This window comes from Chiloscyllium punctatum, chromosome 17 (genome assembly GCF_047496795.1).
Source record: "Chiloscyllium punctatum isolate Juve2018m chromosome 17, sChiPun1.3, whole genome shotgun sequence".
Classification (NCBI taxonomy): Eukaryota; Metazoa; Chordata; class Chondrichthyes; order Orectolobiformes; family Hemiscylliidae; genus Chiloscyllium; species Chiloscyllium punctatum.
Window position 1 is genome coordinate 99,805,891 of NC_092755.1, and position 144,179 is coordinate 99,950,069.

The following is a 144,179-nucleotide window of genomic DNA, read 5'->3' on the forward strand; positions in this document are numbered from 1 at the left end:
GTTTCTCCTCATCTCTGTCCTAAATGGTCTACCCCGTATTTTTAAGTTGTGTCCTCTGGTTCGGCATTCCCCCATCAACGGAAATATGTTCCCTCCTGCCAGAGTGTCCAGTCCTTTCATAATCCTATACGTTTCAATCAGATCCCCTCTCAGTCTTCTAAACTCAAGGGTATACAAGCCCAGTCGCTTCAGTCTTTCCGTGTAAGGCAATCCTGCCATTCCAGGAATTGACCTCGTGAACCTACGCTGCACTCCCTCAATAGCCAGAATGTCTTTCCTCAAATTTGGAGACCAGAACTGTACACAGTACTCCAGGTGTGGTCTCACCAGGGCCCTGTACAGCTGCAGAAGCACCTCTTTGCTTCTATACTCAATCCCTCTTGTTATGAAGGCCAGCATGCTATTAGCCTTCTTCACGACCTGCTGTACCTGCATGCTTGCCTTCATTGACTGGTGGACAAGAACACCCAGATCTCTCTGAACAGCCCCTTTACCTAATTTGATACCATTGAGGTAGTAATCTGCCTTCCTGTTCTTGCTACCAAAGTGGATAACCAGACATTTATCCACATTAAACTGCATCTGCCATGCATCTGCCCACTCACCTAACTTGTCCAGGTCACCCTGTAATCCCCTAACATCCTCATCACATTTCACCCTACCACCTAGCTTTGTGTCATCAGCAAATTTGCTAATGTTATTGCTGATACCATCTTCTATATCATTTACATATATTGTAAAAAGCTGCGGTCCCAGCACGGATCCCTGCGGTACCCCACTGGTCACTGCCTGCCATTCCGAAATGGAGCCGTTAATCACTACCCTTTGTTTCCTATTAGCCAACCAATTCTCTATCCAATCTAGTACTTTGCCCCCAATCCCGTGCGCCCTAATTTTACTCACTAACCTCTTGTGTGGGACTTTATCAAAAGCTTTCTGAAAGTCCAGGTACACTACATCCACTGGATCTCCCTCGTCCATCTTCCGAGTTACATCCTCAAAAAATTCAAGAAGATTAGTCAAGCATGATTTCCCCTTCATAAATCCATGCTGACTCTGTCCTATCCTGTTACTATTATCCAGATGTGCCGTAATTTCATCCTTTATAATAGACTCCAGCATCTTTCCCACCACTGAGGTCAGACTAACTGGTCTATAATTTCCTGCTTTCTCCCGCCCACCCTTCTTAAAAAGTGGCACAACATTAGCCGCCCTCCAATCCTCAGGAACCGACCCCGATTCTATTGAACTCTGGAAAATAATCACCAGCGCATCCACGATTTCCCGAGCCATCTCCTTCAGTACCCTGGGATGCAGGCCATCAGGTCCCGGAGACTTATCAACCTTCAGACCTAACAGTCTCTCCAACACCAAATCCTGGCAAATAGAAATTCCCTTAAGTTCAGGTCCTTCAGCCACTGTTACCTCAGGGAGATTGCTTGTGTCTTCCCCAGTGAACACAGATCTGAAGTACCCATTTAATTCCTCTGCCATTTCTTCGTTCCCAGTAATATATTCCCCTGCTTCTGTCTTCAAGGGCCCAATTTTTGTCCTAACCATTTTTTTGTCTTGGACATACCTAAAAAAGCTTTTACTATCCTCCTTTATATTCTTGGCCAGTTTACCTTCGTACCTCATTTTTTCTCTTCGTATTTCCTTCTTACTAATCCTCTGTTGTTCTTTAAAAACTTCCCAGTCCTCCGTTTTCCCGCTTATCTTCGCTAAGTTATACTTTTTCTCTTTTAACCTTATATGTTTCTTTACTTCCCTCATCAGCCACGGCCGCCCATGTCTCCTCCTGGGATCTTTCTTCCTTTTAGGAATGAACTGATCCTGCATCTTCTGCATCATACACAGAAATGTCCGCCATTGTTCCTCCACGGTCTTCCCTGTTAAGGTATTGAACCATTGAACTTTGGCCAATTGCTCCCTCATAGCTCCATATTTCCCTTTATTCAACTGAAATATTGTCACTTCAGATTGTACCCACTCCCTCTCAAATTGCAGATTGAAGCTTATTGTATTATGGTCACTACTTCCCAATGGCTCCTTCACTTCGAGGTCACTGACCAATTCTGGTTCGTTACACAATACCAGATCCAGAATCGCCTTATCCCTGGTCGGCTCCAGCACCAGCTGCTCTAAAAATCCATCTCTGAGGCACTCCACAAAGTCTCTTTCTTGAGGCCCGATACCATCCTGATTCTCCCAGTCTACCTGCATGTTAAAATCCCCCATAACAACTGTAGTAACATCTTTGCGACAAGCCAATTTCAGCTCCTGATTCAACTTACCTCCAACATCCAGACTACTGTTTGGGGGCCTGTAGATGACTCCCATGAGGGTCTTTTTACCCTTAGTGTTTCGAAGCTCTATCCACACTGACTCTACATCCCCTGACTCTAGGTCCGCCCGCGCAAGGGACTGAATATCCTCTCTTACCAACAAGGCCACCCCACCCCTCTGCCCGTCAGTCTATCCTTACGATAGCACGTGTAGCCTTGAATATTCATTTCCCAGGCCCTGTCCCCATGAAGCCACGTCTCAGTTATCCCCACAATATCGTATCTGCCAATTTCCAAAAGAGCCTCAAGCTCATCCACCTTGTGTCTAATGCTTCGTGCATTCATATATAGAATATAGGTCCGGATAGGATTTATTCCAGGTTACTAAGGGAAGTGAGACAGGAAATAATTAGGGTTATCTTTGCAGCATCCTTAAACATGCGTGAGGACCTGGAGAATTGCTAATGTTGTCCCTTTGTTTAAGAAGGGTAGCAGGGATAATTCAGGTAATTTAAACCAGTGAGCCTGACCTCAGTGGTAGGGAAGCTGCTGGAGAAGATATTGAGGGATAGGATCTGTTCCCATTTGGAAGAAAATAGGCTTATCAGTGACAGGCAACATGGTTTTGTGGAGGTAAGATCATATCTTACCAACTTAATAGAATTATTTGAGGCAGTGACAAAGTTGATTGATGAGGGAAGGGCTGTAGATGTCATATATATAGACTTCAGTGAGGCATTTGATAAGGTTCCCCATGATAGGCTGATGGAGGAAATGAAATCACATGGGGTCCAGGGTATACTAACTAGATGGATAGAGAATTGGCTGGGCAACAGGAGACAGAGCGTAGTAGTGGAAGGGAGTATCTCAAAATGGAGAACTATGACCAGTGGTGTCCCACTGGGATCCGTGCTGGGACCACTGCTGTTTGTGACATACATAAATGATCTGGAGGAAGGTATAGGTGGTCTGATTAGCAAGTTTGCAGATGACACTAAAATTGGTGGAGTAGCAGATAATGAAGAGAACTATCCAAGAATACAGCAGAACATAAATTGGAGAGTGGGGCAGAGAAATGGCAGATGGCATTCAATCCGGACAAATGCAAGGTGATGCATTTTGGAAGATCCAGTTCAAAAATGAACTATATGATAAATGGAAAAGCCCTGGATAAAATTGATGTACAGAGAGATCTGAGTGTTCAGGTCCATTGTTCCCTGAAGACGGTAACGCAGGTCAATAGCGTGGTCAAGAAGGCATATGGCATGCTTTCCTTCATTGGACGGGGTATTGAGTACATGGGTTGACAGGTCATGTTACACTTGTATAAGACTTTGGTTTGGCCACATTTGGAATACTGTGCATAATTCTGGTCTCCACATTACCAAGATGATGTGATGCTTATGGATGTGGGTGCAGACAAGGTTCTCTGGGATGTTGCCTGGTATGGAGGGCACTAGCTATGAAGAGAGGTTGAGTAGATTAGGATTATTTTCATTAGAAAGATGGAAGTTTGGGGAGACCTGATTTAAGGTCTATAAGATCATGAGAGATATAGACAGGGTGGCTAGCAAGGAGCTTTTTCCCAGAGTGGGGGACTCAATTACTTGGGGTCATGAGTTCAAAGTGAGAGGGGAAATGTTTAGGGGAGATATGTGTGGAAAGATCTTTGCACAGAAGGTAGCGGGTGTCTGCAATGTGTTGCCAGCGGAGGTGGTAGAGGCGGGCACGATAGTATGATTTAATATCTATCTAGACAGATAGATAAATGGGCAGGGAGTAGAGGCATACAGATCCTTAGAAAATAGGCGACAGGTTTAAATAGAGGATGTGGATCGGTGCAGGCTTGAAGGGCTGAAGGGCCTTTTCCTGTGCCATACTTTTCTTTGTTCTTTGTTCTATTGAAAAAGGGTCAGCCTGGGAAATGATCTCACCAGAACGTAGCCTTTCGGGAAGTGAAGGAACAGCTATCATCATTGGCACACCATGATCCCAAGCGAGATCTGGCACTGACATGTGTCTCTTAATATTATTATTGGTTTAGGTACATCATTTGAAAAAAGAGGGTTGATCTTTCCTTTTGGCAAAAGCCATCCGTATTTCTCATTTACCTTCTTCATCTGTTCTACACTCAGCAGGATTTATCTTTAGTTTCACAGTTATAGTTGAAGCTACAATTTGAGTTCCTTTTTCAGACTCACTCTGGAAAACCTCAGTAAGTTACATAAGCTTCCCATGAAAATGCCAGGATTCTGTATAAAAGTGTTGCATTTTATTACAATCAAAACATCTAGATCTTTGAGTTTCACCTCCATCCTCAGCACGTTTCTTTCTAATCCAACAATGAGATCTTGGGGAATTCCAGCTATCCTTTCTTTACCCTGACTACTTCCCTTCCTTTCACTTTCCCATCCTCTATTCTTTTTGGATTAATAGTAAAAAGTTTATTTTTATGGGCCAGCTCATAATTGTCAGCCATTATTGCTGATTGTCTAGAAGTGGCAATCTTCTGATCTCCAACCTGGGTACTTCATACAAAAAGTAATTAGTTTTTAAATTCTTAAAACAAAATGATTTCTATGAGAAAATCATGTGCAGTGTTTCCTGCTAAGTCTCGTATCCATCTGCCAAGATTACTTTGCTTGAGCCTTTCAAATTCAGTACATGTATGCACAGGCTGTTCCCTCAGATTTTGAAACTTTTGCCTCAGGAAATATTGATACATGCTCATGGCAATCCTTTCTCTTGTATCATAATCCATATAAATCTCCTCCAACAGTCATGTATACATTGCAGGCGCTCAATCTTTCATTTTGTATTGTCTAGTCTTTCATCAGCCACCTCTTTTGTTTTGTTATGTCCTCAAAAGAATAAAGTAGAATGAAAACATCTAAATCCTTTTCCTTCAAATTTTGGTAACATCTGTATAAATGTTAGATAAATTTTAGGTTATGAGCATAGAAAATTGCAGCCATATGTCACTTGTCACATCATCCCCCCTCTCCCGGTCTCTGTCTATATATTTAATGGTTTGGTGTTGAGTATGAGAGACCACAGCCTTGCTTCCACTGTTTATAGCAGTTACTTCTCAATTCTTAGCTGCACTCCATCGTATTCTCCAGGTCTTTTACCATCCAGTAAGTGGATTGGGAAGGGGAGGGTGGGCAGGTCACATGAGATCATTGCTCCCGAAAGTGGCCATTAACAGCCCCAGCCATAGCTTTGGATTTTGTGAGGGGCCGTGAGATGATTGTGTTTGGTCAGATCACTATGATCAACTGCCTGCCTCTCATATGTAATTCTGTCCATTCAGAGGTGTTAATTTTAAATCTGAGATAGTTAAATTGTTGTGAAGCACAGATATTAAGAAACATGGGCCAAAAGCAGATCAATACAGTTAGGCCAAAGTCCTGCCATGTTCTCCTTCAGTCCAACCAGTCCATGCTGAACATAACCCCAAACCAAACGTGTTCCACCTGCCTGCTTCTGACCTATATCCCTCCAAACTTCCCTATTCATGTATCTATCCAAATGTCTTTTAAATGTTGTAATTGTGTCTGCATCCACCACTTCCTCAGGAAGTTCATTGCACACATGAACGTCCCCCATCTAAAGAATTTACCTCTTATGTCTTTTTTTCAAAATCTCTCTCCTCTCATTTTAAAAATGTGCTCTCTAGTCTTGAAACTCCCCCACCCTAGGGAAAAAGACAACTATCATTAACTCTATCTATACCTCTCATTACTTTGTAAACTTCTATCAGATCACCTCTCAACCTCCTATGTTCGAGTGAAAAACGTCACAGCCTATCCAGCCTTTCTTTATAACTCAAACCTTCCATATCCAGTAACATCCTAGAACTGACACCAGAAACAGTATTAGGATTAGTTTGATCATTTTTCTTTGGCCTGACTGGAAATTTGGATTTTATTCTTTATGCCTTGAAGTAGGAGTCACTTTGCGAAATGAAATGGTTCTGGGCACTTGAATTTAGACCAGATTACCAACAGTGTGGAAACAGGCCCTTCATCCCAACAAGTCCACCCAGACCCATTTCCCTCTGACTAATGCACCTAATACTAATGGGCAATTTAGCATGGTCAATTAACCTGACCTGCACTTCTTTGGACTATGGGAGGAAACTGGAGTACCCGGAGGAAACACACGCAGACACTGGGAGAATGTGCAAACTCCACACAGACAGTCACCCGAGGCTGGAATTGAACCTGGGACCCTGGTGCTGTGAGGCAGCAGGAGATTTGATGGAGGTGTTCAAAATCCAGTCGGAACTGGAAAACAGACAGGAAACCGTTGTTCCCAGAATCAAGAACAAGAGGACACAGATTGATGGCCTTTGGCAAAAGAAGCATTGGTAACATTAATTCAAGCAGTGTGTGGTTGGCTTCCAGTATGCACTGGCTGAGACAGATTCAATCAAGTCATCCCAGAAGTGATTGATATCTGAAAGGGAAGAATGTTCAGTTAGAATGGGGAGTAATCCTCATAATGATATCTTTATTTACATTCATAAGTTTCTTTTGATATTTTGCTTTTCATTACAGTACCCCTAGAGGGGGGAGGCAACCTGCCTCTTTAGTTTGTTTGCACAGGTCAATTTTAAACAGTAGGTGGTCAGGGTTTGGCATCAGTTGTTCATTTAGAGATCTGACATGCAGTCACCTGATGGGCTAAATGGCCTTTTTTTTTTATGCCATTCCCCATTCTTCAGTATTCTCAAAGTGCAGAAATACAGGGCCCACCCCAAACTTTAGTGTAATAAAAACAACCAACTACGCACCCTGGAGATCTGAGATTTTAAAAAAAGCAGAAACTGCTGGAGAAACTCAGCAGCTCTAGCAGCATCTGTGAAGATTTAAAAAAAGACCCTTCTAAAAAAAGTCACTGGACTCAAAAACTGCTCTCTGTTCCCCCAGATGCTGAGTTTCATCAACAATTTCTGTTTCAGATCGTCCTTCAGAACTGGACTTGAAACGTTAACTCTGGTTTTTCTCTGATCAGAACATAAGAACTAGGAGCAGGAATAGGCCATCTATCCCCTCGAGCCCACTCTGCCAGTCAATAAAATCATTTTCCTGGACTCAGCTCCACTTACCCACTAGGTAAAAACAATGACTGCAGATGCTGGAAACCAGATTCTGGATTAGTGGTGCTGGAAGAGCACAGCAGTTCAGGCAGCATCCAACTGTCTTGCTATAACCCCTAATTCCTATATTGTTCAAAAACATTTATCTTAACTTTAACACTTTTTTACTGAAGTATTGCCAACTGATTCACTGGGCAGGGAATTCCACAGAATCACAACCCTCTGGATGAAGAAGTTCCTTCTCAATTTAGTCCTTAATCTGCTCCCCTCAATTTTGAGGCTATGTCCTCTTGTCCCAGTTTCACCTGACAGTGGAAACATCCTCTCTACTTCTATCTTATCTATTCCCTTCATAATTTTATATGCTTCTATAAGATCCCCCTCATTCTTCTAAATTCCAATGACTATAATCCCAATCTACTCAGTCTCTCCTTATAAGCCGACCCCCTCAACTCCCAAATCGAGCCAGTGAACCTTCTCTCTACCGCCAATACATTCTTTCTCAAGTAAGGAGACTAAAACTGCACACAGTACTCCAGGTGTGGCCTCACCTGCACCCTAACCTCCCTGCTTTTAGACTCAATCCTCTTTAGCAATGAAGGACAAAATTCAATTTGCCTTCCTATTTACTTGTTGTACCTGCAGACCAACCTTCTGTGATTTGTGCATAAAGACACCCAGGTGCCTCTGCAGAGCAGCATGCTGCAGCATTTTACCATTCAAGTAATAATCCATTTTACTGTTACCCCTACCAAAATGTATGACTTCACATTCACTGACACTGTATTCCATCTCCAGACCTTTGCCCACTGACACAATGTTCCTCTGTGAAGTTTCACTGTCCTCTGCACACTTTGCTCTGCCACTCATCTTAGTGTCATCCACAAACTTTGATTCACTGCGCATGGTCCCCAACTCCAAATCATCTATTTCAATTGTGAATAATTGCAGAGCTAAAAAATGTGTTGCTGGAAAAGCGTAGCAGGTCAGGCAGCATCCAAGGAGCAGGAGAATCGACGTTTGGGGCATTAGCCCTTCTTCAGGAATCCTGAAGAAGGGCTTATGCCCGAAACGTTGATTCTCCTGCTCCTTGGATGCTGCCTGACCTGCTGCACTTTTCCAGCAACACATTTTTCAGCTCCGATCTCCAGCATCTGCAGTCCTCACTTTTTCCCTCCTGAATAATTGCGGTCCCAACACTGATCCCTGAGACACACCACTAGTTACTGATTGCCAACCAGTATAACATTCATTTAGCTCCACTCTTTGCTTCCTGTTGGTCAACCAATCCTCTATCCATGTTAGTACTTTACCTGTAACACCATGCATCATTATCTTAGGCAGCAGCCTCTAGTTCAGCACCTTGAAGGCCTTTTGGAAATCTAGGTATACCACATCTACTGGTTCCCTATTGTCCACCTTGCTCATAATATCAACAGGTGATGTTGTAATCTTCTGTTTTCATTCCCAAGCTTTGGGGCCTTTGACACCCAGTGGTACTCAGGCTCTGTCTGGGGAGGGGGAAGGTTGAAGGAGACATAAAGCTGAGACCTCTCTCCTCCAGATCGAGGGGGAGTAAAACAGCGAGGGGGCGGGGCTGAGGCTGGTTGTTTTTTGTGAATGGAAGCTTGGCGAAGTGGCGGCTGATTGGTCAGGAAATGGATACAGTGGAGGGTTCGCTCCACCCGGAAGCAGGCGGATGCGGTGTGTCAGAATATCTGGGCACCAGCGGTATCTCCTTGTTCAGCCGCGATGGCCAGCCTCCTCCTCCCGCATTGCCGCCCTCTCCTCAGGTTTTCCTCCTCCGCCGCCGCCGCCGCTTCTTCCCCGAAGCAGAAGGAGCCTCCCCCGGACCGCCGCCGGCCCTACCTGCCCCCGAAGGGGAGCGTCCGCTCGCAGGCGCCCGCTGCCCCCGGCTCCACCGCCGCTGTCATCCCGGATTTCGGCAACTACCGTGAGGCGTATCGGAGCAAGAACAGCGCGGAGCTGGTACGGAGCCTGTTGGTATTCAGGCTGTGCTCCTACAGTGTGTTAGTGGACCGGCACAAGGAGGTGAGGGGGCTCTGCAGACTGGGGGCTACAATAATTCATTTAAGATTCACCGAGTGACTATCTAGAAGGCAAGAAACTATGTGGTGCAATATTTATCATCCAGAATGCAAATTGAAAGAAAAGTGCTCCCGACGTCACTTGTTCTTTCTTTCCTCCCTGTTTTAATCTGCTGCATTTTACTGTCTGCTCAGAAATGACCCAGGTTTCCTGGAAACAGCCCCTCCCTCGGGCAGCGCACACCCTTGTGAATGGTGGAAGCTCAGGCGCACCCACACCACATAAAGCATGGTCTCAAACATCCCAGGGAAATACAGCTTTCCCCTCTCCAACGCCGAATTGCCTTGCTTCCCCATGTTCTGTTTCACTCCAGTGGGTTCTAAGTGTCAGGGGTTTATATTATCCGGGGAAGTTAGAGAAACAAAAATGAACTTGCCGTTAGATTCGGAACTGAAGCAATGAGATGATCGAATCGGAAGTTTCAAAACTATGAAAGGATTTGACAGCTGGTCTATTTCACTTGCGAAACGTTTAAGTTTTGTAAATTGGGAAAAGAATTGAAGGCATTTATCTCGTTGGACTGCATAAATCCAGATAGAATGATTTCAGATTCACCTTCCTGGGTCAGTTCTTGGTGCCAATCTGTTAATTATTCAGTTTTCAGGGTTATATTGTTATACAGAATGCCTGACCTCCTTTGGTACAGTGGCAGTGTCCCTGCCAATGGATCAGGAGGCTTGGGTTCAAAACCCACCTCCTCCAGTGCTGTGTGATAACAGGTTGATTGGAAAATGGTAGAAATAGGCCCATCGGCCTACGTGACCGCAATAGTAACTCATAGCTGAGCTCCGGCCAGCGATTGGCTGTGGAGTCATGTTTTTGCATAATGCCTTAGCTCTAGGACCTCTGGTCCATAAGTAACGGTATTGATTGGGGAGAGAGGCCTGTGGGCAATGTTGTTGGGGAAGTGGGCAGGAAGACTGGTGGGAGGAGTTTGGAGAAATAGGCAGCAACAATGGCTGGTTGGGAGGGAATGCTTTAGCAAAAGTGAGGACTGCAGATGCTGGAAACCAGAATTTAGATCAGAGTGGTGCTGGAAAAGCACAGCAGGTCAGGCAGCATCCGAGGAGCAGGAAAATCGACATTTCGGGTAAAAGCCCTTCGTCAGGAATGCTTTGGAAATGGGCAGCAACACTGGCTTCAGGAGAGTAGGGATGTGCATATCTCTGGGCAGCACTGGTATCTGGACAAACAGCTCCCTGGTAACTCAAAACAAAAGTGCTTGTTCGCATGAATCCCACTGCTTCACTGAGGGAAAAATATGGAACCCATCTTCTGCAATTCGTCAAATTCTCCCTGTCTGTATTGCAGGTCAATGTCATTTTGCAGATATTGCTGGAGTACGAGGTGTATGTCCTCTCAAATGGGAGGGTTCATTGTGTTGGTGAGCGTTTGTTTTGGAATTTGAAATGTGCAGTCATTTCCTATTCCGTGACACTATTTGATTATTGTTGCAGCTCATCAATCTCAGTCGGGTCTTGTTTGGGAAATGGCTCTTCGAGAAAGTCATGAGGATGACTTTTTATGGACAGTTTGTTGCTGGAAAGGACCAAGATGACATTAAGCCGTTGATCCAGCATAATCGCTCCTTTGGAGTGGGCTCCATTCTAGATTACAGTGTCGAAGAAGACTTGACCCAAGAGGAAGCAGAGAAAAAGGAAATGGAGTAAGTCAGTTTCAAATCACTGTAGACTAGATCAGATAAGGGCAAGATAACCCCAGAAAAGGGACTGTACACTGTGGGAATTCTTTACAATGATGGCTTGGAGCTTCTCAACAAATTGTTCCAGATCAACAGTTTGATTCATTGTTGTCACATGTACCTAAATACAATGAAAAGTTTTTTTTTTATTTTGCATGCGGTACGGGCAGATCATAACATAAAAAGATCACAGGGTGATTGAACTGCGCAAGGAATGCAGAGTTATTGCTGCAAAGAAGGTACACAAAAAGCAAGATCAGCATTAGATTTGAAATTTGCGAAGTCCATTCAAAAGTCTAATAACGGCAAGGAAGAAGCTGTTCTTGAACCTGTTGATGAGCATGTTTTAAGCTCTGTATTTTGTGCCTGACGAAGAGATTATAACTGGGGTGGGAGGGATTTTTGTGAGATGACAGTGCACTCTTCAAAGGGGCTGGAATTTCTTTTGTGTTGGGCTTGGTTACGCTCAATCAACATTCCTAATTTACTTAGACTAGTCATGTTGAAAACCCAGGAAGCAAATATTTTGAAGTGTGTTCCTGGAAGTAATTGAATCAGACGTGTGAATATTCTTCATGGTGATATCAACATTATTCACTTCCAGTGAAGTGCATTCCAAGCACCACCAGTTCATTTGTCCCAGCAATAAGTAACTTCTGAAAGTTTGGCTATCTCTGCTTAACCATATGATTGAAATTTTTTGCCTAGAGTGTTCTGTTTTGGCTCAGTAATATATAGTACAAATGACCTTATCAAACTAGTGTCCTTGCGCTGTGTTCCAGCATTTGACGATCCATATCAAAAACTAACATTGGAAATTTACCGGGAACAACTGATAGACTCAGCTATATCGTTTGCATCATGAGTGAAATTTCAAAATAGGACATATTGTTTACAAATAGCATATTTCAGTCTGCACTACGTTTAACTTTGTTTAACTCCACGTACGGTTCCTAATTGTTTACTCAATCAGGTTAATTACTAATCAAATAAAGGTTAAAGACTACTCTATGTACACCTTGCTACCTGTTTGGTGACTGGTCCCAAGTATGTTCTGTCCTACCTTGCTCATTGAAAACATGGTCATATGCTCGATTGAAGCTATGTATTGCACGTCAAGCTTTTGAGGCTGCATATAGGCTCAAATATTTGCAGCCAGTGGTCACAGTTGTCTTGATTAAACTTAACACCGCAATCTCACTAACCTTTTTTCTTGTTTCTTGTCTGGCAGTCAGTCAAATTATCAGTCAGCTGAGATATTTGAAAGGAAAATTTGCAACCAAAATTTCAGCATGAGGAAGTCTAGGGGCTGATCCAAGGAGGCGAGGAGAGCAGGAATTTGATAATTGCAGCAGGTCAGGGAGGGAGACCGATGGGGTGGGTGGAGGCCTTTGGGAACTGAGAATGAGGAACAAATCCTTGAGAGGGCCTAGTGAGCACGCCGCTTTACTCCCCCAAGCAGCAGTGCATTTTAAATCAGCCCCTTGTTTATGGGGCACCCATTTGCATTTCAATGAGGCATCCTGCCAGAATGTTGCACGAATGCCTCCATCCACTGCAGTCAGCAGTGAGCTGTTGGTGACACATTTTCTCTCTACATCTTTAAACGTTTTTCTGCTCCATTCCCACCAAGACCTATGGGTGAAAAATGCTTGAGGTAGGGATGGGAGTTGATTTTAAATCAATTTATCTCAGTTCATTTCTACACGTTAATTAACTCGAGCATATTCCTAATTTAGAATTTATCCATCAATAAGGCAATTCCTGAATTTGTCTTTGCACCTAACAAATTTCAAACAGGCCATAGTGGCAAAGAACAAAAAGTCTGTTGCAATATGACAATGTTTTCTGGCCTTAAACACAGAACTGGCTGCAACGACTGGAAAAGCAGGTTATTCCATATTCTTTGATGATTGGCATGCACAACATAGTCATTAGAATTGTATGACTGAACGTTTCTCTGTCTGGTTGAGAGTTTGATGTGAGTAAATGTTGGTTAACATTCCTTTCTGAGCATGTTGTAGCTCGAGTGTGCTTTGGAGTTGGGTAAAAGCAGAGAGTTTCAAGGGATAAGTGGTGATTAAACTTACCTTGGAAATGAGCCCTGAAATTAAACTGTTCTCTCAACTAGTACCTAAAAGCTGCTGTGTTTGACTAGGTGTAGTTTTAGTTGCATCCCTGAAACAAAAGTCTGCTGGGTCACTCTCAAATGAAGCTGATTAACTGAACAACTGGTTCAATCTGGTTCATAAACCTCTCTGGGTGAGTTAGGCATTGGGGAGGTGGGTGGGTGGGGAAGCAGTATCAGCCAAGTTCCTGAGTGGCTCTGCTGCACAGAAAGGGAGGCGAGGATCTGCAGGGCAAGAGTGATAGGAATTCCAATAGTAAGGGGGATGGACAGGCACTTCTGTGGCTGCAGACATGAATGCTGGCTGGGGCATTGCTTCCCTGATGACAGGGTGAGGAATATCATTGAGTGACTGCAGGACATTCTGGAATGGGAGGGTGAACAGCCAGTGGTGATGGTACACGTAGGTACCAGTGACCGGGAAACAAAGGAATTAAGATCTGAAAGTTGAATATAGGAAGTTAAGAGATAACTTCATTTGAAGTTCTGCATTTTAATTTATCACAAATTAATTCCCAGTGCTAGTGAGCGGGAATAAGAAGATACATCAGATGAATACATGGCTGGAGGAATGGTGTACAGAGAGGGGTTTGGATTTTTGAGGCATTGGGACCACATCTGGGGAAGGTGGGCGCTGTGTAAGCCTGACCAGTTGCACCCGGGCAGACCTGGGACAAATATCCTTATGGGGGCTTTTCCTAGTTCAATTGGTGAGGTTTTAAACTAGTATGGTAGGGGGATGGGAACCAAAGCGTAGCGAGTTTTGAGAAGATTTGTAGCTCAGGTTGAGGTTCTAGATGTAAGTTTGCTCGCTGGCTGGAAGGTTTGTTTTCGGATGTTTTGTCACTATACTAGGTAACATCAGTGAGCCTCTGGTGAAGCACTGGTGGTATGCCATGCGTGAGGAATTTTCATGTGTGTCTCTGTTTGACTTGCCCCAGGGTGGATGTGTTGTCTTAGTCAAAGTGGTGTCCTTCCTCATCTGTATGTAAAGATACTAGTGAGAGTGGGTCATGTCTTTTTGTGGCTAGTTGATGTTCATATATACTGGTGGCTAGTTTACTGCCTTTTTGACCAATGACTCCAAAGGAACTATGAAGAGTAGAGGAAAATCACCTGTACAGTATAATCAAAAAGAACAGGAACCCAATGAACACAGTCTGCCGATTTCTCAGCAACAAACCCAAACAAGCAGACAAAATGCATCCAAAAACCCTAGCCATTCTCCCCCTACATCAAAGATGTCTCTGAAATGACTGCCAGGCTACTCAGACCCCTTGGCATCATGGTAGCCCACAAACCCACCAACACACTAAAACAGCAGCTAATGAACTTGAAAGACACTATAGTTTTGCTTGTTGCCTGTAATGTCATTTACAAAATACTGTGCAAGGACTGTAACAAACACTACTTTGGACAAACAGGAAGAAAACTAGCCACCGAGATACATGAACATCAACTAGCCATAAAAAGGCATGACCTACTCTTGCTAGTATATTTACATACAGATGAGGAAGGGTACATCTTCGACTGGGATAACATATCCATTCTATGTCCAGTCAACTGAAACTGTATCAACAAACACATTTGACTTGGATACAATTTACCATCCCCTGTGAAAAAGAACAGGAAATGACATCACCAACCCAAGAAAAACTAAATGCATAAATAAAAAGCGGGCCATACCACCAATGTTTCACGAGAGGCTCACTGTTTCCTAGTATGGTGGCGAAATGTCTGAAAACAAACCTTCCAGCTCGGCGAGCAAACTTACATCCAGAACCAAAGTGTAGCCTTAGATGGGTCAAATTCAGATCAGGAAAAGTAGAATGTTGGTTTGTGATGTAGTCAGTGACTTGGAAAGACAAAAGAAATGAGGATTTAAAATGTGTTCAGCAAAGGAAATTAACAGGGTTGAAATGGTCGTGTGAGGGAGCCTTGGTTGACGAGGGAGATTGAATGTCTAGTAAAGAGGAAGAAGGATGCTTACATAAGGTTGAGGAAACAGGGTTCAGACAGAGCAGTGGAGGGATACAGGATAGCCAGAAGGGGCCTGAAGAAAGGGATTAGGAGAGCTAAGAGAGGGCATGAAAAATCCTTGGCGGATAGGATCAAGGATAACCCCAAGGCATTTTATGCGTATGTGAGAAACCTGAGAATGACGAGAACGAGGGTAGGTCCGATCAAGGACAGTAGTGGGAGACCGTGTATTGAGTCGGAAGAGATAGGAGAGGTCTTGAACAAGTACTTCTCTTCAGTATTTACGAACGAGAGGGACCGTATTGTTGAAGAGGAGAGTGTGAAACGGACTGTTAAGCTAGAAGAGATACTTGTTAGGAAGGAAGATGTGTTGGACATTTTGAACAACTTGAGGATAGACAAGTCCCCCCGGCCTGACGAGATATATCCTAGGATTATGTGGGAAGCAAGAGAGGAAATTGCAGTACCGTTGGCAATGATCTTCTCGTCTTCACTGGCAACGGGGTTGGTACCAGGGGACTGGAGAGTAGCGAATGTTGTGCCCCTGTTCAAATAAGGGAATAGGGATAACCCCGGGAATTACAGGTTAGTTAGTCTAACTTCTGTGGTAGGCAAAGTAATGGAAAGGGTACTGAGGGATAGGATTTATGAGTATCTGGAAAGACACTGCTTGATTAGGGACAGCCAGCACGGATTTGTGAAGGGTAGGTCTTGCCTTACAAGTCTTATTGAATTCTTCGAGGAGGTGACCAAGCATGTAGATGAGGGTAGAGCAGTGGATGTAGTGTACATGGATTTTAGTAAGGCATTTGATAAGGTTCCCCATGGTAGGCTTATGCAGAAAGTCAGGAGGCATGGGATAGAGGGAAATTTGGCCAATTGGATAGAAAACTGGCTAACCGGTTGAAGTCAGAGTGGTGGTAGATGGTAAATATTCAGCCTGGAGCCCGGTTACAAGTGGAGTTCCGCAGGGATCAGTTCTGGGTCCTCTGCTGTTTGTAATTTTTATTAATGACTTAGATGAGGGAGTTGAAGGGTGGGTCAGTAAATTTGCAGATGATACGAAGATAGGTGGAGTTGTGGACAGTGAGGAGGGCATTTGTCGTTTGCAAAGGGACTTAGATATGTTGCTGAGCTGGGCTGAGGAGTGGCAGATGGAGTTCAACCCTGCCAAGTGTGAGGTTGTCCATTTTGGAAGAACAAATAAGAATGCGGAATACAGGGTTAATGGTAGGGTTCTTAGTCAGGTGGAGGAACAGAGGGATCTTGGGGTCTATGTACATAGATCTTTGAAAGTTGCCACTCAGGTGGATAGAGTTTGTAAGAAGGCCTATGGAGTATTATCGTTCATTAGCAGAGGGATTGAATTCAAGAGTCGTGAAGTGATGTTGCAGCTGTACAGGACTTTGGTTAGGCCACAGTTGGAGTACTGTGTGCAGTTCTGGTCGCCTCACTTTAGGAAAGATGTGGAAGCTTTGGAGAGGGTGCAGAGGAGATTTACCAGGATGTTGCCTGGAATGGAGAATAGGTCGTATGAGAATAGGTTGAGAGTTCTCGGCCTTTTCTCGTTGGAACGGCGAAGGATGAGGGGTGACTTGATAGAGGTTTATAAGATGATCAGAGGAATAGATAGAGTAGACAGTCAGAAACTTTTTCCCCGGGTACAACAGAGTGTTACAAGGGGACATAAATTTAAGGTGAAGGGTGGAAGGTATAGGGGAGATGTCAGGGGTGGGTTCTTTACCCAGAGAGTGGTGGGGGCATGGAATGCGCTGCCCGTGGGAGTGGTAGAGTCAGAATCATTGGTGACCTTTAAGCGGCATTTGGATAGGTACATGGATGGGTGCTTAATCTAGGTTAGAAATTCGGCACAACATCGTGGGCCGAAGGGCCTGTTCTGTGCTGTATTGTTCTATGTTCTATGTTCTATGAACTGTGTATCAATCAATGCAAGGAATATTATAAACAAGGCAGATGAACTAAGGGAGCACAATGTCATTGCTATAATGGAAACCTGGTTAAAGGAGGGACAAAATTGGCAGCTAGTATCCCTGGATATAGTGTTTTCAGGCAGGATAGAGTGGGTTACCATGAAGAAGAGCAGCAGTATTACTTAAAAAATCAATCACTGTGGTAAGAAGGGATAATATCGTAAATGGGTGAACAAATAAGGCTTTATGGGTTGTGCTTAGGAATAAGAAAGAGTTGTCGCACTACTAGGTGTATACTACAGACTATGCAATAGTGAGAGGGAAATAGAAGAACACACCTAGATAAGCATCTCCGGGACACCCGCACCAATCAACCCCACCGCTCTGTGGCCGAACCCTTCAACTTCTCCTTCTCCTCCTCTCCCCGCCCCCCCCCCCCCCCCCCCCCCCCCATCCAAATTCTGCCAAGGGCCTCCTCCATAGTCACACCCTAACCACCCGACACCTGGAGGAAAATCTCCTCATATTCCACTTTGATGCAGTGTGGTTGGAGGGTCCCAGTGTGGACTTCACCAGTTTCCTCATTTCCCCTCTCCCCACCTTATCCCAGTTTCAACCTTCCAACTCTGCACTGCTGTCATGACCTGTCCATCTTCCTTCTCACCTATCCGTTCCACCTTCCCCTATGACCTAGCACCATTTACCCCCACCTCCACCTACCTATCACAGTCTCAGCTACCTTCCACCCCATTCCCACCCCCTCCCATTTATCTCTGCACCCCCTCAGCACGCAAGCTTCATTCCTGATGAAGGGCTTTTGCCTGAAACGTCGATGCTCCTGCTTTTTGGCTGCTGCCTAACCTGCAGTGCTTTCCCAGTACCACACTCTTGACTCTAATCTCCAGCATCTGCAGTCCTCGCTTTCTCTGTAGATAAATTTCTGCCTGTAGGACTAAGACAACAATTGTATCAGATTTTAACTAATCTCAATAGCAACTGGATTTCAAGCAATATAAGGGGCATTGAAGGTGAAAAATATCCCTTTCTTTTGTGAATAAAGAGCAAAAGCACAGTTCAGGAAAAGTGTGGGACTGACCAGAGATGAAGAAGGGAGTTTGTGTGAAGATGCAGAGGATATGGGAATAATTTTTTAAATTTAATATTGTTGCTCTCCATTCTCAGGAGAAAGGGATAATATGAATATAATAATCTAAGAGAAGCTGTATGAAATATTGGACAAAGTTGTCATGTCGAGAGAGGAAATGCTAGAGGGGTTAGAATAGTTGAGTGGATGAATCACCAAGGCTGGATGAATTTTTGAAACGTTCATGGGATGAGGGCATCCCTGGCTCAGCCTGTGTTTATTATCTATCTCTAATTACCCAGAGGTCAATTTATGACTCAACCGCATTGCTGTGGGTATGGAGTCACATGTCGGCCAGACCAGATAAGGATGGCCATTTTCTTCCCTAAAAGACAGTGGTGAACTAGATGGGTTTTTCCAGCAATTAACAACAAATTTACGGTCATCATTCGTTTTAATTCCAGTTGTTTTGTTTTTGTTGAATCCAAATTCCACCATCTACTGTGGTGGGATTTGAACCCAGGTTCCCAGGACATTACCTTGGTTTTGTATTAATGGTATAGTGATAATAACACTAGGCTATCACCTCCCCTTGTTCCCTTGGCTGTTGAAGGAAGCCAGGGAGGAAATAGCTGATGTTCTGAGGATTATTTTCCAATCTTCACTAGACACCAGTGAGGTGCTGGAGGGCTGAAGAAATACAAATTGTGGTTCTGTTGTTTAAAAAGGGTAAAAAAGAAATGTCAAACAATTATAGATCACTTAGTCTTACTTCAGTGATGGGCAAATTGTTATAGTCAATCCTGAGAGTTCAGATAAACTGTCACTTAGAAAGGCATGGACTAGTCGGGGATAGTCAGCATGGCTTCGTTCAGGCAAGGTCATACTTTGCAAATTTGATTAAATTCTTTTGAGGAACTGGCCAGCAGGATCGATGAGGTTAGTGCATTGGAAGTTGTCGACGTGGGTTTTAATAAAGCATTTGACAAGGTCCTACTCTACAGACTGGGAAATGGATCCAACATTGGCTTAATAATAGGAAACAAAGGGTAATGGTCAATAGCTGCCCACGCGAGTGGAAAGCTGTTTCAGTTAAAGCTCTGCAGGACTCTGTTGGGGCCCTGCAGTTTTTAAACATTCACAATTTGAACATGCGGCACCAATTGGGAAATTTTGAAGAAGAAACAAAAACTAGCCTTGTCGTGGATAGTGTAGAAGATAGCTCTAATCTCAAATGATATGAAGGCTTGGTAGATTGGGCAGGAAAATGGCAGGAGGACTTCAACTCTTAATTGTGAAGTAATGCATTTAGGAAGTCCAACAATAAAAGCAAATGCACAATAAACGGGAATATATGAGATATCTTAGTGTGCAAATGCACAGGTCCCTAAAGGTAGCAGTAGAGATAAGTAAGGTTGGTTTTAAAAAAAAAAGCATTCTCCTTCATTGATAAATATTTAGAATACAAAGCAGGGATATAATGATGAAACTGTATAAGATGCTGATGAGGTAATGACTGGAGTACTGTGCGCAGTTTTAGTTAACAGGACATAAGGACATATTGCTCTGGAGAGAGTGCAGAAAGAATTTACTCTAATGTTGGTAGGGCTGGAGAATTGTACCTACGAGGAGTGATTGGAGTAGTTGGGCTTGTTTCCCTTCAAACCGAGAAGGCTGAGGGGCAACATGACCAAGGTATACAAAATTGAGGGGGAAGTGATTGGGTAGACAGGAGGAATCTGTTTAAACAGAACTACCAAAGAACAGTGGATGCTGAAAATCAGAAATTGCTGGAAACATTCAGCAGAACTGAAGAAAAGTCACTGGAACTGAAAAATTAATTCTGCTTTCTCTCCACAAATGCTGCAAGACCTGCTGAGTTTCTCCAGCAATTTCTGATCCTGTTTAAGAGGAGCCTGTTTCCCTTGGCAGAGAGTCGTAGATTCAAGCTAAGTGCAAGAAGGGTTGGTGGGGATGTGAGGAAAAATGTTTATATGCAGAGGGTGGTGGGTGTCTGGAATTTACTACCTGAGTTGGTGTTGGAGACAGAGACCCCAAACTCTTCCAAAAAGTACCTGGTCTGCACCTTAAGTCCTGTAAGCTGCAGGGCTATAGGCCATGTGGAGGAAGATGGGATTAGAAAGAGTATCGGGTTTCTCTTTGCGTTAGCATGAATAAGATGGACCAAATGGCCCACTTTTGTGCTGAATCATTTCTGATTTCTAGATAGGTAATTTGGCCAGCAGGATAAACCATTCTAAACCCAGAAATCCAAAACACACTCATTCATAACATTCTGGATCATTTCTCTACAAACTTCTCGTGAGGTGCCCCTGCCTCAATAGCAAATATTCCAAAGTAATGGGGACAGGCGAGGAGCAGCATGGACAATGAATACATTGAGGGGTTCAAGACACATTGGCTATAAAAATAGAAGCAATTTCTAACTAACTGCCTTGGCTTTTCTGTTGCTTCTGATTTTACCTGAACGCATACAGCAACCAATTTAGATATTTCACTGTGTTCTTCACAGAGCATTAAACCTTAGCAGTGATAATTGTGTAATGTTGTTTCTTGTTACAGTCTATCAGAACAGCATACTCGAGGGTGAGTTCCAAACCAGTCATGTTTTTGATTTGCTCTGTACATCAAGGAGCTCAGTTGGTGCAGCAATGCTTTGCTCACTTTCATCCTGTTTAACTACCTTTACTGCAATGAATTAATTATTTTATGTTCTGATTAGCTTGAGAGGTGTCTTATTTCATTCCTCTTCTTTGGCCAGACCTCCTGTTCTACTGCAGCTGGGTTCAGTCATACATTTTCTTTGTAAAAAATTCTGCCTTTTGCGTCTGGTGCCCATATTATCACTGCTGTTGGAACTGCTATGCATATTCTTATTGAAATGTTGGAATTTCTCTCTCAATGCTCTGGTAGCTCTGTCTACTCTAAGTGCAACTGCCTCTTGCATTGTTATTCCCAGTTTCTATCATCACAGATGGATGAAGTTGCAGGGAAATGTTGAACCAAAAGCTGACCATTTTTAACTCCTGTTTGTTTTCATCTCTAATTTAACTGATCCAGGTGTCTTCCATCCATTGCCCTGATACCATTGACACAAAGTTTCATTCCCTCTTGGCCTCTCAGGACCAGTCCTTCAGCAGTAAAGTGTCTCAAAGTGCTCTTAAGAACACGAACAGCAACTTGCCTTCAGTGTCACCAGAACACTCCTGAGGTGCTTTGCAGGGCTGTTGCAAAGTACAAAATGACACTGAGTCATGAGATATGAGGGCCGCTCACTGGAAGTTTGATCAAAGAACTGAGCTTTAAGAAGCGTCTTGCAGGAAAGACAAGTGAAAAGTTTTAGAGGGGGAGTTGCAGAGATTAGGACTTGGTTGCTAAAAGCATAGTCTCCAATGGTGGAGCAATTGAAATTGGAGATGCTTGAGGCCAACATTATAGGAGTGCAGTTATTTTGAGCTGCGGAGTTGGAAGAGATTATGGGGCTAGAGAGGAGCAAGATCACTGAAAGATTACAAACCAGGAAGAGAGTTTTAATGTTGGGGTGTTACTTAAATGAGAACTAAGCGAGGTGTGAGTGAACAGGACTCTGAGTGAAGGCACTGGCAACAGAATTTTGCATGAGTGTAAGTTTTTGTGGAGGGTAGAATGTTCCTAGCCATTCCTCGACAAGTATTCACCATCAAATGCAGAGGTAGTAAAACTATGGATAAAGCATTCAGCAGCAGATGAGCTCAGGTAAGGGTGAATGTCCCAGAGGTTAGTGCAGGTTATTTTCAAATGGTGTGCAGGTGTGGTTAAAAGCTCACCTCTGAGTCAAAGTGGCGCCAATGCGGTGAGCACTAGATTCACCCAGATAACAAGAAACAGATGCTGTTGGGAGGGTTTTGAAATGTGGTGGAAAATTTAAATCAAAAGGTGTGTTTCTAAGGAGCATTTTAAAACAAGACAGGCAGGGGAGTTTTAGGGAGACAGTTTCAGAGAGTAACTTCATGAATGCTGTACAACAGTAATGAGGGAGATACTCAGAAACTACACTGAGGAAGGATGGGTGCTGAGAGGTTTAAAAGGCTGGAGGAGATTGTACTCTTTGAAGATTGAACTGATTATTTTACTTGGTTTGTTCACACAGTATGGCTTGGTGGGCTTGGTGAGTGGGAATTGACTGACATAAGACACATTCTAAACTGTTGCTTCAGTAACAACAATCCTTTATTAATGACCACTTTTCACAGAAACGGTAGTGCTTCAAAGTGGTGACATTTTTTTTAAAAAGTGTAAATCCAAATAAGGGTCTGGTAAAAGGTGCCAAATGCAAGACGGAATGGTGAGAAGATGCATCCAGAGCTGAGTTCCTGGGTAATTGATGATACAGTGGCTGCATGGTTACTCAGTGGTTAGTATTGGTTTGTGGAGTTTGCACATTTTTCTTGTGCCTGAGTGAGTTTCCTCTGGGTACTCTAGTTTCCTCCCACAGTTCAAAGATGTGCAGGCTAGGTGGATTAGCCATGGGAAATGCAGAGATAGTGGAGGAGGGTGTTCCTCTGCAGACGGTCAGTGTGGACTCGATGGACTGAATGGTCAGCTCCCACACTGTAGGGATTGTATGACAGCTGTGATTGAAGGGAGTGGATCATAAGAAGTTCGAGTCAAAGCAGTGAAGGATTGGGACAGGGTTTTGTGGGACTTGAAAAAATTATAGAAACAAATGCAGGGATTTCTGTTTTGTACAAAGACAAGAATTTTAAAGGGGGCACATTTTGGGGGCATTACTGATTAGTGAGCATGCGGAGCTTCGTGCAGGTACCCGAGTTTTGGATGTAATGTAGTTTGACGATGCGAAACAGCCTGTAGTGAGTTGAATTAGACATGTCTTCAGGTGGGCCTCAGGAATTTGACAGCAGATGGGCTGAAGTAGAAGTAGAGGAGGGCAGTCATAGGTAAAAATATTAGGCAGAGTATGGAGCTGGCAGCACCGGCTCACTTTAAGTATCATTCAGACCTGGGTACCCAGGTGTATAACCAGCGTTAGTGGACACAGCCTTAGAATTAGAGGGGGTCATTTCAGAACAGAGAGTGGTGGGCCTGTGGAATTCATTGCCATGGAGTGCAGTGGAAGCCGGGACGCTAAATGTCTTCAAGGCCGAGATTGATAGGTTCTTGTTGTCTAGAGGGATTAAGGGCTACGGGGAGAACGCTGGCAAGTGGAGCTGAAATGCGCATCAGCCATGATTGAATGGCGGAGTGGACTCGATGGGCCGAATGGCCTTACTTCCACTCCTATGTCTTATGGTCTTAGTGCATTTAACCCTGGGTGGCAGGAACTAGAATGTACGTCAGCTGATTGTGTGAAGTTTGCATTTTACCAAAATTAGACATATGTTAACACTGCATTGTGATAGTGATGCTCATTCTTGAAACTCACTTAAGGAGAAGAAAAGGAAACTTGTGCTCCAAAGATTTGGTGTCAACTTTAAACGGTGGCTGAAGTGGATAAATGGTATTCTGCAAAATTTTATTTGCTTTGATTCCTAAGGGACGATGTCAGAAACTGTTCTGCTACATCCCAAAACCTCCGAGAGGAGCCTGAACTGACTGTGTAATAGTTTCTATTAAGGAGGTTACTGTAACTGTGTTTTGTGTCCCTTTTGAATGATTGCAATAAGCGTTGCTCTTGGATGGGATCATCACACACCTGTCTCCCTTTATAGGCTCTAAGGATGTTTATGATTATTGCAGGGGACCATTGACATGTTCATGGCTTTTGCTGTAGGCAACATGCAAACTTCATGCCATGTCCTGATTTGCACGTTAGCACTGCAAACAGTTACCCACTTCATCAGAGGGCACATGTTTGAGAGACTCTGGCACCTTTTTAACACTAGTCTGAAAGGAGGATTGCATTCTGACTGGAGGAGATGCTGGAGTCTGTCGTAGAAGTGAATGAGAGGAAGACTGATTCACTGGTACTTTGGAAGCAAGAAGATACTTTCAGGTTCTCCGGCATTGTGCTCCACCCCTCTGTGGAAGATCTTCAAGGAGAGAGAAGTCCATTATCCATAGAAAGTCTTCAGTAAGAACCATATGAATGAATTGGGAGCAGATGCAAACAGTTGAACCATGCTGACTTGGAGACAGTGCTGCAAGACATTGTGACTTCTTGACAATTTGAGAGATCAGTGACTTCATTTTCAAATGCTGCTAATTTCACCATTAGGGTTGGTCAATGCTCAGTGTGCATACACATGCCCCATCATTTACCACTAACAACATTTGTCGCAACCTTGCATCTATACCTTCACCTCATCCTCTCACGTTTTAGCAAACCTCAAACTTACATTCTCTCAGCTTGCACACGCTGCCAGCTATTGAACCATGACAGCCAAAAGCATTGCATTACACTGACTGATGCACTTGCGTCTTTCTCACAAGTCAAGACGGTGCCAACCACTGGCTGCAGCACATGACTGCAGGGAGATGGTGCTGGCTGCATGCCCACAGCCTTGTGCTGGATAAGTGGCCCTCCATGTTGGATACTCCAGAGGCTGTGGTCAGTGGCTGGGCTGAAACTAAGATCTGAGAACTAAGCATTGCCCTCCAGTCCCACTTCCCCATCAACTCATGATCTCTTCTGATCTACAAATGCTGATTGTGTAAAGTGAGCATTCCTCTTGTCTCCTCCCCACAAACAAACCCTTTTGGCTTCTCTTCTTTCAGATAAGAGCTAGAGCCTCCTCAGAAAGTTGTGAAAGAGCAAGAAGGCCGAGGTGAAGAAGCAAGGCAGTCCATCATTCTTGAACTCATGGCCATTACACTCATGCTGATTCTACACTCTGTTTAGAGGACAGCAGTGTGGGAGTGTAGGTGGGATCTGTCTGTGGTGAAACTCTGCGTATGAGTGACCTGCAGTGGGTTGGAGGATTGGTGTGGTGTGGATGTCTGATCATTGAGGCGGGTTCTGCAACTCTTGAAGCTGTCTGTTGAACACTTGCATGCTCGCACACTCACACCAAACTACTGCACGTGTCTGGGAGCAGGTGATTTGTCTCAAGTCCTTGAAGTCAACACAAACTCCTTCAGCACTCCAAAAGGCTTTAGTAACTCTGAAACCACTGACTCTGCTACAATTGGGGTAGCTGCAGCTTTGAGTTCTCGGAGGGCAGCACTGGTGTCAAATCAGTGTTAACGTGCTGCCTGAGCACGATCTGCCTACCCATACATGAATCTGATGGGTCACCTAAAGCCCACAACAACATGGCATCCAGTGTCTCCAGTAACCGAAGTGTCTGTGAACCAGGGCTATTAACTCAGAGGGAAAACGGCACTTATAACTCTGAAATACTGATAGCTATGTTTTGTGACCATGGTATCTGGCTGTTCATTTGAACTTTCCAACTTTTTTTGGTCTTTTATTTAAATAATTATACTCTAGCAATTCTGGTAGTTTGACTTTCCTCATGAAATCGCATCCTCTTCAGTCTCAGCCTCCTTAAACAGTTCATTCTCATTAATGCATCTTTCATTTTGAGCTTGTTCAAATCTGCTTGCCTCGAAATTGAAATTATTTCAAAACAATCCTCATTCTGTACCACTCAATCACTGGAAGTTGGAGCAAGTCTAATGGTGTAATGGCAAGGCCTGATGATTGCATCCTCAGATTTAAACCACAAATTACTACACAGTTCCTCCTCCACGTATCTTTACAGTTGAAAATAATTTTTTTCCCTCTTGCAAGTGAAGGAAGAGCAGACACTTGGACTTGGACTTAGATTTATCCCTTTCTCATAGTCCAGCCTGAATCTGTTTTTGAAAAATAACTTGATCATTCCATGTTTTATATTAAATTTCTCTGTAGAATTTTTTAAAAAGTTCATTCTTCTATGTTACAGTCATATTCAGTGATCTGATTACCATCTACAAATGAACTGTGTTTCTTGTCAAAAATTAACATTTGTTCCTAACTGAAGCACAACTATGCGGTAAATTATAACACTTTATTTTACACAATGTGAGCATGGCAAGCAGGAGATGGTGGAGAAATTGGGTGCAGGCCAGAGATGTGATGAGCTGAGAAAATTCCTTTATTCACAAAATTTAAAATCTTTAATTTGAAAGTTCAAGAGAAGTGGGATTTCCACTGTGCAATTCAAATGTTGCTAGGATATTGGGAATGGGGTGTGGTCTCTGACAAAATACTTTTTATTGTACATTGTGTGTAATTGGAATATCCACAAATCCTTCTGGATTCAGAAGACTCTTCATCTACAAAGAATTTCATCTTATTAATTAAAAAGAGAAAAGACACAGTAAATAAAGACAAACTGTCCCCACTAGTTGAGGATTCTAGAACCTGGAGGCATTGCCTCAAAATTAGGGCCAGACCATTCAGGAGAGAGGTTGAGAGGCACTTGTATACGCAGGGTGGTAGAGGTTTGGAACTCTCTTCCACAAACAACAATGGGTGCAGGATCAGTTGTTGATTTTAAATCTGAGATAGATACATTTTTATTAAGCAAAATATTAAAGGGTATGAATCAAAGACAGGGAAATAAAGTTAGGCCACAGATCAGCCATGATTCCATTGAATAGCAGAACAGGCTCAAGGGGCGTAATGGCCTACTTCCACTCTTATGAACTCCAGACTCTCTGGTTTACATTGAATTTCTGAAGAATTTAAATAGTTGAATTGTTACTCAACAAAAACTACAACAGATTCTGAGAGTATAGATCAGTTCGCAATCACTTCTGCTCAAGGCAGTCAACTAATTTTGCTTTATTACAACAGCTTCAATTTCTGCTCTGTGTTGCTTTATCCAAGGAGACCTGACAGTATCTCAGTAATGACATCTGGGTATCGGCAAAATGTAAATGGCTCTTTAAAATGAATAAATCCGCTTACAGACTGCTTTGCAACAGTGACACGTTTCAGAAATACATTTTTGGCTGCCATGTGTTTTGGGAAGTCCAGAGGTTGTGAAAAGTGCTGTGTAAAATGCAAGTTTTTGTTTTAATTTGACATTTTGTTTGGAATGGACCTGGCACCGACATTAATAGATGGAATATTTTCTCCCGTGGAAAAAGCTAAAGAACTGATTCCTTTTAACACCCAAGTCTCCTCAATATTTTTGAGGCAGCTGCAAGCCCAAAGTGGCCTGGTCTTAATCAGTGTATGCACAAACACTGTTCCTAGTTGGAAGTCTCAGGGCTTTCTTCCCTTGTCACAGCTAAAGGACAATACTGGCAATGGAATGCACCCAGTTTAACCAGGTTTACAATCAGCTGATTAAGCATAAACTGGCTGGATTTTTCTCAACCTTTGGTTCTCCAACATCGAATTGTTAGGGCAGCACAGTGGCTCAGTGGTTAGTACTGCTTCCCCACAGCGCCAGAGACCCAGGTTCAATTCCAAGCTCTGGCAACTGTTTGTGTTGAGTTTGCACATTCTCCACATATGTGGATGGGTTTCCTCTGGGTGCTCCGGATTGTGGGAGGAAACCGAAGATGTGCAGGTTAGGTGAATTGGCCATGCTAAATTGCCCATTATATTCAAGGACGTGTAGGTTAAGTGCATTAGTTGGTGTAAATATAGGATAATAGGGTAGGGGAATAGGTCTGGGTTGGTTACTCTTCAGAGGGTCGGTATGAGTTTGTTGGGCTGATGGGTCTGTTTCCACACTGGGATTCTATGAATTGAAAAGCAGGACCTGTGTATGTTTGCCAGAAGACTGGTTCAGTGGTTTAATTATGGGTGACCTCCCAATCCACTGCCTGTCATCCAGGCATTTCATTAAATTATGGAGCATTAAGGCTTCTTGTGGTGCAGTGGTAGTGTCCCTACCTCTGCTGGAAGACCTGTGTTCAAGTCCATTCTGATCCTATATCATAACATCTCTGAACAGCATGAGATAAAAAATATCTAAGTTCTTGGGGCTTAGTAACTCTGACAATGGACAAGGTTCAGGAAGATTAATGAACTTGGGAATCAAGATTTCAAATTCTTTCTTTGATGTGCTTATCAATGATTAGGCCAGCATTTCTTGCCCATTTTTATTTGCCATTGAGATGGTCAGAAAGAGAGCTTCAGAATTTTGACCCAGTGACCGTTAAGGAACGGCAATAAAGTTCAAAGTTCGCATGGCATGTGGCTTAGAGGGGTACTGGCTTGATCTGGGTGGCAGAACTGTGTCGTCATTCTATGGCCTCTATCGATGATGCCACCATTCACCACCATGGTTGAGATGTGGCATGACTGCAGACTTTCAATCTGACTCCCTGATTGTGGGATCGCGTGGCTGCTGAATGCTGATAATATTGCTCGGCTACCAATCCATCATTCGAGCTTCACATTGACCCTTCATTTTTATGTATGTCTGATGCTGTGAGTGGCATATGCACCATTCTGTCCTCTTCTTCAGTTCAAATTTATTCCGTTTCAAGACAATGTTATTGCAATATAACATGAATGAGGGTATACTCAATGTGAAGGTGGGACCTTCTCTCCACAAGGACTGTGTGCTGATCACTTCTACAAATTGTGGAAGAGTCATCTGCAGCGAGTTGAGTGAGTGCAAGGCCAAGTAGATGTTTTCCTCTTCCCTCACTACCTACTGTGCAGCAGCTATATCCTTTAGGTCTCAGTGGAGTCCTCCTGTCACTCTTGGTGATGGATGTTGAAGTCCTATCCCATTCTCCCACGCGCATACAACACATACCCAGAATATATTTGGTACTTTCCCTGCGTCTCCCAAGTGGTGTTCAGTGTGGAGCAGCACTGTTTCATTTGCTGAAGGCCATGTTGCTACCAATTCTAAACAGGTGAATAAACTCCTATCCTCTCTCTCTTGAGGTTGGTCCAACACAGTTATAAAATTTTAAACAGTCTTTCTTGCGGATTTAATATTTACTTCCTGATGCATTAAATATCAGGGGCATGCCAGACAGATTTCTTTTGAGTTAATGCTATTACTCACTCCTAAATTATAAACTTCTCTATATTTTAAAATCTTTAAAAGCCCCTCCTGAATTCTGCAAAGTACATGCATTTATGTACACCTAGAATGCAAATACACAAGAAGTAATAGGGTTTGGGCTGGTGCAATTTTTAAAGAAAAAAATCCTGCTTCTAAACTGAGGAATTAAACCCTCCAATATTGATCTTGAGGTTGTGATATCTGAATACTGACTGTTGGCCTGCGATGAGGAAAATCAGTTTCCAAGAGAGTTCAGAGGTCTATTACCTGAGTTTCCCCAGTATTCCTTGAAAATAAATAGGTAGAGGTATAATTTTTTTTTGTATGTGTACAAAATATTTATTCAATATTGCCACCAGCAGAAAATCGCCCATGTGACCAGGGAACCAGTAACAAACAAGGTATAGTTAAGTCAAAGCTGACATGGGGGTGGGGCGGCACGGTGGCACAGTGGTTAGTACTGCTGCCTCACCGCGCTGGAGACCCGGGTTCAATTCCCGCCTCAGGCGACTGACTGTGTGGAGTTTGCACGTTCTCCCCGTGTCTGCGTGGGTTTCCTCCGGGTGCTCCGGTTTCCTCCCACAGTCCAAAGATGTGCAGGTTAGGTGAATTGGCCAAGCTAAATTGCCCGTAGTGTTAGGTAAGGGGTAGATGTAGATGTAGATATAGGGGTATGGGTGGGTACGCTTCGGCGGGGCGGTGTGCACTTGTTGGGCCGAAGGGCCTGTTTCCACACTAAGTAATCTAATCTAATCTAATCTAAGTGAAGGGGGAGGATAGGGATTAAATCAAAATACATTTGGAGGGGGAAGTAAAGCACTCCGCTGCCACCCCCATCGTTGTGCCCACCTGTCCCTAATGGCATCGCGGCAGTCAGCAGAAATGACTGTCCTCCATTGCCCGCTGCTTGGTCCTTTTTGCTGCTAGCCGGGCCTGACCCAGGAGCAGACCCACGAGGAGATCCTCCGACCTGCCTGCTCCCCTTCCTACTGGGTGCCTGAAGCATTTCGATGTTGGAATGGAGGAAGTGGTCTGTGTGCATTCTTGCAGGTCCCAGTGAGAATTGAGCTCACTGCTATTGGTTTACAAGACCAGTGCTCTAACCACTGAGGTTCTGGAGACAGCAAACAGACTGTGCCCAGTGTGGGGCTCACATCCACAACCCTGAGATTATGATTCTCATGTTATTCCTACTGACCAAACAGATTGCCCAGGTTAGAGATTTAAACCGGCTGTTTGTGTAACAAGTTTCCAATTTGTAAAAATTAGTTCAGTCAAAACCTGTGGTTAAAGCTTTGTCCCCAGAAGCATTTAAGACTCATTGTGAGCCATACCCTGCAACTAATAATTTTCAATGTTTGGATAATTGCCCTTGGACAGTTGTTTTAAGTGTGGCAGACAATTTCAACCATGTTATTTAGAGACCCCTTTTGTAAATTCATGAGCAGGTGATTTTGGTCATTTTAGCATTTCGTAGCTCATTTTGAATTGTTTTCAGGGAAAACAAAGTCCAAGCTAGATTTGTCAGTGTGATTTTAAAGGTCAATAGTTCATAAAATTTTCTTTTATCATGACATGGAGTTTGGTGTGGATCAGAATAAATTGTACCTTTTTATTCTCTAGAGCAGCTTGAAACTGGCATTAAAGGCTGGCCTAGTGGTGCTGGAAGAGCACAGCAGTTCAGGCAGCATCCAACGAGCAGCGAAATCGACGTTTCGGGCAAAAGTATTCCTGATGAAGGGCTTTTGCCTGAAACGTCGATTTCGCTGCTCGTTGGATGCTGCCTGAACTGCTGTGCTCTTCCAGCACCACTAATCCAGTATTTGGTTTTCAGCATCTGCAGTCATTGTTTTTACCATTAAAGGCTGGCCTGCCCAGCAATGCCCACATCTCAGGGGTGAATAAATAAAAACATTAACTCTATGATTAGCAGCTGAACATGCAGAACTCGAGCTATGCCACAGTGATGTCAGATCATGTGGAGCTAGAGCCAGGCTCTTATGTTCCAGAAGATGTCCTCTTACCATCCCTTGTAAATAAATATGTTCAATAAAACATATGTTCACTTAACCTGATTGTAGACCTGATACTAAAATAAAAGTTGGTGGTCAGTAGCAGAGGTCTATGTATATCTTTGACCTGATGCCATGAGACATATTGGGATCCAGAATCAATACTGAGGGCTCCTAGAGCACTCCCACCTGACTGTGTGTATACAATCCTCCTTATTCTGGTGGATCTGGTCTTTAGTAAGGCGATGATACCTGGGGATGATGGTGTTGGGCTGGGAAAGTTAGCCTGAGCATATGACTGTTGGGCCAAGGTGCCATGAAGCAATGGGACCTCTTCCAAGTTTGTCTCACACCTCCAGACGTTAGTAGCAGGGACTTTGTGTTGAACAGACTTGGTGTGCTATTGTCATTGCTGGTATCTTAGTTGATGCTAGGTGCTTCATTCTTTTTTTTAGATTTTTCTTTAATGGCTTGACAAAACTAAATGAGTAGTTAGAACATTCTCATAGTCAGTCATGTTTCTGATTCTGGAGTCACCAGGTAACAAGGACATTAGTGAATCAGAACCATAGTAATGTGGTGAGCTTCCTAATTCAAGTTTTATACATTGCATTCCAATTTTATTATCTGTCCTGCTGAGATTTGAAGCCATGTCTCAGTATTAGGCTGGGGATGGGGATTGCTAGTCTCATGACTTCCCGTCTGTGCCACTGTCTCCCCCACAATCCAGAAACCTTTTTGTAGAGATCAGTCCATGTTAAAGCCCAGTCGATTGCACAGCAAACTCCTGCCTGGGGAATCACTGCCATTTCCCGTCCTGGGGAGGAAAGCTGCCTCAATGATTTTCCAGCTGATATGCCATTCACAATTAGGTCCTTGATGCAAATTGATCATCTGTCTCCATGGAGCACATGTTCACCTCCTGCCCACTGTTTGGGGAAACTTGTCCAGCAACAGGACAGTGATGGGGAGCTGTGCTGATTTAGGTACCTTGTCCCTGCTCCGGTTATAGACATAGTGTTTCAGTTACTGATTGGGCTCCTGGATTTTTATGAGCCTTTGAAATCAGCAACCCATGCGATGTTATACCTTCTTCAGAGAAGCATATCAATATGGTGTGTGAAATTTTAAGAGGATGAGGTAGAGGGGAGGAACCCTGTTTTTATTTTCTTTAAAAATGATCCTCCATCTAAATGTGTGACCTTAAGTATGTTGGAGGTGGGACTCTTCTAATTGGTTGGATAGAAATGAGTTTGGGGGATGGGGAGGGGGAGGTGATGTTGAATGGGCGAATTAATAGGAGAGATTATTCAGCGATGCCAAATATGTGACTGTTGCACAACCTGTGGCTTGGCTCCAAGTAGAAAGTTTCCATCTCTCTTCAGTGGCCGTGCGTGTGACCATAGGGAACTTTGCTTTTTGATTGAATGTGTTTTAGAAAAAGGTTCTTTTGCTTTATCTTTCTGCATTAAAACTAAATAAATTTTTGAATTCAACTTAACTCAGAGGCAAATAGTGAACATAAGAATTTTACATTATTTAAAATGATTGAATTGGATTCTACAGCTTGGGCTGCAACACACTATTTTTGGGCTCTGGTCTCTGGTCTCTGATTCCTCCTCCTTTTCCTGAAATGCACCACCCATCCCTCCATCCCCACCTCACTCACATGCACTCTCTCTTTCTCACATGCACCCAGAGTCTCTCTCGCAAACACACTTGCTCTCATTCACCAGCCTAATGCACACACTGTCACTTGTAGTTTTTGCTCTTCTCTCAATATATACGTACACTCCTACATGAGGCTGATGTATGTGTGCAGAATGTGCAAGGAATATTCCTAGATACATTGGTGTTCTTGTACCCTGATGATGAGATGTAAGTCACTACCTGAAACAGCCCAGGGATAATTGCCTATTTTTACACTTGCCCTCACTCCAAATTTGAGTTTGATTAGATTAGATTCCCTACAGTGTGGAAACAGGCCCTTCAGCCCAACAAGTCCACACCAGCCCTCCAAAGACCCATTCCCCTACATTGACCCCTGACCTAACACTATGGGGCAATTTAGCAAACCAATTCACCTAACCTGCACATCTTTGCATTGCGGGAGGAAACCGGAGCACCCCAAGGAAACCCACGGGGAGAATATGCAAACTGCACACAGACAGTCGCCCAAGGTGGGAATCAAACCTGGGACCCTGGCACTGTGAGGCAGCAGTGCTTACTGCTGAGCCACCATGCCACCCGGAGTATTTAATTGATTTCCTGTAAAGCCATTTTGATCAAATAGCCACCCTACAGTTGGATGTTTATGCAAGGAATAGACACGGCTAACTGTGTCATATAAAAACAAATGACTGCAGATACTGGAATCTGTATTGATAACAACAAATGCTGGGAATCACGAGGGTCAGACAGCATCTATGGAGAGAGAGCTAATGTTTCAATTCTAGACGACTCTTCATCACTTCAACTCTGAAGAGTCTTCTAGACTCTAAATGTTAGCTTGCTCTCTCTATGGATAATGTCTGACCTGCTGTGATCTCCAGCATTTGTTGTTTTCACTAACTGTCATGTTGTGTAATAAGTTTAATCTAATGAAGAGCCATATCGCATAGATTGGAAACTATTGTTCTAGTTAATTGACCAGTTTAGATCCTTTCTCACAAATTGTGGTTCAAATGTGTTACAACACACCTCTGCAGCAAGGGGTCTTGAACCCAAGCCTTCTGACAGCAATATGGCATTACAATAGCTTCACAAGTATCATATTTGACCAGTTTAGATGCTGCGTCTAACAAGCTCCATTCTAGCTATCTGGCTGTGTAGGTGGGTTTATGCTTAGATCCTTGAGGGTTTGTGGTTTGGAACACGCAAAGTCATTTTTAACATTAGGCTGCACGATCATAGGAAAGTCAAGGGTTGGATTGGCTGGCATCAAGTGCGTATTGATAGCTGTCATGAGACTTGTTTGGTACATGTCAGATATAGTAATGGGTCTGAGAGAACATAGTGGCACTGTTAAAGCTTCAGATTTTTACAGTAGCTTTTTAATTAGTGAATTTACATCGTTGGCTATCATTTCTGGTAAGAGTTTCAAAGCTTACTTTTCATATGCCATAGCAAGTAGCAAAAGGCAGAATCTATACAATAGGAATGGAGGGTATGGACCAAGGGCTGGGAGAAGGAATTAGTTTAACTTGCGGTCATGTTCGGTGTGACATCATAGGCCGAAGGGCTCTTCCTGTGTTGTACTGTTCAATGGTGTTGAGTTGATTTGAGGATAGATGAATTACTAATTTGGTGCTTTTCTGGAAAGAGTCAAATCCCTTTTTAAAAAATGTCTCTGATGGAAAAATCATCATTATCCCTACAGTGTGGAAGCAGGTCATTCAGCCCATCAAGTCCACACTGACCCTCAGAGCATCCCACCCAGACCCACCACCCTATCCTTGTAACCCTGCCTTCCCCATGGCTAATCCACCTGGCCTGCACATCTTTGGACTTATAGAGGAAACCAGTGCACCCGGAGGGAACCCAGGCAGATACTGGGAGAATACGCAAACTTAACACAGATGGTCACCTGAGGGTGGAATTGAACCTGGGTCCCTGGTGCTGTGAGGCAGCAGTGCTAATCACTGGGCCAACGTGCCACCCAGTGATGGGTGTCCTCTTAATTCTCCTACCTTTTTTAATCAGCTCATTTCCAAGCTGACTTAGAGATGGGGTGAAAATGAACACTACCTCGTGTTTCCTTGGTGCACTGGCTCATGACATACTCCTTTGCCAACTCTGAGGCTAAGCCACTTAGGTTTCACATGTTTATATTTGGCCGATTGAAGTTTCCCGTTTTTAAAATAGCTTTCCTGTCATCGGGAAGGCTTCTCGTTGACACTTGCATGCAGAAGTTGTGTAAGTTGGTGCAGATGCTTAGTACTAACTGGGTAATCAGGTTTTATTGATTAAGCCTGGCTGCATGGCCCAACCCTTAGATTAGGGCATGTTTGTGATGAAAATTGAACATTCTCCATAATGTGCCAAGCAGCTTATTTTCTGACATGATACATATGCTGTTAATGAATCCAATTTACTCAGTGCATGACAACAGTTGTATAAATATAGCAATACAAATGCTGAGCTTGGACATGGACCAGAGTGAGGAATCCAGCCAAACCATTTGAATGTAAACATCTAATGGGTTTTGTGTGTGTGTGTGTTAATCTTTTTCAGCAATCACATATACGTCCCTTTTAAGTTTTCCAGTCAGATTTTGAAGAATTTTTTTTTGTTCACTGCTGTTTGAGTTGAGGGTGTCCACTTGGTATAACTAGCAAATGAAATAGATTTTGGCTTTCTATATGACTCTTGGGCTTGTTACATTCACCTAGCTATTGACCGGTTATGACCCACTCTGAGGATTACACCTTAGGCATGAATTCCTGAACCCAGGGGAGAAAACGGCACAATTTAAAGTCCAGCAAAAGTGACAAAATGAGATTTGAAAAGAGTAAGGATCTTTTAAATCTGAATGTGTTGTTTTGGGTAAGTGCCAATTTGGATTAGAAAGTCCTGAAGGGTTGCAGGAGAAAATGTAGCTGCACTCCCTCGGTTCATGAGCAGCAGAATAGTTTGAATTCTTTACGGTCAGGACATGGACTTGAACCAGTTGGATAAAGCAACCCCATTTCAGTTTCTCATGCACTGCCTGAGTTTTCCTGCCTCTTTCTTGCTGCAAGTCTTTGGGTTAGTTGGATCCACACTGCGATTGTGTTTTGATTTTGTCCTTGTGCCTGCCCATATCAGTAACCACATCAACATGCTGCCTTGTGACTTGAGATGAGAGTCATGTGAGAAGGTCATAGATAATTCAAATAGTGGGCATTCCAGCTTTGATAGTTTTTTTTTATTGAAAGCTTGTATGAATACGGAGGGCAGCTGACTTATCATGTTCTAGTCTAGGCCTGTGGATCAAACTCAAAATAGTTACATAATTGTGGGGAAAAATACATTATAGCATGTATAGTACTTTCTGCCAACTGGAGGAATGTACTCAAGACCTAGACCCAGGATGGTTTGACAATGTTCTGGCTGTACGGGTAGTTTGTGTCTGTTTATACAGAATGACAATTGAACTGTTTCTTCCCTTCCTTGTTGTACGGGATACTGGCCTCATAGAGCCCTTTGGCATTGAAACGGGCCCTTCGTAATGAGAGCTATCAATTGTCAAACACTCCACAAGCATTGATGCTAATTTGACTCTCTCCCACACTCGCTGCGTTTGAATTCAATGCACCAATTTCATTTTCTTTTTCTCCTTTGCTCTTTAGGTCCTGTGAGTCTCCAGGAGAGAAGGAAGTTAAAGGTAAGTCTGAGACTCGCTTTAGACTGGGCAAGTTTAGGCCTCTGGAACTTGACACGGGATTCCATTGTAAGATATTTTCATGATTTTGAAGAAAATGGCTTTTAAAAATGTTCTTACGTGCGACTTAGAAGGAAGAGGTTCCTTCTCCTCCATAATCAAGAGATCTTTTTTTCTTAAAAATACTTAAACTTTCTCCCGTAGTTCTCATTTCTCTCTCAAAGTGAACTATCCTCACAGCAGCTCTCCTGCCAATCCTCCACAGGATCTTTTATATGTTTCAATAAGATCGCCTCTCAGTCCTCTATATACTCCCTGTGGATACAGGCCCATTCTTTCTAAGTTTACCTCAAAAGATAATTCCCCAGTACCAGCTATCAGTCACATGAACCTTCTGCAGCTATAGTTAAGATATAATGTGCAATTTCAGAAACCCTGCTTACCTTCTGATTGAGTTTTTCTTTATCTTCTCCCACCCCACACTGATGCCTACTGACATCAAATGTTTTCCCCTGGCGCCTCACCAGATTTAGATAGTTCCAGTTACTCACTAAACACGGTAGAGTCGCGGGTAAGCACAAGGTAAGAAAATCAGCCACTGTTCTTGCTTCTAGCTGCCAGCCAATGATTCACGTAAGACGCACGATCAGAAAAAGGCTGTTTTAGCCCATTGAGTTTGCTTTCAGTGAGATCACAGCTGGTGTCAGAGTCCTCAATTCCACTTTTCTGCCTTTCTCCATAAACCTTGATTCTCTTGTGGAGATAAAAACCTGTCTATCTCAGCTTTGCATACACTTAGTGATCCAGCTTCGATGGCTCTCTGCTTTCTCTCATCTATGGAGATGTCCTTCTGGTCTGAGCTGCTGACAAATGGATAATGTTGTGATATGGTGTTGTCCAGTCAGCATCTGGATGAATGACAAGGTCCCTCCATGCGTCACCAATTTGAAGACCCAAGTCTAGAAACAGACTCTGCTCTTCCAAAGTGATTTTTTTTTTGAAAAAAGGAAGAAATGTGTTGGATGCATTATCTGTAAGTGAACAGACTACAGGTGTACTTAACTGCGTAATGCAGACAACGCCCAGTTCTATTCCATGCTCGTAAGCCAGGTCCTGCTTGCACTGCAGTTCGGTTACTGTAATTAGGCTTCATACCCCAGGGATAGGGAGGGGATTTGAAAAGAAGTTTCACATTGGAGAAAGAAATTTGTGGATTTCATTCCTCTGAGCCATAATAGCTCCAGCTGTCCTGTGTGTGAGCATCAAAACTTATTGTGGGAGTATTGGGCTTATCTGCAATCACCTCATCTTTGAAACTCAAACACAATGAAGCACGGTCAATGCTTCTGAAAGCTGCCATCTAAGAGAAAAAGGTCATAAAATGAACGGCCTGCTCGTTGCAGTCACCTGAAGTTTTTTTTCAATCATGCAATGCTTGCCCTGTCTTTCCCGAGTGTTCTGTTTATATAGTTTCTCCCCTCCACAGATGGCATTCACAGGGAGAAGAAATTTCGGCCCCATAAAAGATTTGGAGACCGCAGAGAAGATGTATTTAGTGCTCGGACATACTTCTACGCAGATGAGTCCAAATGTGACCAATTTATGGACACCTTCCTGAAGTGTATTGCAGCATCTGGTATGTCTCGACTTGATTAGGTGCTGTGGGCTCCCAGTGATGTGGGGCCCATTGTGGATATACTCAGTGCTGATGTTTTACTTCTCTATGGCTTGTTCTCCAACCTGCAGTAGTTTGAGTATTGCTTCCCGTGTCAATACAGTTGGTGGGTAGCAGCTAATTGTTGGCAATGGTAAATGATATGGTGTTGGCTCTTCATGTTCAGTGGGTTACCCCCTTCATTGGTGCTATCTATACTGTTGTTGGTGATTTTCAGCACAGAGCTTGCTGGTGCGTTAGTCTGGTTTAAAGCTGCGCTCTGTACTGTTCACAGGTGGGAGCTCCGAGGATGGATTTTCTGCCATCAAACTGACAGCACTGGGGAGACCACAGTTCCTGGTAGGATTCTCATCTTATTTTTTTTTTTAGATTAGATTAGATTACTTACAGTGTGGAAACAGGCCCTTCGGCCCAACAAGTCCACACTGACCCTCCGAAGAGCAACCCACCCAGACCCATTCATTTACCCCTTTACCTAACACTACGGGCAATTTAGCATGGACAATTCACCTAACCTGCACATTTTTGGACTGTGGGAGGAAACCGGAGCACCTGGAGGAAACCCACGCAGACACGGGGAGAATGTGCAAACTCCACACAGTCGCCTGAGGCGGGAATTGAACCCGGGTCTCTGGCGCTGTGAGGCTGCAGTGCTCACCACTGTGCCGTCCATTTCTATACATCAAAGGCTTTGACTAGAGGCTGAGTAATAACAGAGGAGAAGGTGATGTGTGGACCAATCATCAAACCTCGGCAATATTCCTTTGAGCTGTCGCGGTCTCATCAGCAACAAAGCTGGTGAAAGGAGCCTTTGTTCTGTACAATGCTGTAAGGAAAGCAAGGGATGTTTGTGCATCCAGTTATGGTAATGTTGGACGGTGGGTATGTTTGTTTGAAAAGCTGATTTGAAAGTTAATCCTTATTCGCTTCTGTCCTTGTAGCTGCAGTTTTCCGAGGTGCTGGTTAAATGGCGTGGTTTTTTTCGCCAGCTCGCTGCCGAGCAAGGAAAGGCTGGCCAGGCAGCAGTGGACATGAAGCTGGATATGGAGCGACTGCAGGTGGGTCAGCGAGTGATTGGCCAAAGTGAGGGGCTGCTGGGTGGGAAAGAGAGAGAGCTGTGGTGTGATGGGATTTTTGCCTCCAGTAAAGGCATTTTACCCGAGGTGGTGATATTTATGTTAGCTCTTGTAACTGGACATGGAGTGGCAGTGAGTAATCCAACAGAGCTAAATACGCAAATGTTGCATTCCTCAGCCATGTAGTTTCTGTGCTAGTGTTTAACCTAGCAAATTAGACAAAGCACCAGATTCCCAGTACTGTCATGCTTCAAAGAATCTTCGGGCAAGAACGTAGAATCCCTACAATGTGGAAGCAGGCCACTCGGCCCGTCAAGTTCACACTGACCCTCCAAAAAGCGTCCACCCAGACCCACGCCCTATCCTACCCTGTAACCCTGCTTCCCAATGGCTAATCCTCCTAGCCTATACATCTTTACACTGGGAGGAAACCCACGTGGGCACACCACAGAGCTTGAGGGTGGAATGGAATCCAGGTCCCTGGCACTGAGACAGTAGTGCTAACCACTGAGCCACCAATGGAGTAAGAGATCTTTATATCTCAAGATGACATGCTATGATAGTGATAGCGCATGCCGATTAAAAGCATATTGACATAGTGACTGTGGGGCATAACAGCTTCAGTACCAATTAGCTTGGACATAGATTTAAAAACAGAAGTCGGGGGAAGAAGGGATGCTCAACTCCACAGATGCTGCTGATTTCTAAGGTAATTTCTAGCTTTGTTTCAGATTTACAGCATATGCAGTTCTTTGTTATATTGTATGAAATTGGTGGTCGGGTACAATTTCAGCACCACCTTTTATCTCCCTTTATTCACTTTAAAACCAAAAGCTTAGGGTTTGAAATGGACCAATTTGATGTAAACTGAAGTGGCACACTGGAGCAGATGTTAATGTGCCGGGTCTCTGCCCTGTTTCATTATTCTGTTATGTACAGGCCTGACTGGCTGGGTTAGCGTTTTATTGCCCATCTCTAATTTCCAGAAGCCTGTTAACAGTCAGCTACATTGCTGAGGGTCTGGTATCACATGTAGGCCAGACCACACAAGGTTGGCAGATTTCCTTCCCTAAAGGACAGTAGTGACCCAGATTAATCTTTACAACAACAGGTAGCTGTTACATGGTGGCCTTCAGAGATGCACTTCATGGACAGTTATATAAACTGGAGGCACAAACCCGTATGGAGAATCTGCTTCGATGATTTGAAATGTATTGAAAACAATAATTTTTCTGTCAAAATTGGCATACATTGCCTCCTGGTAGGAAGGTCATCTAGGAAGAGGAAAATGGTGTGTTACCAACTATGTATATAAATACCTTTTGCCAGTTTTGGCCCACAGATTGACAGAAGGCTAGTGACTGAGTATACTCAGTCAACGATATTATAGCCCTATTGACCAAGGGACATAACTGCTTCAGTACCAGCCTCATTGCAGTTCCAGCAATGAAGCAGCTTTCTGGGATTTGAGGGGAGGCCTGTTAGGATTATTTTTCCCTCTGTTGTTTACATCGAATAAAGTTTAAGATCATTTTCTGTTTGCTTTTGCCCACAGCAAAGCTTGGCTAAACTTGGCATAGCCACCTTGGAAGAGATCACCGACTGGTTTAATGGAGAGAAGATTGGACTGTCTGGGTAAGCACCTGGTTCAAACGCACTTCTGTGCATCTCACTGTGTGCAGGTGTAGGTGCTGTTTACTGACATCCTTTGCTTTTTAAGAATGTTCTGTGCAAGTTCGATAGGCCGTAACCCAGCAGTGCTGACATTAACATTGATCATACAGCAGAGACACAAGGTCGAATCGTGGTACCCACCTGAAGGCCGCTTCGGGAAGTGCAATTGCAGGAGGAGGTGTAGCGCGTGAACGGGTTTTATCAATCAGTCACATGAGGGGATCCTCCAACGTAAAGAGGTATCCTCAGGTATACTGACAGGTATGATCAAACTCTGCTAATACTATGGTCAACTGCTCCCTGCACGCATGCCCTGCTTCCCACAAAGCTCCCCTATCATCTAGGGTTACTAATTTGTCATGTAGTCATTGAAATCTGGAATCTTATTCCTGCAGCTTGTCATCAGAAATTGTAACAACTTTGAACAAAACCTTTTCACTAAGTTTCTCCTTTTCTATCTTCCCTTTTCTCCTTTCAGTCTCTAATTTGGCTCCAATTTATCTGATTTCCTTGTGTCATTCTCTATCTCTTCCTCAATCATTACATCTCAATGTAACTAGGTGCCACATTAGGTCATTTAGCCCATTTAAGTCTGCATTCCCACCCTGTTGATGAAGGAATTGAATTGCTCTCCTCCCCAGAGTTAGTGTGCCCCATTACTCTTATTATCCATTCACACTTGTGGCAGGTTTTTGAGGCAAAGGGTGAGGGAGGAAGTTTAACTAATGGATACAGCAAGACCTGCTCCATTCCAGCAAATTCTGGGTTGTTCCGTCCCAAGAAAAGCTTATTGGCTCACTGAGTGCAGCTATCAGTGTGGTGACGTTTCAGATGAGTTAGCAAGGCTTCAGGCTCTCTGTTGACTTAGCTGATCTCAGCCAAGCTGTCCACACGTTACAATTGACCAAACTGCTCTTGTTGCAGAGAGTGGTAAAATCAGCCATTCCTGCTCCTGAAACTTATTCAGAGAACGCAGCTGTAGAGTACTTGCAAATGGTCAATGAAGCCAGGATCAAGTTGTGAATTTGAGTTCCTGCTTAGCCGAGTAGTCTAAAGACATTTATCATCCAGGTTCTCTTCTCAATAGAATGCTTACAATCTTGAAGCAAGTCATCTGGCCTGTTGTATCCATGCTGGCTATTTCCACTCTCCTGCTTTTTCCTTGTTATCTTCCAGGTTTTTTTCTCTTTGACTGTTATCCAATTCCTTTTCAAAGACAGGGTGGCATAGTGGCCTAGTGGTTAGTAATGCTGCCTCATACCACCAGGGACCTGGGTTCGTTTCAAGCCTCGGGTGACTGTGCAAACGCCACACAGGCACATTCTTCCAGTGTCTGTGTGGGTTTCTTCTGGATGCTCTGGTTTCCTCCCATCTTCCAAAGACGTGCAGGCTAGGCAGATTGGCCATGTCGAATTGTCCATAGTGTGCAGGGATGTGTAAGTTGGGTGGATTAGCCATGGGAAATACAGGGTTACTGGGGATAGGGGTGGAGGTTGGGTCTGGGTGAGATGCTGTTTGGAAGGGTGATGTGGACTCAATAGGCTGAATGGCCTGCTTCCACATTGTAGGGATTTTGTGAAGATTAGGTTGAATCTGTCTCCACTAGACTCTCAGCAGGTTCATTCTGAATCTGAACCACTTGCTGTGTTTTTTTGCGTTAAATACCATTAGCTTTAGCTTCTTTTTCTAATTGCCTGAAATCCTTGACCTCTGGTTCTTGGCCCATTTACCAGTGCAAACCGTTTCTCTGTAACGGCTTTGTCCAGGCCCCTTGTGATTTTGAACATTCCTATTTGATCTTCTCTCAAACCGCCTCCTCTGCAGGGTGAACAGCCCCATTATTCCAATCAATCCTCACAACTGAATTATATTATCCCTGCCTAGAATTCTTCTCCAGTCTTTTGTGCACCCTCTGTTCTGTCTTCACATCCTTTAAAGTGTAGTACAGTATTCCAGCTGAGGCAAACTGATGTTTTTTTTTAAGGATTCAGTGTTATGTCCTTCAATACTTGATGATTCTACTTATTGCCTTTTAAAACTTGCATCTTTAGCTGCCTGAACCCCACCTTCAACAATTTGTGCACGTATACCCCCAGTCCCTTTGCTGCTCGACCCACATTAAAATCATATCTTTTTTTTTTCTCTTTCTCCCCTATTGTTCCAACCAAAATGTTTCACTCCACATTTCTCTGCATGACTACTTGTTTGGCCACTTGGGTGAATTACAGAGGGCTGTTCGTGTCCCAGAAACAGCACTTGCCTGTGCAAGGAGAGAAGAAAGTTGACTGAGAGGAAGTGGCAAAAGCCAAACTGATGAATGGTTAACAGGCATCGATGTCTCATCACTATTGCATGCCCTGTGGGACGTCCATCACGAGTGTTGAATTATGTAACACATTACTGACATGGGCATGTCTTTATCCATAGCACTGACTTATGTGCCCTTTTCTCCTTTTGTTTTCTTTCAGCACTGTAGACCTGTTGGACTGGAACAATTTGATCGACAACAGGACAGAAGTTGCCAAACTCTTTGTAGTTCCAAACCTGCAGGTACAGATCTTTTGAGTGTCTTTCAGAGCAGCATACGCTAGGGTTCTGACCAAATCCAGCTGAAATAATGTCTGTGAAAGTTAAGATAGCGAGCTCTGCCTGTTGCTGTCTATAGTTTTGAGCTTGTTAGATTGTTCCACCCTACAATACAGGACAAGTTGGCAGGAGTGGGGGGTGGGGTGGGGGGGAGGGCAAGGTCTGCTTCGCTATTTCCTTTTCCTTCCGCTCTCGCTCAAGACCCCAATTCCAGATTTGAGAGCACCGTAACTGACGTGGTACCTCATCATTTTTAGATTAGATTACTTACAGTGTGGAAACAGGCCCTTCGGCCCAACAAGTCCACACCGCCCCGCCGAAGCGCAACCCACCCATACCCCTACATCTACCCCTTACCTAACACTACGGGCAATTTAACATGGCCAATTCACCTGACCTGCACATCTTTGGACTGTGGGAGGAAACTGGAGCACCCGGAGGAAACCCATGCAGACACTGGGAGAATGTGCAAACTCCACACAGTCACCTGAGGTGGGAATTGAACCCAGGTCCCTAGCGCTGTGAGGCAGCAGTGCTAACCACTGTGCCACCGTGCCGAAAGTGTATTGCAGTGCAGACCACCTCCGTCATCTGCCAGCAAGCGGAATGAGCCACAGCCCCTCTGCCTGAGGTGCCCATACTGCCTTCTGAATTGCAGGAAAAGACTAATATTTGTCTTCAGTTCCCATCGGTGCTTTGCCTCTTTAGAATCGAGCAGTCGGTTACCTCGCTGCAGCACACCCTTGCAACCACCTTGTAACTAATCATGGATCTGATCTCACCTTCAGAGCTCTGTAGGTTGGATTGAACACGTTGTATAGAATGTCCTGCTTGAGAATTCTCCCCGATGCAATGCCTCCTTTTTGAAGTGAGTGCTTACAGGTGCTGGGGCCGTCACTCTTTTTTATGCCAGAATTTAAAAGGCCACTATCCAAGCAGGACACAGCATAATTTCAAATTTCTAACCTCCTGGCTGTCGTTGTTGGTTTTTGCCCCCTCAAGCCCCTGGAATTGCGAAAGCTCTTGTATTTTGATGAAGCTTTGCCGTTCCAGTTGTTTTTCTTCAGTTGTGTTTTTTAACCAAGCTGCATTGAATGTTTTTGTTCACAAATTCTTTGTTTTTTCCCCATGTTGTTTGCTGGAAGCTTTTGGCATAATCGACAACCATGTCTACCCTTCACATTGCAGAGCAAAGCTCCCTTGCTTCTGTTTCTGCAGCATTCAGATGTTCAGTAAGATGTGAAATCAAGGCACGTATCACAGATTGGCACTGCACAGGAAGGGACTACACAGTCAGTGTGGGCTGCTGGCTCTCCACAGGAGCAATTTAGTTCATCCAGTTCCTGGTCTTCTTTCCAAATGCCACCACTGTCTCCCACCTCTGAACACTGCTCCTTTTTCAGCTAATTTATTCAATTCCTTCTTGAATACCTCTTCCGTAACCTCACTGTCCCCTAGCTCTGTGATGCCTCACAGCCCTGCAAACATGGGTTTCTCCAAATCTGACCTCTTGGCATCCTCCATACGTAATTCAACACCATACCCTGAGTTGGCAGCCTTACCCTCAGTTATTTAGACTGAAATCTTGGGAATTCCTTCCTTCCCTCTTTCTCCTTTTTTAAAGACTGCTTAAAGCATCCCTCATTAATTGTTTGCCTGTCCTAATATCACAATTTTATGCCTCAATGTTCTTTTCCTTACTGGAGCGTTTGAGTGATAGGGAGAAACTGAACACACTGGGCCTTTTTACCCTGGAGCTTCGGGGGCTGAGAGGTGACCGTATAGAGGTTTATAAAATCATGGTGGGGTGGGGGGCATGGATAGCGTGAATAGCGTCTTTTTCCCAGGATAGGGGAGTCCGAAACGAGAGGGCATAGGTTTAAGATGAGAGCAGAAAGATTTTTAAAAAAGGACCTGAGGGGTAAATTTTTCACAGAGGGCGATGCATGTATGGAATGTGCTTCCAGAGGAAGTGACAGAAGCTGGTAGCGTTGCCACGTGTAAAAGGCATCTGGATGGGTATATGAAAAGGAAGGGTTCAGAGAGATCTGGATCAAGTGTTGACAAACAGGAATAGGTAAAAAATTACACAACACCAGGTTATAGTCCAACAGGTTTAATTGGAAGCACACTAGCTTTCGGAGTGATGCTCCTTCATCAGGTGATTGTGGAGGGCTCGATCGTAACACAGAATTTATAGCAAAAATTTACAGTGTGATGTAACTGAAATTATACATTGAAAAATTGATTGTCTGTTAAGCCTTTCATCTGTTAGAATACAGTGATAGTTTCACTTCTTTCATGTGTAAATCACAAAACCCTTTTTTTTAAAGTTGCATTCTCGGGTTAGCTGTTAACAATGGTGTTAGCTAGACAATATGTTGAAGGTGTTGGCCCCCTGTGTTCTCTGTCTATGACCTGATGTTTAGATTGATTCTAATCTAAAAAGTGAGATAATGGAGTTTTACATAAATTCGTGCAGTTTTTGAGCTCCGAGTTCTACATGAATGTATGCAGTTTTTGAGCAAAGTGCAATGTAACTCTGCAAGTACAAATTCACCCCACAAAATATATGTGTGCATGTGGGTCTGTGTGTGTGTGTGTTGCAATGGTGATCACCTGTAATGTGACATGAACCCAAGGTCTCGGTTGAGCCCCTCCCTATGGGTACCAAACTTAGCTATCAGCCTCTGCTCGGCCACTTTCCTCTGCTGCCTGCGACAGGTTACATTGCTGAGTGAGGAGGGATGAACTGGCTCCCCCTGCCTCAGCATCTCCCTTGGTTGGTCACAACAAGATTAATTCTTAAAAAATCCCTTTTCAAATGAATACCTTTTCCCAGCCCAGATTTGCCTTAGAAGGAGCAGAACTTAAGCAGTTTTCTTTCAGTTAAAGGAAGAGTGAGTTTATTAACTACCTCAGTGGTCCAGGAAAGCAGTTCACCACCACCTTCTTAGGGCCAACTAGGGATTAACAATAACTGCTGGCCTTGCCAGAGATGCTCACATCCCATGAATGAATTCCTTAAAAACCAAAAAAAAAGATAAAATGCAACATGCGTCCTCTGGTTAGAAATGAGAGACCGGTCTAAAAAACAAAAAAATAATCCGTTTATAGCTTGACTGTGACAAATGTTGCAACCGTTAAATTGGTTGATTCCAGTAGATTAGATTACTTACAGTGTGGAAACAGGCCCTTCGGCCCAACAAGTCCACACCGACCCTCCGAAGAGCAACGCACCCAGATACATTTCACTACATTTACCCCTTCACCTTACACTACGGCTAGCCAAAGCACCTAACCTAACATCTTTGGACTGTGGGAGGAAACCGGAGCACCCGGAGGAAACCCACGCAGACACAGGGAGAATGTGCAAACTCCACACAGACCATTGCCCAAGCCGGGAATTGAAACCGGGTCTCTGGCGCTGTGAGGCAGCTGTGCTAACCACTGTGCCACCCAAATGATTTTGGGCAGCAATGAATTTGGCCGTTGAGTTTGTTATGAATGCATTGAACAAATCTGGTCCCATATTGAAATCTGGCTTAATAGATATCTGTTTTTTAAAGTGGTGGTCATTTCCTGAAGCACAGGCATATTAGACTGCAAATCTTCTTTAACAATCGAACAAAACATTTATTACACAAAAAGAAAATAAAGTTATACGAACCAAGCAATCTAAATGTAACAACATAGTTCAAAAGATATTTAAACATGCAGCAAAACAAAGTGTCATCCGATCCCCAACACCACCATCACTTCAGTGTTTTCAAATCCAGAGATACTAACCGTCTACATCAAACTTCTTTCCAGATCTGTAATGTGAACTCTAAAGTTGTCTTGTGTGAATGTTCAGAAGCTGAAGGCTAAGACATTTTTAGTCTTTTAATAAAGATTGATTTTTAGCTAAACACTTCTGGTCTGGAAGTTTCATAAGCTAAACTTTTATATTTGAGATAGCTGAACTTTCCCTACATTGACCTATACCCATTTCTGGGAGGGAATCTTCATTAACTTATTACCCCAGTCAGGTATCTCCTAAAACTTTCAATCTCTGGGTTCTTTAAGCTAAAATAAACCTTGATTATTCTAAACCATAAGCAAGCTAATGCTCTTTGATGTTTACTCCTGCTGTCATACATCCTACAGTATCAACATTCTTCTATTCTTCCAAGTGTTTTACTATCAGTCACTTTCTGACACATACCACATTAGATTACTGCTCCAGATCAGAAGGACAGCTGACCTTTTTTAAAAAGCTTGCACAAAAGTAATCAACACCATATTCCACCAGTTTGAAATATATATCCTGTTTCCAGTGGCCATTTTAAAGAAATAATACATGTTACACTTAGAAGTTCAATTTGTCTATAAGGACATATAGACAATTTGTGAGGTAAGGATCTCTTTTCATTACACATGGTTTCAGAAGGTGCTTTCTGAATGTGTATGCCTAGATAGCCATGTCAAGTGAGGGCTCTGACTGTTGGATTAATGGCTGTTTGTGGTTATGTTGCAGACTGGGGAGATTGAACCACTTCTCCTACAGTTCACAGAGGAGGAGGATCTCCAGATGAAAAGGATGCTGCAGAGAATGGATATCCTAGCAAAGGTAGGAGATATTCAAAGGGCATTGGAGTCTGTGACTGAAAGTGAAACTGCCAGCTCATTTGAATTGCAATATGTTAATTCCCGGCCACATTTGTATTAATCCATGTGTTGTTCCTAAAACAAAGGCTTCCATTGGCAGCAAGCCAGTTGTCACTATTTTCTATAAGTTTAAATGCTAGTTTTAGGATGAAACAGCCGAAGGCATAACTTGGCTCTGTAAGTTTGGTTTCATTGTACTGAAGGAAACAGGCAGATGTTGTAACCTCTGTTTCAAAACAATTGTTGACATTCCCGCCCATGGTAGGAAGCCTTGAAGAGAGGGGTCCGCCTCATGGTTGATGCTGAGCAGACCTACTTCCAGCCAGCTATCAGCAGACTGACCCTGGAGATGCAGCGGAAGTTTAACATTGAGAAGCCCGTCATCTTCAACACCTACCAGTGTTACCTGAAGGTAAGGCTGCACTCTGCTCCCCCTGGGATAGGGGGAGTAGTCATCCCTCCTTTGTCTGCTGCTGTCACTGTCATGTGCACAGATTGAAACTTGCTGGATACGGAGGAAAAGCCCATGTATTTTGATGGCTGGCTCCTGAGCAGACTCTCTCCAGGTCCTAACTGTTGGTAGGAGGATGATCACACTGAAGCTTTAACAATGTCACTGAGGGATACCAATGCACATGGAACTGTATCCTTGAGAGAAGAAAGAACTTGCATTGAAATGGGGTGTGACCGTAGGACACCCTGAAGTGCTTTTGAGCCAGTGAAGTATTCTCACTTTGTGGGATATATGACAGCTGATTTCTCACCCAGCCAGATCCCTCAAATGGCAAGTGATATTTTCCCAGTCGCCAGGGTGAACCCTGCTACTCTTGGAATTAATGCTGTTGGATCGTTTATATCCAACTGAAAGAATAACCTGGCCCTTGGTTTAATGTCTCAGTAAAATGCTGATTGTACTACACTGAATTGCCAGCTTCGATTATATACCATAGTCTGAAAATGAACTGGAACCTCCAGCCTTTTAACTCTTGGTTAATTATGGTGCAGACTAAACCCTCCATGAGAGCTGAACCAGAAAGGGCTGTCAGTAGGTCAGGAAGAGGTCAGTTTATGGTTACGCCTTTTTTGCTTTTTTTTTCAACCAGTTACATCAAATCTATGCCCTCTTGATCCTTTTACAAATCCAAATCCACTGGAGTTTGGATAGTCCATAGGCAGAGTAACTATGAGGAGGCTGTATCTGAAAGGCTTATGTCTAACTAAGTCTTGTTTGTAGAGAATTTAACGTCAGTTGATTCTGTTACTGTATTGCTGTCCAAAACCTCACTGACATTCTGCTGGATTGTCTATTGCCTTTCAACCACTCCAGGATGCTTATGATAATGTGTCGATGGATGTAGAACTGTCTCGCCGGGAAAACTGGTACTTTGGGGCAAAATTGGTGAGAGGTGCATATATGGCCCAGGAACGCAAGCGTGCCAGAGAGATTGGATATGAGGATCCCATCAACAAAACCTACGAAGATACAAATGCAATGTATCACAGGTAGGTTCCCATCCTGATACTGTACAAGAGTGGTGAATGATCTGTGCTCACTTTCCCCACACCTGATTCAGCCTCACCCATAACCCATCATTTGGGGTGCTCACTGTGCTTTTTATAGCACTTGCACAACACCTCATTCATGAACATAAGAACTAGGAGCAGGAGTAGACTGTCTGGCCCCTTGAACCTGCTTCACCATTCAATAAGATCATGGCTGATCTTTTCCTGGACTGAGCTCCACTTACCCACCTGCTAACGATCACCCTTAATCCCTTGGCTGTTCAAAAATCTATATATCTTTTGACTTAAAAACCTACAACAAGGTATTCTCAACTCAGTCCTAAATCTGTTCCTCCTTATTTTGAGGCTATGCCCCCTAATTTTAGTTTCACCTGCCAGTGGAAGCAACCTCCCTGCTTCTATCTTATATAAAATTATGAAGGGAATAGATGTTTCTACAAGACCTCCTTCTAAATTCCAATGAGTATAGTCTCAGTTTACCAAATCTCTCCTCCTAAGCCAACCATCTCCATTCCTGAATCGAGCTGGTGAACCTCCTTTGCACATGCTCCAATGCCAGTACATCCTTTCTCAAGTAAGGAGACCAGTACTCTGGCTCTGACCTCACTAGCACCCTGTAGAGTTGCAGTATAAACTTTGACACACAACACTTGATCCCCAACTCTAAATCATCGATGTAAACTGTAAACATACCTGTGTACATGGTTACGTGCTTTGGGTGTGTGCTGGCCCTCTTTCGGCCACGTTCCCACTCTCCCAATGCTACTTCCTGTCTTGCATACTTGTGTGTCGACAATATCTCAGACATCACCCCCTCTTTTGTGTGTGCGTGTGCTGTCTCCCACACCCCAAGCCCTCCACAAGTCCCCCATCGTGCATGCCTGTTTCCCCTCTTCCCTCTGAGGTGTATGTTTTGGTGCACATTAGGGTGATTCCCAGAATTGCCCCAGGTGGTGAGGAAGAACAATTTTATAATTCGTCAAGTCTATGGAGTTCCCTCTTTGATTGCCACGTGAATGTACTGTGGCCTCTTCTAACCAAGGGAGTTAACAGCACTGGGGGTAGGTCTGCCAAACCTACCCCTGGTTTGATTGTGGACTGATCACTTTGTCATTTCATGTTTTTTATATGGAGGTGCTGGTGTTGGACTGGGGTAGGCAGAGTTTTAAAAATCACACAACACCAGGTATAGTCCAATAAGTTTATTTGGAAGTACTAGCTTTTGGAGTGCTGCTCCTTCATCCTGTTGCTAGTACTTCCAAATAAACCTAGTGTTATGTGATTTTTAACTTTTTTTTAAAAGCAAACGTAAACATGCAAATCAATGGCAGTGCTTGTATGGTAACTGTAGTACAAAAGTTACCCAACCTGGGTTGTGGGAACATAAAAACTGACTGAGTAAAAGTTTCTGCAGGTACATGGAGAGTGAAATTAACTATAAGTTACTTATAGTCACAAGCCAGCCTTCCAACCATTGATTCTACGTGTACTTCTCACTGTCCCGCGAAAGCAGCAAACATAATCAAGTCTCCGCCCACCCCAGTTACAACGTCATAGAGATGTACAGCATGGAAATAGACCCTTCGGTCCAACCTGTCCATGCCGACCAGATATCCCAGCCCAATCTGGTCCCACCTCCCAGCACTTGGCCCATATCCCTCCAAACCCTTCCTATTCAAATACCCATCCAAATGCCTCTTAAATGCTGCAATTGTACCAGCCTCCACTACATCCTCTGGCAGCTCATTCCATACACGTACCACCCTCTGCGTGAAAAAGTTGCCCCTTAGGTCTCTTTTATATCTTTCCCATCCCTCCCTAAACCTATGCCCTCTAGTTCTGGACTTCACGACCCCAGGGAAAAGATTTTGTTTATTTATCCTACCCATGCCCTTCATAATTTTGTAAACCTCTATAAGGTCACCCCTCAGTCTCCGACGCTCCAGGGAAAACAGCCCCAGCCTGTTCAGCCTCTCCCTATAGCTCAAATCCTCCAATCCTGGCAACATTCTTCTAAATCTTTTCTGAAACCTTTCAAGCTTCACAACATCCTTCCGATAGGAAGGAGACCAGAATTGCACACAATATTCCAACAGTGGCCTAACCAATATCCTGTACAGCTACAACATGACCTCCCAACTCCTGTACTCAATACTCTGACCAATAAAGGAAAGCATACCAAACGCCGCCTTCACTATCCTATCTACTTGTGACTCCACTTTCGAGGAGCTATGAACCTGCACTCCAAGGTCTCGTTGTTCAGGTACACTCCCTCGGACTTTACCATTAAGTGTAGAAGTCCTGCTAAGATTTGCTTTCCCAAAATACAGCACCTTGCATTTACCTGAATTAAACTCCATCTGCCACTTCTCAGCCCATTGGCCCATCTGGTCCAGACCCTGTTGTAATCTGAGGTAACCCTCTTCACTGTCCACTACACCTCCAATTTGGTGTCATCTACAAACTTACTAACTGTACCTTTTTATGCTCGTATCCAAATCATTTATGTAAATGACAAAAAGTAGAGGACCCAGCACCGATCCTTGTGGCACTCCACTGGTCACAGGCCTCCAGTCTGAAAAACAACCCTCCACCACCACCCTCTGTCATCTACCTTTGAGACAGTTCTGTATCCAAATGGCTAGTTCTCCCTGTTCTGTTGGTCAGAAGATACAAAAGCTTAAACACATGTACCAACAGGTTCAAGGACTTCTTGCTCGCTGTTATCAGATTTTTGAATGGAACTCTCAAATTTTATATTTAATGTAGATCTCGCTCTTTGTGCACCTTTTCTGCAGCTGTAACAATGTATTCCTCGCTCTGTTCTATTACCCTGATGCACTTTGTATGGTATAATCTGCCTGTACTGCACGCAAAACAAAACTTTTCATTGTATCTAGGTAGATGTGCCAATAATAGAAAAACAGGGGAATTTATAATGGAGATCAAAGTGGCTCAAAGATTGTGCAAAGTGGCTGCCCAAGTAAATCCAGACTTTGTTTCTGTGCTCACAAAGGATGACACAAATGACACCAGAAATGTTGGCCAGCACAGGGTTTAGTGAGAGGCAGGAAATTGATGTTGGGGAAGTTGCAATTAAAGGTTGGTAAATATTTCAGGACCTGTGAAACCACATCGTAGAGTACTTGAGGAAATGACCCGAGAAATAAAGGAAGATAATCACCAATGCATCCAAGATTCTATAGTGTGTGGAACTGTTCCTACAGATTAGAGTGTAAGTAATGTAAACTCTCTGTTTGAAAAGGAAAGCAGAGAGAAAACCAGGAATTATAGACCAGTCAACTAAAGTCTGTTGTGGTGGGGGAAGTGTTTAAATCCGCTATAAAAGATCTAATAGCTGAGTATTTAGAAACAGTGGCAGAATCAGAGTCTGCATGGATTTATAACTGAGAAATCGCACTTGACAAATCTACCCAAATAATTTGAGGATTTAACTTGTAGATTTGATGAGGGGGAGCCAGCAGATGTTGTTTCTTTGGACTTTCAGAGAGATTTTGGCAAAGTCCCACAAGAGATGAGTGTGTAAAATTAAGAAGCATGGGATTGTGGGTAGCATATTGAGATGGATTTTAAAAAAAGTCTGGTTGGCAGACCGGGAACGAGGATCAGGAATAAATGGGTCTTTTTCTGAATGGGAGGCAGTGTCTCATGGGGTACCAGAGGGATCACTGCTAGGACTACAACTATTCATGAAAGATTAAGGAACCAGATGTACAGTCTCTGAATATGCAAATGACACAATTGAGTGGGAGGGTGAACTGAGGAGGAAGCAGAGATGCTTCAGTGTGATTTCCACAAGCTGAGTGAGTAGGCAGATGCTGCACAAAATGGACAAATGTGTAAGGTTGGTTATTTTCTCAATCTAAATTGAGGGGGGGGCAATGTGCAAAGACATCTGGGTCTCGCCAGTCACTGAAAGTAAGCACGCAGGTGCAGTGGGCAGCAAGGAAGACAAATGATATGTCTGCCGTTTTAGCAAGAGGATTTGAGTACAGGAGAAGGGGTGTCTTATTGCAACTATTCAGGGCCCTCGTGAGACCACAGCTGGAATATTGTACACCGTTTTGGTCTCCTTATCTGAGGAAGGCTTTTCTTGCTGTAGAGGGAGTACAGCAAAGGTTTGCCAAACTGAATCTCGGGATGGCAGGACTGAAGTATGAAAAGAATTTTTGATCAGTTCAGATGTTGTTCGCTAGAGTTCAGAAGAATGATGGGGAGGAGGGAAATTCTCATATAAAGCTAGAAAATCCTAACAAAACTAGATTGGGAACATTCTTCCTGCATCTACCCTGTGGTGGGTACGTCCAGAACCATGGGTTGCAGTCTAATGATCCGTGGTAAACCATCTATAATTGAAATAAAGAAATATTTATTCACAGGTAAGCCTGGGGAGCTCACTACCTCAAAGCAGTCAATATCAAAACATTGAATGATTTCTTTTTTTTTGGAAGAGTTGGATATAGCACTTGGGACTAAAAGGATCAAAGGTTGTGGGGAGAAAAAGAGTAGCAGGCTTTTTATTTGAATGATCAAAATAAATGATGCAACATGCTCAAAGGGCTGAATGCCTAACTCTGCTAAGGAGAATAATTTCTTCCCTCCTAAGCCCCACCTTACAGTTAAACTGACAGAAGTAAGCAGTTTACGGGTATCCTATATGTCATTATGCTTATCTTCCCTATTATCGTTTTATATGTGATGGGCATGTGCTGGATTCCTGAAGCTTCTGATCTGCTGTTGTTGTGCATTTCAGATGTTTGGATTACATCCTGGATGAAATCAAAGTGAACAAGAAAGCCAATGTAATGGTAGCATCACACAATGAGAGAACAGTCGCCTATACACTGCACAGGTAATGGGGTTCTTCATGGGCCATGCATCTTTTTGAGTAATTCTTGAGTGAGTTTTTTTTTGTTACGTTGTGACTGCTTTTACACACCCTCACAGCTCGAGGCTATGTGCCTGTTTGTTTTGATGTACAGGATGACTTTGATTATCCGAACGACACGGACGGGGGGTATTTTGTTCGGATAATCTAATGTTCAGGTAATCGAATGTTTGGATAACACGGTTTACCCAAGCATCAGGACTTTGAGATCTTGTTCGAATAATCTGAAATTTGGATAACCGAAGTTGTCCTATATTGTGATGCCTCTTCCCTCACCTGCTTTCCAGCTTCCACCAGCCATGGAAGGGTTCTTACTGGTTTCAGAGTTACTCGTGACAGTGTCTAAAATTTAAAAACAAACTTGTCCTTGTTAGGACAGTGTAGGATTTCAAAAGGATGCAGACAAGTTGGTGGAGTGGCTGCACCAATTGCAGACCAGGTTCAATGCAGAGAAATGGGAGCTGATTCATTGCAGAGACAATTTGAGATAAAGGGTCCTCCCTCCAAAGGGGGCGCAAGTATAGAGAGACTGTGTATGTGTGCATAGGTTGCTAATGGTTTTATTGTGTTGGGTTGTAAGCATCTTTGGCTTTATTAGTGGGAATGTTGACTAGAGGAGCAAGGAACTAATGTTGAACTTGTGCAAAACACCAGTTTGATCTTGGGTGGAGTATTGTGTTCGTATTTGGGTGCTACACTTGACAAAGGATGTAAAGGCCATTGGAGAATCTTTCTAGGGTGAGGGGTTTGTTCTGAAGATAAATTGAAGTAAGGAACTGCTTTCCTTGGAGAGAAGACAGAGAGGAGGATCTGATGGAGCTTTTTCAAAATCGGGTGGAAGTACGTAGAACATAGAACATTGCAGCACAGTACAGGCTCTTCGGCCCTCGATGTTACACCGACCTGTCATACCAATCTGAAGCCCATCTAACCTACACTATTCCATGTACGTCCAAATGCTTGTCCAATGACGACTTAAATGTACTTAAAGTTGGCGCATCTACTACCATTGCAGGCAAAGCATTCCATACTCTTACTACTCTGAGTGAAGAAACTACCTCTGACATCTGTCCTATATCTATCACCCCTAAATTTAAAGCTATGCCCCCTCGTGCTCGCCGTTCCCATACTTGGAAAAAGGCTCTCCCTGTCCACCCTTTCTAACCTTCTGATTTATCTTATTAAGTCACCTTCTCTCCAATGAAAACAGCCTCAAGTCCCTTAGCCTTTCCTCGTAAGACCTTCCCTCCATACCAGGCAACATCTTAATAAATCTCCTCTGCACCCTTTCCAAAGCTTCCACATCCTCCTTATAATGTGGAGACCAGAACTGTACACAATACTCCAAGTGCGGCCGCACCAGAGTTTGCTACAACTGTAGCATGACCTCATGGTTCCAGAACTCGATGCCTCTATGAATAACAGCTAAAACACTGTATGCCTTCTTAACAACCCTGTCAACCTGGGTGGCAACTTTCAAGGATTTGTGTACCTGGACACCGAGATCTCTATGCTCATCTATACTACCAAGAATCTTACTAATAGCCCAGTACTTTACATTTCATTAGCCCAGTACTTTACATTCCGGTTACTCCGACCAAAGTGAATCACCTCACGCTTGTCTGCATTAAACTCCATTTGCCACCCCTCAGCCCAGCTCTGCAGCTTATCTATGTCTCTCTGTAACCCACAACATCTTTCGTCACTTTCCACAACTCCACCGACCTTAGTGTCGTCTGCAAATTTACTAACCCACCCTTCTATGCCCTCATCAGGTCATTTATAAAAATGATGAACAGCAGTGGACCCAACACCAACCCTTTTAGTACACCATTAGTAACTAGGTTCCAGGATGAACATTTCCCATCAACCACCACCCTCTGTCTTTGTTCAGCAAGCCAATTATTGATCCAAACTGCTATATCTCCCACAATCCCATTCCTCCGCATTTTGTACAAAAGCCTACTGTGGGGAACCTTATCGAACGCCTTGCTGAAATCCATATACACCACATCAATCGGTTTACTCTCATCAACCTGTTTGGTCACCTTCTCAAAGAACTCAATAAGGTTTGTGAGGCACAACCTACCCTTCACAAAACTGTGCTGACTATCCCTAATCAAATTCATCTTTTCTCGATGATTATAAATCCTATCTCTTATAACCTTTTCCAACACTTTACCAATAACTGAAGTAAGGCTCACTGATCTATAATTACCAGGATTGTCCCTACTCCCCTTCTTGAACAGGGGAACCACATTTGCTATCCTCCAGTCTTCTGGCATTATTCCTGTAGTCAATGACGATTTAAAGATCAATGCCAAAGGCTCGGCAATCTCCTCCCTGACTTCCCAGGGATCCTAGGATAAATCCCATCCGACCCAGGGGACTTATCTATTTTCACACTCTGCAGGATTTCTAATACCTCTTCCTTGTGAACCTCAATCCCACCTAGTCTAGTAGCCTGTATCTCAGTATTCCCCTCAGCAACATTGTCATTTTCTAGAGTGAATACTGTCGAAAAATATTCATTTAGTGCTTCCCTTATCTCCTCTGACTCCACACACAACTTCCCACTACTATCCTTGATTGGCCCTAATCTTACTCTCATCATTCTTTTATTCCTTAAATACCTGTAGAAAGCCTTGGGGTTTACCCTGATCCTATCCGCCAACAACTTCATGTCTCCTCCTGGCTCTTCTGAGCTCTACCTTTAGGTCTTTCCTGGCTACCTTGTAACCCTTAAGTGCCCTAACTGAGCCTTCACATCTCATCCTAACATAAGCCGCCGCCTTCCTCTTGACCAGAGATTCCACTTCCTTCGTAAACCATGGCTCCCACGCTTGACAGCTTCCTCCCTGCCTGACAGGTACATGCTTATCTAAGACACACAGGAGCTTTTCCTTGAATAAGCTCCACATTTCTAATGTGCCTATCCCCTGTAGTTTCCTTCCCCATCCTATGCTTCCTAAATCTTGCCTAATTGCATTTCCCCCAGTTGTAACTCTTGTCCAGTGGTATACATCTATCCCTTTCTATCACTAAAGTAAACATAACAGAACTGTGATTGCTATCACCAAAGTGCTCACCTACTTCCAAGTCTAACACCTGGTAGGGCTCGTTACACAGTATCAAATCTAATGTGGCTTTGCCCCTTGTTGGCCTGTCTAAATACTGTGTCAGGAAGCCCTCCTGCACACACTGGACAAAAACTCACCCATCTATAGTACTCGTACTATAGTGTTCCCAGTCAATATTTGGAAAGTTGAAGTCCCCCATGACAACTACCCTGTCTCTCTCACTCCTATCGAGAATGATCTCTGCTATCCTTTCCTCTACATCTCTGGAACTATTCAGTGCTCTATAGAAAACTCCCAACAGGGTGACCTCTCCTTTCCTGTTTCTAAACTCAGCCCATACTACCTCAGTTGACGAGTCCCCAAACATCCTTTCTGCAACTGTAATACTGTCTTTCTTTCACCAACAATGCCACACCTCCCCTCTTTTACCATCTTCTCTGTTCTTAGTGAAACATCTAAATCCTGGAACCTGCAACCACCATTCCTGTCCCTGCTCTATCCATGTCTCCGAAATGGCCACAACATCGAAGTCCCAGGTACAAACTGCAAGTTCACCCACCTTATTCCGGATGCTCCTGGCGTTGAAATAGACCCTTCAAACCAACTTCTTGCTTGGCGGTGCCATCTTGTGTCCCTGAAACTTGATTTCGGACCTCCCTACTCTCAACCTTTTCTATACTCTAACTACAATTTTGGTTCCCATCCTCCTGCTGGATTAGTTTAAGCCCATCCCAATAGCCTTAGCAAACCCACCCCCCCCAGGATATTGGTACCCCTCTGGTTCAGATGAAGACCATCCTGCTTGTAGAGGTCCCAAACTACCCCAGAAAGAGCCCCAATTATCCAAGAATCCAAAACCCTCCCTCCTGCACCATCCCTGTAGCCACATGTTCAACTCCTCTCTTTCCTATTCCTCGCCTCACTAGCACGTGGCACGGGCAACAAACCAGAGACAACAACTCTGTTCATCCTAGTTCTAAGCTTCCATGCTCTCACTCATAAAAAGATCAAGAAAAGGAGTCCACAGATTTTGATGGAAAGGAAGCAAAACAGAATAAGGAAAACCTTTTGTATGTAGTGAGTTGTTACTGTCTGGAATACATTGTCTGGAGCAGTTTCAATTGAGGCATTCAGAAAGGAATTAGACTGTTACTTGAAAAGCAGTAATGTTCAGGGAGAAGGCAGGAATATAGCACCAGGTGATTTGGAGACTGAATAGCCCCCTTCTATGCTGTAACAAGTGTGCGATTGCTTTGTTTTAAACCACCCTCAGTCCACTTCTAAAATATTGTGAGCCCTTCTGGCTTCCCTCTTACCGGAAGGATGTGAAACTTAAAAGGGTTCTGAAAAGGTTTACAAGCATGCTGCCAGGGTTGGGCGATTTGAGCTGTAGGGAGAGGTTGAATAGGCTCGGATTGTTTTCCCTTGAGTATCAGAGGCTGAGGGGTGACCTTCCAGAGGTTTATAAAATCATGAGGGGCATCGATGGGGTAAATAGACAAGGTCTTTTCCCTGGGGTGGGGGAGTCCAGAACTAGAGGCATAAGTTTAGGGTGAGAGGGGGAAGGATGTGAAAGGGACCTAAGGAGCAACTTTTTCACACAGAGGGTGGTACGTGTATGGAATGAGCTGCCAGAGGAAGTGGTAAAAGGCTTTTGGATGGGTATATGAACAAGAAGGGTTTGGAGGGATATAGGCCAAGTGCTGGCAAATGGGACAAGATTCGGTTAGGGTACCTGGTTGGCATGGATGAGTTGGGTCTGTTTCCCTGCGATACATCTCTCTGACTCTACTTGCCATCCTCTTTCAGTGGTTTTAAGTCTTGGCATAGTCCATCGCATTGGTTTGTGGGAACCCTACAATTTTATTGCACTCAGCAGGGATTTGATTTTCCTCCATCAGAGAGGCGCCCAATACTGGACATGTCCAAACAGCCAGCTGTGGCTTTCCTTCGGGTGTTTTGGCTGAATGTCTCCTGGTTTCCTGATTTGTCGCTCCTCACTGCAAAAATGAAAGCTTCTGAAGAGACCCACTGGGAAATCTGGTTGGGTATTTGCTGACATTTTGGGAGTAGAGGGGGGAGGGAATGATGTTACTTGAGACTCTTTGTCCTGTTGCTGATTCCCATTGTTCCTTTTTGCCCTCATTATGGTTTGGCCATAGCCTTTCTCCTGTTTTTTGCTGGGCCGAGTATTGGTGCACCCCTTCATGAGTTGAGAGAGTGTTGCTTGAAAAGCACAGCAGGTCAGGCAGTTTCTGAGGAGCAGGAAAATCGACATTTCTGGCAAAAGCCCTTCGTCAGGAATTCCTGAAGGGCTCCAGCCCGAAATGTTGATTTTCCTGCTCCTCTGATGCTGCCTGACCTGCTGTGCTTTTCCAGCAACACACACTCTACTCTGATCTCCAGCATCTGCAGACCTCACTGTCTCCTACTTGATTTCACCCCTTCATGTCCCTGACTCTAGTTAATGGAACCCAAAAGCCAAGGCTTTAATGAATAGGGGGTCTCTGTTGAGACTGTAACCCAACTGACTGAAAATTCCAATGGCCCTGCCCTCCTCTGTCGTTGGAGAACCTCTGCTCAAGGTGTGTTGGTTTGAACTTCTATTCGTTAGTTGCTAACTCTCTCTTTTTCTTTCATTCTTTCTTTCGCAGAATGCATGAACTTGGGCTCCATCCATCATCTCGGAAGGTCTACTTTGGCCAATTGCTGGGCATGTCTGATCAGATCAGCTTCCCCCTTGGTATGTGAAGCACAGACACCTGATCCTAAACTAACTGCTGGGTAACAGGCCCTCATATAGTTAACTCAATGTCCAGGCAATCTTTCCTACCAGCAACATGGCTCCATGCTGGCCTTGTTTTGGGGTCTTGCTTTTCATGGAATAGACAGGTATTCTTGTAGGATCCTGTTCCCTATAGGCTTTCCCATTTCTTGGAGTTGTATCCCAGAAATGTCAACTCAATTGAGATTCTAGAATATAATTTATAAAGATTTGAGACACAAACTAAAGTTTATATTCTTTTTACAAAAATTGGGCTTTGGTATCTTTTAAAAAAGTGACTGAGTTTTAGGGCAAAGATTTAAAAGGGACTTAATGGGCAACTTTGTTCAAGCAAAGGATGGCACGTGTATGGAATGAGCTGCCGGAGGCTGAGACAATTACAACATTTTAAAAGGCATCTGCATGGGGACATGAATAGGAAGGGTTTGGAGACAAATGGGACTTAATGTAGGATATCTGATTGGCATGGATGAGTTGGACCAAAGGGTCTGTTTCCATGTTGTACATCTGTATGACTGTACAACTGTCTGAATGTGATCCAACCAGTGGGAGCCTGTGGTGGTGTTAACTGCTGGAGAATTTGAGTGGACCTACTCAGAACACTTCATGCCAAACCCAAATTTTAAAATTAGATGATACCATGGCATCTATAATAATGTAACCTGGACTTGTCTAGTGCCCTGGGAGAGTTTCTCTTTAATATATAAACTTAACCCTTCTTTATTCTGTCTCTGACAGGCCAGGCTGGCTACCCAGTGTACAAATATGTTCCATACGGCCCAGTGGAAGAGGTGTTACCCTACTTGTCCAGGCGTGCACAGGAAAACCGAGGCATGGTGGCAGGAACCCAGCGGGAGCGTGACCTACTGTGGAAAGAGCTGAAACGCAGGATCTTGCAGGGAGACTTGTTCAAAACTGCGTATTAGCTACACGCAAGGCAGGGGGGCCCGACAATCTGGTTTTCAAAGTGCCCACTGAGTAGGAGAGGAGACACGTTCTCTACATTGGCGCACAAAGTGCTGGGGGAGAGGTGTTCTCCTGTGACTTGTTTAAGGCACTCAAAGCTTTGGTAACGAGTGTCTCCCACAAATCAAGCTCAAAGCAAAAGTAATTCTGCTGGTGGTCTTTAGTGACTGACCTCTCTTGGGATCTGGCCCTTTCTCTTAGAGCAGTTGTGCGCTGCAGCCCTTTCCATATATATATACTTTCAACCCATCCAAAGCCTATTGGATACATTAACATTACAATATCTTGCACCATATTATTATAAAGAGTCCTAACCTGCATTAGGGACATTCCCCTTCATAGTTTATGTAACTTTGGTATAGCTGTAGGGAAACTGTATAGAGACTATGCATGTGTTTCTTCTGAACTTCAAAAGTTAGGTCTAGCGAGCAGGAAGCCTCCTATTTCGTGAATCATTTTGGAAAGTATGTAGGGACCCCAAGGGAAGCCCACTACAATACAGTAGTGTGTTAGGCTGCTGTTGTCTCTGATGTTGAAGTTGTCAGTTTCACCTTTGCCCCTTGGGAAGGTGAGATGGTGCCTCATCATCATTTTTGATGGGACGACTACCGTTTTTATGCGGGGTATTGTCTTTTCAGAAAATCATGAAGAGGACAGACATGTCTCCTGTGTGCTTTTGCGACTCACCTCATTTGCTTCGTAATGCAAAAGTCACCTCCAGTTATTTTTTACAGGAAGTTGCAATAGAAAGGATTTATTTTTTTTATTTTAACTTATGCAGGCTCTTCTCCTTCTTAACTTATACAGGCTGGGAGGAGTGTGGGGTGAGTCTGCTATGACATTATTACTCTGCTGTTTGTGCGTGAACACTGGTGACTGTATAAATGGGCATGATCGTGTCTCACTGAACACTTGCGTACCTCTGGCCGAAAGCCTGTTGTGGGGTATATGAAGCTGCATGCTCCACTTGGACTGACCTTGCTAGACTTTGACAGTATCTTCACATGTGAATATATAAAGTTACCACTGTGGTTACAGAGAACTGATGAATGTGACCTCAAACTCAACACTGGAAATGGACTGAATAATCTTAGATTGTAACTTTGCTTCATTTATAATGTGCAAATTAGTTTTTAACTGTTGATTTTTCAGAGTTCCGTGGAAATGTGTTACTGATCTAACCATTAACCTACTGTTTATTGCCTCAAATCGGGGAAACAAACACTCGTGCACAAATAGATGATAACCACTGTCCCCTGAGTGCTATCCTATGTGATGTACACTCTCTACAGCTGCTGGATTAACCTTATTACAAGCATTTTGCAATATTTTAGTCGACCTGCAAAACACTCTTTCAAAGGGAAATGTTGAACTTTGCCACTTAAATGTGTAATGTGGATAGAGATGTCCTGCAGGAGGTGTTTAAATGTGTTTAGTCAGAGATTTTCCAGCTTTCAATGGGTTGTGTGATGTTTTGGTATTAATCCACTGTCACACAGTAACCAATGAGAAAATTATCCACTCCCTTTCTTAGTGCCTATGTCATCAGATACTTCCAAATGCAAAGGTAGAATCTGGCTGAATTATCTCATCGTGCATTGTAAAATGAAATACTGTACTGTATATGCAGGTTAGTAAACCTGCCAAGCCTAAGAATGCCTGTTGGGTTAGCAGATCATTCATAATCCCACCCTCCCACCCCAACAATCCAGTCATCTTCCTCACTGATTATCAGAAAATGACTGTCCTTCACAGTTGAGCTTTCCGTGGTTTTCTAACAAGTAACAGTGACCATTTGGTGTTGGATTAAAGAAGAGTTTAGTTGTAAGCAGCAGAGAGAAGTGAGGTTTAAGTCTGATTACAACAGCAACAGTCCTTAACCATTTTTGATTAAAGGGTCTATCTTTAAATGCATTGGTAATCTCTGACTACATTCTTCCCCAGCCTGCAATCCACAATCCTTCCCCATCGAATCTAAATCAAAATGGGAAACTGTTGCTTGTAAAGAGTTTCTAATTTATTGAAGTAAACAGGTTTTTACTTAGATCCTTAATGAAGATGTCGCCACCTTCCCACAACTTTAGCGCTCCTTCATTTGGGTTGTTCTCCAAAGTCAGCTACAGCCCATCCAATTTGTGCTGCACTCCTCTTTTTTGAAAGTACATAGGGAGCTCAAGGGAGACCCACTGTATTACAGAAGTCTACTGGACTGCTGTTGTCTCTGACGTTGAAGTTGCTGTCAACTTCTCCTTTGCTCTTTGGGAAGGTGAAATGATACCTCATCTTTTTGTTTTTGTTGAGGCAAATGCTTTTTAATGTGGGGTGTTGAGTATTGTCTTCATGATTTTCATGAAAATCGTGAATCGGACTGCACTGTTTGATTTGGAATCGGTAAGCTGCAGTTGTTATTGAGGAGGAAAAATTCACTAATAGTTGTAATCCACAACCCCTGATTTTTTAAAATATGTTTTATGTTTTGGAGGATGGTAAATGCTAATTTTTGAAGCTTAATGAAAGTGCTACATGATGGGAGGAAGGAGAACTTGTGCTATATAAGAGGAGAAGCAAAATGAGCTTAAAAAATGTCAGTACCTGTAGTGAACTGTTTAGGCAAGCAGTGCATTTGCAAGTTCTTGGTCCTTGGTTGACCTGATTAGATCTAGATGTAGATGAAGCTGTTGCGAAGTTACCCTTCCTTTCTCTGAGATGTACCTGAGACTTGGTGTCCTTGGCAGCACCGTGTGACTACATACCAAAGCTGATGATGTAACAGTCAACCCTGCAGTGAGCAAACAGCTGGCAAACTCACTGGGTTATCAGATTACTTACACTAATGGGAGTCATTCAGAAGGATTGGGGGTGGGGCACGATGTGATCTGTGTTTATCTGGTAATCCTAATGCTAAGTGATTTCTTTTTAAAGTTTTACTGACTTATCTAGTTGTGTGTTCCAGCCCGTCTCAGGTTTTCAATAAATCTATTTGTGGATGGATTGGTTCCAAAGTGTGTTTTGTTTTGAATACTTACAGCAGAGTGTCTGCCTGATAAAGCCATCATTGCTTAATTCTCCAAGTGACTGAGCAATGCAAATACACAACCGGTCATTCAGTGTCTGATAAAAGGAACATTTTTGCATGCATTCTCATAGAAGATATGCTGTAGGACTGTAGTCCTGGGATCACTTTCCGATATTAATGGACTGTTAGGGATTTTGATTTTCCATTTACTCCCCACTTCAAAGAACATAGAACTTTACAGCACAATACAGGCCCTTCAACCCTCAATGTTGCGCCAACCTGTGAAACCAATCTGAAGCCCATCTAACCTACACTATTCCATTTTCATCCATATGACTATCCAATGATCATTTAAATGCCCTTAAAGTTGGTGAGTCTACTACTGTTGCAGGCAGGCCATTCCATGCCCCTACTACTCTGAGTAAAGAAATTCTGACATCTGTCCTAAATCTATCTCCCCTCATGCTAGCCGTCACTATCCAAGGAAAACATCTCTCACTGTCCACCCTGTCTAACCTTCTGATTATCTTTATATGTCTCAATTAAGTCACCTCTCAACCTCCTTCTCTCCAACAAACATAGACTCAAGTCCCTCAGCCTTTCCTTGTAAGACCTTCCTTCCATATCAGGCAACATCCTAGTAAATCTCCTCTGAAGCCTTTCCAAAGCTTCCACATCCTTCCTATAATAGTAACCAGAATGGTACTCAATACTCAAAGTGCAGCTGCACCAGAGTTTTGTACAGCTGTAGCATGAGCTCATGGCTCTGAAACCCAATTCCGGCAGGCTGAGGGGGGAAATTGAAAAGATGTACAAAGAGGCGGTCACTCCCCAGACACAGGATAAGGTCAGTTGGGTTACTGACAGGGCGAGGAAAGGGAACCGGCGGTCAGAGCAGGGATCCCCTGTGGCTGTTCCCCTCAGCAATAACTATACAGTTTTGGATACTGCTGGTAGGGACGGCCTACCTGGGGAGTCATAGTTGTCAGGTCTCTGGCACTGAGCCTGGCACTGTGGCTCAGAAGGGAAGGGGTAAAAATAGAAAAGCTCTAGTGGTAGGGGACTCAATAGTTAGACTGATTGACAGGAGATTTTTTGGTCAGAAACGGGACTCCTGGAAGCTATGTTTCCTCCCTGGTGCCAGGGTCCAAGATGTCGCTGATCAGGTTTACAAGATTCTGAAGGGGGAGGGGGAGCAGCCAGAAATCGTGGTACATATTGGCACCAATGATGTAGGGGGTTGAGGGGTTGAGGATCTGAAAAGTAACTACAGAGTTAGGTTGGAAGCTGAAGAGCAGGGGAGTAGAGTAGTGATCTTGTGTTTGCTACCAACGCCACAAGATAGTGTGGTGAGGAACAGTCAGCGAATACAGCTTGAACGTGGCTGCGAGGCTGGTGCAGGAGGGAGGGCTTCAGATACCTAGACCATTGGGATACCTTCTGGGGAAAGTGGGGCCTGTACATGAAGGATGGGTTGCACCTGAACTGGAGGGGCACAAATGTCCTGGGTGTGAGATTTGCTCGTGTGATTCGGGAGGGTTTAAACTAGTTTGGCAGGTGGGTGGGGGTTTTCTACAGGCCACCTAAAAGCAGGAGAGAGATTGAAGATCTCATAGGTGGGCCGATTCTGGAAAAATGCAAAAGTAGCAGGGTGGGTGTTATGGGTGATTTCAACTTTCCCAATTTCGACTGGAACCTCTTCAGTGCAGATGGTTTGGATGGAGCGGTTTTTGTCAGGTGTGTTCAGGAGGGTTTCCTTACTCAGTATGTAGACAGACCGACGAGGGGAGAGGCCATTTTGGATTTGGTGCTTGGCAACGAGCCAGGACAGGTGTCAGATCTTGAGGTGGGAGAGCACTTTGATGAAAGTGATCACAACTGCCTCACATTTAGCATAGCCTTGGAGAGTGAAAGGAGCAGTTACTGAGGGAAGATATTTAATTGGGGGAAAGGAAATTATGACGCTATCAGACAGGAGTCAGGAAGTACAGACTGGGAGCAATTGTTCCACAGAAAGGACACAGCAGACAGGTGGACACTATTTAAGGAGCAGTTGTTGCGAGTGATGCACGAATTTGTTCCTCTGAGACAGGTAAGAAGGGGTAAGATTAAGGAACTTTGGATGATAACAGAGGAATTTCTCTTCAAAAGGAAGAAGGCAGCTTACGTAAGGTGGAGGAAGCAAGGATCTAGCATAGCTTTAGAGGATTACAGGCTTGCAAGAAAGGAGCTCAGAAATGGACTGAGGAAAGCCATGAGGGAGCACGAAAAAGGCTTGGCAGGAAGGATTAGGGAGAACCCGAAGGCGTTTTACTCCTACATGAGGTAAAAGGTAGGGCCGATCAGGGAGAGCAGAGGGAGCTTGTGTGTTGAGTCTGAGTAGATAGGGGAAGCCCTAAATGAGTTTTTATGCTTCAGTTTTGACCGAGGAAAGGGACCTTGTAAATGAAAACTTAGAGGAGCTTGGACACAGTCTTGACCAGATCAAGATTGATGAAGTTGATGTGCTAGAAATTTTGGAAAAGATTAAGATTGATAAGTACTCAGGACCAGACCAGAACATAGGCTGCTCCAGGAAGTGAGAAAGGCTAAGCTGCTGGCGAGGATATTTCCCTCCTCACTCTCCACACGAGTCGTACCGGAGGGTTGGAAGGAGGTGAATGTTGTTCCTCTTTTCAAGAAGAATAATAGGGAAATCCCTGACAGTCAGCATGGCTTTGTGAGGGGCAGATCGTGCCTCACCAATCTTATTGAGTTCTTTTGAGGAGGTGACAAGACAGGTAGATGAAAGTCTAGCAACGGATGTGGTGTATATGGACTTCATTAAGGCATTTCATAGGGTTCCCCATGGAAGGCTCATTCATAAAGTCAGGAAGTATGGGATACAGGGAGATTCAGAATTGGCTGGCTGACAGAAGGCAGAGAGTGGTTATAGATGGAAAGTATTCTGCCGGGATGACAGTGTTGAGCAGTGTCCCGCAGGGCTCTGTTCTTGGACCTTTGCTATTTGTAGTTTTTATAAATGACTTGGATGAGGAGGTTGAAGGGTGGGTTAGTAAATTTGCAGATGACACAAAGGTTGGAGGTGTCGTCTATAGTACAGAGGACTACTGTAGGCTGCAGTGCAACATGGACAGGATGCAGAGTTGAGCTGAGAAATGGTAGATGGAGTTCAACCTGGATAAATGTGAAGTGATGCATTTTGTAAGGTCGAACTCGAATGCTGACTATAGGATTAAAGACCGGATTCTTGGCAGTGTGGAAGAACAAAGGGATCTGGGTGTGCAAGTACATAGATCCCTCAAAGTTGCCACCCAAGTGGAGAGGGTTGTTAAGAAAACAAAAATGGTGTTTTGGCTTTCATTAACAGAGGGTTTGAGTTTAAGAGCCGTGAGGTTTTGCTGCAGCTCTACAAGTCCCTGGTGAGACCACACTTGGAATATCGTGTCCAGTTCTAGTTGCCCTGCTATAGAAAAGACACACAGGCTTTGGAGAGGGTGCAAAGAAGGTTTACCAGGATGCTGCCTAGACTGGAGGGCTTGCTTTATGAAGAAAGGTTGAATAAGCTTGGACTTCTCTCTCTGGAGAGAAGGAGGAAGAGAGGTGACCTGATCGCGGTGTACAAAATAATGAGAGGAGTAGATAGTCAATAGCCAGAGACTTTTCCCCAGGGTAGGAATGACTGGTTTGAGAAATCATAGTTTGAAGATATTAGGAGGAAGGTATAAAGGAGACATCAGAGTTGTGAATGCATGGAATGCGTTGCCAGTTGAGGTGGTGGAAGCAGTCATTGGGGACATTTAAGTGACTGCATGTGGATAGCAGTGTGTTGAGGAAGGCGTTGGTTAAGTTACTATATTTTACATTAGGATTAAATCTCGGCACAACATCATAGGCCAAAGGGCCTGATCTGTGCTGTACTTTTCAGTGTTCTAAAAAAGCTAACACACCATATGACTTCTTAACAACCCTATCAACCTGGGTGGCAATTTTCAGGGATCTATGTACTTGGATACAGAGATCTCTCTGTTCATCTACACTAACAAGAATCTCACTATTAACCAAGTACTCTGCATTCCTGTGACTCTTTCCACTGAACATACACAGCAGATCAGTCAAACACTGACTTTTACTCTCGGCTGGTGGGATAGACAATAATTCCGTTGGTTGCTTACAAATTATCAAGGTTGGGGAAATGACTTAAAATTATCGGTAACTGGGCAGGAAACACCCCAGCTCCTGAGGCCAATGAGTTCTCCAAATCCCGTCCCTGATGTGAGCTGGTTTCTCATTTATTGACTGTTCTGGGTGTCGCAGAGCTGATCAGCTTAAGTATCTGTTACCAATTCAGCAGAAAATCAGCCCAGTTGTCTGTTTGTGCCAACTTGGCACTCTGTTCCCGGTCTGTTGTGTTATCCAACAGCTGGTTTTTAGATAATATGATGTGGACAATGTTCTTTTTGCCAGGCCACAATATTCACTAAAAATCATTCATTTTAACAGACTTTGCCTTAAAAAGGACTCCATCTTATAGACTTGGCATATGCAAAAGTGTGATTTCTTTTTGGGGGCTGGAAACCCATCTGGTTGCAGTATATACTGTACTGGCCGATACACTGAAGTTTGAGCTACCAGGAATCCAGTAGCACAGAACCTTCCTGAAATTGGGCTGGAACGAAGTCAGGTTGTGAGCAGAAATTTTGGGATCATGAGCTCGGAGGCTATGTAACTGGTTGAATTATCATATTTGCATACTCTCTCTAACCAGCATCCACACTCTCAGTTCTCACTGAGCAATTGTGACCACTTTATTGACCTCCACTTTAAGACCGTAAGACATAGAAGCAGAAATTAGGCCATTCAACCCATTGAGTCTGCTCCACCATTCAATCATGGCTGGTTAAGTTTCTCAACATCATTCTCCCACCTTCTCTCTGTAACCCTTGATCCCCTTGATACTCACGAACCTAGCTATCTTTGTCTTAAATGTACTGAATGAACTGGCCTCCACAGCCTTCTGTGACAATGAATTCCATCGATTCACCACTCTTCGGCTGACGTTTCTCCTTTTCTCCCATTCTAAAAGGTGTTCCCTTTGGGTGGCATGGTGGCTCAGTGGCTGTGCGCTGCTGCCTCACAGTGCCAGGGACCCGGGTTCGATTCCAGCCTCTGGTGACTGTGCAAACTCCATTCAGACAGTCTCCCCGTATCTGCATGCGTTTCCTCCTAGTGCTTCTGTTTTCTCCCACAATCCAAAGATTGTGAAGGTTAGGTGAATTGGCCATGCTAAATTGCCCATAGTGTTCAGGGATGTGTAGGGTAAGGTGCATTATTCAGAGGTAAATATAGGATAATAGAATAAGGGAATATGTCTGGTTACTCTTCGGAGGGTTGGTGTGGACTTGTTTCCACACTGGAAGGATTCTATGATCCTCTAAACCTGTGCCCTCTGGTCCTAATCTCTCCTACCAATGGAAACATCTTCCCAACATCCACTCTGTCCAGGCCGTTCAGTATTCTGTAAGTTTCAATTAGGTACCCTCTCGTACTACTAAACTCCATCAAATCAGGATCTTCCAATGTTCCTCATGCATTAAGACTTTCATTCCTGGGATTATTCTCATGAACCTCCTCTGTATCCGTCCCAGGGCCAGTATATCCATCCTGAGGTATGGGGCCCAGAATTGCTCTCAATACTCTAAATGTGGTCTAACCAGAGCATTTATAAAGCCTCAGAAATACATCCTGCTTTTATATTCTAACCCTGTCAATATAAATGCCAACATTCTATTTGCCTTCCTGCAAGTTCGCATTAAGAAAATCCTGGACTAGGATTCTCAAGTCCCGTTGCACTTCAAATTTCTGAGCTTTCTCCTCATTTAGAGACTATTCTGTGCCTCAGTTCTTCCTACCAAAGTGCATGACTTCACACCTTCCCATTTTGTGTTCCATCTGCCAATGTTCCATGTTGGGTCAATGCAGGAAAACATTTGAGACGTGATGCACTAACTGACCGTGAAATTGCTGTCAGCTGTCATTATTGAATCAGTTAGGTTATTTTTAATGCCCTTTAGGGAAGGAAAGCTGTCATACTTACCTACCTATGACTGCAGAGCCACCACAATATGTGATTTGTCTCTTAACTGCCCCCTGAGCAATTAGAGATGGGTAAAAAACACACTAACCTAATCAGTGAAACACATCTCATTAAATTGTTGCAACAATGCTTTAAAATTGTTAACGTTATGCTGTTTTTCATATATTTTTCATAACATGCAAATAGATAATTGAAACTATTTTAATTGCTTAACACCCCTCTAGTACACTTCATTGATTTTAAGTGCTTTGGAAAGTCTTGTCATTGTGAAAAGTATCACATAAGTATACCTCTATTTCTTTTCCTTGACCTGATCTTCTGGTAACTTCCTGGTTTTTTTTCAAATTATTAATCAGTTTCGCATCATTCAACTTGGTGAACTTTCTGTCATTTGGAGGAATCTATTTACTTGCCCATCCCTGAACAAAATGTTTGCTTATATTTTTAGTATCTTATTCCCTCCCACCACCAAGGGTAATAGTCTTTTCCCCTCACAGTTACTCGATACTTGCTGTGTGTTGACAGCACACGCTGCATATTCAAATATTTGTTCTCTTCATATGTGATTCTCTTCATATGCAACTCTCTTTATCACGCTGCTGGTAAATTTGTGATCATATTGTTGTCTTGACAATTACTAAATCTTCAGGAGGGCTTGTCAGGATTATAATTTGATTGTGACCTGGTCTAGCTATAATTGGTTTGTTGTATGCAAGAGGTTTGGACATGGAAACATTATTGAATATAACTTTTGTGAAAAATTACTGTGATATTTCTGAACTGGTCAGGCTATCCAACATGCTAGGATGAGACACAGCACAAGGGAAATTCAGTGATATTCCAATGCAGTTGCATGCATTAATTATGGTGCCTTGTATGGTCAGTGTGGAAATTCTAAGGGTAAAAAGACTCTCTTGGGAGTTATCTACAGGTCCCCAAACAGCAGTCTGGATGTCGGATGTAAGTTGAATCAGGAGCTGAAATTGGCCTGTCGCAAAGATGTTACTACAGTTGTTGTGGGGGATTTCAACATGCAGGTAGACTGGGTGAATCAGAATGGTATTGAATCTCAAGAAAGAGACTTTGTGGAGTGCCTCCGAGATGGATTCTTAGAACAGCTGGTGCTGGAGCCTACCAGGGAGAAGGCACTTCTGGATCTGGTGTTGTGCAATGAACCAGAATTGATCAGGGACCTCGAAGTGAAGGAGCCATTGGGAAGTAGTGACCATAATACAATAAGCTTCAATCTGCAATTTGAGAGGGAGAGGGTACAATCGGAAGTGACAATATTTCTGTTGAATAAAGGGAACTATGGAGCTATGAGGGAGGAGCTGGCCAAAGTTCAATGGTGCAATACCTTAGCAGGGATGACAGTGGAGGAACAATGGCAGATATTTCTGGGTATAATGCAGAAGATGCAGGATCAGTTCATTCCAAAAAGGAAGAAAGATCCTAGGAGGAGGCATGGGTGGCTGTGGCTGACGAGGGAAGTTAAGAAACATATAAAGTTAAAAGTGAAAAAGTATAACATAGCAAAAATAAGTGGGAAAACGGAGGACTGGGTAGCTTTTAATGAACAACAGAGGATTACTAAGAAGGAAATACGCAGAGAAAAATGGCCAAAACTATAAAGGAGGATAGTAAAAGCTTTTGTAGGTATGTGAAAGGCAAAAAGATGGTTAAGACTAAAATTGGGCCCTTGAAGACAGAAACAGGGGAATATATTACAGGGAACAAAGAAATGGCAGAAGAATTGAATTACTACTACAGATCTGTGTTCACTGGGGAAGACACAAGCAATCTCCCTGAGGTAACAATGGCTGAAGGACCTGAACTTAAGCGAATTTATATTTGCCAGGAATTGGTGTTGGAGAGACTGTTAGGTCTGAAGGTAGATAAGTCCCCGGGACCTGATGGTCTACATCCCAGGGTACTGAAGGAGGTGGCTCGAGAAATCGTGGATGCGTTGGTGATTATTTTTCAGAGTTCGATAGATTCGGGATCAGTTCCTGCAGATTGGAGGGTGGCTAATGTTATACCACTTTTTAAGAAAGGTTGGAGAGAGAAAGCAGTCTGACCTCAGTGGTGAAAAAGATGCTGGAGTCTATTATAAAGGATGAAATTATGACACATCTGGATAGTAGTAACAGGATAAGTCAGAGTCAGCATGGATTTATGAAGGGGAAATCATGCTAGACTAATCTTCTGGAATTTTTTGCGGATGTAACTCTGAAGATGGACGAGGGAGATCCAGTAGATGTAATGTACCTGGACTTTCAGAAAACTTTTGATAAAGTCCCACATAGGAGGTTAGTGAGCAAAATTAGGGCGCATGGTATTGGGGGCAAAGTACTAACTTGGATTGAAAATTGGTTGGCTGATAGGAAACAAAGTAGTGATAAACAGCTCCATTTTGGAATGGCAGGCAGTGACCAGTGGGGTACCGCAGGGATCAGTGCTGGGACTGCAACTTTTTACAATATATGTAAATGATATAGAAGATGGTATTAGTAATAACATTAGCAAATTTGCTGATGATACTAAGCTGGGTGGCAGGGTGAAATGTGAGGAGGATGTTGGGAGATTACAGGGTGACCTGGACAAGTTAGGTGAGTGGTCAGATGCATGGCAGATGCAGTTTAATGTGGATAAATGTATGGTTATCCACTTTGGTGGCAAGAACAGGAAGGCAGATTACTACCTAAATGGAATCAATTTAGGTAAAGGGGTAGTACAAAGAGATCTGGATGTTCTTGTACACCAGTCAATGAAGGTAAGCATGCAGGTACAGCAGGTAGTGAAGAAGGCTAATAGCATGCTGGCCTTCATAACAAGAGGGATTGAGTATAGAAGCAAAGAGGTTCTTCTGCAGCTGTACAGGGCCCTGGTGAGACTACACCTGAAGTATTGTGTGCAGTTCTAGTCTCCAGATTTGAGGAAAGATATTCTGGCTATTGAGGGAGTACAGCGTAGGTTCACAACGTCAATTCCTGGAATGGCAGGACTACCTTACGCTGAAAGACTGGAGTGACTGGGCTTGTATACCCTTGAGTTTAGAAGACTGAGAGGGGATCTGATTGAGACATATAAGATTATTAAAGGATTGGACACGCTGGAGGCAGGAAACATGTTTCCGCTGATGGGTGAGTGCTGAACCAGAGGACACAGCTTAAAAATACAGGGTAGACCATTTAGGACAGAGATGAGGAGAAACTTCTTCACCCAGAGAGTGGTGGCTGTGTGGAATGCTCTGCCCCAGAGGGCAGTGGAGGCCCAGTCTCTGGATTCATTTCAGAAAGAGTTGGATAGAGCTCTCAAGGATAGTGGAATCAAGGATTATGGAGATAAGGCTGGAACAGGATACTGAATGAGGATGATCAGCCATGATCATATTGAATGGTGTTGCAGGCTCGAAGGGCAGAATGGCCTACTCCTGCACCTATTGTCTATTGTCTATAATACAGCAAAACATCCTGAAGCTATTCACAGGAGTATTATCAAGCCAAATTTGACATTCTGTCCCATTAGGACAGGTCAAGCTCATCAAAGCACCAGGTTTTAGTCCTTCGTTGCAAATCCTTGCATGTGAAAAGGAAACTCATTTGTTTGTTTTAATTATTCTCTGCCCAGAAGTGCTCTTATGCAGATCTAAGTGACATCCCCACCATCAAAGCCACCAAAGCATTTTTTTTCCCCAATCTAGTAACACCACCAGTAAAACACTCGTGTAGCTAATTAAATACTTCCAAAGAAAGCCCAGTGCAAATGCAGATGGGAGAGAGGGAAGGGACTAAATCAAAATGGGAGTTGGAGCTGGAAATAAAGCATGACAGAGAAACTCGATTATCTGAAGTACACGGGCGGGGACTATTTTGTTCAGTTAATTGAATTCTGGATAATCGAATGCCGGACAACATAGTTTAACCAAGCATCAGGACCTTGCGATCCTGCTGGATAATCCGATATTCTGATAATCGAATGATGGATAATAGAGGTTCCCCTGTATATCCTCCGCAGTGCACGCCTATCTCTAAAGGTGGCGAGACCATTGCTGGACACTATGTACTCCTCCTGCAAGGATATCCAGGCATAAATATAACCAGGTACAATATTGTGCTTGACATTCCCAGGCACCCTCCCAACTAAGTACTAACCTGGCCTATGTCTGCTTAAACAGTAGGAAACTCATGTTCTAATAAAAGACGTGCATTTATGTAGTGACTTTCGCAACAGCAAGATGTTGCAAAGAACACTGAATTCAATTAAAGTACTTTCAAAGTGTAGTCACCACCACTGGAATGTTGGAAGCAAGGCTACCAATTTGCACACACAAAGCTGCTGCAAAGTTAAAAATCACACAACACCAGGTTATAGTCCAACAGGTTTATTTGGAAGCACTAGCTTTCAGAGCACTGCTCCTTCATCAGGTTATTGTCTGAAGGAGCAGCACTCTGAAAACTAGTGCTGCCAATTAAACCTGTTGGACTATAACCTGGTGTTGTGTGATTTTTAACTTTGTACACCCCAGTCCAACACCGGCATCTCCAAATCAAAGCTACTGCAAGCAGAGATCAGATGATTTGCTTCCATGATGTTGATTAAGGACACAGGCACGTGTAACTTTTTTGAAATATTGCTGCTGGATCTTTCTACATCTACTAAGGGCAGACAGGCCTTTGGGTAAATGTGCCAGCCAAAAGAAATGACAACTGTGATAGTGTATTCTGTTTTAAGTCCTTTTGGATTACTGTTGGAAGCATGTGGGGAGACAATTGCATTAGGCTAATTATTGGGAAATAATGTTTCTGACTGTCATCCCTTTTGTTTTAGTGAACATGTTAATGTGCTTCATAAAATGAAGTTGGGATCTGTGGATGCGCCTCAGAGAAAATATTTTCCAACCCCAGCACCTTTCTGTTATTACCTGATTGAGGAAAAACCGGTGTTGTTTACTCTTCTGGGCTGTCGAGCATTCTGCCTAACAAGGCCATCAGTGTGTTTGTGTGAACAATGCTGTCATTCGTGTACAATCCTTAGCAATCCTGCGAACTTCACAAAGAGGCATTATGTACGGAGCTCAAATTCTGCTGCCTGGCAAGAGTCTGCTAATAATGATCAGGCAGATAGGCACAAGCTGTGATGCTTAATAACACAAGTCCCATTTGCTCAGCCCGAGCTCCAAAATATTATTAACTACGCAACATTATCACAGCACTTTTTACAAAATGTGCAAAGGCTGCCACTGCAATTCAATCAGTTCTGCCCATGGCTATGGAACCCAAGGTGTACGTTTTCCAATTACTGGCAATTAATCGAGATCTGCCTAGTATCAGCTCCAGGTATCTCATTAGGCAGATCCAACACGTTGTTCTCTGGGACTGAAACAATAACATGATATGGACCAAACACAACAGGTTTCACTGGGTGATCTCTGAGCAAAAACAGTTGTTATCTGGATACCATCTTTGAATTGGCTTTTCAGCAAGATATGATAAAGAGCTCAGAGATTATACATGCTACCCTCAATTACTTAGAGACTTATTTCATGACATTGAGAGGCTGCTAACTGCTGAATTATTTCACCAACTCTCCCTATCTGGATTACTATTTAACAGAGATTTAGACTAGCTAGAATATTTCAGCTGTGCAACATTTCAGCTTCACTAGCCAGACCCACTTTGTTAATTCTCTGGTTGCCTTAATTGAGCCAATTTAGGGGCACAGAGCATTGAGGATACAAGGTAAAAACAATGACTGCAGATGCTGGAAACCAAACACTGGATGGTTTCGCTGCTCGTTGGATGCTGTCTGAACTGCTGTGCTCTTCCAGCACCACTAATCCAGCACTGAGGATACAGTCCACCTGTATTGCCCCTGCTTCCTCCATTCCTCTTATAAATCAAGGGCATAGTGGTGCACAATGTGGATACTCCCCCCAAGTGCAGAGAGTTGCCCTACAAATGTCATTGTCGTGGCTAAAGCATAGCTCAGTTTTACACCCTGACAGAACACTGATTTCTTATTAGGCACAGGACATCTGATTTCAGCCAGATCCTGTTCGATGAGGGAGCATTGTCTTATACTGGCCTCGAGGAATGGAGTCCGAATTCCAAAGATGTTGTGGAGGTTGACTGCTGGGGCCACTGAAGCCTTCTGTATTCCAGCCTCCACATTCCCAAAGCTTCTGAATGAGTGCTCTGAGCTGTCCCAACTAATTTGAAGAGGTCAGAAAGTCAGCATAACTTTCAAACCTCTCACTGTCAGGAGCTAAATCAAAGCCAATAGTCTTCAATCCAGAGTCATGGAGATGCAGACCCTTCAGTCCAACTTGTCCATGCCGACTAGATATCCTAATCTAATCGAGTCCCATTTGCCAGCACTTGGCCCATATCCCTCCAAATCCTTCCTATTCATATATCCAGCCAGGTGCCTTTTAAATGCTGCATTGTACTAACCTTCACCATTTCCTCTGGTATCTGATTCCAGACATGTACCACCATCTGCATGAAAATGTTGCCCCTTAGGTCTCTTTTATGTTCTCCAGTTCTGGATTCCCCCACCCCAGGGAAACGACTTTGTCTATCTATCCTGTCTATGCTGCTCATGATTTTACAAATCTATATAAGATCACCCCTCAGCCTCCGATACTCCTGGGAAAACAGCCCCAGCCTGTTCAGCCTCTCCCTATAGCTCAAATCCTCCAACCCTGGCAACATCCTTGCAAATCTTTTCTGAACCCTTTCAAGTTTCACAATATCTTTCCGATAGGAAGGAGACCAGAAATGAATGCAATATTCCAACAGTGGCCTAACCAATGTCCTGTATAGCTGCAACATGACCTCCCAACTCCTGTACTCAATACTCTGACCAATAAAAGAAAGCATACCAAACGCCTTTTTCACTATCCTATCTACCTGCGACTCCACTTTCAAGGAGCTATGAACTAGCACTCCAAGGTCTCTTTGTTCAGCAACACTCCTAGGACCTTACCATTAAGTGTTTACGCCCTGCTAAGATTTGCTTTCCCAAAATACAGCACCTCGCATTTATCTGAATTAAATTCCATCTGCCACTTCTCTGCCCATTGGCCCATCTGGTCCAGATCCTGTTGTAATCTGAGGTAATTCTCTTCGCTGTCCACTTCACCTCCAATTTTGGTGTCAGCTGCAAACCTACCTCTTATGCTCGCATCCAAATCATTTATGTAAATGACAAAAAGTAGAGGAACCCAGCACCGATCCTTGTGGCACTCCACTGGTCACAGGCCTCCAGTCTGAAAAACAAACCTCCACCACCACCCTCTGTCTTCTACCTTTGAGCCAGTTCTGTATCCAAATGGCTAGTTCTCTCTGTATTCCGTGAGATCTAGCCTCGCTAATCAATCTCCCATTGGGAACCTTGTCAAACGCCTTACTGAAATCCATATAGATCATATCCACCGCTCTGTCCTCATCAATCCTCTTTGCTACTTCTTCAAAAACTCAATCAAGTTTGTGAGACATGATTCCCATGCATAAAGCCATGTTGACTATCCCTAATCAATCCTTGCCTTGCAAATACATGTAAATCCTGTCCCTCAGGATTCGCTCCAACAACTTATTCACCACCGACAGGTTTACCAGTCTATAGTTCCCTGGCTTGTCCTTACCGCTCTTCTTGAACCATGGCACCACGTTAGCCAACCTAGAGTCTTCCGGCACCTCACCTGTGACTATCGATGATACAAATATCTCAGCAAGAGGCCCAGCAAGCACTTCTTGAGCTTCCCACAGAGCTCTGGGGTACACCTGATCAGGTCCTGAGGATTTATCCACCTTTAGTCATTTCAAGACATCCAGTACCTCCTCCTCTGTAATATGGACATTTTGCAAGGTGTCACCATGTATTCCTAGAGGCATGGCACTCATCCACAGATTCAATCAATAAGCACATCGACCTGGATCCAATATACCGACCACTGCAGCGGACAGCTGGAACTGACCACTGGAAGTGGCAGATTTAAACCACTATAAATGCCGGAGGAAAGATTACAGAAGCGCTTCACAGGAGGGTCCCAAGCACTGAGGATGTCACCTAGACAGGGGACAAAACGTCTGCAACACAAATTCCCAGCTTGAATTGTAGCTTTTTGTGATTCCTAGATGAGGACTTCCAAATCCTTTTGTAGCTTTCTGCAGTCTTTTTCCATTTAAATAATATTCACTTCCTTATTCCTCTTGCCAAAATGCATTACCTCACATCTCCCTACATTATATTCCATTTGCCAAGATTTTGCCCACTCACTTAATCTGTCTATATCATCTACAGACTAACTGTGTCATCCTTATCACTTGCCTTCCCATTTATTTTTGTGTCATTTGCAAACTTGGTAACAGTACATTTATTTTTCTCATCCAGGTCATTGATATACACTGTAAATAATTGATCCCATGGTACTCTATTCGTTATCACCCTGGAAGGATGCACTTTACCCTAAATCTCTTTTAGTTATCAAATTTCATGAGCTACATCTTGTTCTGACAAGAGCCCCTTCCTGTTAGGCTACCAAGTGATTTTCCTCTAGACCCCATGGAACCCCCCCGAATGAATTTGGTGGCAGCAATTCTACCTAAGAGTAAGCAGTGGTATAGATAGCTCATACGATCTGATGAACCAATGGTGCAGAATACTCATTCAACACCCAGAAGTCAGGAGAGGTGAAGACCAGAAGCAGAAATTATTTATGATTCCTTGCATTGTCAAAGTATTGAGGTTTCAGCTCATGACTTGACCCCTCTTATGCACCAGGCTAGATGCCCTCAAAATATTTTAAGAAAGTAGCCCAGACCCTAACTTCTATTTTTTTAAATGATAGATGTAAAGTGGATATTCCAGGAGTGATGCAGCTGGTCAAACAACTCCGCTTCAAGCAAAATAGAATGTTTTTATGCACTACAGCTGAAACACAAACAAAAGAAAACAGAATCTGGGATAACTTAAGGATTTGAAAACCCAACTGACTTGAAATTACAACTAAACGACACTGTTCCAATTCCTGAAACATCCCATAAACAAGCCACTTGGCAAATGGTAAATTCAAACACAGGTTCTTACGGACAGGAGAGATTTCCGAGAGAAAGTTCAGGTAAGACCTCTGTTGAAGCATGGAACCTCCTTTTACTGCAGCTGCTTCCCTGCTACCAGCAGTTTCCAACTCCCTGCTAAAGCTAAACCACTAGAAAGTATCTGAACTGGAAAAACTAGCCACTCCCCTTTCATGGTACAACTGTTTTTAACAAGGCCTAAAGGCCTCCTCTGATTGTTGCCTTGGGCAGTGTCTGTTAGCCATTTTCAGCACCATTTGACTTTACAACCCCTCTTGGAAAAAAAACCAAAGGACAACATAACCTTGTTAAAGGGGCAGCATCGTCACACCCCATATTCCAGCCATTAATCAGGTGATACATCCATTTTTGCAATGTCCTGCCATCGTAACATTCAGTAAGAACAGAGAAGATGGTAAAAGAGGGAGAGGTGTGGCATTGTTGATCAAGGACAGTATTACAGTTGCAGAAAAGATATTTGGGGACACATCAACTGAGGTAGAAGTTAGAAACAGGAAAGGAGAGGTCACCCTGTTGGGAGTTTTCTATAGGCCACCAAATAGTTCCAGAGATGTAGTGGAAAGGATAGCAAAGGTGATTCTTGATAGGAGTGAGAGAGACAAGGTAGTTGTCATGGGAGACTTCAACTTTCCAAATATTGACTGGGAACACTATAGTACGAGTACTATAGATGGGTGAGTTTTTGTCCAGTGTGTGCAGGAGGGCTTCCTGACACAGTATGTAGACAGGCCAACAAGGGCGAAGCCACATTAGATTTGGTACTGGGTAATGAGCCCTGCCAGGTGTTAGACTTGGAAGTAGCTGAGCACTTTGGTGATAGCGATCACAATTCTGTTATGTTTACTTTAGTGATAGAAAGGGATAGGTGTATACCACTGGGCAAGAGTTACAACTGGGGGGAAGGCAATTACGATGCGATTCGGCAAGATTTAGGAAGCATAGGATGGGGAAGGAAACTGCAGGGGATAGGCACATTAGAAATGTGGAGCTTATTCAAGGAAAAGCTACTGTGTGTCTTAGATAAGCATGTACCTGTCAGGCAGGGAGGAAGCTATAGAGCACGGGAGCTGTGGTTTACAAAGGAAGTGGAGTCTCTGGTCAAGAGGAAGGCGGCGGCTTATGTTAGGATGAGATGTGAAGGCTCAGAGTGCTTAAGGGTTACAAGGTAGCCAGGAAAGACCTAAAGATAGAGCTCAGAAGAGCCAGGAGGACACATGAGAGAAGTTGTCGGCGGATAGGATCAGGGTAAACCCTAAGGCTTTCTATAGATATTGTCAGAATTTGGCTCAATCTACTCACTTACTTTCTTCTATGTGTGAGCCAAGTCCTACGTGTTCTTTAAATGAAGCAATAGGAGAAGATATTCGGTCTCACACTTTTAGTTTATTTTAACAGTAAGTGGATAAAGCATACAGAGCTCTGGGTCTAGACCTTTCTGCCCCTGACAAACTAGATAGTGTGTCAGTTCAGAAAGTACCACACCTTTCTGTCCCTGACCCAGTCTTTTTATATAATAAAAAACGTCATGCAATCACTGAGGTGGGATTATCTTCTGATTGGCTGTTGATCTGACTCCATTCTCCGCCTCCTTGCATTCCCAGATGTCCGACCCCTCATGACCTTGTTTTGGCCGCGAAACGGAGTACCACATGACCCTGTTTTGCCCGCGAAACGGAGTACCACGTGACCCTGTTTTGCCCGCGAAACGGAGGACCACGTGACCCTGTTTTGCCCGCGAAACGGAGGACCACGTGACCTCCCTGCACGCCTCCAGAGTGTGAAACAGAGCATCGCGTGACCTTGTTTTGCAACAGAGTGGAGCACCACGTGACCTTGTTCTGCGCGCGCGCATAACGGAGCATCCCCAAAGGCTTCTGAATGCCGAGTATATTTACACTCGCAGCCAGCCATATATTTATAAGTCCCCCTTTTGGTCTCATGAAAAAGAAGTCTTCCCTTCTTGCCAGAGCCATGGTTTCCATCTCCATCTGGTAGGGCGGGGAAACCTTCCCTTCAATTGCTGTGATGATTACCCCCTGCAGTCTGACCGCATGGGATGTCCCCTCCACCACCCTGTAAGGGCCTGTCCACCTTGGCTCCGACCACCTCCGTATGATCACCTTCAGCAGGACCCAGTCCGTGGTAGGTGGCACCTGGCTCTGTCGGTCCCCCTTTCCCAATCCAACCTGTTTGGAGAAAGCTGACACCAAAGCTGTTAGTTGATCATAGTAAGGCTTGTACCTTAGAGAGGCTCTTCCTCCCTCTAACATCTGTATTCCCGCTCCTGGTCCCAGGAACTGCTGCCCTGTTGTTAGCTCGTACGGGGTAAACTCTGTGATGGAGTTTACTGAACTTCTAATGGACAGTAAAGCTAAGGGTAAGGCCTCCACCCAACTTAACTTTGTTTGGGCACACACTTTTCCTATTTTCCCTTTAATGGACTGATTCATTCTTTCCACTTTTCCCTGTGACTGAGGATGGTACACTGTTCCAAACTCATGTTTCAGTCCTAAAGCTGCTTCAACTTCTTGCAAGTCTTTGTTCTTGAAGTGTGTGCCATTATCTGACCTGACTCTCTTTGGAAACCCATGCATTGGAATGTATTGGTTTACCAAGAATTTGATTACTGTTTTCGCGTCTTCCTTTTTCGCAGGTATAGCTTCTGGCCAACCAGTGTATGCATCCACTGCTACCAAAAGGTACCGGTATTCGTTTACTCTCTCTATCATGTCAGTATAGTCAATCACTATTTCCTGACCTGGCATTCTTGGGAGAGGGAATTCTCCCTCGTGTGGTTTCACTGTTGGTCTCACATTGTATTCTGTACACGTTCTACATTCCCTGATATAATTTTCAATCATTGCTGGCAAGAACGGATGCCACCAATGTGTCAGACACCTCTGCATCTGTGTTTTTCCACAATGTATCAACCCATGAGCTTCCTGAAGCATGGACGCTATCAAACCTGGGGGTAGGACTGGTCTACCGTCCGGTGACCTCCAAATCCCTTCTGACTCTGTGGTCCCTCTCTCTCTCTCCAAACTGTCAGTTCCTGAGGAGAGGCTTTCTGCTGCTCTTTGATTAACACATTTGCATCGCAGGCAGGCAGCAGGTCATACACTGTTCTCTCTGTTTGCATCATTATACACTGTGCTGTATACCCTGCTGCTTTCTTTGCTGCTGAGTTGGCTTCCTGATTGCCCTTCAGTACTACTGTATCTGCTTTATCATGTCCTCTACACTTGACCACCGCCACTTCTGCAGGTTTCATTAGGGCCTCCGTTAATCTTTTCATGTGTTTTTCATGTTTAATTAGGGTTTTTGCTGCTGTTAAGAATCCTGCTCTTATCCATTGACTGAGTTCTACCTGTATGGCCCCTGCCACATATGCAGAGTCGGTGTAGATATTTGCTCTTTTTCCCTCTGACCATTCTAACGCAGCAATCATTGCCTGTAGTTCAGCCAACTGGGCTGATTCTTTGCCTGTCACTTTTCCTGTCAACACTTCCTCAAATCCCTCACTTGTCCATCGCCCCACTGTATAGGCTGCTTTAGGTCCTTCAGTTGGATGTCTGTAACAACAACCATCTGTGAACAGCCCATCTTCTGGGTCTACTAGTGGAATTGCCTGTAAGTCTGTCCTAACTTTGATATCTCTCTGTATCCTTTCCTCACACGTGTGTGGCTCTCCTCTCATATTGTCAGCCATGTTAATTCCTTTGTGTGTAAAAGTTATATGTGGTGCACTCAGGATTTTCTCTAACCTGGTTTGCCGCAGTGATGTCATTGTAAAGGCTGTTGAGTTCACATAGGCCACTATACTATGTGTCGTCAGTACTGTTAGTGAATGGCCCATGACTATATGTGCTACCTTTTGGAGAATTTTTGCTACCCCTGCTGCATGGCTTGTACATGGCGGGTGTTTGTCCTCTATTGGGTCAAGGGTAACACTTACATACATCAGCACCTGCCTGCCTCCCCTTTTTTTCTGAAAAAGAACACCATTTATTGTGTGTAATTTTTCAGAAATATCGAGGAAAAATGGCTCTTTGTAGTCCGGGACCGCTAAATCAGCAGCCCGCGTTAGGGCCTGTTTAAGAGAGATGAAACTTTTGTCTGCCTCCGTGGTCCACTGCAAATGGGCCGACAAATTTCTCATGCCTTGCTCATTTACCATGGCCCTGAGAGGGAAAATGGGCTCCCCATATGATGCAATGAATTGTCTACTGTACCCTGCTAACCCAAGAAACGAGAGCATGTCTTTTACAGTGACTGGTTTGACATGATGCAGAGTGGAGGATCTATGGGATGGAGAGAGACCTGTTCCCTTAGCGGAAATCACTCTACCCAAAAAAGACACCGTTTGTCTGCAGCATTGTAATTTAGCCCGTGAGACTTTGAAACCGACTTCATATAGGCGAAGCAGCAACGTCTTTGTGGCTGCCAGACAAGAAACATGGTCGGGTGCTGCCAAAAGAATGTCATCCACATACTGGATCAATGTCACCCCCCTTTGGGAGAGTCAGGTCCTTCAGCTGCTGTTTCAGTACCTGATTAAACACCCCCGGAGACAAAATGAACCCTTGAGGGACCCTTGTGTAACGTAGTTGTTGGCCTTTATAAGTGAACGAAAAAATGTCCCTCAAATGATCAGCTAAGGGCAAACAGAAGAACGTGTTGGCCAGATCAATGCACGAGAACCACGTATGGTCAGGGGTCAGTACAGACATTGCAGTGTAGGGGTTTGGAACTGGAACTGTTGGAGTAGAAAGGACCCTCTTGATCCGTCTAAGATCATGCACCATCCTATATTTACCTGTATTCTGCTTCTCTACAGGTAAGATAAGAGTGTTCCAGGCTGACTGGGAGGGTTCTAGCACCCCTGCTGCTAACAATCCTTCACTTGTGTCAGCAATGCCGGCTTCAGCCTCTGGTTTGTGTGAATATTATCTCTGCCAAATCGGAGTGTGGTCTATTAAATTGAATGTGATTGGTGTGACATATTTGCAGTGACCAACGTCCGTTGAACTTGCTAACCACAAGGTATCTGGTAGAGTGTTGAGCATCACTGCAGCCTATGGATGGTCTGTTTTTTCCCTGCCATGAAACCTTTCAATCTGCCTATGTTCCAGCAGCACCTTATCAGTTGTCCTATACATAATTCTGTAGGCTTCCTCTGATGGTGAATATTGTAAACCGGGTAACTGAGTCCACACCCAATCAGTTAGCGCCATCAAACATTTGGACATAGGTCCCAGATCCTTGGCCTGATATTTAGCATGCACGGCCAATGTGAGATGAGGTATAGCTTCTTCAGACATCTCATACCATTCCAACTGTTCTGCAGTCAGTTCAACAACACCCGCCACACCTTCTTTCCCTATCAGAATACAACTAGAGGAAATATCCCATTGAGTCCCTTCTAAGTGCTGATAGAATGCATGCTGATAGATGTCATTATCACCTCTATCATAATACAGGGTAACATGAAGGGGATCTGCAGGAGGAGCATAGGGCTGCAGCATCTGAACCCAGGGTCGCCATTGGCTGTTTAAAGACTGTATGCCGTTGTTCTGCCTGTTTTCAGGTTCGAGGAGTCCCCAGTATATATCTGCCCACTGCCCTTCTGCCGTTGGTGATGTGTCCGGTGATAGCATCATTTGGGATCCAGAGTGAATCATTGTCATAGAACAGTTGACAGAATAGCCATTTAGAAAGGTCACTACCAGCCCGTCTGGTCCGCACAGAACCGAGACCCCACATCTCACCAACAAGTCACGGCCCATCAGATTCACAGGGCATGAAGGTGATGAAACACCAGTGACGAAATGTCTGTTCAGCCACTGATGTGATCAGTGGTGATGTCAAAGGCAGATTTTCTGGTTTACCCGAGAACCCTACTAACTGGACGCTGGAGGATGACATATTTGACCGAGGTATATCACAAGTGATGGTAGAAAATCTTGCACCCGCGTCAACCAAAAAAGACAGATTCTTGTTCATTATCCACATTTGCATATAGGGGTCTGCCAACCCCACATGCCCCTGGATTCTCGGGCCCCGTCAATATTCGTACCCCTGTCCTTCCGGCATAGTCTGGGGGTACTGTCCTTGCACCAGGGCTGCAGCTGCATTTGGGACTTGGTAAGGCTGGACAGCCTGTTGGACAGGAGGCTGACTTGAGCAGACTTACTGTCCTTGGATCAATCCCTGGCCTCCCTTCTAGCCTCATCGAGCTGTAACTTCAGCAACTGCACTTGAGCTGACTCGTTGCTCTGTTTTGTCCTGTAACGCTTCATGTGGTGCGCCAAGTGTTTCTCCCACTGTTCTGTAGAACAACCTGGGATATCAGGATTACTCTCCATTGCCTCTTTTACCTCCTTAGGCATCCCTGCCATAACGGAATTCCTAAATAACATGGTCTGTAGCTGACCTGACCCTGGATGGCTCCCCGCAGTATCTGTCCATGTGCCCTTACACCTAGCCAAAAAGGCAGGCATATCCTCACCCTCCTTCATTGAGAAGGTGAGTGAGTGCATCGCTCCCGGTGGAATCGGAAATCTACCCCTCATTGCCCTACCTACACAGGTGGCATGCTGCACAAACGGTTCTGAATCAGGTAGTAAGGTGGTCCCCGCAGACGCTTCAATCTGCTATATTTCCCACATATTCAATTGCTTGCCCAACAATGCTCTCCAATCGCCCATAGCTAACTTGTACCTTATTGTATATTGGCAAAATTTAGTCATCCAAGGCCCACCTCCCTCCATGGGTGGGGGCATTTTATCCAGGATGCAGTTCATGTCAGTAAATGTGAAGGGCTGATAAACATCCCCCAAATAAGAGCCTTTGTAAGTTAATGGTATTTGGTGGTGCTGATACTGTATGGGTTATTGTAATGTGTCTCTGTGACACAGGTTGTAACTTGGTTCAGGTAGGGGCTGCATTGGAGGGCCATGTTCAGCATGCATTGTGAGTGAGCCTTTCAAAGTGACGGGGTAGGTGTGTGGGTCATCCTCTGTCAGGGATTCTTTGTCCTCAATATCTGTACTATTTTTAAGACTCCCCCCATGCAATTTGTCTCTATCTCGTTCTTCCCTCAAATCTCTCCTTCTCCTGTCTGAGAACCCGTCATCTAGTCACTGACCTGAGCTATGTAATTTTCCCCTCCTTTCGCTCTCAACACTATACGGTGTCGAGTGAGCATCTGGCTCTTCCAATAATGAATGGCTCCCTTGTTTCGGCTGTTCATGATTCCTGCTGTGCGTCATTAACGCCCTGCTTACCTCCTCTGCTTCTTTAACTCTCTGTTCAGTTTCTAGTGTTAGTTTTTCTACCTTTCTGATGCTTTCTTCTACTGCTTCCGCCAGTCTCTCTTTTACTGCTTCGTACTCTCTTGTTCCTACATCTTGCACATCTAACACCCCTTCTTTGAACATACATGAGTGGCATTTGTGTTACAGGATATGGGGGCGGTGATTGTACTCCAGGCGATTTAGAATATAATGGCGTGAATGGTCCTGCCTTTTCTGTCTCCTTTGCCAGTTTTGTCTTAGAGGTACCACCCACCCTCTTTTGTAATGTTTCTACCGCCATACAGGCTAACGTCATGTTATGCAGATGAATCCTCCTCTCTTCTTTCTCCTCACCTTCTTTTGTCCACTATCTTCTAACTAATATTGAGCCTTTCTTTCCCTTCATGTGCTCTTCTACTTCTAATTTAGCTTGCTCTTCTGTTTTTCCTAAAAACGGTGACAATTTCTCCCTCTCCTCATCTTTAGGGACTTTGCCCTGTTTTTGTAATTCTTCCCAAATCTTATCATATTTCTTCATCATTGTTTATTGTTTGTCCTTTGCAAGCCCACTAACTAACTGACTTCTAGCTTTACCCCACTGCTGTTCTACAGGCAATATTAAGTCAAAAGAACATCTTCCGTATTTCTCACACTCTATCAAATTCCCCTTCCATTTGACGTATTTTTGTTTTAATCCTCCCGTCTAGCAGTCAATTGGTTTGGATATAATATAACGGAGCAACTAACCCAATCAGAGACAAATCCGGTGGCCAGTCAGTTTGTATGGAGTACACCCGAGCAACTGACCCTTTCAGCGAGATTTATCAGCAGTGCCGTTGTCACCGTTAGGTTTCCACTGCCAACTCTCTCTCGCTGACACACCACCGTCCCTGTCTTCAAGACACTACTGGCTTTTCTGCCTCCCTCCGTACATTCCCCAATGTAAGTTTTAAAACATACAGCACATCAATCATACACCACAATTTGAGAGCGTTGCTTTTATGAGATCCTGCTCAATGGACTTTAAAACACCTCACACTTACATACCTTGATGCTTTTATGGGGACTCTAACCCCAAGGGACTTTAACCCTGTATGTACTAAACTTTGTTGCTTTTATGGGGACTCTAACCCCAAGGGACTTTAAACCTGTACGTACTATATCAATACTTTATCCACTTACTATTACTAGGACACTTGCAGTATAATGACAACAATCAATTTAGTATTTCCAAATGCAGAACTTCGATATAAACAGGCGTCTGCTCACCTTTTTGTATGCGGCGCCGCTTGTTGTTGTCATCAAACGTCAGTTGTCTATTGTTTCTATTTTTCTCTCTTTTCCGTCACTTCTCCGTCTTCATCACGTCGGGGTCACCAATTGTCGGACTTTGGCTCAATCTACTAACTTACTTTCTTCTATGTGTGAGCCAAGTCCTGCGTGTTCTTTAAATGAAGCAATAGGAGAAGATATTCGGTCTCACACTTTCAGTTTATTTTAACAGTAAGTGGATAAAGCATACAGAGCTCTGGGTCTAGACCTTTCTGCCCCTGACAAACTATATAGTGTGTCAGTTCAGAAAGTACCACACCTTTCTGTCCCTGACCCAGTCTTTTTATATAATAAAAAACGTCATGCAATCACTGAGGTGGGATTATCTTCTGATTGGCTGTTGATCTGACTCCATTCTCCGCCTCCTTGCGTTCCCGGATGTCTGACCCCACATGACCCTGTTTTGCCCGCGAAACGGAGGACCACGTGACCTCCTTGCACGCCTCTGGCGCGTGAAACAGAGCATCACGTGACCTTGTTTTGCAACGGAGCGGAGCAGCATGTGACCTTGTTCTGCGCGCACGCATAATGGAGCATCCCCAAAGGCTTCCGAATGCCGAGTATATTTACACTCGCAGCCAGCCATATATTTATAAGTAAGCCATATATTTACAGTATTTAAGGAATAAAAGAATGACGAGAGTAAGATTAGGGCCAATCAAGGATAGTAGTGGGAAGTTGTGTGTGGAGTCAGAGGAGATAAGGGAAGCACGAAATGAATATTTTTCAACAGTATTCACTCTAGAAAACGACAATGTTGTCGAGGAGATTACTGAGATAAAGGCTACTAGACTAGGTGTGATTGAGGTTCACAAGGAAGAGCTATTAGAAATCCTGCAGAGTGTGAAAATAGATAAGTCCCCTGGGCCGGATGGGATTTATCCTCGGATCCTCTGGGAAGCCAGGAAGGAGATTGCCGAGCCTTTGGCATTGATCTTTAAATCGTCATTGTCTACAGGAATAATGCCAGAAGAATGGAGGATAGCAAATGTGGTTTCCCTGTTCAAGAAGGGGAGTAGAGACAATCCTGGTAATTATAGACCAGTGAGCCTCACTTCAGTTGTTGGTAAAGTGTTGGAAAAGGTTATAAGAGATAGGATTTATAATCATCGAGAAAAGATGAATTTGATTAGGGATAGTCAGCACAGTTTTGTGAAGGGTAGGTTGTGCCTCACAAACCTTAATGAGTTCTTTGAGAAGGTGACCAAACAGGTAGATAAGAGTAAACCGGTTGATGTGGTATATATGGATTTTAGCAAGGCGTTCGATAAGGTTCCCCACAGTAGGCTTTTGTACAAAATGCGGAGCAATAGGATTGTGGGAGATATAGCAGTTTGGATCAGTAATTGGCTTGCTGAGGGAAGACAGAGGGTGGTGGTTGATGGGAAATGTTCATCCTGGAGTCCAGTTACCAGTGGTGTACTGCAAGGGTCGATGTTGGGTCCACTGCTATTCGTCATTTTTATAAACGACCTGGATGAGGGTGTAGAAGGGTGGGTTAGTAAATTTGCAGATGACAGTAAGGTTGGTGGAGTTGTGGATAGTGACGAAGGATGTTGTAGGTTACAGAGACATAGATAAGCTGCAGAGCTGGGCTGAGAGGTGGCAAATGGAGTTTAATGCAGACAAATGTGAGGTGATTCACTTTGGTCAGAGTAACTGGAATGCAAAGTACTAGGCTAATGGTAAGATTCTCTGTAGTGTAGATGAGCATAGCGATCTCGGTGTCCAGGTACACCAATCCGTGAAAGTTGCCACCCAGGTTGACAGGGTTGTTAAGAGCTTTTATTAATAGAGGGATCGAGTTCTGGAAACATGAGGTTATGCTGTACAAAACTCTGGTGCGGCCGCACTTGGAGTATTGTGTACAGTTCTGGTCACCACATTATAGGAAGGATGTGGAAGTTTTGGAAAGGGTGCAGAGGAGATTTACTAGGATGTTGCCTGGTATGGAGGGAAGGTCTTACGAGGAAAGGCTGAGGGACTTGAGGCTGTTTTCGTTAGAGAGAAGAAGGTTCAGAGGTGGCTTAATAGGGACATATAAGATAATGCCATTTTCCAAGTATGGTGACGAGGGGGCATAGCTTTAAATTGAGGGGTGATAGATATAGAACAGATGTCAGAGGTAGTTTCTTTACTCGGAGAGTAGTAAAGGTATGGAATGCTTTGCATGCAATGTTAGTAGATTCGCCAACTTTAAGTACATTTAAGTAATCATTGGACAAGCATATGGACATACATGGAATAGTGTAGGTTAGATGGGCTTCAGATTAGTATGACAGGTCGGCACAACATCGAGGGCCGAAGGGCCTGTACTGTGCTGTAATGTTCTATGTTCTATGTAACCCAATTAAAAAGCGAAAGGACTCATTGTCCAATTAAATAGTGCTTTACTATCACCCAGTAGGTTTGGCAGGATCTTGAAGAGAAAGCAGCATGAACATTTCAGGTCCAGTGGACCTTCTTCAGTACCGATGGTAGCTAGGAAAAGGTACTATATTTACTGAAGACTGGGGAGTAGGGATAAAGGGGTGAGGAATTGGTGGAGGTGGAGCCTAAAGGGAGAGAAAGATAATTAGACAAAGGAATGGACAATGGTAAACGAAGAGGAAGCAGAACTGCTAATGGAAACCGTGAGTGGGTGTAACTGGCTGTGTTGAAAGCAGCCCATGTGATGACAGGGCCTGGGGAGTGAGGATGGGGAGGGGAGGGGGGGGGGGGGGGTTTAAAGGGCATGGAAGAAGGTGTTCAGGCCCAAAATTATCAACTTGAAGGCTTCAAGCTCTCCAAGCTTTCTGTTCACAAAAGCTGCCTGTTTCTCATGTAATTTCTGTTTTTGTTTCAGACATCCACAGTTCTTTGTTTTATGGATGTCACCAAATAGGCTTGGTTTTCCTGTTTTCATTATTTTTATACCTGGTTAAGAGAAATATTCAAGGAACTTGTTCGTGTTTTTTGAAGAGGTAACAAAGGGGACTGATGAGGGCAGAGCAGTAGACTTGATCTATATGGACTTAAGTGAAGTGTTCAAAAAGGTTCCCCATGGGAGACTGGTTAGCAAGGTTAGATCTCATGGAACACAGGGAGAACGGGGCATTTGGATACAGAACTGGCTCAAAGGTAGAAGAGGATGGTGGTGGAGGGTTGTTTTTCAGACTGGAGGCTTGTGACCAGTGGAGTGCCACAAGGATTGGTGCTGAGTCCACTATTTTTCATCATTTATATAAATGATTTGGATGTGAGCATAAGAGGTAGGTTTCAGATGACACCAAAATTGGAGGTGCAGTGGACAGCGAAGAAGGTTACCTCAGATTACAACGGGATCTTGATCAGATGGGCCAATGAGCTGAGGAGTGGCAGATGGAGTTTAATTTAAATAAATGTGAGACATTGCATTTTGGGAAAGCAAATCTTAGCGGGACTTATACACTTAATGGTAAGGTCCTTGGGAGTGTTGTTGAACAAAGAGACCTTGGAGTGCAGGTTCATAGCTCCTTGAAAGTGGAGTCGCAGGTAGGTGGGATAGTGAAGAAGGCGTTTGGTATGCTTTTGTTTATTGGTCAGAGAATTGAGTACAGGAGTTGGGAAGTCATGTTGCGGCTGTGCAGAACATTTTGGAATATTGCATGGAATTCTGATCTCCTTCCTATGGGAAGGATGTTGCCAAACTTGAAAGGGTTCGGAAAAGTTATTCAAGGATGTTGCCAGGATTGGAGGAATAGGGAAAGTTTGAACAGGCTGGGGCTGTTTTCCCTGGAGCATTGGAGCTGAGGGGTGACCTCATAGAGGTTTATAAAATCATGAGGGGCATGGATAGGATAATTCCCTGGCCGAGGGAGTCCAGAACCAGAGGGCATAGGTTTAGGGTGTGAGGGGAAAGATATAAAAGAGACCTAAGGGGCAACATTTTCACGGAGAGGGTGGTAAGTGTATGTCATGAGCTGCCATAATTGCAATATTTAAAAGGCAACTGTATGGGTATATGAATAGGAAGGTTTGGAGAGATATAGGTCGAGTGCTGGCAAGTGGGACCAGATTAGATTGGGATATCTGGTCGGCATGGACAAGTTGGACTGAAGGTTTGTTTCCGTGCTGTACATCTCTATGACTCTAAGAAAGTTGCAAAAAAAAGTCGGTCTTTATTTTCCATTAAGTTCCTGTGATTTTTCTCCAGGGTTGCATATGACAGTGTCCTGATGTTCAATTCCCGGCGATTCCAGACCAACCCTAGAGGACTGTCAGTCCTAATACCTCCAGCAAATCTGCAGGCACGCAACCAGAAGTTATTGTCAGGAATGCACTGCCTGAATGTATGGTGGAGGCAGGTTCAACTTCAGCATTCAAGAGAATACTAAATGAATATTTCAGCAGAAAGAATGTCAGTGGTTACAGGAAAAAGCAGGAGATTGGTGCTATGTTAAAATGTTTGTGGAGTTAGTGCATACAATGGCCGACTTTTGATCTGTAGCAATTCTGTACTTCTGTTATCCTGACACTGTCTGTTAATAATACTGTGTTGGTCTTTGGTGCCACCATGTGCCATTGTCAAGTACTGACAGTCATCGAGGTGTTGAAGAAAAAGAGGCAGAGCAGAATTCTAAGACAGTTATAGGAAAAGAAACATAATCAACCTTAATTGATCTATCCTGCCCTCCTCCCATGCAGCAACCAATTATTCCTTCAATTTCTTTTGTTCAGCTATTTCCTCCACCAAGCTCTTACTCAGTTTATTTGTGTTCCACTGAACCATATCGCAGAGAAGACCATTCAGGTTATTCTGCCTGTAAGAAAGCTATCCAATTTGTCCTATTCCACTGCTCTTAATTAATAGTTTTTCAAATTTGCTTTTCCAAATATATATTAAAAATGATTGAATCTGCTTCTGTTATCCATTAGGCAGTTTTATATTAAGTTATACAAGTCAATTTTGTTGATTTTTTTCACATCTATGGAAGTAATGTTATCATATCTTCCAAATATTAGAATAATAAATTCAACTAGCAGTACTATAGTGTCTTTTTAGTATTCTTCGTTAGCAGAACTGTTAATTTGTTTAAGGTGAATAAATGGTTACCTCAGTTGACAGACAGGAGAATATTGTAAGAATAGTTTTGAAATCTTCAGCCAAGGCCAACAATTACTTCAAAGCTTGTATAATTATTGGATCTGACTGGACTAATAGTTGCTCCAGAAGATAAACCACTATGTTTGGAAAAAATCAATTAAAATGTTGTTGAAGTAGCATTGCTCTTGGCAACAGTCACTATTCTTTTGAATGCACTCAAATCTGGACAGGAGAGGAGTAGGGTAGGGAACAGATCTTGTTCAGAGTCCTTAAGTTTGCTTTCCTGATGAAAAAGTATTGACAGCTTTAATAATGTATGCCTTTAAATCATACTTCACCAACACAATCTGAAAGGGCTTAAAGCCCTCTTTTCATGTTCGACATCCCATATTTTGGAGACCCTAGTCTATGAATAGTAATTTTATTTTAAAACAACAAATTCCAGAGGAGTCCATTCTGTGCCTGGCTGACTGATGATCCTAATGCAACATGAATATTCAGATTAGATTACAGTGTGGAATCAGGCCCTTCAGCCCAACAAGTTCACACCGACCCACCAAAGCGCAACCCACCCATACCCCTACATTTACCCCTTACCTAACACTATGGGCAATTTAGCATGGCCAATTCACCTGACCTGCACATCTTTGTGATTGTGGGAGGAAACCGGAGCACCCAGAGGAAACCCACGCAGACACGGGGAGAAGGTGCAAACTCCACACAGTCAGTCACCTGAGGTGGGAATTGAACCCGGGTCTATGGCGCTGTGAGGCAGCAGTGCTAACCACTGTGCAACCGTGCCGCACATTTCTCTCTTTCAGTTCATAAACAAATCAGCAGAGAGTTGATAGCTTCGTCTGAATCCTGGTCTGCCTGAAGAAAGTTTTACACAAGCCCAATAAGCAAGCCAGTGAGGTCTGCTGTGAGGCGGCTTCTCTTTGCAGAGAACATGAGGGAAATGAGAAATTATTGCATGTGTGAAGATTGCAGCTAAGCTCTTGTATTTATCTGACAGCACAAAACTGTGGTGAACACAAAACTGAAACTGTACATCTACGAATGGGACTAAGTTTGGTGGACATGCAAGAAATGTTCCGCCTAACTGAGTCAAAAAGCAGGAAAATTTACAATATATGTTTAAAGATAAATCCATACATTTCACCCCTTCATTGGTTTGTTGTAGGGTAGCTAATGTTGTGCCTTTAGTTAAGAAAGGCTATAAAGTAAAGCTCCGGAATACAGACTGATGAGCCTCATGTCAGTGGTTTCATAGAGTCATAGAGATGTACAGCATGAAAACAGATCTTTCGGTCCAACCCGTCCATGCCAACCGGATATCCCAACCCAATCTAGTCCCACCTGCCAGCACCCGGCCCATATCCCTCCAAACCCTTCCTATTCATATACCCAACCAAATACCTTATAATTGTTGCAATTGTACTAGCCTCCACCACTTCCGCTGGCAGCTCGTTCCAAACACATACCACCCTCTGCCTAAGAAAGTTACCCCTTAGATCTTTTTTATATCTTTCCCCTCTCACCCTAAACCTATGCCCTCTAGTTCTGGACTCCCCCACCCCAGGGAAAAGACTTTTGTCTATTTATCCTATCCATGCCCTTGGGTACGTTGTTGGAGGGGATTCTGACAGTCAAGATTTTGAAAAGCAAGGACTGGGGTTAGGGATAGTCAGCTTGGTTTTGTGTGTGGGAAATCATGTCTCAAAAACTTGATTGAGTTTTTTGAGGATATAAGCAGAACAATTAATGACAGCAGAGCAATAGATGTTGTCTGCATAGACTTGAGTAAAGCCTTTAACAAGGTTCTGCATGGTATTCTGATTAGTCAAGTCAGGTCACATGGGATTCAGGAAGAGTGTGCCAATTGGATACAAAATTGGAGACAGACGGTGGTGGTGGAGGTTTGTTTTTTGGAATGGAAGCCTGTGACCAGCAAGGTTCATGATGGATCCACTGTTGGTTGACATTTATATAAATGATTTGGATGAGGATTTAGGAGACATAGTTAGAGGGCTTGCAAGTGACACTAAAGTTGGTGATATGGTCAACAGTGAAGAAGGTTCAAAAACAGAGATTGCTGGAAAAGCTTAGCAGGTCTGGCAGCATCTGTGAAAAGAAATCTGATTTAAGGTTTCAGGTCCGGTCACCGTTTTCCAGAGGTTTATAGAATCAATAGGGGCATGGATAGGGCGAAATAGGCAAAGTATATTTTCTACGATGGGGGAATCCAAAACTAGAGAACACAACTTTAACGTGAGAGGAGAAAGATTTAAAAAGGACCTGAGGGGTAACATTTTTGTGCTGAGGGTGGTGAATTTATGGAACAAGTTGCCAGAGGAAGTGGTGGAGCTGGGTACAATCACAACATTTAAAAGACATTTGGATGGTTACATGAATAGGAAAGGTTATAGCGGAATATGGGCCAAATGCTGGCAAATGGGACTAGGTCATAGAATCATTAAGTCATCAAGTCATAGAGTTGTACAGCATGGAAACAGACCCTTTGGTCCAACTTGTCCATGCTGACCAGATGTACTAAATTAATCTAGGATATTTGATTAACATGAAGAAGTTGGACCGAAGGGTCTGTTTCCATATTGTATAAATATGGAAACAGGATGAATAGCAGGATGTCAGAAGTCCCCCATTTAATCAGATCAAATCAGGCAGCATTGGTCAATGTAGACATTAACACTAAGGGCATGGAATATCTAAGATTTCAGCATTTATTTTGAGTAAGTATATTTTTCCTCAGTAAATTGGAGCAACATTCTTCCAGCACAACAAAGGGATAACAATGTTTCCATTTTTGTGTGTTTAGCAGCTCCCACTGGCTGCACTTAAAGGACAGGTAGAGGTCACATGACCACAGGAAGTCAGCCAGGGCATAAATACAGTTTGATTTCTCCAAACATGCCCTTTTTCACAAAAGAATAAAAGAGTATGCATTATTGTTTGCAATTATAAATCACCCAAGTTACCCAGCATATAAATGTCATGAATTATCATTCATTATCACAACTGTATGTTAATTCTAGTCAGTTCCACTTCTATTAGTTCTGCAAATACGTTGCATGCATAGTCATTAAATTGTGCACATTTCCTAATGACATATACGCATGTTGTCATTGACTGTTTGTCTAGTATCTACTCATTAATAGGGTGCTGTTCCTTCTCTGGGGAATGTTATTTCTGTGGTGAGGAATGTTGCATGGTAATTGTTGTTGCTGATCCATTTCTGTTATTGGAGTACAGTGAACCTCTGGGAGTGATGGTCATTCTATGCTCTGTGCAGATGGTGAGATCACATCTGCTTGATCAGCTGACTGTAATGAGGTAACACCTTCTCTAATTGAATGTTAACATCTGTGATTACTGCGATATACCTGGTCTTTCAATTTCACTGCATATGATTGAGGTTCCACAACCGTTCCATACAAATTCCAAGTTGCCATGTGGGCTCACTTTTGTTGAGAATGTTGAATATTTGAACTCTGAATGGCTCTCCAACGCTCAGCTCTGGCAAATAACTTGGTAGTTTTATCAAACTGAAGTTCTGAAGAAGGGTCACTTGGCCCGAAATGTTGACTCTGCTTTCTCTCCACAGATGCTGCCAGACCTGCTGAGTTTCTCCAGCAATTTCTGTTTTTGTTTATAAAAATGAAAATTGGCCTTCTGTCATTTAACCTTGATTTTGTGACTCACTCCTGTTACTACTTCAGGCTGCTTTAGTTTTTTTTTCGATGATTGCAAGTATAGTTTGAATGCAGACAATAGTCTTTGGACTGGACTACATTCCTTCAGTAGGTATATTTCTCTACTCAAGTATTACCTTGTACAAATCTGTGCTGGATTTGCTTGATTTCTTTATGATCTCTTTGATGATTTTCACTGCTGTCTCAATCTTTCCATCCAATAGAGGATAGTGTGGAAATGTTGCATTGTATTGAGTTTCCCAATCCAGAAGGTCAAATCCTTCTGTTGTAAAATGAGGGGTGTTGTCCTTCATCACAATGTCTGCAATGCCATAAAGTCCTAAGCTTGCTTTTAGGCATTCTATACTCTCACTCATAGTTGTTAAGGTCAGCCAGTTTAATTGCCATAGTCAGGATAATAGTTAACAGTGACAAGATAATCAGTTCCTGTGAGACTGAAGAGGTCTATTCCAAGCTTCATCCATGGTCTGTCTAATGTCATGAGTCATAAGCTGCTTTTTATCTAGGTGTTCTTGACAAGCACTGCTCTGACTGTTGTGGTCCTTAATTGAATGCTCATGTTTTGCCAGGAAACTTGGCTTCCTCAGACTAGATTTAATTCTCTTATGGCTTTGTAAATATGTTTCAGCCTTTCTTTTCTCATTTCCCTGGGGATTAATGACTGTTTGTTTTAGCTCTGTACAATGTGCCATCCTGGGCTATCACTTCATGTCTATGTGCCCAATAGTCTCTTACAGCAAGAGGTGCATCCTTTATGCTTTCGGGTCATCCTGTCATCACCACTTCCTGCAGCATTTAGATAATTGCATCTTGTATAGTTTGCTTGATTTTACCAAATCACATGTCTCTCAGAAACAATGCCTCTGCTGCGTAGAGGAATTCTACAACATTTTGAGCTGTTGTTTCACATTGACTGTGGAAGAGTTTACTCTTTCTTAACATCCTCAGCTGTCTTCTTTGGTCATGCTGTTCTCGACAACATGTCAGCAATGTAAATCTGTTTCTCTTGTTTGCTGGTTACATCCAGATGATAGCTCCATAAATGGAAATTTTTTTTGCAGTTGTTTTGGAGCAGATACAAGCAGTTCGAGAAAGGTACTTTGAAGTGGCCTCTAGCCAGACTCCATTGTCATTTTGTCTCTCTCAAACAAATATTGATTAAAGTACCAAAGGTTTCTCCAGCTCTTTCTGTTTTTGATTATTTTTCATTAAAAAGACAATAGCCCAGACTAGCATTTGTCAGTTATTTGCATTAGTATCCTGGCTACCTATTCAATTGATTGTCCTTGCCATATTAAGGTTGTTCTAAGTCTTTTCTGTAGTATCACACTGCAAGGTGACTTTATCCTTAACATTGTGATACCTCAACACTGATGTCATCATCACTAGTTGTTTGATTTGAACAAAAACTGCTTCCTGTTCTGTGCCCCAGTGCCCCTGCACGTACTGAACAGTGGGCTTGCGCAGCTGTCCACACTCTTATTACATATTTGGCAAAAAGTTTGCCAAACAGATCAGAAATCCAACCAACTATTGCACTGCTTTCATATCTGTTGGTTGCTGCACCTTTGATTCATCTTCTACCCTGTCAGAATCTGACAGCTTTCTTACTGTCAGTATATACAATATTTGATTTCAGGCAACTTCAATTGAATTTTTTTTTGTTCAGTTGCAAGTTCATGTGCCGAGCATTTGCCCAAGATTGTGATTATGATCAGAGAACCCACAATGATTTGCATTTTGAGAAGCTCACTGACTATTCCATGCTGTTTGCACTGAGACTCTCCTGGAGCCATGAACAGCTTGTCTCATCAGCTGTATCTCCCAAATACCATCCAACATGAGCTAGAAAACCACTACTTTCACCCACCTTCACTTGGCAGCAACCATCCTTTTGTATCGAAGATAACAATGTGGAATGCTGGTTCCCCGATTGTCCATGCACTGCTCCCTTGGGACTCCATGTACTGCTTCTTTAATGGTCTTTGCTGCTCCCTTAATACTTCATGTATTGCTGTATCAATGTTCTGTGCTCCTCCCCTGACATTCTGTATGCTACTCCCTTGATGGTCTGCGTTTCTCCTTCAACTTCACTTGCTGCTCCCTCAATATCCCATCATGCCTCCTTGGTGCTCCATGCATTGCACCCTCAATGGTCCATGCTGCTCCTTTGACGAAAATTTACGATTGGCTTTGAAGTAATATTTTTGCTCGCTTGGATTAGTGTTTGATTTTATGTTAACCATTTTGTTTATTTACAATTTGTTTCTCAGTCGTGTGTTTACTAGATATAAAACACATTTAACAGTCACTAAAGATAAAACTAAAGTCACCAGAGTCTCATTGCAGAGAGACGACTGGTGGTATTTAAACTGAGGATTGCCAGGTTTCAGGCGAGGAGCATGACTGAGAAAGAGAATCCTTCATGGTAACCTCAGCAGTCTGGGTAGTGAGTCCATGCTGTTGCTATTGCTCTGCATTGCAAACCAGTTGTCCAACCAACTGAACTAATCAATCCCCATTATCTGAGCACATAGTTTTCTTTTAGTTATTCATTCGTTCATGGGATGAGGGCATCACTAGCTAGACCAGCATTTATTGTTCATCCCTAATTCCACAGAGAACAGTTAAGAGTCAACCACGTTGCTGTGGGTCACATAGGCCAGTTTCCTTCCCTAAGGAACATTAGTCAACCGGACGGGTTTTGTTTTCCTGACACTTGACAATGGGATTTATGGTCATCATTCGACTTTTAATTCCATGTTGTATTGAACTCAAATTCCATGATCTGCCTTGGCAGGATTCGGACCCAGGTCCCAAAACTTTGCCATTGATCAGCAGAGGTCATGTTGCAGTTAGGGTATTAGTTCACAAGGTTTTCTTGGGATTACAATTTAACACTTGACTTGGAGCTATTGGGATCAGGTGCAACCCTTGATTAATTTGTTTCAGCTATTATCTACTGAGGGACTGGGAACTGTAGAATCACTCTGTCTGGAAGCCTTACAAAGAAAGTACATGGTAAAACATATGTATTGTATATGTTTTGAGGCTCATCAGAATGGCATCATATATAGATTAGATGGTCATTGTACATATATATTTGTCAGCCCACGTGCTCTATGCACCTTCCTGTGTGCTTTCATCAACTATGAAGGCAAGAGAAGAAGAGGACTCAAGTCTAAATGTAATGTTTAGGGCCTTCCTCAAAAAGCATTGGAAGCAGAGTCTTTGAATCTTTTTGAGGCAGAGGTCGATAGATTTTAAGAAGCAAGGGAGATTGCCAAGATTACCATGGACTGAAAGGTGGAGTTTTCAAATCAGCCATGGCCTCATTGAATGGCAGAGCAAGCTCAAGGGGCCAAGTGACCTCCTCTGTGCTCCTAACTCATGCATTTGTCTCAATTCTGAGCTTATTGCTCACGAGGTGTTATACCCATACAAATAAAAAAGAAATTTAAAAATGGGTGGCACGGTGGCTCAGTGGTTAGCACTACTGCCTCACAGCACCAGGGTCCCAGGTTCGATTCCAAGCTCAAGCAACTGTCTGTGTGGAGTTTGCACATTCTCCCTGTGTCTGCATGGGTTTCCTCCGGGTGCTCCGGTTTCCTCCCACAGTCCAAAGATGTGCAGGTCATGTGAATTGGCCATGCTAAATCGCCATTAGTGCTAGGTGCATTAATTAGAGGGAAATGGGTCTGGGTGGGTTACTCTTCAAGGGGTAGGTGTGGACTGGTTGAGCCGAAGGGACTGTTTCCACACTGTAGGTAATCTAATCTAATCTTCCTGGGCTTGCCTCCATGGTCCATTACATCATTGGCTATTCTGTCTGCACCATAGAACATAGCGCATTACAGCACAGTACAGGCCCTTCAGCCCTTGATGTTGCGCTGACCTGTGAAACCAATCTGAACCCCATCTAATCTATACTATTCCATTTTCATCCATATGTCTATCCAATGACCATTTAAATGCCCTTAAAGTTGGCAGATCTACTTCTGTTGCAGGCAGGGTGTTCCAAGCTCTGACTACTCTCTGAGTAAAGAAACTACCTCTGACATCTATCCTATCACTCCTCAATTTAAAGCTATGTCCCCTCATGCTCGCCATCACCATCCAAGATAAAAGACTCTCCCTGTCCACCCTATCTAACCCTCTAATTATGTTATATGTCTCAGTTAAATCAGCTCTCAAGCTTCTTCTAACAAAAAAACAAATATTTTTCTTCATAGTTTCATTTTTCCTTTCTATTGCCCAAAGCAAGTGCCACAGATAATAAGGAAGATAAATGGAATTTTGTCATTTATTGCTAAAGGAATAGAGTTTAAAGGTAGAGAAATGTTGTTTCAACTGTACAAAGCACTAGTGAGATTGCACCTGGAGTATTACGTACAATTTTGGTCTCCTTACTTGAGGAGAGTTGTGGTCGTATTAGAGGCAGTTTAGAGGAGGTTCACGAGATTGATTCCAGAGAGGAGAGTTTCTCTTGTGAAGAGGTATTGAGCAGGTCAGGCTTATACTCTCTGGGGTTTAAAAGAATGAGATGCAATCTAATTGAGGTATATAAAATTCTAAAGGGAATTGACAAAGTAGACTTGGAGAGGATGTTCCCTTGTGTTGGGTAATCTAGAGCGAGAAGTCATAGTTATAAGCTAAAAGGAGAAGACTTAAAGCAGAGATGATGTGGAAATACTTCTGTCAAAGTTGCTTGCTCCTCCTGCAGAATGTGGCAGGTGAGAGACTTGACACATGTTTCTGGTGGCTACATCTGCGGGAAGTGCACCCAACTCCAGCTCCTTGAAAACCGTGTTAGGGAATTGGAGCTGGAGCTGGATGAACTATGGATCATTCGGGAGGCGGAGGGGGTAATTGAGAGGAGTTACCGGGAGTTGATCACTCCTAAGGCTCAGGACAAGGATAGATGGGTTACAGTTAGGGGGAGGAAAGGGAACAGACAGACAGTGCAGAGATCCCCTGTGGACATTCCCTTCAGCAATAAGTATACCGTTATGGATACTGCTGGGGGGGATGACCTACCAGAGGAAAGCCATAGCAGTCAGTTCTCTGGCACTGAGCCTGACACTGTGGCAAAGAAGGGAAGGGGGTAGAATAGAAAAGTACTCGTGGTAGGGGACTCAATAGTTAGGGGAATCGACAGGAGATTTTGTTGTCAGGATCGGGATTCCCGTAAGGTATGTTGCTTCCCTGATGCCAGGGTCCGGGACGTCTCCAATCGGGTGTATAAGGTTCTAAAAGAGGAGGGCGAACACCCAGAAATCATGTTACATATTGGCACTAATGATATAGCCAGGAAAAGGATCCAGGATGTAAAAAGTGATTTCAGGGAGTTAGGATGGAAGCTGAGCAGGATGAACAGAGTAGTGTTCACTAGTTTACTACCGGTGCCACGAGATAGCGAGGCAAGGAACAGGGAGCAGGCGCAGCTTAACACGTGACTGCGCAGCTGGTGTAGGAGGGAGGGCTTCAGATATGTAGATAATTGGGATTCCTTCAGGGGAAGGTGGGACCTTTACAAGAAGGACGGGTTGCATCTGAACTGGAAGGGGACCAATGTCCTGGGTGGAAGGTTTGCTCGAGTAGTTCGAGAGGGTTTAAATTAGTATGGCGGGAGGTGGGAACCTGAGCTGTATACCGGAGGTGAGAGTTGATGCAGATGAGGCAGTAGCAAGAGGTAGACCAGCTAGTGGGAAGGGTTTTCCTGGGAAGGATTAAGGAATCAGTTAAAGTATGTTTGCTTTAACGCAAGGAGTATCAGGAATAAAAGTGATGAACTTAGAGCATGGATCAGTACCTGGTGCTATGATGTTGTGGACATAACAGAGACATGGATTTCTCAGGGGCAGGAATGGTTGCTGGATGTTCCAGGTTTTAGAGCATTTAAAAAGAATAGGGAGGGGGGAAAAAGAGGAGGGGGTGTAGCACTGCTAATCAGAGAGGGTATCACAGCTACAGAAGCTTCCATTGTCGAGGAAGATCTGCCTACCGAGTCAGTATGGGTGGAAATTAGGAACAGCAAGGGAGCAGTCACCTGGTTAGGGGTTTACTACAGGCCCCCCAATAGCAGCAGGGAGATGGAAGAAAGCATAGGTCGGCAGATTTTGGAAAAGTGTGGACGAAGTAGGGTTGTTATAATGGGTGACTTTAACTTTCCCAATATTGATTGGAACCTCCTTTGAGCAGAAGATTTGAATGGAGCTGTTTTTGTAAGGTGTGTTCAGGAGGGTTTCCTAACTCAGTATGTTGACAGGCTGACGAGGGGAGAGGCCATTCTAGACTTGGTGCTCGGAAATGAGCCGGGACAGGTATCAGATCTTGTGGTGGGAGAGCATTTTGGTGATAGTGACCACAACTGCCTCACATTCTACATCGCTATGGAGAAGGAGAGGATTAGGCAAAATGGGAGGATATTTAATTGGGGAAGAGGAAACTATGATGCAATTAGACATGATTTAGGAAGCATGGATTGGGAGCAATTGTTCCATGGTAAAGGCACTATAGACATGTGGAGACAGTTTAAGGAACAGTTGTTGCAAGTGTTGAATAAATATGTCCCTCTGAGACAGGCAAGAAGTGGTAAGATAAAGGAACCTTGGATGACGAGATCGGTGGAGCTTCTCATCAAAAGGAAGAAGGTAGCTTACGTAAGGTGGAGGAAGCTAGGGTCAAGCTCAGCTCTACAGGATTACAGGCAGGCGAGGAAGCATCTCAAAAATGGTCTGAGAAGAGCCAGGAGGGGGCAGGAGAAAGGCTTGGCAGAACGGATTAGGGAGAACACAAAGGCATTTTACACTTATGTGAGGAATAAGAGAATGGTCAAAGAAAGAGTAGGGCCGATCAGGGATAGCATAGGGAATTTGTGTGTGGAGTCTGAGGAGGTAGGGGAAGCCCTAATTGAGTTTTTTGCTTCTGTCTTTAAGAAAGAAACAAACTTTGTAGTGAATGAAACCTTTGAAGAGCAGGTGTGCATGCTGGAATGGATAGAGATAGAGGAAGCTGATGTGCTGAAAATTTTGTCAAACATTAAGATTGACAAGTCGCCAGGCCCGGACCAAATTTGTCCTCGGCTGCTTTGGGAAATGAGAAATGCAATTGCTTCACCACTTGCAAAGATCGTTGCATCCTCGCTCTCCACTGGAGTCGTACCTGAGGACTGGAGGGAGGCAAATGTAATTCCTCTCTTCAAGAAAGGAAATAGGGAAATCCCTAGCAATTACAGACCAGTAAGTCTCATGTCTGTCATCTGCAAGGTGTTAGAAAGGATTCTGAGGGATAGGATTTATGACCATCTGGAAGAGCATGGCTTGATTAAATGCAGTCAACACGGCTTTGTGAGGGGCAGGTCATGCCTCACAAACCTTATCGAGTTCTTTGAGGATGTGACTAGAAACGATGATGAGGGTTGAGCTGTGGATGTGGTGTATATGGACTTCAGCAAGGCATTTGATAAGGTTCCCCATGGTAGGCTCATTCAGAAGGTCAGGAGGAATGGGATTCAGGGGAACTTAGCTGTCTGGATAAAGAATTGGCTGGCCAACAGAAGACAGCGAGTGGTAGTAGAGGAAAATATTCTGCCTGGAAGTCTGTGATGAGTGATGTTCCACAGGGCTCTGTCCTTGGGCCTTTACTGTTTGTAATTTTTATTAAAGACTTGGATGAGGGGATTGAAGGATGGGTCAACAAGTTTGCAGATGACACAAAGGATGGAGGTGTCGTTGACAATATAGAGGGCTGTTGTAGGCTGCAGTGGGACATTGACAGGATGCAAAGATGGGCTGAGAGGTGGCAGATGGAGTTCAACCTGGATAAATGCAAGGTGATGCATTTTGGAAGGTCGAATTTGAAAGCTGAGTACTGGATTAAGGATAGGATTCTTGGCAGTGTGGAGGAACAGAGGGATCTTGGTGTGCAGGTACATAGATCCCTTAAAATGGCCACTCAAATGGACAGGGTTGTTAAGAAAGCATATGGTGTTTTGTTTTTCATTAACAGGGGGATTGAGTTTAAGAGCCGTGAGATCTTGTTGCAGCTCTATAAAACTTTGGTTAGACCACACTTGGAATACTGCGTCCAGTTCTGGTCGCCCTATTATAGGAAAGATGTGGATGCTTTGGAGAGGGTTCAGAGGAGGTTTACCAGGATGCTGCCTGGACTGGAGGGCTTATCTTATGAAGAGAGGTTGACTGAGCTCAGACTTTTTTCATTGGAGAAAAGGAGGAGGAGAGGGGACCTAATTGAGGTATACAAGATAATGAGAGGCATAGATAGAGTCGATAGCCAGAGACTATTTCCCAGGGCAGAAATGACTAACACGAGGGGTCATAGTTTTAAGCTGGTTGGAGGAAAGTATAGAGGGGATGTCAGAGGCGGGTTCTTTACACAGAGAGTTGTGAGAGCATGGAATGCGTTGCCAGCAGCAGTTGTGGTAGCAAGGGCATTGGGGACATTTAAGAGACTACTGGACATGCACATGGTCACAGAAATTTGAGGGTGCATACATGAGGATCAGTGGTCGGCACAACATCGTGGGCTGAAGGGCCTGTTCTGTGCTGTACTATTCTATGTTCTAAAGATCATGAATCTGTAGAAGTCACTCTCCCAGAATGTGGTAGATGTGAGAACATTGTGTAAATTTAAGAAGGAGATAGACAGATTTTTAATTAATAATTTTTAAACTCTCCACGACTCTCTAACTAAAAAAACTTACCGTGAGAGTTAGAATATAAAAGGAGACTTGGCAGGAAAGTGGAGTTGAGGCCGAGATGAGATCGGCCATGATTGTATCAAATGACAGAACAGGCTCAAAGGGCTGAATTGTTTATTCCTGTTCCTAGTCAGATGTTCTTATGATCTACACTCTTATCCTGATTGTTGTAATGGAGTCAAATCTCTAACACGGTGCCTCTTCCACTTCCAAAAAGTTGCGCTTTTCAGAAAACTGGGAGTTACTTTACTTCAGGCCTGATTTGGCTACTCCAGCAATATCAGAACAAGTATGCAAACTTCTTTACAACAAAATCCAATTAGGTTTTCAGTGCACGTCATCTTATTTATATCAGAAATCAGCCGAACAATTACACTGCATCCGCATCTCGAGGATTTCAAAGGTCAAGTGCACTCAATTCGGCAGCTTTTCATCTTCAAATCTTTTCAGTTTTCTGCTCCTTTGTCTGTGTAGGTCTTAATCAGAATAATAATCAATACATTTTTAAACATTTGATCTCTAACTAGAAAAGTTTTTGCCAGTGCCTGACAAACCCAAAATGTAAGAAATGAGATGTGTGTATTTGATTTCTATTGTCATGTTTAGATTTTTAAGGAGGTTTGGTCAGTTTTTTCTCAACTCCTGAGTCTGTAAATTTTCTTCAGGCTGAATTGATCTAAATCTATTCATCTGTGATCCATAGAAGCCCCTTCTGTAGAAGTTAAGGTTTATTGGCTTAAGGAGCCTTACAGAGATGTTGCAGGCTCCTAGGACCTGAATCAAGAAGTAGGGAATAGTGCTAATGACCATGTGATATAACAGGATGGTGCTAGTCATTAGGGACATTAAGAGAGTTGCTGGTAGTTATTAGATATTCTATAAGAAATGCTGCTAGTTTTCTGGACTAATACTGCTGATACTGTTATTTTAGTACTGTGAATAAGATGTTCTTGGTCATTGGGGTCATGTAAGTATTCTGCATCTTCTTTTCTATAGCTGAAATAAAAAATGCTGAAAATCTTCTGCAGTTCAGGCAGCATCCATAGAGAGAGCAGCAAAGTTAGTGCTTAATATTGATGACCCCGGCCGGTTCTTCTCTGTAATTTGGCTTTCAAAACAACTTGTGTCCTGATGAAACATCCCACTTTAAATGCGAACCCATCCTCAGATGTGTTCATATTTGCTGCAAGTTTCCAGTATCTTTTCAATTCCCTCAAAGTTGCAACCCAAGTGGATAGGGTTGTTAAGAAAGCATATGGTGTCTTGGCTTTCATTAAGATGGGGATCGATTTTAAGAGCTACGAGGTTTTGCTGCAGCTGTACAATACCCTGGTGAGACCACACTTGGAAGACTGTCCAGTTCTGGTCGTCCTATTATAGGAAATATATGGAGGCTTTGGAGAGGGGCAAAGAAGGTTTACCAGGATGCTGCCTGAACTGAAGGGCTTGTCTTATGAAGAGAGGTTGACTAAGTTTGGACTTTTCTCTCTGGAGAGAAGGAGGAAGAGAGGTGACCTGATCGAGATGTACAAGTTAATGAGAGGCATGGATAGAGTCAATAGCCAGAGCCTAGGAAGTACTGTCATTAGGGACATTAAAGTGACTGCTGGACATTTACATGGACAGCAGTGAATTGAGGGGTGCATAGGTTAGGTTGTTTTATTTAGATTAGGACTAATCTTCGGCATAACATCATGTGCCTTATGGCCTGTTTTGTGCTGTACTTTTATGTTCTATGTTCTAAGTCAAATTTGCATGACTTGGAACTTTTGGGATTGAAAGCCTCTTCAACATGTTCCTGCCCAAAAGTCTTTTGGCGTTTACATGGGTAGGGACTGAGGTGGGGATTCAGTTCATCAGGAACCACAACATCTCTTGCACTCGGCATATTTAATGAGTCCAGGCCACAAATGGGCAGAGGCGGGAACCAGCTGGATGATTCAGGCCAGCCCATGTGTGATGCAACCTCTGTGTAAAGTGGCTCACAAATGAGTTCCTTGTACTTCCCTGTAAAACCAACCTCTCTGAACCAACAAACTCTTTAGTCTCATTGCCCATCTTCATCCTTACTACAGGGCCTGGCTACTTGAGGATAAGCATTTTCTGGAAATTTATTCTCATCAAGTGACTGTCTCATCCTCCGTCGCAATCCCTTCTCTTTCCAGAAAATCATGCAATCCTTTCTACACATAGACCTTCTGAACATTCTACAAGGCCTTTTGTATAGCCCCAAAATGGATCATTTGTGATTTTTGTCACTGGTCATTCTAAGCATCTACTAAAGTGAGCAACTTGCCTGAATTTTGTTTGTTAAGACTTGGCAAGATGGTAGAATGTTCTGGTGTGTACTTATATAGTTGAGTAATGATCAGCTGCCCAGTCATTACATTCCATGAGGGTTCTGACATGGATGTCAACAGCTTTGCAAAGCCCAGACCTTACAATGGGTTAACTAATGAAAGGTTTCCAGTTACAGGAAATAAAATGAATAAAATGCAGATTCTTACAAATTCCAGAAAGGTGGTCATTTGAAAGAATAAAGATTTGTTTGCAAAGCTGTGGAGAGGTACAAAATGGGTTTTGGAACATGTAGTTTGATTAAAAATCTCTTGTCCTTTGATGGATGATTTCAGCCCACCTGCAGACAAGTTGAAATTTTGAGAGAAACAGTTCATGGAGTTCATCAAATATTCTCTGGTTAAACAAGGATAAGCAGACCATGGGAAAACCCACTCTGTTTGATGGTTTCGATTATGATTCTAATTGATGTGGACCTATCAAAAGTGATTGCATACAAACCAGACAAAGTTGGGAGGGGAGACAAGGACTTTTATTCAACACTGTTATGCTTTTTTTTATTTGACATAAATCCCTCAAAGGCGGTGGTGAAATAGCAATGTGGATTTATTTGAATTTAATACGTTATAACAGAAGCTGAGAGGCACGTGGCTGATATCTTCAGTACAGCATACAGATTGCTGACAGGTCATGTGACTAAAATAGTACATCCTGTTGAAGTCTGTAATGGTTGACAATAGTTTAAGTACACTCTCTTAAAGGTGCACGCATATCACAACAGGCATTGGGGAACATTGCCTTGCCAGTTGGACAAACAGGCAATTGAAACCTTCATCAATAGAATGCCTTAGGAATGAGACCATCTCGAATGCTCAGCAGGTAAAACAATTGGTCTTTGCCAGTTTTACGATATGGTGTAAACCCCCTCTGTTAATTTAAACCAGCAAAACAGAAAAGATTTATCCCATGCAGTAATCTGTGAAAATCCGAGAGGCCAAGAACTATTTAAAGTAAAAAGCAATAACTTTATTTCTTAAAGTAAAGCAGAAAATAATTAATTCACAACTATTTACAACTCCTTCCTCTAACCTATCATTTACTTTCCCTTCTATAATACTAGTCTGATAAAACCCCTGATTAAGATTTACCAAAATTCAAATTTCAAAACCAGGCAGCTGTCGAATCTTCCCTTTGTATCTTACTCTGTGGATTTTCTTCTTATTAGGATTTCTCTTTCACCGTTCGTTGATAGATAAATGTACCTTTAAGAGAGCTCATTTTCCGGACATTCTCCAGATGTTAGTGGCTTAGCAGTTCTCTCTCAACTATTCAAGTTTTCCCCAGTCTTATATCCCAAAGCATCGAATTGTGTCATTGGCTTTTAATATTGTCAATATACTAAATTCAAACTTGATTGGAGTTTGCTATCTTTTGGGGTATAATTTAAACTGATTGGCCGCATTCAAATTTGTTTTTGTATCCAGGCAACTAGGTACTCTAGCTGCTGGAACACACGTTGCATTGTAAATTCTCCAGCACTCTGTATGCCTTTCTAAGTCCTTCACTCTCTCAAAGGTATAGTACACTTCCACACCCTCATAACACAAGATCAGATCTAATCAAACTGTTGTCAATCGAGACTGCCTGCCTAAAGGGTAACTGTATGTTTTCTAAAAGATTCTTTGTGATTATTTTAAGTTTTAAGCTTTCTCTTCTTAATAAAAACCATGGGAAAGGTTTTCAGATTTTTCTGTTACTAATAAGAAGATTTGGCTAATTTTAAGTTTGTCTTTTTTAATACAAGTACTTTGATTTACCTTAATATTATATATTTCATACTGCTGCATATTTCAATTTCCATCTTCAAGTAAGATTCCAGTTCGAAGAAACAATATTAAATTGTCTGTTAATACCTTCCTTGATTCAGCATCACTGTGGCTCATTGGTCCTCCTCATTGGTTTCTGGCAAAGACCAAGTAACAGTTTAGCTTTATGATTCAGCCTCAGAAATAACATAGGTGTTCATCATCTATTTGCTGTTTCTATGACAGGGTTAAAAACATAGGGGACCATTATGACAAAGCTTGGAAGCTCGTATCAAGAGCAAGAATAAATGGATCACAATCTACCAAGTTGTTCCTTCACTTGGGAGTCACCTGAATGTATAAATCAGAGACCTGGTGTATTTCCAGTAGAGGGTGCTCACCCAACTGCTATGAAAGGATTTATAGAGGCTCTGCTAGTTACACAAGGCAGCAGGAGAAATACTGCTCGATTAGTAAGAACTCCCGACAATTTTATTAGTTACTCAAAATTGGGCCAGGGATTCTGCCAGTTACTGGGAGCTGTACCAGTGATTCCATTACTTGCAAAGAGCTGCACACAAGGATTCTGATGGTTATGAGGGATGATAGTAGCGCTACTGCTAGTTACTAGGAACTGTACAGAGATGCTGCCAAACACCATAAACTGACCCGGAGCTGCTGTGAATTACTAATGACTGGAGAAGGGAGGGTGCTCACTGTTTGTCTTAATATAGTCATGACTGCTGTTTCTGGGGATTGCTTCTGGAATGGTGCTGGTTACTAGTGATGTGTAGTGGATAGACAGCAGAGAACTACAGCTTGTTATCTGTAATCAGGCATTGGTAATAAAGTTTCCTCTTTATTACCAATGGTTTCTTACCTTCCAACACCCTTAAATTTTTCCTAAAGGATAACTGTTTCCAAGATATCAGTACTATTTTAACATACAAAACCTCACACGTTGAGTAGCTAAATATCTTCTATTCAGTGTTTCTTGTCTCTATTTCATTAACAATATGAACATTCTAGAATATTCCCTGCCCGATTCCTGAAGTTTCAGACTTGCACTCCACTGCAATTTTTGAATCGAATTTGATAAGAATCGCGACATGGGCATGGAATAGTCTTATTAGACTTATTTGATATTTTTCCTCTATGAAGTCTCTTTCACTCCAGTGTGCCTTCGATTTTTCCTGTCTAATCCATTCTTGCATGATGACGCCAGTCCTGACCTTATCAGAGTGTGCTTTCTGAGCAGCGGAGAGGCGACATAGATGGCTGTGGGTGTGTATGGACTTTCCTCCCAGCTGAGCTGACAGGAATTGTTGACATGGAGAGAGCACCAGAGGGATTGGGGGGGTGGGGGGGAGCGGTCATTGACAGTAGGTCATCACTGGAGTGGTTTGTTGTAATTTTCCTCCTGTTTTGAGTAGTTTATGCCAGTGAGGCTATTATTGATGCTGTTGTAGGTTTCCTCTAATTTGTTTCCTCTAATTTGACACAAAGGTGTCATCCAGGTAGTGGACCCAAAATTTGGGTTGGATGGTTGGGAGATCTGTTTTTTTGAATCTCTGCATGACTGCTTCTGCTAGGGAACATTTTTTCACGCAGAGCATGCTGCATGTATGGAATGAGCTACCAAAGGAAGTGGTAAAGACGGGTACAATTACAACATTTAAAAGATATTTGAATGAGTACATGAATAGGAAAGGTTCAGAGGGATATGGGCCAAATGCTGGCAAATGGGACTTGTTCAGTTTAGGATGTCTGGTCGGCATGCACATGTTGGACAGAAGGATCTGTTTCCATGCTATATGACTCTAAAACTCGATGTCTAAGGGAGTTCCAGGACTACCATCTACAGTCATGACATGATCAATGATAAACCCCAGGATGTGGCTGATGAAGAATGATCACTCAGGCTTACAAGAGTAAGAGGTGATTTGAATGAAACATGAAAGAGACCTTGGAGTGCAGGTTCATAGCTCCTTGAAAGTGGAGTCGCAGGTAGATAGGATAGTGAAGAAGGCCTTTGGTATGCTTTCCTTTATTGGTCAGAGTATTGAGTACAGGAGTTGGGAGGTCATGTTGCGGCTGTACAGGATGTTGGTGAGGCCACTTTTGGAACATTGTGTGCAATTCTGGTCTCCTTCCTATCGGAAAGATGTTGTGAAACTTGAAAGTGTTCAGAAAAGATTTACAAGGATGTTGCCAGGGTTGGGGGATTTGAACTTTAGGAAGAGGTTGAGTAGGCTAGGGCTGTTTTCCCTGGAGCATTGGAAGCTGAGGGGTGACCTTATAGAGGTTTACAAAATCATGAGGGGCATGGAAAGGGTAAATAGACAAAGTCTTTTCCCTGGGTGGGGGAGTCCAGAACTAGAGGGCATAGGCTTAGGGTGAGAGGGGCAAGATATAAAAGAGACCTAAGGGACAACATTTTCACGCAGAGGGTGGTACATGTATGGAATGAGCTGCAAGAGGAAGTGGTGGAGGCTAGTACAATTGCAACATTTAAAAGGTGTCTGGATGGGTATATGAATAGGAAGGGTTTGGAAGGATATGAACCAAGTGCTGGCAGGTGGGTCTAGATTGGGTTGGGATATCTGATCGGCATGGACAAGTTGGATCGAAGGGTCTGTTTCCATTTTGTACATCTCTATGATTCTATGACTGCCATTGAATATCAAGGGGAGTTTGGTGTTTTACAACAGATGTTGTCCTTTTAAAAGTCAAGGGAGTAACCTGAGGTTGAACTAATTAAACCAGTATTCAGCCGATCATAAAGCTTTGCCTGGCTTAGGTCTTCCTGCTTAGATACCAAGTGATAATCAGAAAAAGCCTCTCAGTGATCCTTGAGTGTAAACAAAATGTTTGTTTTACATCGATATGCTGTTAGAACGTGTACATTTGTTTCCAAGGTGTGAAGCTCAATCTGAAGACATGTCTCAGCATCAATATATACTTTCACTGGAAGTTAATTAACACTATCTTCTTCCACTGGGTTTTAAACAGTGTGTTCTGAATAGATTATCACAGATACAACCATATGGAACCATCAGCTACAAATACCCTCTGTTCTCTTGTTATGGAAACCTACCCCTTCCACATGTTTGTTATTTGGACACGTAGAAACAGACAATTTAGCAATAAGAACAAAACAGTACCTGGATATGAGAATTTAAGTTAATATTTTGAGTATGGACTGTTACAATGAAGATAATTAAGTGGTGAAATATAAAACTATTACCTTATCTTTTCCCACTTAAAAGCTTTCACTCACACATTACAACCAATCACCTTCAAAACCACAACCTAGTCTGATCTTGTTTATAGGACTGTAATTGCCAAGTTAATGCACACTACTTGAATACAATTAAACATCTAATGAATATCCGTGGACCTTTCAGCATTCACAGGGCGAATTTAAATGCTGGCAACAGAAAGATGTTGCAGAAAGATGTTCTCCTTAGTGCAGAATGATGGCTCAGTGGTTAGCACTGCTGACTCACAGTGCCAGGGACCTGGGTTTGATTTCACCCTTGGGCGAAATCTGTGTGAAGTTTGTACATTGAGTTTCCACTGGGTGCTCTGGTTTTCTCCCACAGTCCAAAGATATGCAGGTTAGGTAGGTTGGCCATGAGAAATTGCCTATAATGTCCAGGGATGTGCAGGCTAGATGGCCTAGCCATGGTAACTGCAGGCCTACAGGGAAAGGTTTGTGGGATGTGATGGTCTTCGGAGGGTCAGTGTAGACCCAATTGGCCAAATGGCTTATTTCCACAATATAGAAATTCTACAGAAGTTCTGAGGAAGGGTCACTCGACCCAAAATTTCATTCTGATTTATCTCCACAGTTGCTGCCAGACCTGTTGAGCTTTTCCAGCAATTTCTATTTTTATAAGGATTTTTGATTCTGTATGGAACCTCGATGATTGCTGAATGGGGAAAGAATGTGGTGGCTTGTGGTAGGAAATACAAGAGAGAGTATGACAAATAGGGACACAGAATAATAAAAGGACCAAGGCACAAGCAAAGGACACTGAGAGGGACAAAAGGAATGGAGACTAGGAAAACCTAGAATGGGGATGAGACTGAAAGGCAACACTTAAGGAACAGTTGAGGTGAATTAACACCAATACATGAGACTGGGTTTGGGAAGATAGTGCATAAGAATAGAATTGTCTCAATGTAGGCCTCACACATACCCAAGTCCAGATCTGGAAACTGACAAACGCAGGGCAGCAGCAAAGGCATTGTTCAGGAAAACAAGTAAAGCCGACTGGATTGTGGCAGACATACTGGCAAAGTTTAGACAGCAGGGGAGAGGCTCTAGCAAGATGAAGTATAGCTGAAGAAATTGTGAAGATGTTTTTTGATAGGGAATGGACAACTGAAGGCAGAATAGAATCTTGAAGGTTTTGATCAAACTTTATCATTTTTATAAGGTATTGATGTGTTAAACTGGACATCATCTGGAGACCAATTGGTAATAGAAGTTTATAATCTGAGAGGATCTGTTAGCTGACCTGGAAGTACTAGAAGCATATTCTGCCAGTAAGATTTGTACAACAATAAATAGATCATGTTGTTATTCAGAGATGTTGTTTCCTATGAAGGATAAGTAAGGCATGCTAGCTCAGAATCTTTGTATTTCATAGAATCATACAGCCAAGAAAGAAGCCATTGGCCCATTGTGCTTGTGCCAGATCTATCCAACCAACAAGTCTTATTTCCCTGCTTTTTCTTTCCAGCCCTGTAAATGTTCCCTTTTCAAAAGTGCTTTCAATTCCCTGTTGAAAATTAACATTGAATTTGTTTTCACCACTCTTTCAGGCAGTGCATTCCAGATCATCATAACTTATTTCATTTAAAATATTACTCCCTTTTGAATCTTAGTTTTGTTTCAACCTCATTGTGTCACATATCCAGCTTCAAGAACCAATGTGCAAGGTTTCTTTTGGATGCAGAATGGCACCAAAGATGGGCGGCATGGTGGCACAGTGGTTAGCATTGCTGCCTCACAGCGCCAGAGACGCGGGTTCAATTCCCGCCTCAGGCGACTGACTGTGTGGAGTTTGCACATTCACTCCATGTCTGCGTGGGTTTCCTCCAGTTTCCTCCCACAGTCCAAAAATGTGCAGGTTAGGTGAATTGGCCATGCTAAATTTCCCATAGTGTTAGGTGAAGGGGTAAATGTAGGGGAATGGGTCTGGGTGGGTTGCGCTTTGGTGGATCGGTGTGTACTTATTGGGCCGAAGGGCCTGTTTCCACACTGTAAGTAATCTAATCATCAGCTAATCTAAGTCTTCCATACGCTTTTCTCTGAACAAACCAGGACACGAATCAGCAATCAACATAGAAAGATATGATCTAGGAATTGGATTAGGCCATTCTGCCCCTTGAGTAAGGGATAGGATTTATGCACATCTGGATAAGAATAATGTGATCAAGGATAGTCAGCATGGTTTTGTGAAGGGCTGGTCATGCCTCACAAACCTTATTGAATTCTTTGAGAAGGTGACTAAGGAGGTAGATGAGGGGAAAGCGGTAGATGTGGTATATATGGATTTTAGTAAGGCGTTTGATAAGGTCCCCCATGGTAGGCTACTGCAGAAAATACAGAGATATGGCATTGAGGGTGAGTTGGAGGTTTGGATTAGGAATTGGCTGGCTGGAAGAAGACAGAGGGTAGTAGTTGATGGCAAAGGTTCATCTTGGAGTGCCGTCACTAGCGGTGTTCCGCAAGGATCTGTTTTGGGACCATTGCTGTTTGTCATTTTTATAAATGACCTGGAGGAAGGGTTAGAAGGTTGGGTGAGCAAGTTTGCGGATGATACAAAAGTCGGAGGAGTTGTAGACAGTAAGGAAGGATGTGGCAGGTTACAGCGGGATATAGAGAAGCTGCAGAGCTGGGCAGAAAGGTGGCAAATGGAGTTCAATGTAGCTAAGTGTGAGGTGATTCACTTTGGTAAGAGTAATAAAAAGATGGGGTACTGGGCTAATGGTCGGATACTTGGTAGTGTGGAAGAGAAGAGGGATCTTGGTGTCCATGTACACAGATCGCTGAAAGTTGCCACCCAGGTAAATAGTGCAGTGAAGAAGGCATATGGCGTACTGGCTTTTATTGGTAGAGGAATTGAGTTCCAGAGTCCTGAGGTCATGCTGCAGTTGTATAAGACTCTGGTGCGGCCGCATCTGGAATATTGTGTGCAGTTTTGGTCGCCATACTATAGGAAGGATGTGGAGGCACTGGAACGGGTGCAGAGGAAGTTTACCAGGATGTTGCCTGGTATGGTAGGAAGATCCTATGAGGAAAGGCTGAGGCACTTGGGGTTGTTTTCATTGGAGAAAAGAAGGTTTAGGGGTGACTTGATAGAGGTGTACAAGATGATTAGGGGGTTAGATAGGGTTGACAGTGAGAACCTTTTTCCATGTATGGAGTCAGCTATTACAAGGGGGCATAGCTTTAAATTAAGGGGGGGTAGATATAGGACTGATGTTAGGGGTAGGTTCTTCACTCAGTGAGTCGTAAGTTCATGGAATGCCCTGCCAGTACCAGTAGTGGACTCTCCCTCTTTATGGGTATTTAAGCGGGCATTGGATAGGTATATGGAGGATAATGGGCTAGTGTAGGTTAGGTGGGCTTTGATCGGCGCAACATCGAGGGCCGAAGGGCCTGTACTGAGCTGTAATGTTCTATATCTATGTTCTATGAGTCTGCTCTGCCATTCCATCACTTCTTGGCTGATCTGATTACAACCTCAAATCTGCCTTCCCATCTACTGTTGATAACTTGTTACGCCTTTACTTAAAAAGAATCTATCTGACCCTGCCTTAAAAGTATTCGAGGATTCTTGTTTCCACTATGTTATCAGCAAGAGAGTGCTAAACACTCAGGATTCTCTAAGGGAAAGAAAAAAATCCTCTTCATTGTTGATTTTTGAACAGTGATGTCAAATTCCACATTCTCCCATAGTGGGAATCATCCCCACCAAAGGTTCTGTGTCAAAACTGTACAATATCTTATAAGTTTCGATCAAGTCAGCTCGTATTCTTTGAAAGTCCAGTGGATATAAACTTTGCTTGTCTAACATAATCTCATATGACATTTTCCCCCATTCTGAGCATTAATCCAGTAAATCTTCTCTAAAGTGTTTCCAATGCACTGACATCCAATCACCAAGATCACTAATACTGTGCACAGTCATCCTGATGCAGTCTCACCGAGTAGAACTGAAGCATAACCTCACTACCTTTGAATTCAATTTTCTTTGCAATAAATGATGGCATTCTATTGGCTTTGCAAGATACTTGCTATATCTACATGCTAACTTTTTATGGTTCATACACAAGGACATCAAGACCCCACTACATGTCAGAGCACTGCAATCTCTCATTATTTGGATAATATGCATTTTTTAAAATTCTTCTTGCCATAATGGAAAATTTCCCACATTATACTCCATTTGCCAAGTGTTTCTCCATTTGCTTGTAACATGTTCCCTTCACAACTTACTTCCTACTTACCTTTGTGTCATTAAAAAAATTGACATCATACGTTCTGTCCCTTCATTTAAATCATTTTATATAAGTTGTAAACAGATGAGGTCTCAGCACTAATGTCTGACATCAGTTGACACATCGCGTGAAGCTGAAACAGACCTATTTGTGCATACTCTCTTTTTCCTGTTAGCTATCCATTTTCTATCCCCACCAGTATGCTATCCCCGACACCATGACCTTCCATTTTCTACAATAACTTTTCAAGTGACACCTGATGAAATACCTTTTGAAAATCTAAGTGCAGTTCATCTGCTGGTTTTCTTTCTACACAGGACATGCTTCGTACCAAAAAGGCTCCAACAGATTTCTCTGCCTTTAACAAGATCTGACCATGACTTAACTCCACTGCCTTGACTCCAAAAATAACCATTGTCTTTCTTGTTAGTCAAGAATCTACCAACTTCCTGCCTTAAAAATACTCAATGACCCCATCTCCAAGCGCTCAGAGGAAGTGTTCCAAAGATTCATGGCCTTCTGACAGAAAATTCTCTCAAATTCAATTCTAAATGAGAGACTCCTAATTTTTAAATTATGTCTTCTAGTTTCAGTCCCTTCCACCAGGGGAATCATCCTTTCAGCATCCACCCTGTCAAGCCCCCTCAGAGTCTTATGTCGCGATGAAGTCACCTCTCATTATTCTGAATCCTCCAATGGAAGGTCTAACCAGCCTTTCTTCAGAACTTAGTGTGTAGGAAGCAGCAGATAAATGGAGAAGCTGGACTAAGTGTGTTTGCTGCATCTGGGACCCAGAACACAAACAGCAGCTTTAAGGCTAAACTCAAGGTCCTGTCTCCTGACCGAGGTTAGCTTAATAGGTTAATTTACAACAGAAAGTGAGTAATGTTATGGAAATGTTGCATTTTCCTTTGCAAGTTATTTGATATTGTGTTATAAATGCTCATAACTGTTCAATTGGAGGTGGATGTAAAAGGAAACAAGTGACATACAAGAGCATTTTCACTTTGCTATTATTAACTATCACGTAATTGATAGCTTTTAAAAATCTGAAATGACGTTATTGCTGCATCGTACTTGAGTAAGATTTGACTTCTCAGCTCTGACTAGAAGGTGTTTTATGAATGTGACATTTGAGCAAATTGAGTGCGGGTATGACACATACCGATCATGCTAAATCTGAGGCTTGAGCTGTGATGCGTGAAATGGAAAGGGTGCACATCAAATCATGGTTACAGCACAGCAGGAGACCGTTTGGTCTGGTGGATTAAGCCAGACCTCCTGTGCTCACTTCCAACATCATTGAAACTTATTTACTTTTATGATTCTCTAGCCACTTCCTTTTGGAAAATAAAACTGAATTCTACTTCCAGCGCTGCCTCACATGCCGCGCTCCAACAAACCTTGACTTTGAATTTTGAAGACCTCAATCATTTACTCAACTTTTCTGTTGCAATGGAAAAGCTTCCAGCTTCTTTAGCCTCTCATCCATACAATCACTTTACTGAATCATCTCTACATAGCCTTCACAACATCGACATCCTTGCTAAAGTAAGTGAAAGCAGCTTTCATCTCCTAATTTAAGGAATTGGAGACCGTTCAGAGGTGATTTACTGGATTAATGTCTGGAATGAGTGAGTTGTCCTGTCAGAATATATTGGGCAGGTTGGGTTGGTTTCCACTGAAGTTGAGAAGAGTGAGGGATGCCTGATTAATATATATGAGATCCTGAATGATCTTGAGAAGGTGAACATTGAGAGGATGTTTCCTCTTGTGGACAGGTCCAGAACTCAAGAGCATTGTTTTCAAATTGGAGATCACCCATTTCAGACAAAATTGAAGAGAATTTCTTTTCTTTCAAGGAGTTGTGCAACTTTACAATTCTCTGCCTCAGAAGGCAATGGAGGTGGGGGGATCATGAAATATTTTTAAGACTAAGGTCGGTTGGTCCTTTTTAGACAAAGAAAGCAAATATAATTGGGGTAGATGCGATTATGGAATTTGAAACCAAACATATCAGTCGTTTTCTTATTGAATGGTGGAGCAGACTTGAAGGGCTGAATAGTCTACTTCTGCTCTTATTTCTTATCTTCATATTGTGGCTGTGGACTTACTTTGTTGCCCAATTGCCAGCTGTTCATTCATTACTAAGAATAAGCAGAAAACTGAGATATGTTAAAGAGCCTGGGACCATGGTGAGCAGCACTCTGAGTGCGGTTTAGAATCTGAAATTGGAATTCTGAGATCTGTGATTGTCATGTATTTTCTCTGGTAGAAACGTGTTGCTCAGATAATGAGTTCAAACACACTTCTTGAATTGATAACTAAGTGTTAGAGACTGTGATTTCATCTTTTGATATCAACCTCACAATGGCTAGATATTTTAATGAATGATCAATAATTGAATCTTCTCAATCCTACTCCTCCTATTTGCAAAACTTGACCTTATGTTGTACATCTTTTCTGCCGTATTGCACTTATCATATATTTATTCACATTAAACTGTCTCTTAACTCCTGTCATCGCTATTAATACTGTAAGACAGCCCACACTTCCCCTTGGTATTGCAAGACTCCAGCTTTTATTCATGCACACTCCAGACCCCATGATTTAATTTGCTTGAATCTTTTTGATTTGTAGCATCTCCCCTAGCTGCCTGACCTCATAACGAAATATAATTTTTAAAAAATGAGAAGTCTCATTCCGCACTGCCTTTGTGAAACAGTCTGAACAACAGGAGACCAAGAACATCCCTTGTGGAAGTCTGTCTAGTCACTTCCCTGGAGGGTGCTAATTTGTCATCATCTTCTGATTTCTATTGCTAAGCCAGTTTTCAGTCCAGCAGCTAATTTACCATTAATTCCAAAAACCTTAACCTTTGGAAGCCTCAGGCAAACAAATTTCAAATGCCTTCTGAATATCCAATTATATCCATTGGATGGAGAGCCCTCACCAATTGTATTAAATACTGCTTCAAAGAATTGCAACAGGTCGCTGAAACATGACAGATCATTTCTAACTCCATGGTGACTGCCCTTTGTGTCCTCTGTGCTCTAAGCATTTTCTCATTACTGATATCAGACCAACAGTTTATTTATTCCTTGAGTCTTGACCCCTTTTTTGATATGAAAATGTATTTTTTCCAGTTGTGTTTTTTCCAGCATCACATTTTTCAACTCTGGTCTCCAGCATCTGCAGTCCTCACTTTTTCCCTTTCTTGATATGGTCATTATAAGAACCATCCTAAAGATCCCAGGTACCACCCCAGAAATTGAGAAATTTTCTTGAGGTCCACCTCACCAGTTTCCTCTTATCTTATTTCTTTGAATGCCTTTTCAACACTTGCTTTCTTCATCTTACAGGCTCTCAAACAAGATTTAGACAATTTGGAATTAAGGAATTTGTCTAGCAAACGTTTCGTCCCCTGTCTAGGTGACATCCTCAGTGCTTGGGAGCCTCCTGTGAAGCGCTTCTGTGCTGTTTCCTCCGGCATTTATAGTGGCCCGTCCAACACTACCGTTATAGGGCAAGCCAAACAGAGAACAGCCAGGGAATTCCTAGAGGCATGGCACTCATCCACAGACTCTATCAACAAACACATCGACCTGGACCCAATATACCGGCCACTACAGCGGACAGCTCTAACTGACAACCGGAGGAAACAGCACAGAAGCGCTTCACAGGAGGCTCCCAAGCACTGAGGATGTCACCTAGACAGGGGACGAAACGTCTGCAACACAAATTCCCAGCTCGGCGAACAGAACCACAACAACGAGCACCCGAGCTACAAATCTTCTCACAAACTTTGAATTTGGAATTAATTTGAATAATTTGAATTGAAAAACATAACACATCTGCCAAAGGAAAGATTTCAGATCTCTTTAAAAAGAAACCTTTAAGGCTGCAACTACTGAAATCACATCCAAAACCTGCAAAATGCTAAAATTTGGATCACTAAATCTGTGTCAGACAGGATAAATACTAGGAAACAGATACAATGTTGGGCCTGAGTGAAAAAAAATAATGTTTGCTAGTTTTGATGCCGAGTGGTCCATTTGTCATCTGCTTCCATTTTATAAAAAACAATCTTCTGTAACTTGCTGTTATCGTAAGCAGCTTAGAAACTGGACTGCACAGCACTCGGTTTACAGACTAAGGCCCAAATATAATAGGCAGAAAGTGTGCATCCATTTCTGGCCTGTAACACACTGCTTGCTATCTTGTTTAAGACTAAAATCTAAGCATCTCTTGTCAATGCATGAAAAAGGTGTCAGGTTCTCTGAGTGTGCAAGTAAGCAGCTTCAGCCCCGTCTGAGAACCCCCTTCTTCAAGACTGATTGCTCTCAAGTAGACACCAACTTTACTCAATGTAACCAGATGTAGGGATTGATGCTAGCCCCAGCCAACTGTTATCTAAATGGAGAGAAACTCCAAAATAGTTGGATTCTTATGCATGAAACAGAAAATGTTACCATGCAGGTGCAGCAAGTAATGAGAAGGCAAATGGAACTGAGGCCTTTTTTGCTCAGAGATTGAAGTTTACAGGTAAATAGAGAAATGTTCTTACAACTGTGCAGTGTATCTGTAAGGCTGCATCTGGAGTGCTGTGTACAGCTCTGAATGCTGTATATAAGAAGGGATATATTAGCATTGGAAGCAATTCTGAAAAAATTCATAAGGCTAATTACTGGGACAAAGGGATTGACTTATCAAGAACTCTTAAGCAAATCAGCCCTTTATTCAGTAAAGTTTGGAACAATAATGGGTGCATTTAATGAAGCATACAAAATTCTGAGGAGGCTTGACAGGACAGATGTTGAGAAAAGGTTTCTTTGAGTGGGGGATCTCAAACTAGAGTGCAAGGAGACACTGATTTAATACTGAGAAGTGAAGCAATTTCTTCTCTCAGAAAGTAGCGAATGTCTAGAATTCTCTTTGTCAAAGGGTTGTGGAGGTTAGATCACGAAAGGTCTTTAAAGAGGTTGCAATAAATGTTTGAACTATAAGGATTGCAGACATGATGAGTAGTTAGTATGAAAGAGTGGTTGAGTTGTGGGGACAGAGCAGCCATGATCTTGTTGAGTAGTGAGGCTGGCTCCACTCTTCCTATATTCAATGTTCATCCTATTTGTCCCACTTAGCATACGGCTTCTGTTGCAATGCATGTCCACTGTCTCCAGTTGCTGCAATGAATGACATGGAGATGTAAATGTTTGAGGGTGATGATGATCTTGTCAGCCACTGACAGGGTGATCCTCTCCTTGTTGTGAAGTTCCAGCTGGTAGTGAAGTATCAGTCATAGATCAGTGCTGTTGCTGAACCTGAGTCACCTCAGTCACTTATCCAGAGCCAAGTGAAGGTAGGAGAAACAATGCCTGAAAACTCTTGTTAGGTAAGACTGTCCTCTTCTTCTCCACCTCCTCCACATACCACAGTACACATACCTGGGTCAGGGATGATTCACTGCTGGCTGTAAGTAATGATTGTCAAAAGAACAATTCCAAAGATACACCACAATGCTTGCACAAAGGCTAAAATGAATCACAAACACCTCCTTTCCCCGTCAGCCAAGTGCTTTGATTCAGGGTACATTCCAATGCCTAACCAATAGTGATAGACAAAGGTGACGCTGGATGTATCTGATCCAAATGAGGAAAATGGGCATCAAACCAACTGGAAGAGCCAGGGGCATCATAACAGCCTCAGGTCAAAACATTTAGTCACATGTTCAGAGACTATGTCAACAATCTCTTTTCATGGTGAAGCTCCATACAGATCATGCCAGAAGCAGCTGGTATTGTCGATGTCAGTCACAGCAGCATATCTTCATCCTCTTTCCTGTCCTCTACTGTAGCTCTCTCTTCTCTCTCTTTTTTCATTTTCTACTTAACTTGTAAATGAATGTTTTATTCGTGCCAGTGACTACACTGCTCAATTGGTTTATGACCCAGCCAATTGCAGTCCCCAGCGTACACTCATTTTATATGGAACAGTTAGTATAGCCTGCCTGTAAAATGCTTCCTCTCTGGTTATGTGACATTTAATGGATATTAAGTCATTTCTCAAATGAATTGATTTATGAAATCTTTAGGTCGTGTTCAATGGCAACATAAGTAACATTGGCTCTGGGCTGCATGAATCAATTTCTCCAATTCATGGAAGATTAAGTGTCAGGATGTTTTCTGCTTTTCCAATCATTATTTAATTTCTTCCCACATTATATCTTCATTTATTCACGAATGATCGTAAGCCATTTTATGGATTTAAATTGACAAGCCATCATTATGAAATGTCGAAGGACAGAAGTGACCGCAGAAATAGTGTGAGAGCAATTTGTGTATTAGTCCTCATGGCTACTCTATAATTAGACATGCATTGCACTTCTTGCTTGTGATTTTTTTTATTGAAGAAATAGCATCCCAAGCTAGTACAACATCTGTACAACAAACAAAATAGATTTGAATCATGCAGGGATTGGCTAACTATTTACAGCTAAATAAAATAAAATTACAAGTGTGGTGCACCAAGGTGCACCTCTCCAAATCACCAGAAGTTGAGTATTTCAGGAAGGTGAAAAACTCTCTTCTTTAGTTTCCAGATGGAATTGTTGTGGGTTATAATTGACTTTTAAAAATAGCCACTTAAGGGCAGTTAATAAAACAAGATTTCTTAAGAACAGGCAAAGGCTTGTTGGCTTCACCCAAACTCAATCCTTCACGATAGGTCAATCGCATTTAACACCCTCTCACCATATGCTTTAACACCATCTTTCAGCAGAAAGTATTTAATTGCCTCTTGGATCCATTTCTGTTGCCTACTTCAAATCCCTCGATTATAATTTGGATGGAAACATTTTCTTGACTTGGTTTCCTATTTCACTCGTTTTGTTTTTAATACATGTATCTGTTGGTGTTGAAACGTGTGAGCATGTTAATCAATTTGTTATGTCACTTCATAAGTTTGGCAACTTCATGTAATATTGACTTCTGTCTGTATAATAGATCTGGTATGGATTCACTGAGCTGAATTGCCTCTTTCTGCACCATAATGATTATGATTCTATTCGTAGCAGTCTACTGTGAGTCCTAAAATTTCCAGATTAAGGACTCATAACATTAATCCAGTCTTTCTTTCAATGAATAACATTGTATATTTCTTTCAAGCAGTTGAAACCAGGAACTTTGTCAGCTGTTATAAACTGTTGTACATTGACTCTGTCTTTGAGTGTCTCCCAGCTTCCATAGAGTCACAGAATTATACAGCACAGAAACAGACCCTTCAGTTTGGGGTAGACGTGACCTGTACAAGAAGGACGGATTGCACCTAAATTGGAAGGGGAATAATATACTGGCAGGGAAATTTGCTTGGGAGGATTTAAACTAGTAAGGTGGGGGGAGGGGACCCAGGGAAATAGTGAGTAAAGAGATCAATCTGAGACGGGTACAGCTGAGAACAGAAGTGAATCAAACAGTCAGGGCAGGCAGGGACAAGGTAGGACTAATAAATTAAACTGCATTTATTTCAATGCAAGGGGCCTAACAGGTTAGGCAGATGAACTCAGGGCATGGTTAGCAACATGGGACTGGGATATCATAGCAATTACAGAAACATGGCTCAGGGATGGGCAGGACTGGCAGCTTCATGTTCCAGGATACAAATGCGACAGGAAGGAGAGAAAGAGGGGCAAGAGAGGAGGGGGAGTGGCATTTTTGATAAGGGATAGCATTACAGCTGTGCTGAGGGAGGATATTCCCGGAAATACATCCAGGGAAGTTATTTGGGTGGAACTGAGGAATAAGAGAGGGATGATCACCTTATTGGGATTGTATTATAGACCCCCCCCCCCCCCCCCATAGTCAGAGGGAAATTGAGAAACAAACTTGTAAGGAGATCGCAGCAATCTGTAAGAATAATAGGGTAGTTATGGTAGGGGATTTTAACTTTCCAAACATCGACTGGGACTGCAATAGTGTTAAAGGTTTAGATGGAGAGGAATTTCTTAAGTGTGTACAAGACAATTTTCTGATTCAGAGAAGGTGCAAAACTTGGGAAATAAGGCAGGGCAGGTGACTGAGGTGTCAGTGGGGAGGCACTTTGGGGCCAGCAACCATAATTCTATTTGTTTTAAAATAGTGATGGAAAAGGATAGACCAGATCTAAAAGTTGAAGTTCTAAATTGGAAAAAGGCCAATTTTGACGGTATTAGGCAAGAACTTTCAAAAACTGATTGGAGGCAGATGTTCGCAGGTAAAGGGATGGCTGGAAAATGGGAAGCCTTCAGAAACGAGATAACAAGAATCCAGAGAAAGTATATTCCTGTCAGGGTGAGAGGGAAGGCTGGTAGGTATAGGGAATGCTGGATGACTAAAGAAATTGAGGGTTTGGTTAAGAAAAAAAAGGAAGCATATGTCGGGTATAGACAGGATAGATCGAGTGAACCCTTAGAAGAGTATAAAGAAAGTAGGAGTATACTTAAGGGGGAAATCAGGAGGGCAAAAAGGGGACATGAGATAGCTTGGGCAAATAGAATTAAGGAGAATCCAAAGGGTTTTTACAAATATATTAAGAACAAAAGGGTAACTAGGGAGAGAATAGGGCCCCTCAAAGATCAGCAAGGCAGCCTTTGTGTGGAGCGGCAGAAAATGGGGGAGATACTAAATGAATATTTTGCATCAGTATTTACTGTGGAAAAGGATATGGAAGATATAGACAGTAGGGAAATAGATGGTGACATCTTGCAAAATGTTCAGATTACAGAGGAGGAAGTGCTGGGTGTCTTGAAACGGTTAAAGGTGGGTAAATCCCCAGGACCTGATCAGGTGTACCGGAGAACTCTGTGGAAAGCTAGAGAAGTGATTGCTGGGCCTCTTGCTGAGACATTTGTATCATCGATAGTCACAGGTGAGGTGCCAGAAGACTGGAAGTTGGCAAACGTGGTGCCACTGTTTAAGAAGGGCGGAACAGACAAGCCAGGGAACTATAGACCGGTGAGCCTGACCTCGGTGGTGGGCAAGTTGTTGGAGGGAATCCCGAGGGTCAGGATGTACATGTATTTAGAAAGGCGAGGACTGATTTGGGATAGTCAACATGGCTTTGTGCGTGGGAAATCATGTCTCACAAACTTGATTGAGTTTTTTGAAGAAGTAACAAAGAACATTGATGAGAGCAGAGCAGTAGATGTGATCTATATGGACTTCAGTAAGGCGTTTGACAAGGTTCCCCATGGAGACTGATTAGCAAGGTTAGATCTCATGGAATACAGGGAGAACTAGCCATTTGGTTACAGAACTGGCTCAAAGGTAGAAGACAGAGGGTGGTGGTGGAAGGTTGTCTTTCAGACTGGAGGCCTGTGACAAGTGGAGTGCCACAAGGATCGATGCTGGGTCCTCTACTTTTGTCATTTACATAAATGATTTGGATGCGAGCATAAGAGGTACATTTAGTAAGTTTGCAGATGACAGCAAAATTGGAGGTGTAGTGGACAGTGAAGAGGGTTACCTCACATTACAACAGGATCTGGACCAGATGGGCCAATGGGCTGAGAAGAGGCAGATGGAGTTTAATTCAGATAAATGCGAGGTGCTGCATTTTGGGAATGCAAATCTTAGCAGGACTTATACACTTAATGGTAAGGTCTTAGGGAGTGCTGCTGAACAAAGAGACCTTGGAGTGCAGGTTCATAGCTCCTTAAAAGTGGAGTCGCAGGTAGATAGGATAGTGAAGAAGGCGTTTGGTATGCTTTCCTTTATTGGTCAGAGTATTGAGTACAGGAGTTGGGAGGTCATGTTGCGGCTGTACAGGACATTGATTTGGCCACTGTTGGAATATTGCGTGCAATTCTGGTCTCCTTCCTATCGGAAAGCTGTTGTGAAACTTGAAAGGGTTCAGAAAAGATTTACAAGGATGTTGCCAGGGTTGGAGGATCTGAGCTACAGCCTGTTCAGCCTGGGACTGTTTTCCCTGGAGCGTCGAAGGCTGAGGGGTGACCTTATAGAGGTTTATAAAATTATGAGGGGCATAGATAGGATAAATAGACAAAGTATTTTCCCTGGGGTCGGGGAGTCCAGAACTAGAGGGCATAGGTTTAGGGTGAGAGCGGAAAGATATAACAGACACCGAAGGGACAACTTTTTTATGCAGAGGGTGGTACGTGTATGGACTGAGCTGCCAGAGGAAGTGGTGGAAGCTGGTACAATTGCAACATTTAAGAGGCATTTGGATGGATTTATGAATAGGGAGGGTTTGGAGGGATATGGGCCGGGTGCTGGCAGGTCGAACTAGATAGGGTTGGGATAACTGGTCGGCATGGACGAGTTGGACCAAAGGGTCTGTTTCTGTGCTGTACATCTCTATGACTCTATGACTCTAATTCAACTCATCCATACCAACTAAGTTTCCCAAATTAAACCAGTCCACCTGCCTGCATTTGGCCTATATCCCTCTCAACATTTCCTGTTTATGTACATGTTCAAATGTCCTTTAAGTGTTGTCACTGTACCTGCATCTACCATTTCCTCTGGCAGTTCATTCCAAATACGAACCATCACCTGTGTGAAAATGTTGCCCCTCTGGTCCCTTTTTAACCTTTCTGCTCTCACGTTAAAAATGTACCCTCTAGTTTAAACTCCCCTGTCCACAGGAAAAGACCTTTGCTATTTGCCTCATCTATGCCCCTCATGAAGTCGCTGTCTCACCACTTGAAAATTAATGTATCAAGAGAATTATGGCGCCTAGGAAGCTTGATGCAGTTATAAGTTCAACACTGGAGCCACATAGTTGTCAGATCTCTAGCTGTCTGTGGCATGTTTTGTAAGTTTGCTAATTCATTCTGGACCACACAGGTCTGTCTCTGGAGCTGGACTGTGAAGTTTCCCCACTCAGGAAGCTTTGTTGCTTTGCTTGGTCCTCCCCCCTTGTACCATATTTAGCATAACCCCAGTGAATGAGTTTGAAACAGAATTTCTATAAGATTTACCATCCTCAGGAGCAACATTCTAGCATCTCTGACAGAACTGAAACTACTTTTATTGAACACACTCAGATATAATGGAGGCTGTCAGGAGCATTATGTGGATAGAGAGATTGCATCAGTCTTGTTCTGGATTCACCATAATTGTTATTAATTTGGGCCTGGCCTAAATCTCTTTGCAGGTTCAGTGCTCCTGCACACAATAAAGACAGGTTATTTATTTGGTAATTGATTCACACATACATTTGTGTGTTTATATGATAACAGCCCAAGGATGAAACAAGATCCTTTTGATCTGGACCAGATCTTTGTTTCATTTGCACGTGTATTTCTTCAATCTCTTCAGAGGAGCATATAAAAATGACAGACAGGAAAAGTGTGCATCAGCTTCCTTCATGTAGAAAACTTCTCCCTTTACTCCATTGTGTGAAGTTAGTTTGAAATGCTTTCACCACAATAAAGAGGTGATTATAAACCAAGCTACATGGTAGGTTCGGGCAGAAGGACAGTTAAATCAGCAGCATGACCTACCCTTTGCATGCAGCTCTCATCCTGCCTTCCAGAATATTAATTTGCTTTTATGAGCAGCCAGCAATGACATTTACTTGAAGCCAGTAAGGCCCTCCCATAAAGACCAGACCATCAGGTCCTGACTGCAATTTTAATAGATGACCTGAGTACAGAAGGTCATTGCAGTTTTCTGTCAGCTGAAGACAGTGGGAAATGGAGGGTCAGAGGAGATCCAAACAGCTGCATTTTCACTTACTATCTTTTAACTTTCATTCCTACTGTTAATGTTAAGACCTTCCTAGGTCTGGCTCTCCACTTTACTTCAACACTTTCCAGAAAAAAAAATCACTGACCAGGAAGAGACATGAACTGATTTCCCCTTTCTAGCCCAAGGCTGCCAAGGCTTATTATAACACCCATACCACCACAGAGATTAATCTTTTATTTCATAATCCTGTAATCTAATTAAAGGCATTTTTAATAACTCACCATGACTCACCCTGGCACTTCAACAAATTTAAACATGAATACTGTGAGATGACAAATTCTCCGAATGCATTATGATTAATTTTGTTGCAATCCAATTTATTTTTGTACCTGGAGTGCTTCATGTAATGCGTGTAAAGTGTGTAACAATTCTATTAAATGACAGCATGGGCCATAACAGACATGTCTGAACCTGGCATTATCCCAAAGCTTGCGTGAAAACAATTAAATTTAAAATTTAACTGGGAGAGAGCAAGGTAGCTCAAGATGAATTTACAATTGTAGTCATGAGCCTCAGAATAAACACATAGATGGACAGTTTGAGCAACTGAGAACGCTGATCACCACATATGTGGTTCTCTTGGACTCAGGACTATTGCTAGACTAGTGATTGAAAGAAAAGTTAACATAAGGATTGTGAAAATAGGGGACAATTTTGTACAACGGGAGAGATTGTAACCAGTTCAATTGCACCAAATAGAGGTTGAGAAGAACGTTGTCGAGAAGCATTACTGTAACTACATTTATATATAACCCATCTTTTGAAATGGAATAATTTAAATCCTGCGCTACACTTTTATAAATGCACCGTTGAAAGCACACTGTCTGGGTGCATAACGGCCTGGTACGGCAATTGCTCTGCCAAGGAGCATAAGAAACTACAGAAGGTTGTGTGCACAGCCCAGACCATCACAGAAGCCAACCTCCCATCCATGAACTCCATTTACATAGATCGCTGCTGCAAAAAGGCTGCCAACTTCATCAAACCCCACCACACCCCGGTAGTGCTCTTCTACAACCTCTTTTGTCAGGCAGAAGATACAGAAGGTTGAACACGCCACCAAGTCCAAGAACAGCTTCTTCCTAGCCATTATTAGACTGATGAATGGACTCTCTAACCTCAACTAATGCTGACCTTGGCAATATTGATCTTGCCCAGCACATGCCTTGTGGAACGTAACCTTATGCCTCTGTCTAAGATTTTTCTTTCACCCTATGAATCTGTCTGTCCTTTCTTACTATCATCTGCCTGTACTGCTAGTAAACAAAGCCTTTCACTGTACTTAGGTACATGTGACAATAAATAAATCAAATTAAATCAAATCAAACACTAATATCCACAAAGGCTTGCTCCAGCAATCAGCACTTAATAGTGATCAGTATCAAAAAATATTGATGATTCCCCTCCATACCTCCCAGATTCTGAGGTTCACTCTTGCCGATGTGCAAATTGGATGCAATAGCACAGGCTGTGGAACAAATCTTGTATATACTCAGAAGGCATTTGCAAAATGTGTGTCAGCCTTTTTTATGATGAATAGCACATGATTGAGAACAAAATAGGTTCAAGTGTAGACAAAATTTAGACTTGTAAACTAGCATACTTATTATAGAATTATGAATAAATCCGCAGCTTATGGTTTATATTCAATTGTGTACAGATACCCTACATTGTTCAATCATATTCTGATATACAACCAAATTATCCCATAAAGAATTATGGGATCTGAATGACACAGGTCATTAATTATGTGTAAATTGACCCATAGCTTGTTGAGAGAGAATATTGAATATGAATGACCACAAATTACTGCTGGATTCTTCTACACCGTTTATTCAATAAAAATAGCATTCTGTTTTTACCAACCCTGTGACTTTTATGAAATTGGTGCATTTCCACATTAATTGCATTAAGTTTGGCCCAGCAAGTTTAAATAGCACTATAATTCTGTTTTAACAATGTTATGCTTGTTAATGACTGCCACTCAACTTCTTGAGTGAGAAATTCTAAGTGTGGAGTCTCATTCTTTCAGGTTAAGAATTATTTTAGATCTTTAAAAGTAAATTTGGTTTCATAGTTTTCTTTACAGACTCTTACTTTCCCCTTTGTATTTTTCTTTCTGTACTTGCTCGGACAAAGAATCCTCTGACTACATTTCAACTCCTCCTCAGTCTATTCATTCTCAATCCTTAAGACTCTTTGGTGAAGGATATATGTTTTCTAGACATACTACAAGTCCCCATTTGCACTTGTTTACTCACAACATTGTTATCAGCTCATCCTCCAGCAACATTGGTTATGAGATAATGTAAAAAACCAGAATAGAGAATTATATTGGTCCCAATATTTTGATGACAAGGCATTTTTCGAACATTGCAGTTTGGGGTGGAGGAGCAGCACCATCTGGAATCCCAGATACAGCAAAATCCATAGGAAATTGAATTAGAGTTTGAGAGTTCGGCTTCCACTATCCACTTAGCACCTAACTAAATTGCTACCCTATAGACTCAACGCATCACCCACCTGAGACTCTACTCACCTGGCACACTACAAACCCTGGCATGTTACCCACCCTGGCATGTTCTGGATTAGTGGTGCTGGAAGAGCACAGCAGTTCAGGCAGCATCCAAGTAGCTTCGAAATCGACGTTTCGGGCAAAAGCCCTTCATCAGGAATAAAGGCAGTGAGCCTGAAGCGTGGAGAGATAAGCTAGAGGAGGGTGGGGAAAAAGTAGCATAGAGTATAATGGGTGAGTGGGGGAGGGGATGAAGGTGATAGGTCAAGGAGGAGAGGGTGGAGTGGATAGGTGGAAAAGGAGATAGGCAGGTAGGACAAGTCCGGACAAGTCCGAGAGAGGAGGAAAACTTCTTCAAGCATGTTACCCACCCTGGCACACTACACACCCTGGCACATTTCCTGAAGAAGGGCTCTGGGCCAAAACATCAATTATCCTGCTCCTCAGATGCTGCCTGACCTGCTGTGCTTTTCTAGCAACACACTCTCCAAACCCTGGCATGCTGCCCACCTGGCACACTAACCCCTTAATGAGCCTCTGTCCAAACTCCATGTCGACCATGCATGCTTACCTTTTCACATCAGCTGTCAAAGTGTGAGCTGGACATTCAAATAACAGAACGCAGCACACTGACTGCCATAAAATAGGGTGTGTAGTTTGACATGCCCCAACTCTCCAAAAGCCTGAGGGAACTGTTTGATTTCAGGTACAATACTAATGGAGCCAAATTTGGAATTCCCAGATAGAAATACAGAGCTCAATCCTAATGGAAGTAAATAGTAGTAGTGTAACAATGTGACTGTGACAGCCACTCCTCAGAATATCCAACTACTACATTATTAGCCTTAGTAATAGGGCAGACTGTGAAATGAGCCATACCAATAACAGGTAATGTTAATATTTAGCAGTAGTTGCATTTATATAATACCTTTCACATGGTAAAACATCCAAAGATTCTTCACAGCAATATAGCCAGCCAAAAAATTGATACTGATCTGATGTAGGACATATTCAGACAGAGGAATAGATATTTAAGGGATAATTTTTAAGCAGCATTGTAAAGACAGAGAATATGGTGAAAATCTTTAGGAAGGGAATTTGTGCCTAGGTGGTTGGACACAGTCAGAGTTAGAGGAACATAGATTCTTGGAGGGTTGTATAGCAGGAGGAGGGTTACAGAGAAGAGAAAGGGAAAAGTCAAAGAATAATTTGTATGTAAGAATGAGAATTTTAAAATTAGGACATAGGAACAGGAGTAGGCCATTCAGCGCTTCAAGCCTGTTCTACCATTCAATATAATCATGGCTGATCTATGCCCTAACTCCATACACTTGCCTTTGGCCCATATCTCTTAATAAAACTGATTAGCAAAAATTTTATCTATCCCAGATTTAAAATTAACAACTGATCCAGCCTTGTGTGGAACAGAATTCCAAACTTCTATCACCCTTTGTGTGTAGAAGTGAATCCTAGCATCTCTCCTGAACAGTCTGTTACTAATTCTCAAACACTGCCCTCGTTCTGAATGTAGGTTTGCTCACTGAATTAAAGGTTCATTTCCAGACGTTTTGTTAGCCTGCTAGGTAACATCTTTAGTGGACCTCAGGCGAAGCACTGCTGATAATTCTAGACAAACAAAGACATGCGCGAGAATTCCTAGAAGCATGGCATTCCAACTGGAACTCTATCAACAAACACATCAAGTTAGATCCCATCTACCACCCCCTGAGAAAAAACAGGAAGTGACTTCACCACAGAAATGACATCACCATAGGAAATGACATCACCAAGCCAAAGAAATGCAAACATATAAATAGAAATGAGGAATTATCAACAGTGCTTCGTCTGAGGCCCACTGAAGATGTTACCTAGTAGGGTGACAAAATGTCTGGAAATGAACCTTCCAGCTCAGCGAGCAAACCTACATCCAGAACCTCAACCTGAGCTACAAATCTTCTCAAAACTCGCTAATGCCCCTAGTTCTACAATCCTAACCAATGGAAATAGTTTATCTATAACTTTCTTGTTAGTATCCTAAAGCCTTTGATCAGATCATCCTTTTTAACCTTCTCAGTTATAGATAAAACAGACCTAATTTGTGTAACCTCTCCTCAGAACGTAACCTCTGAAGTCCAGGTATCATTTTTGTAAACCTACATTTTACTGCCTCCAAGGGTAATAAACCCTCCTGAAAGTGATGTGCCCAGGTCTGCTCATGGTACTCCAAGTGGAGTCAAACCAGGATTTTGTATGACTGCAGCATGACCTTTGCACCCTTAGTGGAATGACAAGGACATATTGTCAATGATCAATGTGATCATTCTTGGTGTGAGTTATCTAAATCATAGGTAGTGGTAAAAACAATGTTTTGAATAAGCTCAAGTTTATAATATGTAGAAGAAGCCAGAAAAGTGTTGGAGCCATTGAGCCTGGTAGAACTGAGGTATGAATGAGAATTTTAGTAACAAACTTGTTATGGGTATGGTTTGCGACACAGGAGTTTAAGGCATATGGTAGGCATAGCATTTGGCATTTCAGATAACATACATATATATATGGAAACACAACATATCCTGACTTCTGTTCACTAGTCAAAAGAAAATACCACTAAGAGATGACTATTCTATCTTGAGAAACCTGGTTATGGAGAGAATCCCATCTGTGAGTTTACAAATGCTAAAATAGTTTTAGCACTCTTCCCTATTTCTGGAGGAGGTTGCTTCCTTTAGTTTTGATGTTTTATTCACTGTCTTGTGTTAATCCCTCTGATACCTCACCCAAATCATTCCGTTTCAAGTGTGAGTCTGCATAATATATCATCAATGGGCCAGATGATTTAATCCAAACTAACCCTCTCATCTGGCTGGTCTTTCATCACTGAGATCAGGAACACAGCTGAATTATTTTCTCTATCTCTTGCCTGGGTATACTTAGAACATAAGAGAATATGCATAGACTATTCAGCTCAACTCTGCATCCAACATAATCATGACTAATTGTCTATCTCAATGAAGTCCTCCCTTTCTTTCCCTTTGATACCTTTAATTTCTAGAAATCCATCAATATCTTTCTTAACTACATTCAGTGAGTTCACCTCCACAGCCTTCTGTGATAGGAAATTCTGCAGGGTCACCACTCTCTCAGTGAAGACATTTCCCCTCATCTACCTGCGTCTAGTCTATTCAGCCATATCAGAATTTTATATAATTCAATGAAACCTCCTCTCATTCAACCTGCTATCCCTAGAATCATCAAAAGAATTGGGGATGCTGTAAATCAGAAACAGAAACTCTGATTTCTCTTCACAGATTCTGCCAGACCTGCTGAGTTTTCCCAGCAATTTCTGTTTTTGATCCCAGGAATCAGCCTGGTGAACTTATTCTGTACACTCTGTCTCTCGCTGGAACATATTTTGTTTGGTAATGAGAGCAGCAATGACACAATACTTTATGTCATTTCTCACCATGGCATTGTACAGCTTTACAATGGCTTTCTTGCTCCAGTACTCAATCCCTCCAGCAATCATTCACCTTCCTAATGTATTGCTGCACTTTATGCATGCTTTCAGTGACTGCTATACAAGGGCATCCTTTATCCAGAATATTTTCCAATTTATCTCCATTTAAATAGTATTCTGCCATTCTGAAGTGAACACTTTCACACTTGCCCATGTTATACCAGTCTGCCAGGCGTTTGCCAACTCATTCAACTTGTCTAAATCACCTTAAACCTCTTTATATCTCTTCACCACTCACAATTCCACCTGGTTTTGTGTCATCAGCGAAGTGGAAACATTATATTTGATTCTTCCATCCAATTTGTTGAGCAATCTTATGACTAACTGAGCCCAAGCACTAATCCCTGTGCATGACATTTGACCTAACCTTCTATTTTGAACCCAATCTATTTATCCCTGCATTTTGTTTCCTGTCTGCTAACTAATGCTCAATCAATGCCATATATCACCATCAATTGTATGTGCTTTGACTTTGCACTCTCACCCCTTACATGGGACTTTCTTAAAGCCTTTCTAAATATCAAAAAACACTATATCCATTGGCCCTTCCTTATCTATTCCAGTGGTTACATCTTCAAAGAATGTAATGGATTTTTCAAACATGATTTCCCTTTCAGAAATTCAAGTTGACCTTACACAGATCCATTTTATAGTCAAAGTGTCCTGCTATCAGGCCCTTTATAATAGATCCAGCATTTTCTCGACTACTGATTTGAGATTAACTGTAAGTCCTGTTTTCTCCCTCCTCTACTTTTTAAATTTTAAATAATGAAATTACATTTACCACTTTCCAATCTGCTAGAACTGTTCCAGAATCTACAGAATTTTGGAAGATGGCAAAAAACATCATCCACTATTTTCCTGGCCACCTGCTTTACTGTTCTGGCTCATAAATTATCTGGATTTGTTTCATCTTAGTTCCATCAATTTTTTCAGCATCTTTTTTTTTTAAATTGATGCTAATAGTTAGACCATTATTGAAAGTTTAAAGACAACTCTTCTGTTGCTTTGTGAACAGAATGTGGAATAAAAATCGAGTTGTTCAGCTTTGGAATGATCCAGCACCAAGAAGGGAGATAGGAACGGGTTCAGCGCATGCCCAGATCAGAATGCTTCAGTGGATATTGGAGATCTGAAATAAAAACAGAAAATGCTGGAGAAACCCAGCAGGTGTGGCAGCATCTGGGAACAGAGTTAATGCTTTGAGTCCAGTATGATTCTTTGAAAGGGTCACATTGAATTTGAAATGTTAATTCCATTTCTCTTCCCACAGATACTGAGCAACTGAGTTTCTCCGTCACCTTTTTGTTTTTTATTTGTATATTTAAACTTTGGCCTTAATATGAGACTGTGATGTATAATGCTGCTCCCTGAGCCATCTGAAAGGAAGTGTCTGCAATGGCTTCTCTCTTTTTGAAAAGAAGGTGCCATGTGGAATAGAACGGAGGCAGTGTTGGGAAGTCACAGCCAGGGTTGTTGGAGGCTCCTGTGTTGTAGCTGTAAAACACACAATGATTAAGCTCTTTGGCAGCAACTCGAGTCTTATTTTTTACCTCGTGCATCGGATGATCCTGATAAATGAAGCCACTACCTTCAGAAACCTTTTTGTTGCAGAGAAAATTACAGCAATTGATTACTTGGCTTCAACTAGTGTGAGGGTTGGAGTAATTCATCTCTCAAGCCAGGCTGATGGCTGTGTTTTCCTGTCCTGTTACATCCCTTGTTTGGAGGGACAAGTGCTCAGAAGCTCCCGACCTGTCTGACTCTGCTGTTTTTTTATCTCTGTTCTGTGTTCCTTCTACAGGCTGGTGACCTGGGTGGCAGGCTCAGTCAAAAAACTTTCCCTCATGATATTCTCGTTCTAGTGATGATAAATTGCACTAATTTGGAGATTAAAGACAGAAAATAAACTCAGAATGCAAGGGGGGAATTGTGCAGTTGCAAGCAGGAGATAATAGTGTCTGGGAGAGCATGTCAATGTCTATCGTCAGGAAGGATTGAGAGGAATGTATACACAGGAGGGAGAGGAGATTGCAGTTTAGATCAGATTCCCTACAATATAGAAACAGGCCCTTCGGCCCAACAAATCCACACCAATCCTCCAAAGAGTAACTCACTCAGACCCATTTCCCTCTGAGTAATGCACCTAACGTTATGGACAACTTAGCATGGCCAATTCACCTGACCTGCACATCTTTGGACAGTGGGAGGAACCCAGAGCACCCAAAGGAAACCTACACAGGCACGGGGAGAATGTGCAAACTCCACACAGGCAGTCTCCCAAGGTGGAGCATTGAACCTGGGTCCCTGACGCTGTGAGGCAGCAGTGCTAATTGCTGAGCCACCATGCCAGCCCTGAATCTGTGTGGGCTACAGCAGTCTGCTGGTGTGGAGGGGTATCACCCTTTGGATAGACTGTAGCATGTTCCAAGGTGCTAATTACAACTTTCAAATAATTCTATCAGTATTTAAATAATACTCACACTGTCACTACCTTGTGAATAATCTCACAGACTCCTGTCACAACCGTAGGATTGACACTGCCACCAGCCTGAGAATGTACTAGTCCTGTCACGGTCCTGACAATAATACTAATTCTGCCTCAGGATGATTATACTGACACTGTTGCTATGCTAGGATTGACACTGACATTATCACTACTTTGAGAATAACCCTGGTATTGTCATTCTCCCAAGAAACATGAAATAGATGCAGAAGTACATCATCTGACCCCTCAAGTCTGCTCCATCATTCAATGATATCATCTCTGTCAGATAATCCTCAACTCCACCTACCTGATATTTCCTCATACCCCATGATCCTCTTACTGTTTAAAAATCTGTCTACCAAGGCCTTGAATATACTTAATTACCCAAATTCAACATAAAGAATTCCATAGATTCGCTACCCTCTGAGAGAGGAAATTTCTCCTCATCTCTGTTTTAAATGAACAACCTTTTATTCTGAGAGCATGCTGTGGTCCTATACTCTTCCACAAGGGGAAACAACCTTTCTGCTCCTACCATGTCAAGTCCTCTAAGGATATACGTGTTGTAATAAGGTTGCCTCTCATTCCTTAATATTCAAATAAGTACAGACCCAATCTCCTTAGAAGGTAAAGTCAGCAGTGTCCTGCTGGAACATACACTACCCTCTTACTGGAAGGAGACAACTGGTGGCCAACACACCTCAGGCAAGGGGAGAGATTGAGAAGGCAGGATCTTCAATTGGAGCCTCAGCCAGTGTGGAAATTCAACACATGCAGTTGGTCTCACTTGAAATTGTAAACCAGCTATCCAGCCAATTGAGCTACTGAGTTCAGCCAATGGCCTTGGATTTATACTGACGCCATCACTATCATTTGAATGATCACACTGATACTGCTACTGTGGACAATTTAGCATGGCCAATCTACCTAATCTGCCTGCCTTTAGACTGTGAGAGGAACTGGAGTACCTGGCAGAAACCTACACAGACACAAGGAGAACTTGCAAACTCCACACAGACAGTCGCCTAAGGGTGGAATTGGACCCAGGACCCTGGCGCTGTGAGGCAGCAATGCTAACCACTAAGCCACCATGTCACCTGCACTGACACAGTCTGTATCCTGAGAATAATCACACTGACACTGCTTATATCTTGGGAATGACCACACTGACTCCGCCTATATCCTAGAAATACTCACACTGACTCTGCTTCTTTCCTGGGAATGACCACACTGTGTCTGCCTCTTTCGTGGGAATGTTCACACTGACTCTGCCTGTATCCTGGGAAGACCACACTGATGCTGCCTGTATCCCAGGAATGACCACACTGATGCTGCCTCTATCCCGGGAATGACCATACTGACACTGCCTCTATCCCAGGAATGATTACACTGATGCTGCCTCGATCCCAGGAATGACCACACTGACACTGCCTGTATTCCAGGAATAATCATACTGACTCTGCCTGTATCATGGGAATGATTACACTGACTCAGCCTGAACCCTGGGAATGATCACATTGACGCTACCTCCATCCTGAGAGCAATCACACTGAAACTGCCTGTATTCCAGGAATAATCATACTGACTCTGCCTCTTTCCTGGGAATGTTTACTCTGATGCTGCCTATATCCTGGGAATGGTCATCTTGATGCTGCCTCTGGCCAGGGTATGACTATAAAGTTGCTGCTGTAACTCTGGGGATGACATTTTGACTCAGCTGTTTGAAACATATGAAGATTCAGAAACTAGCAGCGCCCTTCATGCAGCCTGTCTGTATTAGTGATGCCAATCACCCAGCAGGTCTGACCTTCACTCCATGGTTGTTTTAGAGGCTTGGTTAACCCATGCTGTAGTGTGCCACTCTAAGCTGTTTTATTCCACGATCTAATTTTGTTTCCATGTCCAACGTTTTTGCATTGTCTCCCTGACAGAGAATATGCCCTTTCACAATAAGGTGTCTGCTGTTTTGATGACTGTTTGTTCAGCATTGTCAGCTGTGAGCAATTGGGTTCTCATCCCTGTGTTAGTGCAGTCACTTCTTGGACATCACAAACTACCCTACAGTTGCCCTCTTCCCTCTAGATTAACGACACACTGTTCAACATTTTTAGTTCATGACTAGATGAGAATAATTAATTACCTGTTGGATGACAGTACTGGTGACAACATGTCTGCTGTTTGAAAACTTGGCAGTGGCAACACATCTTTCTCCCACTCACTCCCATTGCACCAGCTGTCTCTCTCTGTCTCTTGCCAGCTCATGATTCTGGTCAAAGTCTCATCAATTATTTGTCAAGGTATCGGCAGCAGATCTTTTTGAAAGTCGTAGCAGAGGGGAGACAAGGTCAGGCAGCAGCACTTCAAATTGATGGCCAACTTGGGAAGAACAAGATTTCCTGCATCACCTATTGCTCCCTCATTGTTTCTCTGAACAAATCCTGCACTCCACTGGTGCTTCAATAACAGCAAGACCACTTCCAACATGTGGAATGAACTATGAACAGGTTAGCTGTGCTTGCCCTGTCACCACCACCACTAAAGGTGAGTGCAGATAATGCTTCTGTCCTGATAGTCTGTCAGTAAATAATATAGGTGAAATCCTACAATGGTCTCAATGTCTTATGCTATGGTGAAGTTTGTGGGAGAATTGTATGAAGGATCTACTGAGCTCTATCTTGACAATAGGAGCAACTCACAGCATCTTTTATGTATTTGCTGAGCAGTGAGGCAGGTTTCTTACAAGGTAGAAATGAATTGCCAATTATGGAGATACATAGCTTGTTAAATTCCTTCTTAATGACACAACTCACTTCATTAAAATTCAGCTTCCTATTTTACCAAACACAGCAAACAACTCAGATGTCAAAAATTCTTGGTGTCAGAGTGGGGACCTAACTACCCAGATGACCCATAGGACCTCCTTGTTGGATGCCAGGCACCAAAATCTCAGGACACACTCCATGGGCACCAACCACACACACTCCATGTCCATGGACATTGGTATCCAACATGTGCCACCCTCTCTCAGCTGTCATGGCATATCTCTGATTTACACACAATGCCTTTCAATGTTACAACTTGGGCTTCACCCTGTAACTCTCACTGTAATGCTGCGGCAAGGACACCGTGCACTCAGGGATGCAGTGCACGGAATGGACCAGGCTGTATCTCTAGACTGTTGGGAATTGGGATGGGTGAGTGAAGTGGGGAAGGTGTAACAGGTAATAGTGATATTGATAGAGCATGAGCCTTGGTGGGACGTGATTAAGATAGCACATTAAACAGGAGTGTGAGGTAGCAGAGAGAAGAATGTGACAGTTACTCTGGCAGAGTGTAGAAGGTCATTGACCTTCTTGCTACATTGCTGTGCATCCCTGCAGGTAGCTGAGACAGCACTAACAACCTCAGACCAGGGTGGCATGGTCAGGTATCATGGCCTCGTCTGTTGATCCTGAGGGAGAGGACAATCTGAATATGCACCATCGTTTCTAGTGGGACCTACAGGCGCCTGCCCATAATGCCAGGCAACAAATTTCCCTTGTGTGCCATGTCCAGGGCAAATGTCAGGAATTGTGCAGAGCAGCTCCAGACTGACTAGGCAACTAATAAGGTATTCAGTGATGCAGCGATTCAGTTCCAGCTGAATCTGGGCACGATCAGGGTTAAGGCTGCTCAGTTCACCTCCATATCAGAGCTAGTTTAAGAACTCCCTAGATAATTCTGAGAATGCTCTTTCTGTGTCAACTGCTCTCAAAACATTCCCCCTATTGGAAGAAATAATATTTTTAAAACTTGTTAAATTAATGTAGAATTAGCACTATATGAAAGCAAGTAGAACTTGCCATTTTCTTCCCTTCTCTGGGCATCAGGCAGGCTGTTTATTATAGTGCTATAACCTTTGAACTGTCATATGTCATACATCCTGACCTTTGTGACTGCTGCTCATACTTTTTCTTCATTCCAGATCGTTAATAATTTCATTTTCATATCACAAAAGAAGCTCATTAGTAAAAATTCGGATATATTTTTCAGGGGAGAAAAGATAATTGCAAAGGTGGAAAGATAATCCTTTTTTTTGTATTTTTCAGGGAGTGTCTGAGCTAGAGGCAATTTTAAGGAAAATACAAAATTGAAGACACAGACCTACAGAGTTAGAATGTGGCAATGAGTCTTGGAGTTTACTCGTGATGACACAATGGTCTAAATATTCTCCTTCTGTGTTGAAACTTGTCACATTTACAGGAGTTCATCTTCAATGGTTTATTATTGCCAGACAATACTAATCCTTTGTATTTCAAAATAATTTCTCCCTGTCTCTCTTTTAGACATCTCCCTTTATCTCCCAATTCTGAACTGCAACTCTCTGATCTGATCCATCTTTGTGCTTCTCCTGTCTTTTTATCCTACAGAATCTCCTTCCTCTGTTTTTCATCCTTCAATATGCCATGCTCTCTTTCATCTTTCAGTGCATTTCTCTGTCTTTGAGTTTTCTTTTGTTTTGTGTCCCACTGCCTCTGATCCTTTAAGTAAAATTATAAATACATTCAGAAGGACAAATTTGTCACTTCGTTGAAAATACCAGTCAAGAGAAAATGTTAGGAATTCATTTGCAATGTTGGTTCTGTGGCTAAAACAGCCTGAAAGTTGAAAGTTAGGATTATACTCATTGGCACAATAGCTTAATGGTCATCTAACAGAGCATTATTTAAAAATTATGAAACTATTAGATAAATGACAAAAAATAATTTCTGATGCTTGAGTATTTGAGAGTAAGGAGACAAAGCTTCAAGATTAGAAGGAGGAACACAAGAACACAATGTTTACATGGAGATTACTGAATACATTACCGCAAGTAATTATTGAAGCTGAGTTAATCATTACAATTATGTGAGATTTGGCTAACATTTAACAAAGAGAGAGAAAAAAAGTAACAGTGCAGAAAGAAAGCAGGGATGTGCAACTTGATAGTTTTTGTATGGATACGAGGGATTCATTTTAACTCCATCTTTCTTATGCAGTGTAAATCAGTAAGATGGAAAATGAATTGAAAATCTGCCCCCAAAAAGCTCACACTATGCTTTTTGTTTTAATTCTATCGGTTCTCCACATTCAGCAGCAAAATCAGATGAGAGTGTGACCAGTTTCAATCTAGAAGCTGGGAATTGATTGTCAACATACCGCAAGCTGCAATCAATGTTCAGCTGAAAGAAAACATGGTTGCAGAAACATGGCCACCCAGCTACAAATGCAACAGGCTTTTTTCCTTCAAAATGTTTCTTCAAAAGAAATTTCTGAATTTGAAGACAAACAAAAAACACTAAATTCAAAATATCGCATTTTTCAGGTGATGTTGCTGAACTTGCAAGTCTTTTTGAAAAGATTAAAGTATGAGCATCACTGAAGAATAGTTGGGCCAGTTTTAACTTATTTAACAATAGCAGACAGAAAGTCTTGATAAATCCTAAAATTTCTATTGGTGGATATAACTGATGGGTCCGTTCTGTTTTGGATTCCCTGATGATTGTGAATAACTAGGAGGAGGAGAAGAAATCAGGTAATGGAAAATCAGTTGACAATATCAAGCAACTCAGGTAGATTGATAGCATTCAGAAGGGTCAAGAGAAAAATAAGTGAATTGGTCAAGGAATGAGAGAGGAAATTAATGTACAAAAGACCAACATCAGGAGTTTCTGATTACTAGTGGATGACTCCTGTAGAAAGGTCTGTATGCGTAGGCTGTAGATAGAACAGTAAACATGAAATGTGCACATAATATATAATGGATGTACATTTCAATGTTAGAAATGAAAAAAGATAGAAGTTGTGGGTATTTAAAATTCACTGAGAACATTCAATCAATGTGAGATTGCTGTTAAGAAAGCTAATCAGATACTGAAATGAATCTTAAGGGCACAGGATTACTCTGATCAAATTAAAACTCAGGAAAATAATTTTAACCCTGTCCAAATGATGGGCTCTTAATTCTTCATTGATACCAAAAGGAAACCTTTGCCTTTATCAGTTTAAGACTTGACTTTTCCAATGTTGATTTGCTGATCTCCCTGCCTTCTCCTCCCACACATTGCAGCTTCTTTGAAATTGAGCCAATATCAGTTCCAAGTGATATGTTTGAAGGCTGCCACAGATTGCACACACAGGCCTTACAGGACAGGTAGAGGTAATATGACTATTAAAGAAAACCAATACATCCCAGGTGCAGTTGTATTTTCCCAAATGTCCCCCTTCACATGGAAAAAGCAAATTGCCTGCACTATAATTTACAGTTACAAGTTACACATGTTAAGCCGCACACGGT

General features: G+C 42.9%; 1 protein-coding gene across 1 annotated transcript; it reads left to right on the top strand.

Annotated features, from left to right (window-relative positions):
- Positions 1–9,077: 9,077 nt before the first annotated feature.
- On the top strand, positions 9,078–64,597 carry prodhb (proline dehydrogenase (oxidase) 1b). The gene is made up of 14 exons (XM_072588052.1): positions 9,078–9,441; positions 10,956–11,164; positions 36,654–36,688; positions 38,172–38,321; positions 38,635–38,699; positions 39,302–39,418; positions 40,992–41,071; positions 43,579–43,660; positions 48,216–48,308; positions 48,612–48,758; positions 49,674–49,849; positions 54,645–54,743; positions 60,514–60,602; positions 61,383–64,597. Exons 1-14 carry the CDS (start codon positions 9,142–9,144, stop codon positions 61,568–61,570), a joined length of 1,830 nt encoding a protein of 609 aa, XP_072444153.1. The 5' UTR covers positions 9,078–9,141; the 3' UTR covers positions 61,571–64,597.
- Positions 64,598–144,179: the final 79,582 nt, after the last annotated feature.

Excerpts from the sequence above, each read along its gene's own strand:
- prodhb (XM_072588052.1), top strand. The coding sequence starts at position 9,142 with ATGGCCAGCCTCCTCCTCCCGCATTGCCGCCCTCTCCTCAGGTTTTCC. Across the intron at positions 38,700-39,301 it reads TGGGGAGACCACAGTTCCTG|CTGCAGTTTTCCGAGGTGCT; the intron begins GTAGGATTCTCA and ends CTGTCCTTGTAG. Across the intron at positions 41,072-43,578 it reads GAGAAGATTGGACTGTCTGG|CACTGTAGACCTGTTGGACT; the intron begins GTAAGCACCTGG and ends GTTTTCTTTCAG.